General features: G+C 39.2%; 1 protein-coding gene across 1 annotated transcript; it reads right to left on the bottom strand.

Moving 5' to 3' along the window:
- Window positions 1-56,008: 56,008 nt before the first annotated feature.
- LOC149258679 (thermosome subunit gamma) lies at window positions 56,009-132,235 on the bottom strand. Its single transcript, XM_089415723.1, has 5 exons — window positions 131,668-132,235; window positions 131,229-131,266; window positions 57,259-57,541; window positions 56,796-57,061; window positions 56,009-56,589 (listed from the first exon to the last, which is right to left on the bottom strand). Exons 1-5 carry the CDS (start codon window positions 132,076-132,078, stop codon window positions 56,151-56,153), a joined length of 1,437 nt encoding a protein of 478 aa, XP_089271849.1. The 5' UTR covers window positions 132,079-132,235; the 3' UTR covers window positions 56,009-56,150.
- Between the last annotated feature and the right edge of the window lie 11,944 nt (window positions 132,236-144,179).

Here is a 144,179-nt window from a genome sequence, read left to right as displayed (position 1 = left end):
TATAATCAAACTACACGAAGAGAGGTGCACATGGGGGTCCTTTGTTTGGGAAGATCCAGCCAGGGTCCAAACCCTCTTGGAGTTCCTTTTAATCCTTCAACCTGCAAAACAATCAATTCCAAAAAGCACAACAGTATATTGACTAAGCATCATAAAGAAATCATCTTCATAGTGTATTGAAAGGTAGTTAGTTATACAATTAAAACAACCATTCATATGTGAATCATAACATTGATATCATAAACATGAAGAAGATTTATATCAAGAACAAGACAAGTGTTTCTTTTATTATAGATAACTAAAGTACAGAAAGGACTGATTTCACCTGAGTCTTCCTTTCGCAGACTCCAAGAGGAATTGTCCTCCGGATTCGTCCAGTCTCAAGCCTTCAACAAACTCCTTCCATGACTTACTCCAAGATATCTCAAGTAGTGGAAAGACATCATAACTCAAGGAAACAAGGGTTTCCTATAATAGGGGAAGTGTTGGAAGCACAAGGATCTTCAAACCTGGTCAGGGATAATCTCAGCAGAGTGATTTTTCTCTCTATTCTCTCCCTCTTAGGCCTTCCCATTGAAGCCTTTTTATACTTCTCCCAAAGTAGTTTTTTAGTTGGGAATTCATTGGGAACAGCTGGGCCACGGGCACTAATAGGTAATCAACAGGTAAAAGCTGTGATCTCCGCCCGAAATTAAGGAGATTTAATTTTTATAAGTGTTTTAAGACATATATGCAGGTTGGGTATACACAGACCCACGTACACACGCGTTTAGCTCAGGGCAATGTCGCGTATAGGAGTAAAACACTATTTTTTAAGTATTTGGACCAGGTTTGGAGGGAGGGGTTGCCCTAGGCCATGAGTGCAGCATCACAAACATCAAGAGTGAGATTTTGGAGCTATAACACTAAGCCATTAGGAATTGGCTAGCCTCAACGACTATGATAGAGCTTCGCATCTTCCCGAGCCTTGCTAATTTCTACTGGAGATTCTTTTTGGGGTTCTCTCATATTTCTACTTTGTGTCGAGAAGACAATGGTGATACTGCAGAAATATTTTTATTGGCCAAAAATCTGATAGGATGTTGGAAAATATATTAGATCTTGCATTGCTTGTGTCATTGCCAAGACAACCATTAAGAGGCAAGGCCTATACACTCCTCTACCAACTCCTAGCACATGTTTATTCCAAAGTTGATAAAGCAACTAGGTTTATTGAACACCTCCTGCACATCCAACAACAGGTCCATGATATCCTCAATAAAGCCAATGAAAAGTACAAACAACGACATGATTAGCGTCGAGTGCCACATATATTTCAAGTGGTCGACATAGATTGGTTGAATTTGTAGAAGGAACACCTTACTAGATCCCATCAGAAGTTGCGATCACTCTGATATGGGCCTTACACCATCACCAACGCTATGGGTGACAATTATTTCGAGCTCAACATTGCCCCATTCCTTGGACTGCACCCAGTCATAATGTGGACCGCATTCGACCATACTTTCCACCATTGATGGACACATTAGACATTTTTGAATAGCTGAAACAAATAAAGCTCAACCACAATTGCATTGAAGACGTTGCAACTGATCAATCATGGACACATATATTAATTACAATTTCCAACAGAAGATCCAACTGTATCAGGCTAAGAAAGTTGGCTAGCTCTTGCACTATGGAAAGTGGCTCACTAAGGACCAAGTTCAAGAGAAGTTTCCCCATCTCATGGAGGCACTCAACGCAATGGGGACAATTTCTTCCTAAGAGGGGATGACTGATCCAAGAACAAAATGATGGAAACTTTGCTTAGATCCTTTAGATGATGCTAGCAGGCAATGCATCTTCATCCAACAATTGCTTCGAAAGAACTGACCCCTTCAAGGTACAATTTAAATTCAATATCCCCATTTTCAAAGGTCAGATAGATTCATATATTGTAGATAAATGGTTAAGTATGTTAGAAGGCTATTTTTCGGTCCATAGTTTCTCTGATATGGAAAATGTTATTTTTTCACTACTTAAAGTTCCCACCCATGTCAAGGACTAGTGGAAAGTTACTGTGAAATAAGGGCCGAGAGACTCTCTTTGTCTTCATCCATACCCTCTTAGAATTCTTTCTGAGACACTGTTAAGGAACAATATTACACTATTGGGAGCTATGAAGACATGTACATAAAATGGACCACATTGCGATAACAAAGGGATCGAGATCTTCATGAGTTGATGAATATTTTTCATACAATATGCACAAAGTTGGGTATAAAATACTTCGAGTGACATTTGGTTCTCAAATACCATGGTTTTCTGCACAAATTCATTCAGAAAGAAATAGATTTCCTAAACATCTCCTTGCTTGGTGCAACATACTGATATGCTTCCAGGATTGAACAAAAATTTAAACAAAAGAAGTGAGACTTTGGATCTGCTAATAAGAAGCAAGGAAAGAGCACCCCAAAACTGCATAACAAAGGACAAAGCGAAGGTGGAACGGCCCAGTACAACCCATCAAAGCTACCAGCAAAGAATGACACCACAAAGACGAAGAAGATGAAGAAGGACATAGGAAAGTGGCGTGAGTACCACAAGAGTCCCACCCACAACACAATTGAATGTTGCACCAAGATGTCACCAGTGGATGATATAAAATCTTTGGAGTCTTATGCATGTTCCGAATCTGAGCCAAAAAAAGACAAGGAGAATGACAAGGGGAAGTAGATTACTGACGTATAACCTAGTGCCACTATTTCCATGATCAAGGTCAAGAATTTTGAGCCTAAAGATCCAGAGGAGGGTGAGTGTCTCTTCCACTCACAAATGTGGTTGAAGGGTTTTTTGCTACAGTTTATTGTCGACAGTGGGAGCCAAAATAAACTCATCTCAACAGTTGTTGTTAAGCGGTTAGGATTGTCGACCACACCACACCCACAACCATATACCATTGAGGGGATTCACCAAAGAAGAGAACTCTATGTCATTCAGTAGCACTGCCTTCCCTACATCATTAAGCCCTTCACGAATGAGGTATTATGTGATGTTTCTCCTCTTGAAGTTTGTTATTTTTTATTAGGCCAATGATACTTATGGAAGAATCATGCTATGTATGAGTCTAGGCCTCACACTATGGTTATTACTTTGGGAAGGAAATTGTATAGGATACCAGAGGTACCCCCGCCTACCACCATCTATTTGATCTCTACTAAGCAATGCAATAAGATCATCTTCCAGATCGAGAAATTTTTTTTCTTTCTAATTCATTCTGAAAGTAAGGGGAATACCGCGGCCTCTTCCATGGCCCCTTGGAAGGGTCCCTTCACAAAGTAGAAGCAAGTTGATAATGTCTCAGAAGAATACATGGACATATTCTCCTCACCCACGGGAGTACCCTTGCACTTTCAAGTCAAGCACTCAATCTATCTAACTCCTGAAGCTCCTATAAACAATGGGCCAATATACTGTCGGTCTCTTTTGTAAAATGAGGAAATAAAACAACATATCTAGGAGCTACTCCAAAAAGCACACATCTGACCAATTCCCTCACCTTGTGGAAGCCCAATTGTACTCATACAGAAGAAGGATCAGACATGGAGACTCTACATTTATTATTGGGCACTGAATAAAACCATTGTCAGGAACAGGAACCTGATCTCATGGATTGATGACCTTCTTGACCAGTTGAAGGGGGCCAAGTACTTCAGCAAGATTGAGTTCCAATAGAGCCCACAAATGTATGGAATATGACCTTTAAATACATGGAGGGCCTTTTTGATGGTTGGTCATGCCCTTGTAACTTTTATGGGATGATGGATGACATCTTGTGGCCTTTCACAAACTTTTTCATGGTTGTATATTTGGATGACAAGCTCATCTTCAACAAGGTTTTGGGAGAGCAATTGCAACATATTTTGAAGGTCCTTCAAACCCCGCGACAACACAAGATATGTGCTAACCTGTAGAAGTGATCCTTTAGCATGGGTTAGTTCTAATATATGGGCTACATAACTGACAAGCAAAGCGTGCATGTGGATCTTACTAAGATCCAAGTCATTTGGGATTGGCCAGCCCCAATGACTATGACAAAGTTTTGCAACTTCTTGGGCCTTGCTAATTTCTACTGGATATTCGTGTTGCGGTTCTCTCATATTACGTGGCCCTTGAGTAAAGATACCAAGGGCAGAGAAAAATCAAAGTTTTTTTGGTTAGAGGCACAACAATGGGCCTTTCTTGAATTGAAACATTGCCTTTTCTTTGCAACAATCCTCACCTTTCCGGATATGCAAGAACAATTTAAGATTGAGAAAAATGCCTCAGATTATCCTATTGGTGTTGTCCTCACTCAACAAGGGAACCCAACTGCCTATCACAGTGAGACACTCTATGATACTATTCGTAGGTAACCCACCTATGATAAGGAGATGTATTCTATCATGCAGGCTTGCTGGCAGTGGAAGCATTATATTCTAGGGAAGGAGACGAACATCCATATAGATCACCAACCTCTTCAATTTATGTAGACAAAGAGGAAGTTGTAGAATGATCGCCAAGAAAAATGGTCCACATACCTGCAACAATTTCATTTGAACATAAAGTACAAGAATGGAAGAGCTAATCATATCGCAGACTTCCTAAGTCAACCCTTGATTGTGGCATTGACCATAGTTATCATTTCACGTGGGCACAAAAACTCTGGATGGCCACAACTATATCAAAATGACTCGACATACACTGCCACCTACAAGATGTTGATGGATGGAAATCCAATTCCAAAATCCCACCTTCAGGATGGACTGTTGTGCTATATGGGATGTCCTCTTCTTCCTTTAAGCAAGCATGCCAAGTTGATTTGGGAGTTGCATTCAAGTAGGGTCGCATAAAACTTTGGTGTCAAGAAGATAGTGGTAGTACTGCAAATATATTTTTATTCGCCAAAACTCTAATAGGATTTTGGAAAATATATCATATATTGCACTGCCTATGCCATCGCCAAACCAACCCTTAAGAATCAAGGTATGTACACTCCTCTGCCTACTCCTAGCCAACCTTGGGAATCCATCTCCATGGACTATATGTTTGGCCTTCCTTTTACCAAGCATGGTAATGACTGTGTATTTGTGGTCGTCAATAGATTTCCAAGATGGCTATATTGATGGTTTGCAAGAAGAGCATCACAATAGAAGACATTGCCAAACTATTCTTTGAATAAGTGTGGGTGCATTTTCGGTTTCCCCAAACCATTATATCATATCAGGATAGCAGGCTCCTGAGCACATTCTGGTCGATCCTATGGTCATTATTGGACACTAATCTCACCAAAATGACTGCATTCCATCCTTAGACTGATGGCTAGACAAAGGTGTCAACAAGATGATAATTCACACACTACACATGTACAACTCCAAGCGTCCATGAACATGGGATGAGAGTATTACCTATGTGAAACATAGTTATAACAAAGCTCTCCATAACTCGATTTTCCACAATCTCATTCAAGTCAACATGGGATTCCAATAATTTTGTCCCATTGAAGTCACAATGCCTCTTGCAACTACACAGAGAGAAAACCAACATGCCAAAAACCATGTGCAAAACCCATGCACAAAACCATGGGTAGGTTCGCCCACCATCTTGTTGAAGAATCTAGGGAAAAGTAGTGTACTTTGATTCTTCGTCACTTGATAACAATTTGTGGAGTATTTTTACTTTTATTGTTAGCTTATTACTCTTCTTCTTATTATTAGTGCATATGTGTGTACTTCATCAAACTGGTACCAAAACATAAAAACAAGAACACAAGATGTTGGCTCTCTGCCAGGGCCAAAACCTCTCTACTCTTGAGAGGAAAACCCTTTAGTGAATTTCTCTTATTGAAGCTTTTATTGATTAATTCCAAACCCTAGAACCCTGACTAAGGGATCCTCCAAGCACAAGTCAAGTCTTCATGTGAAAATTTCTAACCTGAAATTCTACTACAGCAACTGATTTATTTCACCTACTTATTCTTCACAATAAGTTATTTATGAAATCCCTTCAGAAAATATTAAAATAAATTCTACTATAGTTATCACATAATTACATAGAGAAAATACATACAAAAGAACCAATCACATCAACACAGTTGTTTTTGGACAATTGTCCTAGGAAAAACCCAATGTGGAAAAATTGGTGCAAAAGATGAGGCTTTTATTAATATTCAACAACAATCACTTTTACAAGGAATGATTTCACAAAGAAACTAACAGAAAACACCTAAGACTTTCCCATATAAACTTTCTAACACCTTGGAGACCCTTCTCCCACTTTTGCGTTACTTTGCGTGGCTCAACGTGGCTCTGAGTGGCTCTGTGTCCCTCTGTGTCAGCTTTTGTGAGGGTTGTGTATCCCCTAGACCGCGTCTCCCTCTGCGATGTCTCTCAATTTCCCTGCATCACCTCCTCCTTAGTCACTTACTTCTATTGATGCCCTCCTCTTCCTCTACCCTTCAACTCTCCCTTTGAAATTGATCTCCTTCTCTTTGAGAATCAATTTTCCTTGGGATACTGAGATCTATCAGTGTGTCTCCAAATGATCCTCAAGTCTTCTCTTATACTTTTCCTATTGATGAATCAATGGCCAAGATTAAGGCTCTAATCAACGGATAAGATTAAAACAGACTTGATCTTTGTCTCTTATAAGCTTCTCACCCTTACCTTTATTAATACCCATTAATATTTTAATTTTCCTAAGTTTAGACTTAAGAACCCATTAAAAATATTAATTATTTTAATGAATCCTCATACGAGTGGAATTCCTCCAAACTATTTCTAGGTCTTGGAGATCTCATGTGTCTTAACCTCTCCACCAGATTTCAAGGCTAGAGCACATCCGATGCTACCCAAAATCAACACTCCCTCTTAGCGAGGAATGTGCTCTAGCAATGCTTCACCATAGAAGCATCACACTGATCCTCCGCATGGGTCTTTTATGCTGATGCTAGGCCTGCTGCCTCACATCCACTGCACTGCTTCTTCCTATACTGCTTCCCATGACACTGCTACTGCCACTGCTACATCTGTACTTCATCTCCCTCTCAACATGTTGCATCATGCTGCCTATAGCACTGCCACTGCTAACTGCTTCACTGCAACTCCCAATACCTATCCATTTATGCTACTGAAATGGATTCTTCACCATCCCCATCTTCTCCCTGAAATAAATAAACTTTGTTCTTCCTAGAGCCTTGGTGAGGATGTATGCCACCTGTTCTCCTGTAGGAGTGTACCTCAACTGTACTGCCCCTCGTTGGACATAATATCTAACAAAGTGACACCTGATATCAATGTGCTTCGACCGATCATGAAATACTAGATTTTCAGAGAGCTTGATGCAACTCTGATTATCACACAAAATCCTAGTCGCTTCCATCCTTCTCCTAAATAGATTCACAAGCAATTTCCTAAGCCATATGGCTTCGCACGAAGCTGTGCTAGCTGCCATACATTTTGCTTTAGCTGAGCTTAGAGCCACAGATTTATGTTTTCTACTACACCAGGAGGTCATTCCTGATCCAATGTTAAAATAGTACCCATCTGTACTTTTCTGATCTATTGAACTTCTAGCCCAATCTGCATCAGTGAACCCACTCAGCCTGATGTCATTGCCTTGGGTGTACAATAGTCCATGCTAGACTGTTCCTTGTATATATCTAAGAACATGTTTATCTATTGCCCAGTGCACCAGGCTTGGGTTCCACCATGAACTGATTGAGGGTGTTGACAACATAACAAATTTTTGGCCTCGTATTGACCAGATACATCAGGGACCCTATAATCTACCTATACAAGGTGGGATCAATGTCATTGTCTTCTTATGCATCAATCTTCTTCCAATTGGTGATCATTGGAGTAGCCATAGGTCTACAGTCCTCCATCCTAAATCTCTTCAAGATATTTGTAGCATATCTCCCTTGTCCAAGGAAGATCTCACCCTTCTACTGCCAAACTTCTAACCTTAGGAAATAATGCATTTGTCCCAAATCCTTCATGTCGAATTCTGTGGCTAGGTTCTTCTTATAGGCTTTTATGAGCCTGGATGATCCTATCAAGAAAAGATCATCCACATATAATACCAGGATTAGAGGCTCATTCTCTACAACAAGATAGTAGAGATTAGGATCTACGTCACTCTTGATGAACCCCAACTTCTACAAGTAGCCATCAATTTGACCGTACCATGCTCTAGGTGCCTGTTTAAGCCCATACAAGGCTTTCTTTAATCTACATGCATGATATTTCTTCTCATGTGTCTCAAACCCCTCTGGTTATTCAATATATACTTCCTCTTCTATCACCCCATTCAAGAATGTCGTCTTGACATCCATCTGGTGAATATCCCACCCCATATGTGCTGCAAGGGATATCACGGTTCTAATAGAAGTATACCTGGATACTGGGAAGAAGGTTTCTTAATAGTCTATCCCTTCCTTCTGAGCATACCCCTTAGCCACAAACCTAGCCTTTTATTTCTCCACACTACCATGTGAAACATATTTAACTTTGTAGATCCATCTCAAACCTACCACTAACTTTTCCTAAGGCCTAGGTACCACTTCCCAAACATCATTGACCATTATAGAACTGTATTCCTCCACCATAGCATCTACCCATACCTTATGCTAAACAAACTCCTAAAAACTAGAAGGTTCCCCAAGTTGAGCTACTAGGGCCTGGTATCTGTCTGGCTATCTTCGCTTCCTTTTATCATTCCTGAGTGCACCAATGAAGTCCTCTGCATCCCATAGAATCTATCAGAGTTCCCGGCTTATTCTTCCATTGGTAGTGGGTACATATATCAGCTCTTCCTCTTCCTGAGATTCCTCCTGTTCTGAAGCTTTGCCCTTAAGAGAATTGTTGGTACTAGTTTTTGCTGGTCGAGGTGGTTGTACCAACGGATCATCTTTTAATTGCTCCTCAGAAGGCATTTCTCGGGATTTCCTAAAAGCTCTATCTTCCATGAACTTTACATCCCCCCAAACTACTACCTTCATACTCCCTAGAAGATAGACTCTATATGCCTTAGAATTCTCTCTATATCCCACAAGATATCCTTTCTCAACAGTTTGATCTAATTTCTTTCTCTTTTCTTCAGGTATACGGAAATATGCCAAACTCGCAAATATCTTGAAATGACTGACTTCAGGTGTCTTCCCAGTGAAGACCCTTTCCAGAGTGATTTTTCCCAATGCCCTGTGTGGAGTCCTGTTCTAGACCTAAACTATTGTGCTACATGCTTCTGCCCACAGGAATTTGGGCATATCTTGATAATACAACATTGCCCTAATTGCTTCCATAATAGTCATGTTTTTCCTTTTTGCTACTCCATTCTACTCCAGATTGTAGGGAGTTGTCCACTCTCTTCTGATGCATTCCCTAGCACAAAAATTAGTGAAGTCCTTGTCAACATACTCTCCACCATTTTCTAAGCGTAACACTTTTATCTTCTTTCCTGCCAGATTCTCCACTAGAGCCTTGAACTATTTGAATCGACCAAAAACCTCATCCTTGGTTTTCAGAAAGTAGATCCAAGTCTTCGTGGAATGGTCATCAATGAAGGTGACAAAGTGTTTGGCACCAATAAGAGAGTTTTTGAAAATTGGTCTGCAGATGTCCGAGTGTATCAATCCTATAACACTCGTAGCTTTATTTTTACTTCTGGAAAACGCTGCTTTGGCATACTTTCCTAGAGTGCACCCTCTGCAAATATTATCTCATTATGTACTTATTTTTGGAACTCCTGATACTTTGCTTTTCCTGAGAATTCTCAAATCCCCATGGTGTAAGTGTCCCATCCTCCTATGCCATAGTTCATTCAAATCTTTATCTCCATTGCTTCCTATCAGTGCCATTGAATATTCTAGCTGTAATCTATACAGCCTGTTACTTCTGATTCTAATCTGGGCCTTGCTTTTCCAACTCAGGTGTTTGACATATACTTTGTCCTTAATGAAGAAAATGTCATGGCCCTTGCTTTGAAGTTGAGATACAGAGAGTAAGTTCATCCCCAATCCTGGAACATGCAACACATTGGTTGCTCGAAGTCGCTCTCCTGCTTCGGTTTGAAAGACTACAATACCTCTTCCTATGAGTGTACACTTTGCCTTATTTCCCATAGTGATATGAAAATCATCCTTTCTTCTTGATAATTTGAAAAAACATTATCGAATTCCTATCATATGCTAGGAAGATGCACTATTTATATACCAAACCTTAGAGGAGGCAGAGTTTGCTAGGCAAGCAACTTCTTCTTCCAATCTGGAAGCTAACATAGAATAATCGTGATCCATGTCCCTTGTGCTTTCTTTTTGAAATCTGTGTGAGTCCCTCTAAGTTGATGCCTTTGCATCATGCTCTTGACCCATATCCGATTCTTCTCTCCTGTTATCGGATCTTTGCTCTGATACCATGTGAAAATTTCTAACCTGAAATTCTACCGCAGCAACTAATTTATTTCACCTACTTATTCTTCACAATAAGTTATTTATGAAATCCATTCAACAAATATTAAAATAAATTGTATTGCATTTATCACATAATTACACAGATAAAATACGTACACAAGAACCAACCACGTCAACACAGTTATTTTTGGACAATTTTCCCTGAAAAAACCCAATGTGGGAAAACCGATGCAGCAGATGATGGTTTCATTAATCTTCAGCAACAATCGATTTTATAAGGAATGATTTTACAGATAAACTGAGAGAAAACACCTAAGGCTTTCCCCTGGAAACTTTCTGACACCTTGGAGACCCTTCTCCCTCTTCTTTGTCACTTCTGCATCACTTTGTGTGGTTCAGCATTGCTGTGAGTGGTTCTGCGTCCCATCTGCATCTCCCCTGAACTGTGTCTCCCTCTATGATGTCTCTCAAATGTCCCTACATCACCTCCTTAGTCACTGACTACTTATGATTCTGCTGTTATGTTTCCCTAGTTTCTCGCACGTGTGGAGAGTACCTTTCGTGTATTAGGTATTTCTTCCTTTGCTAGAGAGAGGGGATCCTTCAATTTTCTTGAGAGACCTTGTGAGCATAGTATCAAACCCAAACAATACAAAATTTTGGACTGTTTTTCCTTGTTGTTACAACCGCAGATTTCTCCTCCTCTTCCTTGCACGTGTGACTATTTCTAGCCCTAGAAACAGTCCTTATCCTCGCCGTTCCTTCTTCTTTCTTCACTGCACCTTATAGAACTTTTTCCATGGCTTCCTTCATTCCTCCTTGTATTATTTTCTTTTCGGATTTCAAAGCTTGAGTAGTACGTTATGTTTGGAGTGGACAACCTCTATAAATAGAGGAATGTCCCTCCACTTAAGCCAACTTGTACGCCGAATTGACTGGCTCCTAGCAGGTTGACTTGGAGAGTTGTTTGTAGGCTGATTTAGAGGGCAGTTTGGTGGTTGATTTGCTTAGCAAACTTCACGCATTTTTTCATGGTGGTGTAGCATGATTGAAGGAGATTCTTGAAGGTGTCATTACATAGGATTATACTTGACTTTGCTTGGAGGTTTCCCTTTGACTTTAATATATATTTATACATAGTTTAACATGACCTTAAGGACTTCAATATTTTCTCTTGACTATTTGACTCACCTATAGCACTTTTACATGTGCTAGACCTACTTCAATGAGCAAGAAACTCATTAACATATATTATAAATGTAGAAATTTTGAATAATAAACACTTATTCACAGAGATTATCCCGATTATACACTATTGCAGAATACATGCACAATACATAATCTCCTCTACGTTGATCATCAATTTAGCAGCATTAAAAACAATGAAACATCAATCGCATGCGCACATTAACATAGTATGTAACCCAAGGAAAGCATACAGTTGAAAACCCCACACTATCTGTATATTATAATGATTGAGAACATGTAACGTTACATAGTACAATACTCCTCACAAGTATCCAACACTATCTCCAACTGTTACACACAAAACTAGCTCAGATCTTATCAATCACTACTCAAATCTCCTCCACTGCTTTGCCTGCCTCCACTGTACAACCTTGCAAGAGAATGAATGATGAATGGCTGATCCAAACTCCTATTTACCTTGGCTGATCCAAAATCACGTGAGCACAAGCTATAATTGCCTTGGTATTGGCCCACACTGCGCAATCCTTATTGGCATTACTCAATCCATGCATGTGCACAATCTCATGCACAACTGCTAGTCACAACTCACCCTTTCACTTACCTCTAACACCTATCTTTGTTGAATTATCCATGCACTAAGTTAACTGATGTATTCTTTAGTTCCTTTATGAGTTAATAATTAGTGAATTAATTAATAACTAATTCACACAACTCATCACTTAGTCTATTGGCCAGTTAGACTAAATACAACTAGTTCAACTAAGTCAAACTGAACACAACTCCATTAACTGCTCATCCAACTCCACAGAACTCAACCACATGAGTTCTAACTGATGTCCTGCATGCAATAGCTCAACTAACCCACAAAGAAAACGTATTTCCTTCTCACAGCTGCATGTTCCACATCTGTAGCTCAAACTGAAGTGCTCTAAGAGGATAATATGAATTTTATAGTCTAAATATTATTATGAGACAATAATATTTGACTTTTCTATTTTTGACTAGTAGTCTAAAAATAAACTCTGATCACTCTTGCTGTGATCCAAAAATAGAAGTCCATCTATTTTTTCCCAACATGACCAATCATCCATAAACAGCATCCTGCAACTCATAGACCATGATCCATATGTCTAAAAATAGACTTTGCGCCAAAACTTGCCTGCGGGACCACTTAGTGAAGGCAACTCCTTTCCACTAAGCTCCATCATCTTGTTGCATTTTCAACAATAAAAATAATATTTCTTTTCTTGAATAAGTACAAATGTCAAAAGTACATCTATGAAGACCAAACCTAGCTACACTTCCTTCAACACTCCCTCTTAACTAGGGAGGTATTCATACAACATTACAAGGTGTTTAGTTATTATCAATCTTGAATAATTCACATAAGAGAAACTGAATTTGCAATCCATCTCTTATAGCATCATATTCATCAGCATTGTCATAGTGTAAGGCCTTGACTAACAACTCCATCTCTTTACGAGACCATGAGCTACAATGATGGCGAGACCAATGATTTATAGACACCTTCATCATTGTCTCTCAAGGTACATACCCACCCAAGTGCTCTCTGAGTATGACCTTCTAGGACTATTCTTATTTTGGGTTCCTAGCCCTCAGAGAATATCGGTCCTCTTACCTACTCTTGCATTGGATGCCCTACACATCATCAAATAGTATCAGATGCCAGATGATCCTAATCCTCCCATTCTTTCTTCCCAAGTGAAGACAAGAATGTTGTGTCGATCTTGTGTTTACATTTCCATTCATGGCCTTCATCTAGACTTACGATTGTTAGTCTTGGTATGGTGCATGACCCATGAAATGAAAAACACAATTGTCACTCCTTTGTAATCAGGGGTGATTCAAAACTCCCTCTTGATCAGGGACTTTTAGAGCTCCCTCTTAACTGGGTACTCTTTCTTTCATCAAAAACTTCTTCTTCATGGGTCCTTCAGTTGCTTGATCTCCTTCCTTTCTTGATGTCATGAAGTCTTTGTTCGAACTTATTCTAGGTAGGGCACGATCCATCGATCACTTTCCTTCTTGGTTTGTCATGTCATTGCTTCGTGGAAAGTGACTATCAATTTTATTTTTTCTTGTCATCTTGGCTAATCCTTTGTCATATTGTCCATGCTTCGGAATACTCTTCTCATGGATGTTTCACTATACTTGCTTGATTACATGTTTTGACCTAGTACCCCATCATGACTTCATCTTGATATTGCTTCAAAATTGCCTTTTCTTTTGTTGGATGGCTTCTTCATCACGACATCTCTGTAGAGTAGAATCAGTTATCTACACCTTTATATCTCCAAGGCCTTCGTTGGTGTTAAGGGTCCTTTCTTCCTTTATCAGAGTTGTCCTGCCTTCTTTCAAGAGATATCTTTAAAGGCATTTTGTCAAATAGTAATTCTTGGTGATCATGGTGTTCTTCACATGCTTTATCTCTTTCTTCATTTGCTTCTTCTTAGATATATAGGTCAACCGTTTAATGCTTCTTGTGAGACCATTCCTTCATTGCTTAATTTCTAGACTTTTCAACATTTCTTCTTGCTTCTTAGTCAGCAATATTATGCTCCTTATGTGAGAATATTCTTTTGTTGACCTTCATTGCATCGTGGTACATGCCTTTGAGCATGTTCTTAGTGAATGAGATTCTTTCATGCTTGATCATGTTATAGAACTATACCCATGACTTAATAGCATACAAATGATAACATGATTTAAGCTTTGATGCATACATACCTCATCTTGATTCTCCTTTGATCATCCTATGGTGTGGTCCTTCTTGCTTCATCTTAGCTTGCCTACATATCGTTCTTTTCTTGAAACCCATGAATGGGATTCCCAATGAGACATCTGCTTTGGTCATGAACCTTCTTTTGAAGATTCCATCATAGGATCTTAAATATCATTGCCTTGCAAATGTTTTCTTTCTTTTGATGATGTATGTCTTCTAATATTCTTATCATGATCAATTTTCTTTCATCATGTATGAGGTCCTATACTAGGTATGCTTCTTCTACATGAATATCTTGAGCTATATCTGCCATGCTCCTATATTCTAGAAGATATTTCTACTTATGCATTTCTGTTCTTATCATAAATTCTACATCTACATGAGTATCTAGAAATGTATGTAGATCATGCTGCTATATTCTAGAGGATGTTTCTAGTCATGCAAATTTTATTTCTTCCTACATGCTCCTATTCTACTCAAAACTTTGAAAGAAGTCTAGAAGTAAAGGGTTTGACCTAGTCATAGTAGAGTTCCGGAGGACCTTCTTTCTTTTGCTTCTTTCCTTCTTCTTTCATCTCTTGAGTTATGTGATCTTCTTCCCTATTTCTTTTGTTGTTGTGATCCTTCTTAAGTTTAGGACAATTCCTTTTGTAATGTCCATATTCTTGGCATCCAAAGCATTGGATCTTGGACATGTCTTTGTTGTTTGTTCTTCGTGGACCAAACTTGCAAATTTACCCTTTCTTTTGGCCATGGTAGCAAATGCTTGCTCCTTTGATCCCACATCTTCTTTTGCCTTAAGTCTAGTTTCCTTTGTTCTACATAGAGACCACACTTCACTTAGAGTGGTTCCTTCCTTCTTGGAATATATGCTAGATGTGAAGTTTCCATACTCCTTAGGTAGCGAATTGAGTACTACAATTGTCATCTCTCTCTCAAACATGAATTCCTCAAGTTCTTGAAGTTGATCTCTCATTTCATAGATTTTCATGAAGTAGGGAGCTATTCCTTCCTTTGTTATCTTCATCTTGTATAATGATTTCCTCAGAGATATTACTTCTCCGGTTGTGGATATCGAGAATAGCTCTACTAGCTTATCATAAATTTCTTTTGATGTCTCAAACTTGGAGACATAATGAATGAGAGTCTTTGATTGATTCTATCAAAATCCTTTGAGCTCTTATCTCATGCTTATTGTACTTGGATAAGGCTTGAGTCTGTTCCTTAGCAAGGATAGTGATATTCCCTTTGACATGCTATAGGTGTTCATTCTCCTTGAGTAGTAGATGAGTCCTCTTATTCTGTTGGGAAGGGGTCCCCTAGGTCAGTTTTGGGGTTAAGATAACCCAAGTTTTGATACATTTTTGTAAGTAATGTAAAGTCTCCGTGATTTGTGGATGCGGAGCACGTAGATGATTATGAATCAAAGGGGTTTAGCCCATTGTTTTATGTAAAGTTTGAGTCGGTTTTGAGATCCAACCATGGTCTGCAGACCATGGTATTGTATGAAAAAGGATATAAATAGGTGTGTCTTAGAGATTCTAAGGCATCATGTTGACAAGAAATGGGTAGATAGAAGAGAAATGATAGCGAAGAGAAGTGGGTCAGATAGGAGAATAAAGGATCTACAACTAAGTGCACAGAGGCCTAGGTAGAGTCAACATTTGAGTGCGTAGACCCCTGTAGCTAAGTGTGCAGGGTAGTTTTGAGTATGTAATCTTGAATTGAAGATCAATAAAGACAATTTCCGAAGAATTCTTACGTATTTATGTTTACTTTTGTTTATGATATATGATATCTATGAATAATGTGTTTTATGAAATATTGGTTAAATGTTGCGTATTATGTTGAGTAACTATTAATTATGTACGCAATCATGTTTATGTATTTTCGCAAAGACTCTAATGAATTCTCCGATGGTTTACTAATAACTTAAGTAAATCTTTGCAAACCCTAATTTAGGATTGCTTTCTGATGCGCGATAGTAGACAGATTGACTATTAAAGGTACGCAAAGACTAACCGTAGACCTTCGCAAAGGTATAAAGGCCATTTTGACAAAGTTGCAGCAGTGTGCCCTAGGAGTGTATCGGTCTGTGTGAAGGCATATCTGAGGCACTGGAAGACATCACACTAGTCTCTGGGTGCAGAAACTTGGTTCTTGCATCCCCCCATACTACCTCGGGTGAGACTGCAGCCTGCACTACGCGGTTTTTTGTCGAAAGGGCCATTACTGTAGGGATTTGTTGGTTGGCTCAACTAACTCTAAACCTAGGTCAGGACCCCCTAAGCCAACAAATGGTTTTGTTGCCATGATCAGAATCTACTTGAAAGAGATGTGTGATGTCGCATCATTGGAATCAAACCAAGAAAGAAATTGAAAAGTGGTTGGATCATAAGACTCACGAATTCGCGATGCAAGAAAATAGGAATCGTGCCTATCAAAGGAAGAGTGGTTGAATAGGTACCTGTACACGGAGACACAAAATATTATTTTGCACTTTTCCCATTGAACTGTATGAGTGGTTGGATAAATTAACAGATAGCTATGGAAGGTGGAAGCTTGATAATCCGATAGTGTGGACCCTAGAATTAGTGCGACAATTAGAAGCTTATGAAAACAAGATCGTGCGAGCTATCAATCATTGGCTCAATCAAATTATAGGAGGATTTGTTACGGAATTTGAATTTGATACTCAGTCAACTACAACGAAGTGGAGCGACGATTTTTCAAAGGACTGCAACGTATTTAAGATCATTGAACACTTGGATTAAAATGATGTTATGTGAAAAATGGGTGATGCCATTACCTTGATGTTCGGAGCTACGCGAAGTGGATGATTCTTTAGAAATTGCGAAGGATCAGGCCAGAGTATAATCTGTTGCTTGGACCTCCTTTAAGTGATCACGAAGGGGCGGAACAGACTCTGCCGCAAAGCGCAGTTCAACTAATCACTCAAGGGATTCCTACAAGAAATCATTCGTCCACTCCACCTCTGTCTCCACCTCCACTGCATACACCTTTTCCCATGCCTCCACCTCCACCACCCCCATCCAACATGGTGAACACGATGAAATTGCTAATCTTCAAAGGCATAGGGAGTGAAGATACATAGTAGTTTTGGTTTGTTGTGAATGCTGTGTGGACAACACAATAGATTACTGATGACAATATCAAGAAGGCACAGTTGGTTATCGCTCCGCAGGATCGCGCGCTAACATGGTATATTAAGTATTGTTCTGATAATCCTCTTGCGTCATTAGCAGACACTAAGGCGGATTTAAACAAGGAGTTTAGTAAGTCTAAGTCTGACTCGCAGTCAGTAATTGGATTTAAGGAGATCATGATGAGGGTCGATTAGATGTCGTGGGAATTAGATCAAAGGTTGAAGTATCAAATTCTAGAAGCTAACATGCAACTCTCAGATAGTCAGCATCGCGAATGGTTTATAGCTTCACTTCTGCCCCACCTGAGAATTTCTTTGTCGCAACAGAAGATAGGAACACAAGTGGAAGCCTTGGAAATCGCGATGAGGTTGCATGCAATGCCTATTTAAGATGCGACCTTGGGGGTACAATAGATCCACTCTTAGTTACAGAGCTTACACTTAGAACTGTAGAGCTTGAAGAAAGACAAGGAGATTAAACCAGAGGTGCACGGGGAAGTTTGGTGTCTGAGTGCAAGAGTTAGGGGCATGATGAAGACCATTATCTAGTGTATGCGAATTATATTACATGAGGGGGGCCGATTCCCCTAAAACCAGAAGCCCCAGCAGGACCGAGCATGGGGGCTGCGCCATGGTGTGCTATTTGTCAAGTTGTTGGACAACATGTGACGGATAATTTCCATTTGCTTTAAAAGTTCATCCAGACACCTCAGCAGTTGTTCTATAAGTTCTGAAAATATGTGGGCCACGATTAGTGCCACTGTCGAAGCTATGAGCTAATGATGGAAAGAACACCTACATACCAGATGTAAGCAGAAACCCGACCTCCAGATCAAGGCGTCACAGGGGTGCACGGAGGTTATCAGAGAAGAGGATGAGGCTGGGGGGGTGAGGACCTGGTAGAGGTCGTGGTCAGCTCATCTGCTACAACTGTGGAATGACAGGGCACTATGCACGAGACTGCCAGAATAAGACATGCCCGTCATGTCAATACTGCAGCCAGTTTGACCATACTATAAAAGAATGCACGGTGCTGATAGCTAAAATGCAAGAGACTAAAGCATAGCCTCAGCAGCCTATGCAGAACTTACAGATGATGAGAGATGAGCCGCAAGAGGAGGATCAAATCGTGAATATAGTGTTGAGAATTTGAATAACAATTGGCAATGATACAGGTAAACAACCCAAAGAGGACGGATGGGTCTACAAGGCCCTAGAGAAGGAAGTTGGTTTTGATCTAGAGTGTGGTAAGGAAACTTTTATGGAAGCCAAGAAAAGCTTCGCTGAGGCATCCACCTCAGGAAGCTAGGACAAGGTGCAAGAAACCAACGCGTCTGCAGAGGTCGATCCCTCTATACTCACTACGTTTTTGGAGACCTGCATAAAAATGTTGCGCGATAGCAAAGTTGTGGGGGGTCTGCATGAATTAATAAACAAATGTGATAGAAAAGAAAAGGTCCCTATTGGGCACCACATAGTAAAAAAAATTGGCAAACATAAGGTACGAACAACGCGCGAGATGGGGCTCACCGCGCAGATAGGTGATTATGAGATGGACCAGGTCATTCTGGATCTGGGATCTTATGCAAACATTTTGCCAAAACAAACATGTGAAAGAATGGGAGACCTGCGCTGTAGTGGTCTCCGATTTAGCTCAGAATGGCGAACGAACAGAAAATCATCTTGATGGGACGATTATATGGAGTAACAGTTGGTATAGAAGGTGCAAGCGTGATGGCCGACTTTGAGGTTATAGAGATCGTCGATGACATGAATCGATATGTCGCACTCCTGGGAGTTTACTAGGCCATTGATATGAATGGGGTCATCAATTTGAAGAAGAGGACAATGACGTTTGAGAGGAAATTGCTTCGGGTTGTAGTACCGTTGGACCCTGCAAAAGGAGCATGCTATACTGAACCAGTCCATCATTATGAGGAAAGTGATGATGAATTGGACCAAGTCTAAAAAATAATAGCACGAGACCATGACTGGATCAATCCAATGGAAAATGGATGGATTGCATGGGACCAGAAGAGTTCCTGCACCTCTGATTCAGACGAAGAGTTGGAGCATTCGCTGAATCATTTGCATGAAGTATCCACACTATGATGCAATATGATGATGAATTCGTTGCATTGTGTCTCATCGGAGGTAAGAAAACTACCCTACTATGATGGTTTAACTGACGTAGATAAGTTTTTGGATGCATTTGAGTGTAAAGTTCCTAAGGATAACCGCTTCCAAGCATTAGATTTGGCACTGCGCGCTACACCCGCACGATGGTGGGGTATGCATAAGGATAGATTTGATGGGTGGAGAGATTACAGAAGAATGATGAGGTTACGATTTGGGCGTCCTAACACTAGATTAACTGAGAAATATAATGGGAAGGATGATCCGCCTGATCACTTAGAAAAATGGACTAAAGCAAGGGGGATGAAACCACAGCCGGAATGGGTACACATCTTCTGCCATACTTTGGATACAATTCCCATGAATTGGTATCTGGAAACAGAGCTCTACCATAGCACCACAGAGTGGGATATATTGAGGGAAGGGTTCTTATTGACCTTCAACTTTGAAGATGGCTTCACAAGCATCAATGAAGCTCTACAAGAAATTAAGGCAGTTATCTTTAGAATGCCGCAAGAACCTATGGAATGGGTCCAACCAGATTGGAGCACCCAGCTACACCATGTGCTGGAATGCTATAATGTGACCACTGAAGAGGAAGATGAAGATCCAAGAAACATTAATATTCTAGAGGCAAAAGGGCATCGCGAAGTTGAGGGCCCACAAATAGACAACCCGGACATCACCACGTCATTGAAGGCAAAGCAAGTAAATATTGGCACTGAAGCAGAACCGAAGTTTGCAAAGATTAGAGACTATTGGGATGAGCCTACCATGTATAAAGTTGTTGAGTTGCTCCGTGAATACTAAGATCTTTTCCCCACCAAGTTTTGGGTTTTGAAGGGCATAATTGGCGATTTGGGCGTTATGAAGATCACTCTAAAGCCAGATGCAAAGCCTATTAAACAACGGTCGTATCGCCTTAATCCTAAATACAAGGAAAAGGTTCGCCAGGAGTTGGATAAGATGCTTGAGGCAGGCAACATAGAACATGTTGAGGAATCTGATTGGGTGAGTTCGATGGTAGTTCAGGAGAAGAAATAGAATAGTGAAATAAGAATTTTCGTAGATCTGCAGAAGCTTAATGATGCATTCGTCCATGACCCATTCCCAACGCCTTTTACAGATGAAGTATTAGAAAATATTGGAGGGGAGGAGGCCTACTCCTTTACTGATGGGTTTTCTAGGTATCATCAGATTAAGATCGCTCCCAAGGATAGGAGAAAAATGACCTTCGCAACAGAGTGGGGTTGTTTTCAATACACGGTAATGTCGTTTGGACTCAAGAATGCACCTACGATATTTTCTCGCATGGTCATCGTAACGTTCAAAGAATTCATTCATAAGTTCTTGAAAGTGTATTTTGGTGACTAGACAATGTTCAAATTAGTAAAGCGCCATGTAGCAAGTCTACGCTTGAAGTTGGATACGTGTCGCAGATACCAGATCGCGCTAAATTTGAAGAAATGCATATTCTGTGTTCCCTTTGGAATCTTGTTGGGTCACGAGGTGTGCAAGCAAGGACTGATGGTGGACCCTACGAAGATTGCAGTAATTGTGAATTTGGAGGCCCCGAGGAACGTTAAGCAGTTGTGTGCGACACTGGGACAGACAGAATATTATAGAAAATTTATCAAAGCCTATGCTCAAATTACTATGCCCATGGAGAAACTGCTGAAGAAGGACACAACGTTATGTTGGGATGAAGAAGTCAACGCAATTTAGATGTATTAAAATAAAAGATGGTCACTGCGCTGATCTTGGCATTCCCTAATTGGAAAAAGGAGTTTCATGTTCATATGGATGCCTCTTGCATCGTGTTGGGTGCAGTGCCAACATAGGCCGGTGAAGGAGAAATGGATCATCCTATAGCCTTCACAAGTAGGAAATTATCGAAGGCTGAGAAAAATTATTCAACGACGAAGGGCGAAGGGTTGGCCATGGTGTACGTGGTACAAAAGTTCAGGCATTATCTGTTAGGAGGCCATTTCAAAATGTACACAGATCATTCTGCCTTGAAATACCTAGTCAATAATCCTATGTTGGTGGGGAAGATCTGCAGATGGTTGCTACTATTCCAAGAGTATGACTTTGAAGTAATTGTGAAACTAGGGAGGTTAAATGCAGGACCTAACCATCTGTCGCTAATTGAAACAGGTGAGGAGCCTAATAATCTAGAAGAAGGGCTACCAGATGCACATCTCTTTGTGGTGCGTGTAGCGGATAATCATTTTGCAGACATTATTCACTTCTTAACTATGGGGATGGAACCGGAAGGGTATACAAGTCAACAAAAGAAGGAATTTGTAGTACGTGTGATAAATTTTTCAGCCATTGCAGGACATTTGTATAAGATGGGTGCAGACAAAATATTGTGAAGATATGTGCCAGACTTTGAGAGGGATAGCATTCTCGTTGAAGCTCATAGGGGAGCTGCGAGAGGTCATTATGTAGGTAAGGCAACTGTGCAAAATATTTTTCACGCAAGTCTATGGTGGCCAACGCTACACAAGGATTCCAAGGCATATTGTAAGGCATGCGATGCATGTCATAGAACTGGCAGACCATGCAAAGGGATGAGTTTCCATTGCATCCTCAAGTATCTTTGCAGCCATTTTAGAAATGGGCGATTGATTTTGTTGGACCAATTCAGCCCCAGGAAATAAAACAGGTGCGCACTTATCATCACCGCGACGAAATATCTTACCAGATGGGTGGAAGCACATCCAATCAAGGATTGTACAAGGGCTATGACAACAAATTTTTTGTTTGAATATGTTTTAACTAGATTTGGTTGCTCGAAAGTGTTTATGAGTGACAGGGGTATGCACATCTGAATGAAACGATTAGTGTGTTGGCTATATAATTCCAGGTCTACCATAATAAGAGTACACAGTATCACCCACAAGGCAATGGAACTGTTGAAGCCTTCAATAAGATTTTAGAGAACGCACTGACCAAGATCTGCAATGCACAACAGAACGACTGGGATGTCCACGTACCTAGAGTACTATGGGCTTATAAGACTACTTGTAAGAAGCTAACAAGGAAAACATCATTCAAATTGGTATACAGGGTCGAAGCTATAATGTTGATGGAGTATATTGTGCCTAGTCTACGCATATCATCTCTCACAGGTATGGCGGATCGTGAGGCCTTGAAGGAACGACTCGGGTAGCTAATGGAGCTCAAAGAGGATCGATTTTTGGCAAGATTTCATCAGCAAGTACAGAAGGAATGAGAAAAAGCATGGCACGATCGTCACATCAAGCTTCGCATGTTCAAGGTAAATGACCTTGTCCTGTTATATGAAAGTAAATTCACCAAATTTCCGAGTAAATTCAGATGCATTGGCTAGGGCCATGCATTATCAAATAAATTACAGATGGAGGCACAGTTCAGCTCGAGAAGATGAATGGAGAATCTTTTCCAGGAAGAGTGAATGGGAGCAGATTGAGGTTGTATATAGGGGATCCTGTGCAATGACTATATGGTAGTAGGATAGTCTTAGTGCTCTAGGCAGTTGTAAGGGAGCGCGGGACTATAAACTACACTACCCAGTTTGGAGGACAACGTAGTGAGCAAGCTGAGTAGAAAGTGATGAAGTTGCAACCTAAGAAGCTACGCACATGAAGCTGCACCATGGAGAGAAGTGTCACGCAGCCCAACAGAAAAGTGACCATTGGAGTCCCTTTTCATGAATTGACAGCCAAAAGATGGTTAAGAGGAGCGGGATGGCGACATTTAAGGCAAAAATATTTGAAGATCTGCCGCCAAAACTACATTTATTATCAGAAATTGGGGGGAACGGTCAGATTTGAATACAAAACTCCTTATAAATTACATGTGCCGGTCAAACAGAGAACATTTTGCGCTCTCAGAATTGTTAGTGAGATTTGCTACTTGTTGCCTATGAACCAACTATATTGGGGGGATTTAGTTGCGAGCCCTGCGTTTTCTAATTTGTCTTAGCTAAACCATAAATTTATTCTAGAAAAAATGCTTGCATCGAGTCCTACTGAAACTGTGAGCACTAGTGATGTTGCCTCTGAGGGAGCTGCCCCGAAGGTTGTAAGTATGGAAGCTCTAGCTCCTGTGCCTACGACGTCGAGGTCACCTAAACCGAAGCCTACACCTACTAGAGAAATGCAACCAGCCAAATCAAAGAAGGACAAGCAGAAGAAGCCAATGCCAGTTTGTGCTTCCCCAAGAAAACGTTCTAAAACACAAAAGTTGAAGAAAGATAAGCAAAACGTAGTAGACCTGGAGGAGGAAGAAGGCCAAGGCATAGAAGACATTGATGCTGAAGGAGTAGAACCCATAACTAGGCTACCCGAGTATATCCCTCCGAGGAAGTAAAAGGTGAAGGTCTCAAAGGACCCAAATTCTGAGAAGTTCACCATTTCCATGCCCTTGCTACCTGAGCAGGTCCCTTTTGAAGGTTTGCGGCTCGCGCGGATCCCACTGTTGAAAATGGAGGATTGGGACCTTGTGGATCATGCTAGGTTTCCCCACTTGGCGACAAATAAGTATATGAGAAGGGTTTATTATTCCCAATCATGTGTGACCACATTAGAGACGAAGGAATGGGTCCGCGATGTGGAGAACTCGGGGTTACTCAATTTGTTGTGAGTACCCCATTATCATTGCACCCCCATTAACACAATCTGTGTGCGCCAGCTGCTCATATTGGTGCATGCTTTGTATCTATGGCTAAGAGGGCCTATACCCATTATAAACATGCTAATTCACATAATCACACACCTGTCGTACGAAGGCCTAAACTCGACTAAGGAGTTTGGTGCAGAAAGAATGAAAATAGATTACGGCCTCATGAGGAAGTCCAGAGGGTATTCCATTATGTCTATAACAGACCCAACAATCCAACTAGCCACCCAGATCCTAGCAGGGAAGGTGATGAGAAAGTGTTGTGCGGATAAAGTTCTGACGCCAGTGGTTTCCCTTGCTGCGTAGTGTGTGAAAGGTGTACAATTCAATTGGGCCAGATACCTCTGTCAATAGTTCCTGGAAAACTGTCGTGAAGCCCAAGATGAAACCAAGATGTTTCATTACACATGGTTATTGCTGTCAATTATGCTTGTTGCGTGGGAATTACCAGAGGATAGCCAATTTCCTCTGCTTGAGGAAGGATTGTTGGAGGCAACGCAATTTGCTTCCTTATGGGCTACAAAGGACCTCGCATGGATTACAGTGACGAAGATATTTTGGGTTCTTATGGAAATTTCTCTTCGCAGGGCCATCAATCAGCGTCTGAGGTTGTCCCCAACCTTGTACACATAGTTGTCAACCTACGCGACATTCAAGGCTGATTTCCACGAGGTATATATTCAAGCGCAGAAGGATCCACAGCGGAAATGACATGACTTGCCATATATGGTGATGGAAACAGATGTGTAGGAGGTGGTAGTGAGATGGCCTACAGAGTGGCGCGCCCCGTCTGACTTAGATGTTGGAACAAGCACGGGCGTGGGAAGTTCTGTTGCGCATAAGAGAAAGGAGGCAGCTAAGAAAGTTGCACGTACACTCGCAGAGTAGAAAAAGAAGGAAGTTGCTGAAAAGGCTCGTGTGGAGCAAGAACGCGCTGCCAAGGAGCAAGCGAAACAGGAGCAACGTGAGTCACAAAAAGGTGACAAGTCACCTTCGCCGGAGATAGAGGAGGAGGAACTTTTAGGGAAAGGCGATGAAGGGGATGAGGGGTAGAGCACCCCATTCATTATGAAGAAACATGGCAAGGAGCAACAAGAAGAAATGAGGAAGAAGCGGAAATCAGATAAGTCACAAGTTGATCCCATGGTCTTAATAGAAGGCGATCTCAATGAGATTGGGGATAAAATATGGGATACCACGACTGAAGTGTTGCAGAAGTTTGAGCAGCAATATATGTATACATTGGGGAGCGTCCAAAAGGATCTACATGAGCTGCAGATCCAAGCAAGCAGGATACAGGCGGGCACCGGACAAGTGAGCGTGGAGCAAGTGAGCCTGGCACTTGGGATGAGCCAAGTAGCTGAGTTAGTAAGGACCCTTGACCTCAGAACCATAACATATCCAGATGGGTCCCTCTGTGTAGAGTTCGTCGATGATCGCATTATCCTTAGTACTATAAAAAAACATCGGGTTGAATATAGTGGCGCTCTCCAACGAGACCCTCCACGCACTACATGCAAGGGTTCCAGATGAATTGAGAGACTGGGAGCAGCATCCCTTCAACCTCATCAATGAATATAGAGTGAACAATGAGCAGATGTTCGCTGAAAAGACACAGGCTCTGAAGGAAAAGGAGACATTGCAAGTGCATAGTTCATGACTAGAGTTAGCAGTCACTGAGGCATGCAAGACAGTGCCTGAGCTTCACATCCCGGAGGATGCACAACCAGAAGAAAAGATCTGAAAATTAATCATTGGTGTACGCGAAGCTAAAGCAGAGGTTGGCTAAGTTCAATTTGATCTCAACATGAAGATCACAGAGCTACACTTAAAGTTGTAGCCCATGGCTTCGCCTAAGGTTCGGGAGCAGCACAGAGCCACGATAAAGGAAGGAATGGCTACCCTGGATGCCACAATCGTTGACTGTATGACATTGTTCGAGAAAGAAATGGAATTTTTGACCAACCTACAGGGGAAACCGAACCTGTAGACACTAAATACAAAGGTAAGGGGGTTGCAATGACAATATGATGAAATTAGGGTAACCACGTGCTCCATAGCACCAGTGCAGTGCCTAACCAAATTACAGGAGGGAAAGAAGCTCCTAGCACAGGTGGAGGAAGCACAAAAGAAGGAGGCCTTGCTAAAGGCCAGGTTGCAGCCATGGTTGGAGGAATCTTATCAAGTCACGACTACCATTCAGGATAAGCTTAAAGGCTTGCAGAAAACACAACAAATGATGAGGTTTGTCGTTGAAGGTCCAGCCATGCAAATATTAGTTGAGGAAGTCAAGCAGATAGCAACTCAGAGCATTGTCAAAGTTGCAGTGATCCAGGTGGAGTTAGGGGATCTTCATAGCAAGATCGCAGTGCTAGCCGAGTGACTCGAGGGCGAGTCATGATCTTTGTGTTGGGGGCCTGTTGGGATGGGGTTCCCTAGGTCAGTTTTGGGGTTAAGATAACCCAAGTTTTGATACATTTTTGTAAATAATGTAAAGTCTCTGCGATTTGTGGATGCATAACACGTAGATGATTAGGAGTCAAAGGGGTTTAGCCCCTTGTTTTATGTAAATTTTGAGTCGGTTTTGAGATCCAACCATGGTCCATGGACCATGGCATTGTATGAAAAAGGCTATAGATAGGTGTTTCTTAGAGAGTCTAAGGCATGATGTTGACAAGCAATGGGTAGATAGAAGAGAAGTGGGTCAGATAGGAGAAGAAAGGCTCTACAGCTGAGTGCACAAAGGCCTAGTTAGAGTCCTCAGCTGAGTGCGTGGGCCCCTGTAGCTGAGTGCATAGGGTAGTTTTGATTTTGTAATCCTGAATTGAAGATCAATAAAGACAGTCTCCGAAGAATTCTTGCGTATTTCTGTTTACTTCTGTTTATGATATATGTTGTCTATGAATAATGTGTTTTATTAAATATTAGTTAAATGTTGCACGATTTTGTTGAATAACTGTTAATGATGTACACAAGTATGTTTATGTATTTTTGCAAAGACTCTGACAAATTCCCTGATGTTTACTAATAACTTAAGTAAATCTACGAGAACCCTAATTTAGGACTGCTTTTTGATGTGCGTAAGTAGATAGATTGACTGCTAAAGGTCTGCAAAGACTAATCGTAGATCTTCACAGGGGTCTAAAGGAAATTTTGACAGAGTTGCAGCAGTGTTCTCTAGGAGTGTATCGGTTTGCTTGAAGGAATTTGAGGCGCTGGAAGACATCACACTAGTCTAGAGATGCAAAAACTTGGTTCTTGCATCCCCCCATACTGCTTCGGGTGAGACTGCAGCTTGCTCTCCATGCGTTTTTGCTGAAAGGGCCAGTAGTGTAGGGATTTGTTGGTTGGCGCAACTAACTCTGGACCTAGGTCAGGACCCCCTAAGCCAACATATTCCATGTAAGAAATTAATTGGTACATACCAATTTATTGCTTTCCTTGCAAAAATTCATTGATGTATATTCACAAGGGGATATCTACTTGATAGATTTTGAGATGTAATGGATTTGCTTCCTCCTTGAAGGCTTGATGGCTTGTCTTCCCTAGATCTTGATGTTCTTCAAGTTTTATTCTACAAGTGGACTTGCTTGGTGATGAGGTTTGCTTGAAGACTTGTAGCTTGATGTAGGTCCTGCTTCAATCTGCTCTTCTATGTAGGTGCCTTTTATAAGGCTCTTCTTATAGCTTTGTATACCCTATCGATGGATGATGGATTGTAGACCTTTCTTGTCATTGAAGTGATTGAAAATTCTAGGCTTGATGCTTCAACTTTGTATATGCTTCTCCTTAATGAGTGTTCTTGAGTTTCCCCTTCCTTGATGTGTCACCTTAGCTCCAATACGATGTTGAAGAATCTAGGGCAAAGTAGTGTAGTGTGATTCTTCGTTACTTGATAACAATTGGTGGAGTCTTTTTACTTTTCTTGTTTATCTCATTCTTCTTCTTCTTCTTATTAGTGCATATGTGTGTACTTAATCAAACTGCTACCAAAACATAAAAATAATAACACAAGATGTTGGCTCTCTGCTAGGGCCAAAACCTCTCTCCTCTTGAGAGGAAAACCCTTTAGTGAATTTCTCTTATTGAAGCTTATATTGATCAATGCCAAACCCTATACCCTTGACTAAGAGATCCTCCAAGCACAAGTCAAGTCTTTACTCCTTTCTGCACCATATACCTCGGCACTTCTTCTGGCACTTCTTTCGACACTTTGTTCTCCGGCACTTCATCCTCCTTCTTCCGGTACTTCGTTCTCTTACTATGAATCATGTTCTTATTCCTTGAGTCTTCTAGATGAGATTTTATTCTTTGATCACTTGCTCAAATATACTTCAACTTTGACCAACCAAAATCCTTCTAGAGTGTATGACTGTTCTGTTGTTCTGTTGCCCTAGTTTCTCGCGTGTGTGGAGAGTACCCTTAGTGTATTAGGTCTTTCTTCCTTCGCTAGAGAGAGGGGCTCATTCGCTTGTCTTGAGAGAACTTGTGAGTATATTATCAAACCAAAACAACACAAAACTGTTGACTATTTCTCCTTGTTGTTACAACCATAGATTTCTCCTCCTCTTCTTCGCATGTGTGACTATTTCTAGCCCTAGAAACAATCCTTGCCTCACTGTCCCTTCTTCTTTCTTCATTGCACCTTATAGACCTTTTTGCACAGCTTCCTTTGTTCCTCCTTGTCTTCTTTTCTTTTCAGATTTCAGAGCTTGAGTAGTACATTATGTTTGGAGCGGACAACCTCTATAAATATATGATTGTCGCTCCACTTAAGCCGACTTGACTAGCTGCTAGCAGGCTAACTTGGAGGGTTGTTTGTAGGATGATTTGGAGGGAAATTTGGTGGTTGATTTGCTGAGCAGACTTCACACATTTTTTCATGGTGGTGTAGCATGCTTGAAGGAGCTTCTTGAAGGTGTCATTACATAGGATGAGACTTGACTTTTCTTAGAGGTTTCCCTTTGAATTTAATATATATTTTTACATAGTGTAACATCCTCTTAAGCCCTTTAATATTTTCTCTTGACTATTTGATTCACCTATAACACTTTGACATGTGCTAGACCTACTTTAATGAGCAAGAAACTCATTGACATATATTATAGAAATAATATTTCTTTTCTCGAATAAGTACAAATATCAAAATTACATCTATGAAGACCAAACCTAGTTACACTTCCTTCAATACATATTTGGGTCCACCCGCCATCTTTGGGTCTGAATAGTCATGGAAAGAATATAACCCACACCCAACATTATCCCACTTGTCGTTTTCTTTTCCACATAGGGGGTCATAGGAGAGCTTAGTCATTGATCGAGCCTTGCAACACCCCTTGTTTCTCTACACCAAGAAAACTTCTTAGTGCTCACAGACTTCGTCAATGCATCTGCAACATTATTCAATGTGTCCACCTTTACCAGCAACACCTTTTGGTCCTCAACCATATCCCTCACAAAGTGATATTGAACATCAATGTGCTTTATCTTTGAATGACAAGCAGGGTTCTTTGCCAAGAAAATTACACTTTGGCTATCACAGTCTATCCTTATAGCTCGTTGTACTAACCCCATACTTGAACACAATCTTTGCAACCAAACTGTGTCCTTGCTTGCATGAGTGGCTGCCATGTATTATGCCTATGTAGTTGAAAGTTCCACTACAGAATGTATCTTGCTCATCCAACTGAATGCCCTCTAATTAGGTTAAAAAATACCCACTTGTAGATATTCTCTAATCCAGGTCTCTAGCCCAGTTTACATCAACAAAGCCATGGATGTCCAAAACTCTATCCAATCCCGGTCTTCCTTGTTAGAACAAACCATATTTCACGTAAATACCTAAAAACCCACTTCGTTGTTGTCCAATCCTCCTCTAGTTTTGACATAAACATGCTCAATACTCTCACTGAATGTGCAATGTTTGTTCTAGTACAAACCATTGCATACGTTAGGCTACCAACTGCACTCGCATATGGAACACATGACATGTCCTCTTCCTCTTCTTATGTCTTGGGACATTGTTCAACAAATAAATTTAAACCTACACGAATAGGAACCTTCATTGGTTTACTATCCTACATATTAAACCTTTGTAGTATTGTCTTAACATACTTCCTCCAGTTTAACTAGAGCTTCCTCTTTTCCTGATCTCGTCTAATTTCCATGCCCAAAATATAGTTTGCAGCACAAGATCCTTCATGTCGAATTTGGAGGAAAATTGGGTCTTCAAATCCTGGATAATTTATTTTTCATTTCCAATCAACAACATATCATCCACATACAAGATCAAATAAATAACACAGTCACCAATTAATTTAAATTACACACAGTGATCTTCTTTGCTTCTCGTGAAGCCAAGTCCCCGTTTATATGTATCAAATTTCTAATACCACATCCTTGGTGACTTTTTTAACCCATATAGAGACTTTTTTAACCTGCATATCAGTTCTTTCTTACCCTTCATCGTAAAGCCTTCAGGTTGTTGCATGTAGATCTCTTCTTCCAGATCCGTGTGAATAAATGCTATCTTCACATCCATCTATTCTACCTCAAAATAAAAAGTAACAACAACAAATAAAAGCAACCTAATAGAAGCAAACTTCGCAATAGGAAAAAAAATATCACCAAAATGAATTCTCGACACCTAGGAATAACCTTTTTCTACCAACCGAGCTTTGCATTTCTCCACCTTGCCTTCTGCATTCATCTTCTTCTTAAACACCCATTTTCCTCCAATGGTTTTCCTTCCAGCTGACAACTCCAATAGATCCCAACCCTCATTTTTGTCTAAAGATGCCATTTCATCAACCATGGCCTCTTTCCAGAGTTTTCCATCCTCTGAATCTACTTCCTCCCCGACAGTTTTGGGATCATCATCAGTAATAGATAAAGAAAAAATTGAAAAGAAAGTAGATGGACTATACCTTTCCGACTGCCTTCTCTCTCAAATTGATCGTCTCAAAGACGGAGTTTGTGGCTCTTCCTCTTCTGATTACTATTCTGCTGTAGAGTTTGATTCTTCCTCCTTTAGCTCAAACTCTATATTCTCAGTTCATGTGGTAGTACTTCATATTTAATAACATATTTCACCTCTCTAAACACCACATCATGACTTTACACAACCTTCCTTGTTTTTGGTTTCCAAATCTTATAATGTTTTAAAGCATTCTTATACCCAATAAAGATGCACCTTTCAGATTTACTATCCAACTTGGTTCTTTTCTCCTCTGAAACATGTACATATGCATCACAACCTAATACCCTCAAATGTGAAAGAGAGGGTTTCTTCCTAGTCCATACCTCATGTGAAGTCTTATCCTCCAACATTGATGAAGGTGATATGTTAACCTGGTATCATGTAGTCTCTACTACCTCTACCCATAATTCTTGTCCTAACCCAATACCACTGAGCATGCTTCTTGCTTTTTCCATCAATGTCCTGTTTATTCTTTCTGCAACTACATTTTGTTGAGGTGCGTATGGAGCAGTATTCTGTCATGCTATACCACACTTCTTATAAAACTCTTCAAATTCCTCCTTTTAGAACTCTCCACCACTATCTTTCCTCAACACCTTAATCTTCTTCTCAATCTAATTTCCACCAAACCTGAAATTCTTTAAACCTGTCAAAGACTTTAGATTTATTCCAAAAGAAATATATCCATGTATTCCTTGAGAAGTCATATATAAAGGAGACATAGTACACATACTCACCTAGTGATGGAACTGACACAAGTCCAAACACATCACTGTGCACAATCTCTAATATCCATTTCTACCTCTTAGCACTAGAGGGGAAACTCATCTGATTCTTCTTCCCATATACATAATGTTCACAGAAATCAAAATCCAGATAGAAAATAGACATACCTTTTACCTTACCATTACCATACAGTATTCGAAGGCCCTTCTCTCCAATATGTCCAAGCCTTTGATACCATAACATGGTATTTTCTCTAGAGACCACTAGGTTTTATGCTCCACTTTCAGGAACCACAGAACTGTTTCACCCATCAATAATAATGCTACCTAGAATCTTGTATAGATTTCCAATACAAACTCCCTGCATCAATACCAGTTCTCCCCAAACCATCTTGCAGGTATCTTTCTCGAACACTGTTTTTACACCCGCATCATCCATCTTGCTTACAAAAATAAGATTTCTAGCCAACGTAGGAATATGTAGAACACTAGGAAGTGTTCTAATCCTTCCACCTTGCAAATCCAGCTTGAATTTTCCACGTCTGATGATTCCAGCCTTCCTATGATCCCCTAAGAAGACATCACCACCATCATATTTCTCATACTCGTAGAACCACTCCCTATGGGGAGTGAAGTGAAAGGATTCACGTGATTCAATCAATTATGCGTCATGATGTACATGTGTACTTGAAGAAGAAGCCAAGTAAACATCCCCACCTTCATCTAGTGTGGTTTTCACCTCTACAAAAGGAGCATCATCAAATCCCTTTCCTTTCTTAGGAGCTTTAGATTTACAGTCCTTTTTGTAGTGCCCTTCCTTTCTGCATTTCCAACACAACTTTACAGGGTTTCCTGGAGATTTAGATCTCCCACTCAAGGATTATTTTTGTTTCTGTTCTGAGACTGTCCTTGTACAGACAAGGCATCTCTATTCTGGATCTCCATATTTTTCCATCTCATCTCCTCCAACAAGAAGGATGAGACTATTTCATTGAACTTCAAGGTAGTTGTTTTGCTACCTATTCCAACAACCAGACTATCCCACGAATATGGTAGAGAACACATCAAACTAATGCACTTATCTTCATCTAAAATTTTTATATCAACAAATAACAACTGACTTAGCACAATATTAAAGTCATTCAAATTTTCTATCTCCATCCTTCATCCTCAGGTTATACAACTTTTTTTGCAGGAACAATTTATTAACCATATACTTGGATTGGTACAAAGTCCCTAACTTGACCCACAAATCCTTCGTCGTAGCTTCCCTATTACATTCAACAATACTAAATCTGAGATACACAACCATATTGTGCTCTTTTCCTTCTGATCTAGCTTTGCCTAGTCTTCTGCTAACATTGTCGTTGGTTTAGTACCCGGATCTACCATGACCCACTAATCTTTATCCACTAGCAGATCCTCCATCTTGAACTTACACAACTCAAAACTCAAACCATTAAATTTCTCGATCTCTATCTTTCCACTGCTCTCCATCTTCTTTCACCGCAAGAATCGACCCTGCAAATCTCCCATTGAACATGGTCTACCACAGGCCTAAGCAAAACCCCTCAATAGCAAAGGCATCCCCTTGAAGCTGAAAACAACTCTAATACCAAATGCATGTTTTAACCTTGTACATAAATTACCTGCAAATGAATTCTTAAAGATATAAAATATCTAATGGTGAGAACATAAAACAAATATACACAAATATTTTCCCCTCGATCCCAAATCTAGGACTACCAGATTGATTTTTCATTATGTTCCTTTCAATGTTACAATACATATATATACATGTCGAAGCATTCATAAACCCCAATCCATTAACCTTGGATTAGAACATAATTGTAGTTCCCTTGATTGGATATACAAAATACCATGGGCAGAAAACCATCATGCCTAAAACCATGTGCAAAACCCATGCACAAAACCATGGGTAGGTTCACCCACCATCTTTGAATTTTTCCCCACCATCCTTGGGTCCAACTAGTCGTGGAAAGAATATAACACACACCCAACAAAAAATTGTTTCACATATTTTTTTCTCCTCGTGGACATCTTCGAAACGAGGTATTATGAGATCCAAACGAAGATCATATGCCAAAAATAAGATCTCAGTATTCAACTTACCCCAACGAGGCCAAAAACTGTTGGTGATTCATCTGCTAGGTTTAGGGTTTAAAACTTCTTCTTTATGATAAAATGGCCTCTGAGCCTCATTGTAACACAATTCAAAAGGCATATAGCTTCCATATCTCTTCTCAAAGACAAACTACCATCACCCAAGCTAGTTTATTTTCATTCTGCTTGCAAACAATTTTCAACATTTGCTATTTATTAATTGGATTTCAATATTACTGTCTCTCTGTGTTCTTCTTTAATTCTATATTTCATTTCATTCCTTCATAAATATAGATAAATGGTATCAAAGAGGTTTTCTCTCTCTCAGTTTTTCTTTACATGTCCCCAATGAGGTCGGGGCATGAGGAATTAGGAATTGAACAAGTCGAACCCTTGCAAGACTACCGTTGTATAACATGATGAACTCCCATCGTGCAATAAATGAAAGACAAGTAGGAGATATTATCAAATTTTTGCTTGAAGAAGCCATCGAGCAAAAAAGGAATGAAATGATGGACAAATTTTCTTGATCCTTTGGCGGATGCCAATAGGTGACACATCTTGATTCAACAGTCACTTTGGAGGTGCCCCCCCCTTCAAGGTATAAGTTAACTTCGATATCCCTATATTCGAAGGTTAGATAGATGTAGATGTTGTAGATAAATGGATAACTCTATATGAAGGCTATTTTGTGGTCCATAGTTTGTTTGATAGGGAATATATTACTTTTTCTCTACTTAAACATTTGCCCCATGTCAAGGATTGATGAGAAAATTATTGCGAGAGAAGTGTCAAGAAACCCTCCCTATTTCTAGTCACACCCTCTTGGAACTCTTTTCGAGACACTATCAGGGAATAATACTACCCTTTTTGGAGCTATGAAGAAAAGTACATACAATGGACCACACTATGACAACAAAGTGATAGAGATCTCCCTGAATTGATGAATGTTTTTCATATACTACGCACAAAGCTGGAAATCAAAGACTTTGAGTGCAATCTGGTGCTCAAATTCCACGGTTGTCTACACAAATACATTTAGGAAGAAATGGAGTTCATGTACATCTCCTCACTTGGTGCAACATATCGATACGCTGCCAAGATTGAAAAAAAATTAGACAAAATAAGCAATAATTTGGATCTGCTAATCCAAAGCGGGGAAAGAGCACCCCCAAATTGCAGAACAAAGGATAGAGACAAGGTGGAATGACGTAGGATAACCCATCGAAGCCACCAACAAAGAATGGAACCAAGAATATGAAGAAGGACACATGAAAGTTGTGTGAGTTCCACAAGAGCCCCACCCACAATGCAAATGAATGTCACACCAAGCAGTCACTAGTGGCCGAGCTAAAATCTTCAGAGCCTTATGCATGTTCCGACTTTGAGACAGAACTTAACAAGGGGCATGAAAAGGGGAAGTAGATTATTGACATAGAACCCAGTGCTACCATTACCACAACTAAGTTCCAGAAGATTGATCCTGAAGATCCAGAGGAGGGTGAGCATCTCTTCCACTCGAAGGTGTGGGTGAAGGGTTCTCCGCTGTAGTTCATTGATGGTAGTGAGAGTCAAAAGAACCTCATCTCAAAAAGAGGTCATTAAGCGGTTTTGTCTGCCAACGACATGACACCCACAACCATATACCATCAAGTGGCTCCACCAAAGATGAGATGTCTGTATCAACCAATAGTTTCACCTTCCCTGCAACATCAGGCCATTCACGGATGATGCTATGTGATGCTACTCCTCTTGAATTTTTTTATGTTTTATTAGGTGAACCATACTTGTGGAAGCATCATGTTGTGTATGATTCAAGACCTTTCACTTTCATTATTATTTTGGGTAGGAAACTATATAGGATACTAGAGGTAACCCTGGTTACTACCATCTCTTTGATCTCTACAAAGAAATGCAGTAAGATCATCTCCTAGACTGGGAAATTTGTTTTTTATTATTCATTTTCAAAGTAAGGGGAATATCGTGGCCACATTCATGGCCCCTAGAATGGGTCCCTCCATGCAATAGAAGCAAGTTGATAAGTTCATGGAAGAATACATTGACATCTTCTCCTCATCCACAGGACTAACCTTGCATTGTTAGGTCAAGCACTCAATCAATCTGACCGCTAGAGATTGTTTACCCAATGGGCCAATATAACATTGCTCTCTTTTGGAAAATGTGGAAATGAAGTCGCAGATCTAGGAGTTATTGCAAAAAGGGCATAATCGACCAAGCTCCTCACCTTGTGGAAGCCCAATTGTACTCATATAGAAGAAATATCAGACTTGGAGACTCTCCAATGATTATAAAGCACTGAATAAAATCACTGTCAGGAACAAGTACCTGATCTCACAAATTGATGATCTTCTTGACTAACTGAAGTGGGGAAAGTACTTCAATAGGATTGTGTTCCAATATATCCCAGAGATGTATGGATGACGACCTTCAAATCTAAGGAGGGCCTTGTTGAGTGGTTTGTCATGCCCTTCGAGTTGACATATGCCCCTACAACTTTTATGAGGCTGATGGATGACATTTTGCGACCTTTCACCAACTCGTTCGTGGTTGTATTGTTGGACGAATCCTCATCTTCAACAAGATTTGGGGAGAGAACTTGCAACATATTCGACACGTCCTTCAAACTTCGCGATAACACAAGATATCTGCCAACCTGGAGAAGTGCTCCTTTGGCATGGGTTAGGTCCAATATATGGGCTACATAATTGATGAGCAAGGCATGCATGTGGGTCCGGCTAAGATCCAAGTCTTTCGAGATTCACCAGCTCGATAATCATGACAAAGCTTCGTAAATTCTTAGGCCTTGCTTATTTCTCCTGGATATTCATGTTGGGGTTCTCTCATATTACATGGCCCTTGAGTCAAGTTACCAAGGGTGGATTAAAAGCAAAGATTTTTTGGTTTGAGGCACAATAAAAGGCATTTTTCAAATTGAAACACTGCCTTTGCTCTGCAACAATCATCACCTTGTCATACCTTCAACAACCATTTGAGGTTCACACAGATGCCTCAGATTATGCTATTGGTACAATCCTCACTCAGCAAGGGTACCCAATTTTCTATCACAGTGAGACACTCCCTAATACAGTTCATAGGTACTCCACCTAGGATAAGGAGATGTATTCTATCATGCAGGCCTACCTACCTGACTACCTATTCATGCTAGTTGACTACTTGTTCGTGAGAGATACAAATACCAAACTTCAAAATTAGATATATAACAACTTTGACTAGGCTAGGGTTTCAATCATACGAAAGCACATATACCTAGGGTTTCACTCCTCGGATATTCATTTAACTATTAAAAGGTTTTTGTTCATAAACCCTAAAAATCAGATGATGGTGTAACTGATGCCACATCAGCATACAAGTCATGGGTCATCTGTGAGGCATATGGTACAACTGTGGGGTCGGTTGGGCATGGTGAATCGGTTGCATATTCCTCGTCTAGTTGGTGAATCTTGAGAAATATTCGAACATCTCTAGGGATCCATGGAGTGGTTTACACTGTTGTGGAGGTCCATGGATCTCAACACACACCCTACATGTTCCAATGTATCCCTCTAGAGGGTTAGGACCTAGTATAGGGAGATGAAATCCAAAATAGAGACCATCTACAATCCTTCATAAGATCCAGTGCATCCCCCTAGCCTTCCAGTACGACAAGTCATCAAAGAAAATTGAGTTAAATAGCTTACAAACCATGGAAAACAGGTGGGCACTTCATAATGGCATGCCCTTCCATAGTGGGCTTTGGCATGTGCCAATTTATCCAAGCTCCAAATGGGGTTAACCAAGTATCCTATTAAATGGTTTCTACCTTTAAAGGGGATAGTAAGTCCAATGTACATCTTTCAATGGGTGGTGGCATGTGAAAAATAGATGAATGGAGTAGGGAATGAAAAGGGGCATCCCTAAGCCACATGTTTGGGTAGTAGGGTAGCCAGCAAAAGGGAAACACACACTTGGGTATATAATGTATAAGAGGGAGAAATCATGGTACATGAGGTGCCTCGACGTTGATTTTTACACCCTTATCTATATGCTTTCCTTTTATGATTTTTGTTTTATTAATTGCTCGATGCTCAAGGGATAAGAGCGTGATGTGTAAGGTATAACAGTGGATACCCCCTTTAGGGTAGGGCGGTTCATTGCCCACCAGGGGTTGGAACAATCATGGGTCCCTAAATCATAAAGGAGGATCATCTAGGGCCTATAGGAACCATGGTGATGGCCATGATAATGGGATAGATCTCATGTATTGGCTTTTTCCCACGTGCTAAATATGTTTGTCCCGACCATCTTTTGAATTTTGTGGTACATTTCCCTATTGAATGCAACCAATTATGCTTTTAGTTTTATTTTCAGCTGCATCAACCTATGGGTCATCGTTCCAAGCCTGACCCTATGTGGACCCAGTGGAGGAATGTGGACCCAGGTGGGAGGAATAACGAACGTGGTTATAATGAGCGGAAGGGGAGTGATATATGTGGATGAGGGAGCGGGATCGTGTAACCAAAATCAAGGTTTTCCATGAAGTACCATCCTTGAAGCCCAAAGGTCAGTGAAAGAGATCCCACGGGACTAGGGTCCAAGGTTAACATCCAAAAGAGGTATAGGGGACAAGAACACAGACCTAACCTACTCCTTCCGTTGAATCCCCCCATTAATCCATGCCCAAAAGTTTCCATGATAAGTAAACTACAATACTCAATTACCAAATGAGAAGGCATACCTTCACATTTGGGAGGCCCGCATTCAAACATACGACCATGACAGATGCGTGAGGGGACCACATGGATGGCTCAGGTGGTGGAGAAGTGGCACAATGAGCTAGTTGGTGGCTACAGAGGGATATTGGTTGTTGGCTGAGGACCATCTTCTGGAAAAAAAATAATAATAATAATAATAATTAAAAATAAATAAATAAATAAATAAAAATAAAAAATAAAAAATCTAGGGATATCGCCCACAAAATGGTGGGTAACAAGGTCCAAGTGGAATAGGTGTGTGGCCAACAATATCCACCTAGAACACTCCTCCCCTTTTAGGAAGAAATGGTCCACATTGCATTGAGTGCCTCCATGAGATGGGGAAAATTTTGCTAAACTTGGTCCCTGGTGAGCCACTTTCCTTGGTTAAGGAGTTAGCCATCTTTGATAACCGATACAATTGGATCCTCTGTTGGCAAGTTTGTGTGATCTATGTGTCCATGATCCAATCAGTTGTGGCTTGTTCAATGTAATTAGGGTTCATCTCTATTGGTGTTAGCTACTCAGCAATGTCTAATGTGTCCAACAATGATGGAAAGTATAGTTGAAGGAAATCCATATTGAACATTAGGTGTAGACCAAGGAATGGGGGAATGTTGAGCTTGAAAGCATTGTCACCCACAACATTGGTGATGGTGTAAGGCCCATATCGGAGTGGTCGAAGCTTTCGATGGGCTCCAGTAAGGCATTTCTTCTGCAAATGTAACCAAATTTTTCACCCACTTGAAACTTATGTGGCACCTGACGTTGATCATGTCTTTGTTTGTACTTAGAATTGGCTTCATCCAAGATATCATGGACCTGCTGGCGGATGTGTTGGATGTGTTCAATAAACCCGATGGATTTATCATATTTGGACTAAACACGTGCGGATTCTGTCTGTGTAGTCGCAAGAGGCATTGTGATGTCAATGGGAAACAATTTTTGGAATCCCATTCCCACTTGAAAGGGGTTGTGGCTAGTTGAGATATGGAGAGCTTTGTTATAGTTGTGTTGCACATAGGGAAGACTTTCATCACATGTTTGTGGATGTTTGGGGTTGTACATGCATAGTATGTGCATATCTTATTGGAAACCTCTTTTTGGCCATCAACCTGAGGATGGAATGCAATCGACTAGGTGAGCTTAGTGTCCAATAACAACTAGAGGCTCAACCAAAATGTTCTCATGAACCTACTATCCTGATCGGATATAATGGTCTAGGGAATCCCAAAATGCACACACACTCATTCAAAGAATATTTTGGCAGTGTCTTCTATTTTGATGCTCTTCTTACAAGCCATCAATATAGCCATCTTGGAAAATATATCGCTGAACACAAATACACATTTTTTACCATGCTTGGTATAAGGAATGCCAAAAATATAGTCCATGGAGATGGATTCCCAAGGTCGGTGAGGAGTAGGCGAAGGAGTGTACATGCCTTGCTTCTTAATGGTTGGCTTGGCGATGTCATAGATAGTGTAAGATTTGATATATTTTCCAACATCCTGTCAGGGTTTTGGCCAATAAAATATTTCTTTAGTGTTTCCCTATCTTCTTGACACCAAAGTGTCTTGTGACCCTATTGTAATGTGCCTCCCAATCATCTTGCCACGACGCCCACTTAAAGGAACACAAGGATAAAATTCCATCCTGAAGGTGGAAGTCTATAATTTACTTTCCATCCATCAACATATTGTAAGTGGCAGTGAACTTCGAGTCACTTCCATATAGTTGTGGCCATATAGAGGTCTTGTTCCTGCAAGAGTTTAAAACTGTGCTCAATGCCACATCGGGGGTAGATCGAGGTGGTATGTGATGTGATTGGTGATTCCCTTCTTGAACTTTATATTGAAATGGGATTGTTGCAGGTATGTGGACCATTTTTTATGGTGATCATTATGCAACTCCCCCTGTGTCTACATAAATTGAAGAGCCTGGTGATTTGTGTGGATGATCATCTCCTTCCCCATGATATAATGCTTCCACTATCGGTAGGCTTGCATGCTAGGATACATCTCCTTATCATAGGTGGGGTACCTATGAACAGTATCATAGAGTGTATCAGTGTTATAGGTCACTAAATTCCCTTGTTGAGTGAAGATTGCACCAATTGCATAATCTGAGGCATCTATCTCAAACTCAAATGGTTATTGCAGGTCTGGCAAGGTGAGGACTAGTGCAAATCGAAGGTGGTGTTTCAGTTCAATGAATGCCTTTTTTTGTGCCTCAAACAAAAAAGACTTTTCTTTTTCTCCTCTCTTGGTAACTTGACTCAAGGGTCATGTAATATGAGAGAACCCCAACACAAATCTCTGGTAGAAATTAGGAAGGCCCACGAAGCTATGAACCTATGTCACAGTCGTCGGGGCTTTCCAATCCCAAATTGATTGGATCTTAGCTGAATCCATATACACGCCTTGCTCATCAATTATGTAGCCCAGATATTAGACTTGATCCATGCCAAAGGATCACTTCTCCAGGTTGGCACATAGCTTGTGTTTCTGCAGGGTTTGAACTACCTCTCGAATATGTTGCAATTGTTGTGCCCAACTCTTGTTTAAGATGAGGATGTTGTCCAAATATACAACCACAAATGAGTTTGTGAAAGGATGCAATATGTCATCCATCAACATCATAAAAGTTACAAGGGCATTTTTTAACCCGAAGGGCATGACCAACTACTCAAAAAGGCCCTCCTTGGATTTGAAGGTGGTCTTCCATACATATATGGGATTCATTGGAACTCAATGATAGCTAGTCTTCAATTCAATCTTGCAGAAATAATTTTCCCCCTTGATCTGGTCAAGAAGATCATCAATCGGTGGGATCGAGTACTTGTTCCTGATAGTGATTTTATCGAGTGATTGATAATAAATTCATAGTACAATTGGGCTTCCACAAGTTGAGGAACTTGGTTGGATGTGCCCTTTTTTTAGAAGCTCTTAGATCTACCACTTGATTTCTTCATTTACCAAAAGGGAGCGGCGGTATATTGTCCTATTGGGTAAAGAAGATCCAAGAGTTAGATCGATCGAGTGCTTGACATGACAGTGCAAGGGTACTCCTGTGGGTGAGGAGAAGATATCCCTATATTATTTCATGACCTTATTAATTTACTTTTGCTACTCGGAGATACTCGTTCTAGGGGCCATGGATGTGGCCATGATCTTCCCCTTACTTTGAGAATGAATAAACCTTAACACAACAACAACCTTGTTGCATGGCAAACCCCTTGATTTATATGACAGTGCCTTTGATATGTGTCTACATGAAAATGCCTTTTGTATGTATCAGTGATCTACATGGTTGTGACATTTCATGTAGTCACAATAACCTTGTTGCATGATAGTTCCCTTGATCTATATGACAATGCCTATCTACATGACAATGTCTTTGATATGTATTAGTGTTCTACATGGCAGTGACATTTGACGTAGAGAGAGTAGCCTTGACATGACTGTAATCCATATGACTGTGACTTGGAGACATGGTTTTGATCTATATGACAGTGACTTGAATACATGAAAGTGATGCATATGACTATGACTTGGAGACATAGTTGTGATCTATATGACAATGACTTGAAGACATGACAATGATCCATATAACTGTGACTTGAAGACATGGTTGTGATCTATATGACAATGACTTGAAGACATGAAAATGATGAGTATAACAATGACCTTGATGAATATGTATATGAAAATAACCTCAATGGCAGTGACACTCTAATCTATGACTTGTCTCTATGACGATAATATAACAATGATGGTTGAACCTCTATGACAGTGACAATAATGTATATTGTACTGGTCTTCTACTAGATTATCTTAGTAGGACTGATGTGTTTGATGATAAAATAGTTATGTATCATGATATTTGTACTTTGTATCTTAGCTAAACATTTGATGAATATCTAATAGAACAATAAGAATGGGTTTATGGGTTTTCCCCCTTCTGGTGTTTTTCCTTGGTCTCTGACCAAAATCATGGTGTCTCTATTGTGTATGCTTTTCTTCTATTGTTCCTTACTGTTCCACTGCATTTTTGATGTTATTGTTCTCTCTACATAGTTGATAATGATGATATGATGTTATGGGGTGAATGTAATAATGTTGAAAAAAGTTTAAAAATGCAATTATCCACAATAAAGAATAATAGAGCCCTAAAAATTAAAATGGTATCAGTGTTGGGCTAAAGAAAATTCATTGAGATCATCCCCTTGTAGGCACCTATGTTGGAGTTCATAGTCAAGCAAAGTGAAAGAGCTGAAGATGTTGGAGACCTAAAAGAATGCTAGTGTTTGAGGGAAACCCTAAGAATGGCCTTGGTTACTGGAAATGCTTGGGTTCTATAGCATTGGAACCCTAGTATGAAATAATCAATAAGAAGCCATTTAGTTATTCAAGTCCCTGTGACAAATTCAAAGAAACCCTAGATGGACTTGTCTCCTACCCAATAGGAGATGATATGATGCATATCCAATGGCCATCTTGAACACTGATAATTGAGCTTGGTTGTTGATGAAGGAGATTAAGGATACAGGTGTTGTAAGAAGTTCTTTTGTAGATGACATTGAAATATGGTTGACGAAGATAGAGGCAAGCTCAAGTGGGAGCTGATAGCTTCCTATAATCCTCGTTAAAAGATAAATACTTTCAAGTCTTATGTTATTTCTTTGTGACACTAATCTATTTAACTTTCTTAAGCTATTGTTTATTCTTCCAACATGAGTATTTGAATGCTTCTAACTTCTTAAATGAGGATGTGATCCATCTTGAGGATCATCAAGACGCAGAGTAATGTAGGAAGTGTTATCGTTAAAAGGGAGATGGTGCAGGATAATGAACGGACCACTCTCATATTCAGAGAAGAAATATAGATTTTCCTTATCGTCAAGTACACTTTAATTATGTTTATTTTCTTTGCCACTATTTCTCTTGCTCTTGTTCTTGGGTCTACAGGTACATCATGTAAATACCTAGTCCTCAATATCGAGATTGAGGAGGATGCAAAGACTCCCAAGTTGATATCTATGATTAAAGAGGCTTCCTATTTAGAGTGAGAAGATTGTCATCTAAAGTTGAGATATTTTGAGATAAGGAGAAGATGAGAAGAAATATCTTCTTCATGTAAAGGACCATTTTAGATGACAAGATGCAACATAATCAAATGGCTCTACAATGTTAAATTCATCAGTGATATGGAATATACTCTCGGAGGGAGAGGATTGTAGCTCAAATTGCCAGATGCACTATTATCAAGATGTAGGTGAAGGTGGCTTCCTTCATGACATACTCAAGGAATAAGCGTACTTGGAGCTACCTCAAGTCTTTGAGGCACATGAGATGATACTCATGATTACAGATTGAAGAAAATCCCATATGGACTCAAGCAAGTCCCTTGGACCTGTCATGCTTGGATTAATGGACATTTGATGATTCTAACCTATCTTCAGGGTTGAAGGTATGTCTTTGATATTTGGTTTTATATGCTAACAATTTATTTCTGACAATATCAGATCATCTTAGTGTTTAATGCCAGAGGGAGCTGACCTTTGAGCCTAGGTGATCAACATCTTGATATTAGAAGTGTAACAGAGAGATAATGAGGACTTTCATGAGGACTTCCTTGTTAAGGAAAGAATATTGTCAATAACTTTTCATGATGTATTACACTGAAGTAGTTGAGAGAAACTTCTCTTCAGATACATATTTGATGGATCTTACGATGAACAGGAAGCTAGATGGATCCTTGCTTCGTAGCATGCACTCTGAGCTAGATAGAACTTAGACATGTATATTGGGTTGCTTCTAAACATATGTTGAGATATCTACATGAAACTTTTAATCATGGATTGAGATATATTGTCGAACTTCTTGACGCATATGGTATGGGCTGGAAATGTTGTTGATAAGAAAATCACGTCTTAGCGCTGCTTTAGTTTGGGGTCTACCATGATTTCTTAGATGAACTGGAAATACAAGTTTGTTGCACTGAGTTTAGCAAAGGCGAAGTAAATTGTTGCTAGCATGGCTAGCTTCGAGCCAATGTCGATTGAAAAGAGAATTGTTTAAGCATATGCTGGGCACGATTGTGATATATTGCAACAACAAAAGTGGGATTCGTTGTTCAGAGAATCATGTGTTTCATGACTAGTCCAAGCATATTGAGATTATATATCACTATAATTGATATCTGGTATAGACATGAGTAATAAAGCTCCAACACATTTTATTTGATGAGCAGATGAGCAAATTGTTGGAAATACTGAAAGGGGGGTGAATCAATATTTCCCTCTTTTTCAATTGGTTAGTTAAACTTTTAACATTTATATTATTCAAAGCATGAACAATAACATGAAACCATTACATTATCATCACATCATTCAAATAGTACACAAGATTTGGCTCAACAATAAGCTCAATTATGTATGATGTGCCTACAACAGTTTACCAGGTAAACCTGGAAGGAAGTACAAGAATCCCAAGGGGTTTTACTAACAAGCTAGAAGGAAGAAAATGCTCTCTAAAGGATTGGTTCTCGTACTAGGGATAATGGCCTAAGTACAATAAATTTTTGTCACTACAAATGCCACTGCTTCCACTTTTGTTAATGTTCCATTTGGCCACTGTTGTCACTCTTCCTTCATCACATAATTGCCACATCTGCTCTTTATTGTTCCACTCTTGTCCAAATATTATGTTGCTACTATTGTTGATCTCTCTTCCTCTATTGTTGATGTCCACACTCAAGTTCTCTTTACTGCCTCGGTCTATGTTGTTGTTGCTACCACATTAATTCTTGTTGTTGCCTCACTTTATGTTGCCACTAATCAAACTGCAACACTATCACTATCCACACTCAATGCTTATTGTACTTCATGTTGTTTACTTTCATCATCAAGGTTACTGCTACATCGTGTGGCTATCATACACAAAGGATCACTATTGTTCACAATGTGTTACTGTCATGGATCATTCATCCACAAACCCTACACACATACATGGGTCCTCTGCAAATCTAGCATTGTCATATGCTCAAAGGATGTTATGAACATGCATGCTAAACAAACTAGTCCATAAGAGTTCCTCAACCTCTACCAGATTTTACCTCTACCAGATTTTGCCTCTACCATGTACTTCCTTTCATATATGTGTTAATATGATTCAATAGGATTGTTGTAGGATGGTAAGGCGCATTCACTAAAACTGCTTGTTACATTTGACTGATGGAGAATGTATCACTAAGACTTGCATTAGTAGTCTACCAAGATGTCGAACCTTTTGTATTAAACATATCACAAAGATTGTATCTTTGTTCTTCTTTTTACAAAGATTATGATTAGGTCATCTTTGCTTCAAACTGCAACAATTTGTTCAATGTATACTTACAATAAGATCTTCATTTCAAACCATCAAATGAGTTTCAAGTCTAGGTATCACAAATTTGATACACCAAGAAATTTGTTGTTGCAATGGATAAGATTCAAGCACAAACCTTATTTAGTAATTATACTCTAGTCAGTCTCCATCTGGATTGTTGTCATATGTAACAACTACAAGCATTACATAGTGCATTTAGATTCCAAATGGTATTTGTTTCAATGCTCTCACTTCTTTTATATATTTCCCATATAGATAAAAGTCAAGGCATCAAGTATTCCTTCAAATCTATGGATTTAGGACATGCATTGATTTTCAATTGTATACGAAAGAGGTCCTTGCAAAATGATTACAAAGGAGACCATTAAATTCACAACACTAAATTTCCTTCCACGTCGATTTCCAGAGATCCTTATGAACAAAACAAGTGCTTCTAGAATCATAAAAGTGGAAACCCCTTTAAGTCCAACTCTTTCCAGAAGGATTCAGAGATTTCGACCTCTTTGAAGTAAAAAACAAGTCTAAAAAAAAATGTACAACCAAAATCAACTTTATAAGAGCCAATAGGATTCAAGATGATGATGTCAACCATGGGGGATGATTCACCATTTTTTGAGTAAAAAAGTAAAAAAATTAAAAAAACTACTTTTTCAACTCGTCTTTTCAACTGATCTCCCTATGGTTTTACTCAAATTTCAAGTGGGGGCTCTCATTGGATGCATGATTTAATTCCTCATCTGAAGAGTACCCATGTTACATACTTTCGATGAACCCTGCTACACGAAAAATGAGAAGTACATGAAAAAACATGGCAATCACATTTTTCATGTATTTCTCAATTTTCATGTAGAAGGGTCCATTAAAAATATGCAACATGGGTACTTCTTGGATTAGGAATTAATTGCATCCAATGAGAGCTCCCACTCAAAATTTGAGTAAAACCGTAGGGAGATAAGTCGAAAATATGAGTTGAAAAAATAGCTTTTCCTTTTTTCCCTCTAAAATATGATCATGTAATTTAATCGTATTTTATTATTTCCACTATTATTTTATAATATTCCATAAGAGGTCCATTTTGGACCTCAAAATTTATCTACTATTTAAGGTTACACAATTACACCTAGCCGCAAACAAATTCATAGATTGATAAGCATTGATCCATCGGAGGGAAAAGATCAAGACAAAAACACCCGTGATCAGAGATCGAATTCCAAAATTCCATATGTGTAGGGCTTAAACAATTATTCTCTCCTTAACAAATTCTACTGACAAGTTCAGGCTTAGGCTTTTTACTCGTACTCTGATCATTTTAGACTAGAAGAGATAGGATCTTTACAACAGAGCTGGTGACTGGGTTCGATCTTGAAGGATCTAGATAAGTTCAATGATCCAACCTACAAACAAACGTTCAGAACCTCATGTAACCCATACCCAAATAAAAGAAACTTTAAAAATTTTATCCCTACTTCAAATCTGCTCAAAAGCCCAGGTCGAAATTGCAGAGATGATCTTGTAAATTGTTGCACACAAGACAAACAACTACAGATTTGAATTTTATTGCATAAGTGTATTAGAGTTTCAAAAAGCCTAACTTAGTGTGTGTATAGGCTCAGAGACACACGTTGTATCCTAGACTTCTAACCTACAAAAATACAATAAATCCCAACAAAACCCTATGCCCCAAAATCAGATAAAAAACCCTTTTAATCTTCAGTATATCTAGAGAAATCCATTGATAGAAATCTTTTCAAATCATTCATTTAAGTTTCAATAATACTTCAAGGCCGCAGAGAACTTCAAATAGAGATGATAGCTTAGAATAGTGGTTGTGGTTGTTATCCTTCATCTACAATGAAACAACGAAGCTTCTTCATCCAGAACCTCTCAGATTATTTCCTCGTTAAGGGCTCCTTAGGCCGTTGGGAATTTAGAACATTAATACTTAGATTAATGTTGTATATATTGTGCATGAGTGGGCATAGGGTGTATTTATATAGTCGTTGAGGAGGGTTCATAAGAGCGCCGACTTGAATAAGTGTGGAGGGAAAATTTCAAATTTCAAATTTCAAATTTTGGAACTAAGAATTCCAACCATTAAATTTATTTTGACTAGGATCCAAATGAAATGCCCTCAAAAAATTACACATGTTTAGGAATACCATGATTTGTCAACCAATAACAAAGTGCCACATCATCACATCTTGGAACACATCAGCCAACAATGATGCCACATCACTAGATTAATGTGGTTGATGCCACCTCATCGCATAATTGATACCGCCACATGTCAAATCTATGGGGTTTTTGGACCATGTGTTGGGGCCACAACTTTGACTGGGCTTTTCTCTCAAACCGTGAAGGTCCACGGACTGCTCCACATATCACCAGAATCAGCCCGACAAGGAGAATCCATTTGCAAAGGGGTCCAAGTCAAATTCCATGGTCTGTTACCTAAAAAAATACAATAAATGCAGGGTATCCTTATTGTCTGAGGAACCTAAACCCTCAGACTATGGTTTCAACTAATAGCTAGGGTTTAATTCCCTACTTGCAATATCAACAAAATAATGACCCAAGAACATCAAACTGCATCATCGTCAATGACAAAAACCTGCACATACTCTGCGTCCTGCACCAACCTGCACTACTGCACCTACTCCTGCTTTGACATCAATGATAACATGCTCAACACAAATTGTTGACATTCTCTCCAAGCCATTCATATTCTTCGAAGAGAAACTTGGACTGGTGGATGTGACCCTTCCGAGAGGAATCATGGCTAATCGAGAACATTGAGTTATGCTCTTCCCCCCCTGTTGAGCTTCAGGGAGGGGTATGGAGCCAGAGAGCTCCTGGGTTGAGGGAACTCGGGAAAATAGTTGTGTGATCCTTACCCTTTGTGGTAAGTTTGTATCTCTCGTATTTCCATTATAGGGTGTGTGTGATCTTTTTCACTTACGGCAAGTTCAGTATCTCCCCCTATTATCAAGTTTGGGACTTGACAAGGTATACCCCACTATGCATCCTACACACAAGCTAGGATTGTTGGGATTTCCACCCATCTGGCCAATGGGTGAGGAGACTTGGATGTGTGTCTGATCCTTACCATTCATGGACCATAAGTGGTATCTCTCCCAAGTGATAGGATGCAGGTTTTCTACCACTTGATTCTTGAGGATCAAGGTGGGAAGATCAACAGACAATAGGTGACTGTGATCCTTACCCTTTGTGGTAGGTTGGGTATCTCTCCTATTGTCATTGTAAAGCGTGTGTGATCCTTGCCACCTAAGGCCATTTGGGTATCTCCCCCTACTATCAAGTTCAGGACTTGACCGAGTGGATCATTCTTCTTCTTTAGATCGAGACTTCATTGTTCAACTGATGATTAGAGGAGACAAGTTGAGATGAGATGTGATGATATGGATGTCTTGTGGATGTAACTGAGATCAAGGTCATGGAGTTTGACCTAAAGACCAGTAGGCTTTGGTGGACCTTTACCATTATGGTAAATTGATCTCTCCGACCATCGGTTGTGGATTATTCTACTTTTATGAGACGAGATGAGATGAGATGAAACAAAATGAGACATGATGCAACAAACATGTACATCCAAGTTGACATTTATGATGAAGATGGAAATTCCTCCCTAGCTGAAAAGGTGTTGAAAATTGGGGCAACTATGGGATGAATTTCCCCATAGGATCCTATCTACCCCAAAGGGAAGCCCATGTAGCCCTAAAGAGAATTCAATTGGATAAAAAAAGGTAATATTATCTAATGGCACAAATTTATTCGGGTAGATAATCACCAAGGGAATTTTCAAATATATTTAAATGTTATTTGAATTTGAGTAAACCCTCAAAATACACAAGCCGGCCCCAAGTTGCCCTGCCCTAAGGGACATGACCCTTCACAAGTAGAAACAACTATAAATTGGGCATCTTGGCATATCAAATTTGGATCACACATTGGAGACTCACATTTATGTGGTAGATCGCATCTCTATTATGGCTCGCATTTATTTATCTAGGGAGGCTCGCAATAGTATCTCTGTGATTCATATGAGAATTTTTGTGGCTTGCATTATAATTACAATGGCACGCAATACTTACAATAGCTCGCATTAGTTATTTATTTGAAGGCTCGCATAAGCATATCAGTGGCTCACATTACATTTGTCGGGGCTCATATCATTCTTGGTGGCACGCATTAACATCTTCATGGTTTGTATTGCTATGACTCACATTCTATCTAACAGTGACTCACATTTCTATTTGTGGCTTGTACTATACCCTATGGCTCACATTCTATGTATCAATGGCTCGCTCTCTATATATATGTGGCCCACTATCAACAGTGGCTCACATCTATCTCGGTGATTTCCTTTGTTTTGTTTAGGCAGTAACTCTACAGTGATGAAGGGAAAGATCTATGACAGTGATAACAAAGTAATCTTTGATATGGCATTAACCTTAACATGACAACAACATTGTTGCATGACAATGCCCTTCATCTATATGACAATGCCTTTGAAATGTATCTACATGAAAATGCCTTTGATATGTATGAGTGCGCTACATCGTGGTGACATTTGATGTAGTGACAGTAACCTTGTTGCATTACAAGGCCCTTGATCTATATGACAATGCCTTTGATATGTATCAGTGATCTACATGGCAGTGACATTTTATGTAGTGACAATAACTTTGACATAACAATAATCCATATGGTTGTGACTTGGAGACATGGTTGTGATCTATATCACAATGACTTGAAGACATGATAGTGATCCATATGACTATGACTTGGAGACATGGTTGTGATCTATATGACAGTGACTTGAAGACATGACAATGATCCATATGACTACGACTTGGAGACATGGTTGTGATGTATATTATAATGACGTGAAGACATGACAATGATGAGTACAACAGTGGCCTTGATGCATATGTATATCACGGTAACGTCAATAGTAGTGACACTCTGATTTATTACTTGTCTCTATGATGTAATATAATAGTGATGGTTGAACCACTATGATAGTGACAATAATGTATAATGTACTTGTTTGTTGTTGAATTGTCCTAGTAAGACTAATGTGATTGATGATGAAAGACTTGTCTCTCGTGACATTTTTACTTTGTGTCTCAGCTGAACATTTGATGAATATCTAATAGAAGAAGAAGAATGGATTTATGGGTTTTCCCCTTTGTGGGGATTTGCTCCAGTCTCTGACCAAAAATCCTGGTGTCTCTACTGTGTATGCTTTTCTTCTATTGTTCTTTATTGTTCCATTGCATTATTGATGTTATTGTTCTCCATACATAGTTGTTAATGATGATACAATGTTATGGGGTGAATGTAATAATGTTGAAAAAAAATTAAAATTGCAATTATCTACAACAAAAAACAATATAGCCCTCAAAATTAACAAAAATTGTTGTCAACAGTATATTATGGAAAATCGTTTGAAGAGTCCATCAGTTAATTGGAAAGGAGTGTCAGGGATCGTGAATGAATATCAACACTTGAGCACTCCAATATGCAGTGTCCTAGTGTGACAGTGAAATTGTTGTCAATGGTAGAATCCATTGAAAAGTTAGATAGTTGACAAGCAAAGGGCACCAAAATTTTTGACATTTGGAGAATTTTGGGTCTCTGGTGTTTGGTATGGATGGTTATGATTTCAACTTGTCATGGTTTCACACAAAGGATGTGACCACATATGTGGGAGTATGTAGATGTTCAAGTGCCTATGTTTCAAAGATGTTAAATGGAAGGGAGCTAAAACAGAGGAAAGAGAAATATACAAGTGATATAAAGAGCTCGACTAGAAAAAAGCATCAAGATAGAGACAAAAGAAAATTAAAGGTGGTGCCATTATAAATATGAATCATGTTGTTAAAGTGAATAATGGGTGAACATGTGTTGTGCAGTCTCACATAGGACTACTAGCTAATCAAGAAAAAAAACAGATAGTTGTTGAAGTAAAGAATAAAAGAAGAAGATTAGAGAACGAGTCTCAACGAGCAAAAATAACAAGAGTGCCTATTAATAAAGATCTAGTTTGAAAATGTAATGAGAAGGAGGATTTATGCAATCTAGTGTGTGAACAAGTGTGCTAGTTAGGAGAGAAAGATATGATAGCTACTAATGTAAAATTAAAGGTCAGAGGGGAATGTTGGTGACTAAAAGAATTGTAGAAGAGTACAATGAATCAGAAGAAAAAAAAAAATTGAAGATCAAAGAGAAAGGTGACTCAAGAGAATTGCTACAAAATAGATTGAATAAAAAATATGAGGGAATTGTTGTCTCCTTCAAGTTGGTGCTTGCAAATTTGAAGGGAGCAATGTCTCCTATAACCAGGGGCTACAAAAATTGTAACAATAGGTTGGTGCCTGCATAAGAACAATTAATTAGAAGATGTTTTGTGGTTTTCTCTTGGATAAGTTTCCACATATATCTTGTGTAGAATGCTCTCATGTGATTGATGTTTTATCGTGTTTGAATGATTTAAGTAAAATTTTATTATACTAATTCACCTCCCCTCAAAGAAAATGTGAATCCAACACATTTGACTATTCCTTGTGGGATGTTCTTCTATTAAAGAAATTTGAGGGTGGTTTCACACATTTATTGTATTTTGTTGATGGTTTTGACCTTGGCTAATGGTTTTTATTCATGGTTTTGTGCTAGCACATTGCGTTTGCATTTTGTATTTAAGAGGCTCCTTATTTATATGATGGTGGTCTCACTCATTTTCATATGTTGGAGAGTATTAAGGAAACTTTCCTACAAAGATCTTGTGCATCTATATTTTGCTAAGCGATTGTTTAGATATTTTTCAAGGGCTAGAATAAAATATTTTCCTAATTTGTTGAAAGACAAAGCTATCAATGGGCCAAAAAGGCTGCCTTTCTCCACTTGGAAGGGCAATTAATATGTTGTGTTCTTGCATTATTCACTTTGACCATTGTGCTTTTTCCCTTTGCGTTGAGGTAGGACATCCTAGGACTCTTCCCACTTGCCACTTGGAAAGGCAATTAATATATAATGTTCTTACCTTATTCCATTTGACCAATGTGTTTTTCCCTTTGCATTGAGGTAGGGCATCCTAGGACTCTTCCCTCTTGCCTTGGCCAAGATTTGAGATCACCTTGTTTATGCTTGGATAAGATTCCTAAAAATCGATCCCTCTATCCAATTTTGAAAAAGCCTATTATCCCTAGCCAACACTTGATGCACCCATTCTCAGAGACCTCATCATTGTCTCATCTTGTGTAGATGCACCCATTCTCAGTGCCTCATCATTGTCTCATCTTGTGTAAGACTCATAGCCTTCTATATATATATATATATATTAGATTAAATAACCAAGCTAGAGTTTTATTTATTTAATCTAATAAGCTAGATGGTTAGATGTAAGTGTTTTCATTGCCGTATAATCTTCAGATTTCGTCATGTTAATTGACTTTTCAAGCGTTAGTTAGCATAATTGATTTAGTTAAAGGTGTGTTAAGAGTGCAAATGATGCTTGAACACTGCTAAGTAAAGAGGAATCAAGCCCAAGCTCTTAACACCATGTAATTTAAGAAAATCCTTGTCCCAAATATTGAAAAAGACAAGAGGCTTATCAAATTCAATTTTAGGTTAGCACTAGGAGTTTTACCATGCCATGTACCATTGCACATCACTACAGAATCGACTCAGATCTGAAATGGAACCAAGACGTCAACCCTCCCGTGAAAGATTTAAGAGCCCAATTTGCAAGTCATTTCAATCAAGGAGTGGAACGTTTCAATACCATTGGTATTGATTCACCTTATCCAAGTGTGTAGATATGAACCATTTAAACATTTGCAATTAACCCTCGTAAATGTAAAAGAAAGGTTAACAATAGAATCATATATTTCCGAGCATGAACATAAACATAACCCAAGCGAAGTGATAAGCAAAGTCAAGCACCTCTATAGAGTTAACTTTAAGGGGTAGATCTAATGACGAACACATGAAAAAAGATCAATATGGCAAATTATACTTCAAATCAAAACCAAAGATTATTGAATGACTTGACCTATTATGCTGAAGGTCACACTGGATTAAGGATTAAGCATTGTTTTGAGGGTTTGAGTATTTGTTTATTGTAGAATTTAATCTTTATCTAAATCTGAGTGGAAAGCATTCTAAGCATTTCATTTTTCACTGCTGTTATACTCCTTTACACAGCTAAATACGGTTAATTGCTGCCAGCACTTGGGGTATCGTCTGCACTTTTTAGAATGGAATTCTGCACTTGGGGTATCGTCTGCACTTTTTAGAATGGCATTCTGCACTTGGGTATCGTCTGCACTTTTTAGAGTGGCATTCTGCACTTGGGGTATCATCTTGCTATTCCCAAGCTAAAGAGAACATCGAACATCGAAATTGTAAATAAATCTCTAGAAAGTTATTTTCATTGCTTTGCATCCCAATAGATAGTTACAATAGGTCAATTTGTTACTTTGGCACTAAGTTGCACGAAGCGCCGAAACATTTTAAAGTTTCCAAAATGGGTACGTTTAGAAACGTCACCTCCCAAAAAATGGAAACGTCGGCTGAAACATCTTTATATATAAATATATAAAGAAATTTATAAATAAGTGAATAATACATTATTTTGCAAGAAAAAAATGGAATAAGACCCATAGATGACAATTTACAAAGAAAACCAAGTCTATATTAACTCTCATAGAATATTACATGATGGTTGAGTTTCAGCTGAGTTTTGGAGTTTTGGGTATGGGTACGGTCCGAAACGCCAGGTTCCTAGAAGTTTCGTGCAACGTAGCTTTGGCATAATGATGGTACAACATTTCCTTCCAAACTTAATTCAAAATGTCCCCATTTCGAAAACTTTGTGACTATCATCCTCCATCCATCACATCACCCTTGAGAGGGAAACCTAAGTTTCAAGAAGTGGAAGATCACATCTAACACCAACAAGAGATTCTCTAACTATTGCAGACAACTTGGCTACAACACAAAACAACATGAAATGACAAGATCAACATTATAGTGAAAGGCACTTTGAACTTTGAAGAGGGGGATTGGGTAGATATTATGTTCCTCAATAATGAAAAGGACAATAAATTACCACCTGAGTACTATGGTCCCTATAAGTTGTTGACAAGGATAAGTTGTTGACAAGGATTGGCACTATGGCTTACAAATTTGAATTCCTTCTTCTTCACATGGACATATGGTCTTCCATGTCTCTTCTCTTATTTGGAGGTAGTCACAAGATACTAGTCTGAGATATTTTGCCAACAATTGATGAAGAGGGAAAATGCATATCAGAACCTAAAATAACCGTTGAAACATGGATCAAGAAATTAAGGCACCAAGCAATTATTGACTACCTCGTCAAGTAGAAGACCCCGCCAAAGATGCAACTTAAAAAGATGATTTCTTCATCCACAAGCATCCACTACTGATCAGGGAAACTCTTGTTAAAATGAAAGGGGCATGGTAAGCCCCTAACCATTACCCTCATTCATTATCACTAAATAATTTTAGCGTGTCAACTTATTATTGTTTGTAGCCATCTTTGTCTCCTATATATAGTATAGGCTCTATACTATAACGCTTTTAATTGAAATTAATAAGCATATTTCAGGGGAATTAAAAAAGCTATGAGCTAGAGGAACGTCCGTTTAATTGATCTTATAGAATCAATAATGGCTATAGCAACCAAATATGACACAAATTTCTGAACAATTTTACATGTACATTTGACTGGGTAAAGATTCCCCACAGATCCTAGCTATGTTTGTCCAAGAAATTGCAGTGCTGCTAACAAATTTTGACCTGCCCATTCTTTTATAGAACTAAGGAAAAGCTCCCAGAACCACAAGTCAACTGCAAGAACTAAAGAGAAGATCAGCAATGCTAAAATCTGATATCCGTTGAGTTGCCAGTCAGATGATTTAGCTATGCTATTCAAGAAAGAAGGTAGCTGTTTTTTATTAGTGGTCTTCCAATTTTTAATTGACCATGCAGTTCTCCAAGATATTTTCTTAGGGACCAGGCCAAAGTCATTCTTTAACCGCCGATCGAAGTCTGGCATATGGCCAGCTCCATAGAGTATTGCTATTTTCTTGCATCCGTCGTGCATTGCTCCTTGCAACTCCCTCATGGCAACTTTGTTCCTTTCCCCAATAATAACAGATTTCTCCACTAAATCTGTTGTTCCATCAGTCAACCTTCAAAAAGTATTCCTCAGATTATTACAGGAACGAAAGCAATTGCAATTCCCCTAATAACAAAAAGAAATCTTATAACTAAAGATAGTTATAGATCATAATTAGATATTGCTAAAGGTTGCTAGACAAAATATGCAATATTGAACAAGAAACAATGATCAGATTGTTCAGCAGAAAGAAACCAAAATAAGGAGCACAGCATATACTCTGAAGTTAACAGTTTTGCCAAGAATACTTTCGTTGCAGATGTCAAATCAAGATCAAGTGCAGATGTCCAATCAAGATGAAGTGTAAAAATGCTCTCTATGAGAAACACCGCTACTAGTGGCAATGGAAGAACTCGTGATGCCCATAAAAGCTTCGATCTCCAGGTATCCAGATCTTTGGGTACAAACACAGATTTCGTGACTGCTTTGTGCGAAAAGCTAGTCAATTCTTTTGCAATTTTGAAGATAGACTCGCCTCTTTCAAACTGAATGCAAAAACCCACCAAATAAATTATTCTCAGTTTATTTGACACAGCTCACTTCTAAGATCTTGACTAAAAGCAGAGAAACTCCATTGTGTGGCTTCAGAGCACCCAAGATATCAGGGATTGCAAGATCCTTAGAAGCATATACAGAGCATTAAAAACTTCAGAGAATATCATGTAGGAAAGAACAATATTACCTGCATCGACTTGAATGTCTCATAGTCAAGATCCGCGTGATACCAGTTAGCCATCCGATAATCTAGACAATCTAACTGGAATTCTAATCTAAGAATCTGTGCTATGAAACGCTGAATGATTCCCACAATACTGGATCCTCGATCACGGCCTCCAGGCATCCTCTTAGGGGGCATCCAGCGCAAATTTGGATTCTTATTTGTTTGCTCAGGATCCTTATTCACAACCATCTCATATAAGACCCTGTCATAGCTTGCAAGTTCCTTTTGAAAGGATGCAAAATACCTGAAAGCAACTTATGGAGGCATGAAAATCTTCAAAATAGGAAAGGAAGTACAGCCTCTGAAAACCAAGCACTCATACATTAGCACATTTTAACGAGGCGAAAGTTGGCAGATTAAATACATATATAATTCAATCAACGATTTCAGCATTCTCATTTGGTTAGAGTATTAATCAAATCTTTTTAAAATACACAAGTTTGGCATGGGGTAAAACACAAGTTACACAGTAACCTTGTATATAAAACGCATGTAAGTGCAGAAGCAGGTCTACACGTGCGTCTTCTCTTTCTTGGGTGTTCCAAATTCTTAGAAATAGACTTAAATTTCCAAAGAGGTTCATGCAACGTCAGACTGTTACATCACCATTTCTTGGAAGTCTTATTAACAAGTGTTTCACATAGAGAACTAGGTACACTTGCTATCAACTGACATGGCTCCCCATATCAGAATATCTAAAAATCCAATTTCTTTTAAAACCTTGTTATATGAAATCTATCCTTGTGACACCGGAAAGGTAAAAGCTAGGACCAGGCAAATAGAGTATCACTAGACAATTAAAATTATAGAAAATACATAAAAATTGTTCGTTGGAAGTTATAACTGATATGTATTAAAAAAAATTGGTGATATTTCAAGAAAATACAAAAAGTTATGGCAGGTACACACAAGAATTTATGGCAGGTAGATAATGATTTTTGGTAGCTTTTCATCGCTTTGCTGGATTGATGATTTTCTACATGAAGCAGAGCTGCCGGAGATGTTTGCTTTTCAAGATCAGTGCATCATATATCAATATCTCAACAGAGCTTTGAGTGCACGAAATTACTGGAACGTCATTGCTTATTCAAGAGTTCAGTATTTACTTAATATCTTAAGCAAACCAAAGACGAAAACACCAAATAACTGATTAAAAAACAGAACCAAATATTCATTTAATAATAGAAAGCCACATCGAAGCACAATGGGTCCTTTAAGCAGCAAAACACTCGTGCTTAATCACAAATTATCCAAATGTAGCTAAAGACAACATGAATCTTTCCATGGACCAAGTCAAAGTCCACGACGGGGGCATGAACGGGATGGGTTGGATGCATGTAAATACAGCTTACTTAGAAAATGGGGAAATAGATCACCCAGCCTACCAGTTGTTATGAATCCAAGCAGTCTCTACAATTTCCTGCTAAATAATAGAAAGTTTAACGAAGAAATGGGATAGCTTTCAGCCAGGGAAGAGCAACTTACTAAAAATACGATATTGTTGAAATCATGGGGCTTATCTTCACTTGACGCCACATACCGGCCCACTATTTGGGGTATTGAGGGCCTTAGTAGACTTACGTTTGGGTACTTAACCCATTTATTACATTTTATTGGATTTTGCCAATTTTTGGTTACAACTGATCTAGTCCTCTTCTGGAGGCTAGTGCCTAAACCCTAATGGAGGCATATCAATACATCACCCTCCTTGTTTGTAGGTCATTCATTCGAGCTGTTTAATTGATAAAATCCTAGGGCCAGCTTACCTATAGCACTTTGGGTACTTGTGTTTGGGCAGCAGTTTTCTCTCCTCGTGTGTTGGATTTCTCTTTCATCTCTGTTCTGATCATTGTTAAAGTGCTCTTATAATTTTTGTTTGGCTGGATTGGAGTTTTTTGAAGTGTTCATCGTAAATCTACAATGTCCTTATGACCTACAATGTCCTTATGACCTCAAAATGCTAGCGTGCATTTTTTCTTCTCTACCCAGTGCTGATTTTATGGCTGTTTCAGGGTTGAAACTACGGTTTCCATTTCCCAGCTCTTTTCTAGGACAGCATCAGTATTTTTTTATTTTTCACCATATTTTCATTGCCCTCTTTCATTGCTGTTGGTTGGTGTTTTTCAGAGGATTTAATGGGTTGATCTACAGATCTGTCCCTTATTTTTTTATCTCTTGCAGCCAATTCATTGCAGTCTTTGAAGCTATGATGCACGGGTTTGTGAACCGGGGCATGGGGTTCTCAAACCCATCTCGGGTTCTCGTCCCCAAGTACTGGGTTAGGGTATGGGTTTTTCTAAAACGCACCCAAAAGAACCGGGTTCTCCAAGTAAGCACTAGGTTCTTCGCAACTAAAATTTGGGTTCTGCTCCGACCTCAAAGCTTGTTATCGTTGTCTCCTTCGTCACAAGAAACGACTCTTTGTCTCCCATAGAAGACAAGAACTTTCTGCTCTCCTTGCCCACTCCCCTAAACAATTCTGGTGTACCAGCCTTCCCCAACGCTCCCCTCTTCCACCTGACCTTACCCTACATCCATGTTCTCTCACACTTCCAACCTTTATGATATTCCCGGGCAGGCCCAAATTCATGTTACCTCCCCACCCTCTTACTTTTATCTATTCTCAGACAGAGATATTAGAGAGGCCATTTGGGTGATGAACAGCAGCAAAGCAGCTGATGAGGAAGGCTACCAAGCAAAGTTCTTTAAGCACGATTTCCGTGCTTTGGTTAGCTACTTGGTTGATCTCTTCATCCATGTAATCCGTGAAGGTTTTCCACTGACATGGGCACACCACATCATCCATCTGCTCCACAAATCAGGTTCCAGCTCAAATCCCAATAACTACAAAACGATCATGGTGGGTCACACATTCTCAAAGTTGTATGCTACTGTTCTACATAGGAAGCTCTCCAGTGACCTTGAGCAGAGACAACTCAGAGCTAGGGGGCAGGCAGGTTTTCGACCGGATCATCAAACCATTGACCACATCTTCACCCTTCACGCCGTGATTGAGGAGGCATGACACCGCTCTTCGAAAGCCTACTGTTGTTTCGTAGATTTTTGGAAAGCTTTTGACTCTATTCCGAGAGAGGCCTTGCTCCAGAGACTCAGATATATTGGCATCTCTGCAACCCTATTGACTACTATTATGCGCCTATATGAGTCCGTTCTTGGTCATCTTTACGAAGCCCATGGGATGTCTGATTTCATTCGAAGCACTATTGGGGTTGAACAGGGTTGTCCACTCTCCCCTACCCTGTTTGGGATCTATATTGATGAGTTGGAAGCATTTCTACATGAGCATATCCAAGACACTGATGGCTGCCTTCTTCACCAGGTTCTAATATCTATTCTACTCTTTGCTAACGACGTGGTCCTCCTCTCCTCATCCCTAGAAGGATTACAGAGGCAGTTGGATGCCTTAGCTATGTTTTGTGACCATCGACAGTTGACGGTCAACCTGGGTAAAACCAAGGTTATGATCTTCAATGGGGTGAAGAAAACCTTAGACCTTCACTTTTTATTCAGAGGGGAGGAGATTGAGATCACCAGCACATATACTTACTTGGGGGTGCAATTCTCAGGTCCCCGCTTCAATTTGTGACCAGTGCTTCAACCTTGAATCAACAAAGGATATGGATCCTTAGCCCTTCTTGAGAGGCAATGCTTTCGACATCACTTCCAGGACATCTTGTCCAAGATGATCCTCATGGACACCTTGATTCGTCCCACTGTTTTATATGGCTCAGAGATTTGGGGACCGTCTATACTTGAGTTAGACTGGGCTTCAGCTGAGAGAGTCTAGATTCTTCTTCTCCGCCGCATTATTAGGTGCAAACTGACAGTGCCGCAACACATCATCCTTGCAGAGTTTGGAGCTCAGCCCTTTCAGCTTGAGACGATCTTCAGATTGGTTTCATTCTTGCATCGTGTCCAGGGCTTGGCAGACTCGATAAAGAGTAGGGACCGTTATCCTTACTTGGCATATTGCTCTTCTAAGACTATTTCCCGTTCTACTCCCTCAGGCTGAGCCAGATGTTGGTTTACAGGTGTTTCAAACCTCTTAGAGTCAGTGGGAATTAAGTTGGATCGTCTCCCTCCTTTACGATATTCCTTAGATGCTCCTAGTCACCTTTTACCTACTAGACAGGAGCTAAACAAGATCATCAGGGAGGACATCTACAGGCAGTTCGTCCAGGTCACCTAGGTCAATCCTCCAAGAGGGTTGCGCCCAAAGATGGCCTTCTACACTGAGCACTTCTTGGAGTTGAGAGATGGGCTCATTGTTCGACCCCAGTATACGTTTCACCACTGGATGCATGCTCTTCGCATTCCTCTAGGCCAGTTCAGAGTGGGTTCTCATAGACTTCGAGTAGAGACAGATCACCAGGTGGATAGACTAGACAGACTCTGCCAGGTAAGTCATTTACAAGAAGTGGAGACTGAGGTGCACTTCATCCTTGGATGCCCTGTCTACTACAAGATCAGAGGAAGGTTTCATTGCTTGTTCAGAGATTCTTGGACCCTCGCCGACTTCCCGATCAGAGATGTTTGGCCCTATATATGCAGGAGGCTCTTAGGTTCTGAGCGCATATTCTTCAGCCTCCCATCAGACCAGACCCCACACAAAGGATCACGACATTTTTCAGGGTACTACCTTCAGACAGGGGCACCAAGAGATCGATTGATACCAGTACGTATCCAAACTCTAGATCAGTGAGGATCCGTGGGACTTCACCCTGCCACACGAGATGTCAGCAGCAGTTTCATCTCAGATCCGTCCTGGGAGACATACTAGGTCCTCCAACATTCAGCAGCGTGTGAACCCCCCAAGGATACGATTTAGTGGACAATCTACACTTGTCATCGACTCTTCATCAGGCCAACAGACTTTGTTGAATTTCTTCAGTGTTATTCATTCAGCCTCAAATGTTAGGAGAGATGGGTCTGATCCTTAGACCTATTAGCTCCTGGATCTTCTCCACTAGGGCCAGATGTTGATTTACTTCATGCATTGTATCTTTGATTTACTTCATGCATTGTATCTTTTACAGGAGACCGTTTGGTTCTCCCGCTTTGTATATACAACAATGTACTCAATAGTTCCTTTGACCTACTTTGCGGTCATTAGTTGGACATAAATATAATTATCTTATCTTATATTTATCTAATTGGGTGTGCCAAACCCCAACAATGGGTGCGTGGAACCCCAAGATTAGGAACGTTAGGGTTAATTTTTTTATTGATTTTGTTGTAATTCTTTTCAAGCTCGGCCTTTTTACTTCTCTTTCTGCAGTTTCAACCATAGATGACCACTATAGATTTGTTGTGTAGGCCGAATGTCATTACTATTGTAGCTATGTTAAGGTCATTACTATTGTAGCTATGTAGCTGTAGAGCATGCTGACTGGAGATCTAAGTGATGCTAATGACATGGATGTTGATGACATGGCTTGAGGAAGCCATTGTTCACTATTTTGAAATTTCCTAGTTCATGTTTGGAGATCCCTTAAGGCAAATTTTGAATGTAGTATGACAATAGACATCTATCATGATTCTTATTAATATGTAAACTCCAATTAGCACTTGATATCAAACTAGAAATTTTGAAATTTCAATGTGAATGTTGAATGCTCAATGATGTGCATGTTTAAATCTTTGAAATTTAAATCAAAATATTTTATTTTTCTTGTTTAAAGTTGGAAAATATACAAATTCATATATATTATTATTTATAAAATATAATATATATATATATATATATACACACACACAAACACACACACACACATATATAAAATTATAATATACCACCAACGAACCCATGCACCCTATTTCAAAAAGTGACGTACCCGTCCCCGTTCCCATCCCCAAACCCACGTTTCTTGGCAACATAGCTTTGAAGCGTAAATGCTAGGATTATAAATTGTAAATGGATGTTTCCCTGCCTTAATGGGGAGCTAATACCATATCTGGGTTGATCAAAAAACAAACCTTCATAGTAGTAAAGGCTTATGGATTTATTTTGATCCGGATCAAATCATTATATTATTTGTCATCAATATTAGAGCTTTCGGAGTGGAAAAAGTGGAGGAATCAACTCACGGGACTATTTTTACGCGTGGGTCTCAATTTGGCGAATTCGGGTATGAAACCTTCCGCAGGCAGTTTGAGGCATTAAATGACATTTTTAGGGCAGTAAAAATTTGCCACTGAAGTGCAACACCTTCTACACTATTCTACACATAGATACCTTTCCAATGGTGCAAGAATCACCTCACTCTGATTCCGTATGCAAAATTTATGCCACTCGGAAGTTGACCTTCCTGTTTTGACCACCATAATTCGAGAAGATGCCAATTCAGCTCCCATTATTCATGGAAAATGGGCTAGCCATGTGATCATGATAAATAAGACTTTAGAATAGTCAATATTGTAATTTAATTGAGACTTGCAGTCAAACTCAACCAGCACGTATACTTACTTGGGGGTGCAATTCTCAGGTCCCCGCTTCAGTTTGTGACTAGCGCTTCAGCCTCGAATCAACAAAGGATATGGATCCTTAGCCCTTCTCGAGAGGCATTACTTTCGACATCACTTCCAGGACATCTTGTCCAAGATGATCCTCATGGACACCTTGATTCGTCCCACTATTCTATATGGCTCAAAGATTTGGGGACCATCTTTACTTGAGTCAGACTGGGCTTTAGCTGAGAGAGTCCAGATTCTTCTTCTCCGCTGCATCATTAGGTGCAAACTGACAGTGCCACAACACATCATCCTTGCAGAGTTTGGAGCTCAGCCCTTTCGGCTTGAGACGGTCTTCAGATTGGTTTCATTCTTGCATCGTGTCCAGGGCTTGGCAGACTCGATAAAGAGTAGGGACCGTTATCCTTACTTGGCATATTGCTCTTCTAAGACTATTGCCCGTTCTACTCCCTTAGGCCAAACCAGCTGTTGGTTTACAGGAGTTTCAAACCTCTTAGAGTCAGTGGGAATTAAGTTGGATCGTCTCCCTCCTTTCTGATATTCCTTAGATGCTCCTAGTCACCTTTTACCTACTAGACAGGAGATTAGCAAGATCATTAGGGAGGACATCTACAAGCAGTTCATCCAGGTCACCTAGGTCAATCCTCCAGGAGGGTTGCACCCAAAGATGGCCTTCTACGCTGATCACTTCTTGGAGTTGAGAGACGGGCTCATTGTTCGACCACAGTATATGTTTCACCACTAGATGCATGCTCTTCGCATTCCTCTAGGCCAGTTCAGAGTGGGTTCTCATAGACTTTGGGTAGAGACATACCACCAAGTGGATAGACTAGATAGACTCTGCCAGGTATGTCATTTACAAGAAGTGGAGACCGAGGTGCACTTCATCCTTGGATGCCCTGTCTACTACGAGATCAGAGGAAGGTTTCATTGCTTGTTCAGAGATTCTCGGACCCTCGCCGACTTTTTCAGGTACCCCGATCAGAGATGTTTGGCCCTATATATGCAGGAGGCTCTTAGGTTCCGAGTGCATATTCTTCAGCCTCCCATCAGACCAGACCCCACATAGAGGATCACGACATTTTTCAGGGTACTACCTTTAGACAGGGGCACCAAGAGATCGGTTGATACCAGTACGTATCCGAACTCCAGATCAATGAGGATCCATGGGACTTCACCCTGCCACACGAGATCTCAGCAACAATTTCGTCTCAGATCCATCCTGGGAGACATAATAGGTCCTCCAACATTCAGCAGCATGTGAACCCCCCAGGATACGATATAGTGGACAGTCTGCACTTGCCATCAGCTCTTCATCGGGCCAACAGACTTTGTTGAGTTTCTTCAGTGTTATTCTTTCAGCCTCAGATGTTAGGAGAGATGGGTCTAATCCTCAGACCTATTAGCTCCTGGAACTTCTCCGCTAGGGCAAAATGTTGATTTACTTCATGCATTGTATCTTTGATTTACTTCATGCATTGTATCTTTTATAGGAGACCATTTGGTTCTCCCGCTTTGTATATACATCAATGTACTCAACAGTCCCTTTGACCTACTTTGTGGTCATTAGTTGGACATAAATATAATTAGCTTATCTTATCTTTATCTAACTGGGTGCGCCAAACCCCAACAATGGGTGCATGAAACCCCAAAATCGGGAACATTATGGTCAATTTTTTTTTACTGATTTTGTTGCAATTCTTTTCAAGCTCGGCCTTTTTACTTCTCTTTCTGCAGTTTCGACCTAGAGATGACCACTATAGATTCATTGTGTAGGCCGAATGTCATTACTATTGTAGCTATGTAGCTATAGAGCATGATGACTGGAAATGTAAGTGATGCTAATGACATGGATGTTGATGACATGGCTTGAGGAAGCCATTGTTCACTATTTTGAAATTTCCTAGTTCAAGTTTGGAGATCGCTTAAGCCAAATTTTGAATGTAGTATGACAATGGACATATATCATGATTTTTATTAATATAAACTCCAATTAGCACTTGATATCAAACTAGAAATTTTGAAATTTCAATGTGAATGTTGAATGCTCAATGATGTGCATGTTTAAATCTTTGAAATTTGAATCATAAATATTTTATTTTCTTGTTTAAAGTTGAAAAATATAAAAATTCATATATATTATAATTTATAAAATATAATACACACACACACACACACACATGTATATATATAAATTATAATATACCCCCAACGAACCCATGCAACCTGTTTCAAAAAGTGACGTACTTGTCCCATTCCCATCCCCAAACCCACGTTTCTTAGCAACATAGCTTTGAAGCGTAATGCTAGGATTATAAATTGTAAATGGATGTTTCCCTGCCTTAATGGGGAGCTACTACCATATCTGGGTTGATAAAAAAACAGACCTTCAAAGTAGTAAAGGCTTATGGATTTATTTTGATCTGGATAAGATCATTATATTATTTGTCATCAATATTAGAGCTTTCGGAGTGGAAAAAGTGGAGGAATCAACTCACAGGACCATTTTTACCAGTGGGTCTCAGTTTGGCGAATACGGGTATGAAACCTTCCGGAAGCAGTTTGAGGCATTAAATGACATTTTTAGGGGAGTAAAACTTTGCCACTGAAGTGCAACACCTTCTGCACTATTCTACACATAGATACCTTTCAAATGGTGCAAGAATCACCTCACTTTGATTCCATATGCAAAATTTATGCCACTCAGAAGTTGACCTTCCTGTTTTGACCACCATAATTCAAGAAGATGCCAATTCAATTCCCATTATTCATGGAAAATGGGCTAGCCATGTGATCATGATTTATAAGACTTAAGAATAGTCAATATTGTAATTTAGTTAGAAGTTGCAGTCAAACTCAACCACTAGTGAGCTATTGAATTGTGTTACAACCTAGTAACTAGAAGGAAAAGGGGTTCCATTCTATTCGAGTGCATTTTGTTCCATAGATAAGCAATGTGGCCAAGAGTGGATAGCTAGAGAGAACACAGAGAGGGTTTGTGGATCGTAGTAGCCCATGGGCCACAAGCCTCACTTCTTTTTACTTGTATCCACTTCCATTCAGAGAAAGAGAGCACAGTGGCCTCACCTTCCAATTGAGTTTTCTCCCAAAAGGGTTTCCTAGGTTATATCTTGTATTAATTGTGTTTTGTGAGTTTTATTTTGTTGTTCTCTATTTTCTACATATTTTATCTATCGCATGCATAAGCATAACATAGTAATTAACGAGTCCAAATATCTAAGGAGAAATTAACACTCACAATTTAAATTTCAGATTTTAAGTATAATTCTATCAGATCTATTGTGACAAACTATCCAATGAAATATTCACAACAACTTACGGAGCATATTTGGAGAAACCACTTCCAGTTGATATGATACTATTATTATCTAGTATGTTTGCAGGAGGATGAATTCTTTAGATTGGTAACTATTTATGTGTATCCTGATCTTGTTTATCAACCCAAGGATAACAAGGCCACATAGCTAGTGTTCCTTGCCACTTAGTTTAATAAAATATTTTAATGTCATGATGTGTTGTATGTACTCCAAACAATAATAAAATTGTAAAATGAGTTATATGAATATTTGTTTAACCTTTTTTTATTATTTTTTTTAATATAATTAAACGCTTTTTTGGTAGATAAAGGTTATATATATATAATTGACATTGACGAGAATGATAACAAGTTAATAATTATTTATTTTTATTGAATGATGGCAATTTTTTTATATAATGCTCATATTATAGTACACATGTCATGTCATTAGAGTATAGCGAGTTGTACAAATTTATATATTTTTAAATTATTTTTTTGTAAATTAAAAAATAAAACCCATAAAAATTGTCTATTCAATACTTTACACCAATGAAAAAAATGAAATTTTTGAATTTAATTACAAACCATTTGTGTTTATGGTACATAGTAATTAACATATAATGTTATTTTTCAAATTATTTATATTTATTGTACATAGTAATTAGTGATATAGTACATAGCAATTAATAATAGAGTACACAAAAGTCAATTCTTGCCATCATTGCACAGTAAGAGGGGAGACATTTCAACCAATCATAGTTGAGATAAATAGAAATAAATTTTACTTAAAAATAATAAATTTAACTTCATAATGTTAAACTTTGGATAGATTTTAAATTTTTTTTGTCAAAGAAAAACTAATAGCATGTCAATGAAAAACTGAATACGTTATATCCTGCCCAACGGCAGGTATAATAAGAGTGGAAAAAAGATTTGAAACATTTTCAACAACTTATTTCGCACGGTGAACACCATTCAAGTCAATAGACTTGAAACAGAGACATCCAACCCCAAAATGGAAGAATTACTAGCATTGACAAGTATATTGCCCAGTTCAAGAACATAAACATTGACATCCTTGCATCCACTGGCCAAGGTAAAAAGGACCTTGAAAATATCAGTATTGTTCTGAACAATCTCTCCTGCATTTAGAAATTTTGCTAATATGCTATCATCTGTTACAGCATTCCCTTTTTCATCAAAACCCCTGCTTATCCCCCTCTTGGGAGGATGTGTTTTCTAATTTTATCCACCATCAAGTCACCACAAGGATTTGGGTGTACTTTCCCCTCATGAGCATGCCCATTTCAAGGCTGCCACATCCTCGTGTGTGCATGAATATAGAGGGGGCACTTTTAAATCCTCAAAGAAGAAGATGATGGTGTGATCCTATTGCCAAAAGAAGAGACGTTCTCTCAAAAATTATTTTCTCTGTCTTCAAAAGAATGAAGAAATTGCTCATCAAATAGTAGGCAACAACGCCCTCTTCGAAGAAAAGGGTGGTAACTTTGCACATTTAGCTGTGCTTTCTGCTTTATGGTCTTCAACTTCTTTACGGTTGCAGATTTTGGGGCAACTAGACATATGACAAAACACAAGCACCTCCTCTCTGACAATAATGATCGGCATAAATTCTCTGACTACAGTGATCAGCATAAATGTGAGTGGGTAACTATCGGTGATGACTCAACTCTTCCAATGTCTGGTTGTGGCACTGTTGTGATAGATAATGCCTTGTGAGGCTCTGCACTAGGGTGCTAGATTTTGCAGTAACAGTACTAACAAAATTCAATTCCAAGCTCTAGATGTACATGAACATTGTGGGATCCACTTTAGGCGAAATTGTGAATACCAACAGAATGATGTATTTGAACAAGGACTGGGTTATACATGTTTATTGGAGTCACTGATCATCATAAAGCTAACAGAATTGAATTCCAAGCTCCAAAGGTACAAAAATGCATAGTTTGCAAAAAAAAAACTAGTATGCCTGGTTTCCTGTTCTATTTAACAAAGCATATCAAAAATGCATCAAAAGTTATCATGCAACCGATCATTAGAAAGCCCTCTGCGTCTATTATAGATTGCCTTTGATAGCATGTCGTTTTGATTTCATATGCACCAGATAGAGCAATATGAATCTCATGCAAGGAGGCATGAAATTTAATGGTTTTTGGGCCATTTTTAAGCAAAATTTGAGAAACCATTTTAAGAAATTGTCGACGAGATCGGGGGCTGCATATGACGATTTTCATTTGGCCCCATGCAGAGCACACTTGCAGCAAAAATAACTGAATATGATGACGCTCACATGCTCATTTATTGAATTTTTGTTGCCCGAAATCCAAAACAGAAGCTGGCTTTCTAAGTTTGGGCTCAAGGATCATTTGTTTCAGGGGCCAAAACACACCACAGTGGTTACAAGTGTAGTTTTCATAAAGAAACTTTACCTCATATTTGCAATGCTAGATTTTTCATCTCTACTCCATTATTCATGAAATCCTCCAACGAAAGTATACATCCCAGGGCTAGCCTGTTTGAAATTCCATCGTCTGAAATTAACCATAGCTCCTGCAGTGAACAAATGAAATTTGCAGCCAACATTTTCCCCTCGATATGCTACATAGTGCATTGTTTGGTGTGTTTCCAGGCTCTATTGGGACTATCTCGCCAAGAGAAATACACCTAGATGATCAGTACCATGCTTAATAGAGAAGAAGGTCATCAATAACAGTAGATTACACAAAGGAAGTCTAGGTTGAAAAGTGGTTGGCATTGTGCCACTGTGGTTGCATCTGACGAAGTAGATCAACAACGAAAGTACGCATGCCATGCTTTGGATGAGAGAGTTAGCTATGGTTTACACAAATGCTACAAATGCTGATCAACTCACCTACGAAATTTAATTTGATGACCCAAGACTATCTATGGTAGCTTGAAGGCAAGGGAGCTGCTTAAGGGCGTTGGGGGCAATGAGCCATCATCCATGAGTCCATTGTTCATCCTCCATTCATGGCCTACATTTAGTGAGGGCGGGCTCCTCATTATAAGTTTGGGTGAGCACTCATATATATCATGTGGCCCATATTCACATGCCTCTGTGGTTGTAGGGGAATTACTTCACACCAAAATATGTTATAAACTTATATGGCATGGTACTTTGAAACAAAACACTTCATATGCCTTGCCATACCCCCTTCAACATGCCATTAAGTTTCCCCCACCCCATGGGGTAAGTTAAGTCAATTTTTCATATGGTGATTTCTCCTTAACAACTAATCAAAACGCATATCTTAAATCCATAATGCATCTCATTAAATTAATGTTTGGTTTTAGTGGGTTTGGTGCTAAGAATAAAGTGCAACATGATTTCATAAAAACTAAAAGGTTAAGGGTTCCATTTTCACTTATTCCGAATATGCTGCTACAACTATATAAGAGAATTACAACAGCACTACAAAACTCATTTTGTACATATAATTGAATGAATAAACAGAGGCATTCAAGAACTAATCAGGGGTTTTGGTGCTAGTATAGAGTGGACTTTATATTATAAAGTTATTGCAGGTTCAAGTGATAATAAAAAAGTGCAATGGAGTTATATAAATGGCAATAGGAGGTTATGGGTTCTACACCTGCTCACTGCAAAGCACTGCTACAGCCATGTTTTGGAAGCCAATGAAAACAAAATAATCTTCAAATCAACTCATTCTTCCACCAATTTGATTTTTTTTCACTTGGGGATATTGGCATAAAAGGTGCCAAATTTGAGACTAATTTGGGCAGCCGATGAATCAAAACTTATGATGGATTGCCAAGAAAGCTACTACAACAAAATGGGAGAAAGACATAGCAGCACCAAATCAGCCACAAATTCACCACAGATTTGGCAAATGGCTAAAAGCTACTACTATAATTGAATCTAACAAAAGCACAAAACAAGCATTCCCATTGGTGGAGAAGAATGATGTCCTAACATAATTTTGGGGCTCACATATCTTCCCCAACACTCTATAATATAGAAAAACACTCACTGTAAAGAACCAAAAGATCAAATCAGCAGCACAGGAGGCAAGATTGAAAGCAAAGAGGCCATTGAAAACTAAAGATCTGCCTGAAGAGCCACTCTTACTACACACAGCAAGTAACTATTCTTCTTCTTCTACTTCTCTTTCTCTCCATTCTCAATTCTCCTTGCATGCCCAAGAGGCATATTGTAGTCATTGTATGAGTCCAGATGCTATATTGGCTTGCAAAAGAGACTTAGTTCCCTCCTAAGACCCAAAGTATGTCATTTTGGAAGAGATTTAATGAAGGATACCAAAGCACTAATGGAGAATCAACCCCCCTGTGGCATTGTACCTTAGTTTTCACAAATGGTGCACAACAGAGGTTATATAACTCCCCCAATGGCATTTCCTTTCTTCATGTGAACAATTTTGATGTAATGGTTATGTGGAGAATCCCGAAACAGAGCAAAGTTAGCCCCACCCTTGGTGTCTTTTAATTTCCTATTTATCAATGCTAGAATCCTTATGTAAATCAGCTATTCGCTCTGTTACACTAATGAAATAAAGTTCCTACCATTACTCTTGCATTTATTGTGTGTATTTGCTTCATGGGAATTCATTTAAACTTGTTGGCTATGTTTTAAATGCCCAATAAGTCAATTGTATGGAGTTTGCAGCCACAGAAAAGAGTTTGTAAACAACCTTCCCTTGTCTACGAATTCATTTTCCCTGAGATATTTGCCATACATAATTACATTATGATGCCTATGGTTCAAAAAGATTGTTCCTTCGGCTAAAATCTACTAAACCTGTGTTGTCTGGACTTTGGCATTCTAGTCACTCCTAAATACTATGACTCAAAACTCTTATAGCTTTTTGAGGCTACAATGACATTATCTTCTTGAAAACAAATTTGTGCAAAGGAGGATATTTGATTCATGGAGGGTACCTAGTACCTACCCTTAAACCAAAGAGTCAACTTGAAGGTCTAAAGCAATGTAGGAGGTTTTCCTACACATTATGCCCCGACATTGACCCTATGAGAGTAGGAACAAGCTGGGAGACAACGGATCCACAATTTCTTAAATCTTTTTTTTTCAAATATGATGGGTTTAGAGACTTAGTGCTTTACTAAATATCTATTTGATTATCTTTAGTTAAATTCAAGTCTTAAACCATTGTTTGTTCAATGGATGATTTAGTCCTCCAATGAAATGATTAAACCACACTTCATGGGAATATGTCAAGCTTGGTAGAGGCAGTTTATAACCCTATAATGTAATATGCCATGGTCCTAATATGCTTGAAATAGTCTGTTAAAACATGGACAAGCTAGCACTCTCACCCAAGACCTATCCCTAACTAGTGGTGTCGAGATCCCTTGTAGATGAGAGATATGCTACATAATACAATTGATTCAACACAATAATAAACACAAAAACATAGAGAAGACCCTTAGGGTAGGGCAATACCATCAATTACTCCTTAGGGAAGGAATCACTCCACAAGCCATGCTCGTTACATTAGAAATCCAAAATGCTCAAGACAATGGTATCCATGTGTGTATATGTATATATAATCTCTCACGTCACACGTGTCTTCCTAGGGACTATGCCAACTACCCCTCATTATTACATTCCATAAATTATTACCCTCCAATAGCCTAGTGGGCTTTATTCAATGAGCATTGCCACATCACATTAATTGATGAGTTCACACACCATCAAATTAGTGGGCCTCATTCAATGGCCACATTACATTAATTATCCTCCATAGGTACATTACACTCCATCTCCTTTCACATGTTTCATCCTTGAAACATGTGTTAATCCCTATAATATGATTGTTTAACCGGTGCCAACTTTTAACAAGCACAATAACCCATCCATCCTAATGAAATGCATACATGTAATCCCTAATTTTCCTTTCCACATTAATATTTCTTATGTAGTGCCTCTCATTCCCTAATTTCATAGTGCTACTCTAATATCCCCACTCATTATTGTGATGCCTCCATGTACCTCTTTAGTGGGTGCTTAGTCAGTTCCATGTAAGTCCATCTTAGATTTGTTGATTCTTATGGTCTTAAATCAATGAAAGTTGTTCCTCAAGATGGTGCAAGTGGCAATCTATAACCACCTTTGATATTTTTTCTTCTCTCTTTGACTATGTAACTTGTTTCATTGATGGATCTTCCTTTTCCTCTTCCTTTTTATGCCCTTCTTGATGTTCATCCTCAAACTCTCCTTTTGATGCTTGCTTGAGCTCTTATTCTAATTCATAAACGAAATCTTCAACCGACAATCTTATCGATCCACCAACAATTTCTCTATAACAAGTTCTTTGTCTTCCTCCTTGGGACCTTGTTTAATAAGAAAAATATCATAAAATATGATTTTCTTTTTCTTGTACCAAAGGTTCAAAAATTTCTTCGGCACATTAAACTTAACCATACCCAATGAGTACATCCAAAGATATCCAAGATGATATCCACATCATTCGTATATATAGCATGAAAATCTGAATGCAAAACATTTATCTATTCTAATCTTCAAATCCTTAAAATTTGAACATTGTCACGCTCAATTTGTCTAATTTGGATATGTTTTGCAACAACCTACAATCTTTTATCCAAGTCAAGATTGATGAAAAAATGCTTGCTTCTAGAATTTATAGAAATCAAGAGCTTCTCTTCCTAAAGTCATTTGTGAACATGCAATAGGAAGTTCTCCAATGAAAATTGTTAGACACCTAATCCTCGAGGATTGGGTGAATATCTTGTAAATATGTAAATAAAAGGAAATATGAGCAACTAGAATAGGAACCGACCTTGAAAGATGAAATCAAAGGTTGCTTTTATATGTTATATAAGTCTATTAGCATCAATGCAATAACAAAACACATTTGATAGTTATTCCTTGTATCAAAGCCAAACTTAGGTTTTTCAACCCTCTCCTTGTAACTTCCTAACAATTCCCTAACCAGGTTGCAAATCTACCTACCTATCTTTGTTGCTCACGAGTATTCCCTAATGCTCCACTATGTGCCTACTTGTCAGAAACAATAACGCTCTCTACCGCACTAACGCTCTTGTCCTGATAGTTTTGATTCAGTCCTATCCTTGTCTATCAAATAATTGTACCGAAAAGTAGAGGCTATCACCAAAGGAAACCATTCCATCTATCTCTATGATCGTATATCAATGATCTATTATTTCTCAGTTTGACCTTTTGAGTTGGTCTATCATGCCTTTAGGCACATAGATCATGCATTTTGTTCAACCATTCTCCAAACACCTCTCTTATCGCAAGTCGACCAAGTCCTTGTTGTATGGAGCTCGAGAATCTAACTAGTTTTTGTTATCATTATCAAAGAGCTTGTGAATAGGATTCAAGACCGAGCTTGAGACATCGATCCAAGTGGTCTTGTTCGTGGTCAAGTGTTCAAAGGTTTTTTTATCCTAGAGTCTCATTGCATCCTTCTATTGAGAGGCGACTCACTCGATCAATTGTTATCGTGTCATATTTTTATTAGAGTGTGACCTCCTTCCCTTATTGCACCAATCACAGTAGAGATCAAAGCTTATGCACAAAGCCTTAAATTTATTTCCTACCCTAACATTATTTCCTACGTGAGCCTAGGACGTCCACACTGCAACTCATTTATCGCCTCTGATATAGCTTCTTCACAGTGCACCCAATGCTCCATAGTAGACTTGTGCATGGTGGTATTATTGAGTGCAAGTCATGATAGCGTCAACGTTTACATGTTCGCTCATGTATAGAGAGACCAGCATAAACAGGTGGTAGTTATCAATTATACATATTACAATGTCAACTTTGTCACCTTCTCAATGGCTTGTCAATGCCAATACGATAAAGGATGAATCAACTTCTATGTATATCGAGTAGAATTGAGATGCCAACAAATATTGTCTGCATCCATCTCTCTCCTCTTGGTTTGTCAATGCTAGGGTTGTCTATTTTGGTGCTAGTTGGTAGGATTGTCGGTATTTCATCAATGTTCATACTTGGGTTTCAATTGCATCATAAACTCCAAGCTTAACCCCTCTGTTGCGGCAAAGCAAGTTCATAAAGGATTTTATTTAGCATCTTCAACATTTGTTGAAGATGAATTTTCTCATCTCCATCATTGGTGTGATGCTGACTAGCAAGGACAACTACAAAGAATGGGCTAGAAAGATCAAGCACACTCTTGGTTTTAATGACTTATGGAAAGGTATCTATGAAGGAGAGGATGCACCTACCAAGCCCACATCGGATAAAGAGTTAACCATTTGGGAGAACAAAGACAACAAATCCTATGCCCTGATTGCTGCTTCTATAAGTGAAGAGGTGAGTTGTCATATAGTTTCAATGACAAATCCTTATGCTGCATTGAAGAAGTTGAAAGATCTATGTGCCTCACACTAGAAATTGGAAGTTGTTCAGTTAATGGTCAAACTATTTAACCTTGAGCTGAAAGATAACGATCCCTTAGCCCAAGCCTCAGAGATTAGAGCCATCATGCATGATGTAGATGCCACTGGAGTTCAGATGGGAATTCCTCCCACAACCTTTGTCAAGGCCCTCTATCCTACATGCTTTCACTATCTTGAATCCTTACAAGCTAGTGCGCAACTCAAGGCCATTACTTTTGACACCTTAGTGGAAAAGTTTGCAAAACGAAAGAAAGCTTTTAGGAAGAGGAAGATAGCAACTCCATCCTCTAGAAAAGCAATGTGCCTTACTCAGAAAGAGAGGAATTAGTCATGTGATTCTCCTAAAAGAAAAGGCGACAAAAGAGGACGTGGAAGGAAGAATTTCATAGACAAGGGGGCCAAACATCATCAAGAAGAAAGATCTTATCTTCACTGCATTCTCGCTATGACAAAGATGAACATGATGCATCCACATGTTGAATCCCCTTGGAGAGGATCAAATAAGACCGCAAAGAAGACAGAGATAAAGCAACTGAATCTGCCCATTAGATTGTTTCTCATTGCAATATCAAAGTAACTGAAGATCAATTTCATAATTCAGTTGCTTCTTGGGGAGATGCATGGTTGCTTGATACAGGGGCAACCTGCCATATGACCTTTTGGAAAGACTTCCTTGAAGACCTCAATGACAAGGTAGATGGAGCAATGTACTTTGCAAACAAATCAAATCTTAGGCCTACAAGCCTTGGTACCATCAAGCTTATGTTAGTTTTCCTGCGAACTTAGCACCCGATATTTAATTCCTAGCAGAAAACTTATCTACTGAATAAATACACAGCTAGATCCCTAACAAATTCAGCGAAAGCAAATTCAAATAATTGATCACTTGAAATAACACAGATTTATGCCCAACAAGTTTTTCATTAAAAAAAATCCAAACTTAAGAGGGTTCCTGTCCTGGGATAATGGCCCACCTAAGGAAATATAGAATACAATTAACTTGGATCTAATCCAATAGATTTGTCCTAGATCAGTGCTCAATCTTTCATGTAGATTTGGATCTCCAACTTCTTTGTACTCCCTTAAACCCACCACACCGCTCACTAAGATGCTTCTCTCAATCTTGTGCCATTGTTGTGTGTCTTTCTCCTCTCCTCAACCCTGCTTTTATAACTTCACATTAAGTTGAATCCCTAACCCTAACCCTAACACTAATCTCAAAATGATTAAAGATTGAGATTAGATCTCGCCTTATTTGAGATCAATAGCTAAGATTAAATATTACTCACTAATCACTAAAGTAAATTACTTTACTTTTCCTAAGTTTCATTTAGCTCAATGAGCCAACATAGTAAAATGTGGTTTTTCCTAAGTTAGACTTAGGCTAAGTTACATTAGCAACTTACTCACTTGAGCAAGTGTTTTAAGGAGAATGTGGGCAACTTTTGCACGCTTAGAAACAAGGCCTATGAAGAAGTACCTTCCCAAGCAATAAAAATAATCATTCCCTCTTAGCGAGGGAGGTACTTCTAGAAGAACCTCGTCCATCTAGATCTATCTCCAATCCCACCACATCATCCGTTGTTGTAGCTACTCCCTCTAAACTGGAAGGATTCCTTGCTACCTGCTTTGGAATTTGCACCGAAGACCTGTTTCTCCCAACCATGATCCTAGGAGCCTACTCCTAAGCATCCATCGTGTTAGCTCATACCAACTAGTTTTGACAAATCTAGAAGAGGCCTCTTGTATATCTTCCAAACTAGAAAATTGAATCCCCAGTCTCAACTCAATATTCAGAGCATCCTACTCAATCTCTATCACTAACATCGATCCTTGATCCAATACCCCCCAAGATCTACCTACAAGTTGGCCCTGCACGCTAAACAACTGACCCTTCCTAACACCAAGACTGATTGTTGTCCTAGGTAGCTCCCTTTGAATGTATGAATATGTAATGAACAAGGTTCGTATACGCAACGAAAATCTTTAAAATACTTCAAAGACGTAAATGTCCATTGTAAGACATGTAAACTGCATATTGGATTGATGTAAGATATGAGATATTACAAATGAGAATGAGGGCCTTCTTATATATCCTAGGCAAGTGCCCTTTCATGAATGGTCATGTATCTAAGACATGCCTCTTCATTACTAACTAACTAACCATTAGTTAATTAATTATTATTTATTATTATTATATTTATATTTATTATCTCTATATGAAGTATATTCATAACATTGCCTCTCTCTTCAAGAAGCTTTGTCCTCAAAGCTTAGTAAGAATATCTTATCGTCTCTGAACTTTCATGTTTGTTGATACAAGATGATATGATGCTCTGAGTGATAGACAAAATTGTCGTACTGAGAATGGATCGAACCATCCTAGATTAATCTTATGTGGAATCTTCTAATCTCTGGAAATTTGTGATGAATAGTTATCGTAGGACTGGATTTTGCAAACTTTAGTATTCTTGGGAACTATGTTACTTGGGAGCGGGAGCGGGAGCGGGGAGCGGGAGCGGAAGCGGGAGCGGGAGCGACCATTTTCAGAAGCTCCCGGTTTGGGAGCGAATCGGGGAGCGATTTTTTAAAAATATATATATTTTTTATATTTTTTAATTTTTGATACATATATGTCAACAAAAACATGTAGAATGATGAAATAGACATAAAAAACATAAAAAAACATAGATTGAACCATATAACAACAATCATCTAGAAGTTATAATCTTCATCAACCATGTCCGCAAGTTAGTAACATAGTAACATACAACATATTGAGTCTCATGATTCATCAATCTTAAAGTTTCAAGCTTTTAAAATTCAATATATAACATTTATCATCATTGATCACCAAAGTTGTACTTGTAAGCTAAGTGTAACCATTACAACAAATAATATCTAACATGAAATGAAATGTTATAAAATGAAATGAAATGAAACAACTTTCAACTTTCATGAAGCATCATATTCATAATTCATTACTAATGAGTTATAATTGCCAACTTCAAACTTAAATTGTCATATATTGTTTAAAAAAATATCATAATAAATATGAAAGAGTCAATAGTTATAAAAGCTACTAGAAACTAGAAAAGAGAAGTAAATCTATTATCTATTTCTTATGCTTGGGCCTCTTGCCACCACGAGAAATGTCTAATTTTTTAGTCTTGTTGCAAAATCAGGATCTTTGTCATTAATATCACCCTCCAAGCATTAATATCCAGAGGTATCTTTGTCATTACCTTTGTATCTGTATAGGGATCTTTGTCATTAATATCACCCTCTAAGCATTAACATAAGATAGAAAAAGCATAGCATGTCAAGTCAAGATTTTGTTTGAGTGATGCGTACATTTTTAGAAGGGTCATGATAGAGGAGTTCGACAACCAATGTCACTAACATCAAGGTACATAGAGGGATTGGTACTCTTGATTAAATATGAGTTCCATACCCTAATACATGACAAAATTCAATGGAAACATTGCAATCCCCCAATCCTGAAATCCTAAAAAACTGATAAGTCTGCTGGATTTTGAATGAAATCTAAAATTCTACTTTCTCCATATCAAATCCAATGAGGACGAAACCACTCTCAAACATCCTGAGTCATTTCATGGTAATGTTAAAAATTTAAGTAAAAGGATGAAAATGAAAATTAAAGAAAATGTCACTTTTACTTTAAGAATTTAACATTACCATGAATAGCATATCAATACTAGGGCCTAGACTTGATCATTAAGTTGCCCCACTCAAAAACTATTTGTTTCTTTCAAAAAAAATTGCATTTCGAACATTACTACAAAAAAAAAAAAAATGCAAAAAAGGCAAAACGCTCCCGAAAACGCTCCCGAAAAGGCAGGGAGCGAAATTTTTTTAGGGAGCGCGCTCCCGAAATCGCTCCCTTTTCGGGAGCGATTTCGGGAGCGCGCTCCCGACCCGCTCCCGAGTCGCTCCCGCCCGGAGGGCGGATCGGGAGCGGGAGCAAGGGGGGGGGGGGGGGGGGCGCTCCCCCGCAACACTGCTTGGGAACATAAATTTGTCGTTTATGTTCTGAGTGATACTAGTACGTAGATTGATTGGAAAGTTTGCTCTTGTGATTCGGATGTCGATAAATAGTTCTTTTGGTTGGACTTTCCCTTATCATGTTAGTGGTTGTTTCTTGATTTCCTTCAGGCGCTGTTGTTGTTGAGTTGGCTACTGAATCATCACTTGGAATTTCCATTGTTTGAACTGCAACATCTACATAAGTTTTAACTTCTCATTTTTTTGAGTTATGATATTGATGGGATCGGTATTTGTTCCTTTATCTTCAACTTGGACTAAAGGCTTCGATACTTCTTCTTGTGTAAGTCGTTCTAACTTGTCATTTAGTGACTTCTTGTCACTTTTAAGCTTCTTTATTTGCGTAGGGTTTGGTTATGATTCCTTAGACGTAAAATCTCTTCGCTTTCTGGATTGTTGGCTTTATGTTTAGTATTCTCCTCATCTTGTAAACTTTCGATTTGTTCTAATAATGTTTGATTAAGGTTCTTTAAACATGAATTTTTCTCTTCTTGTTCTAATAAGCACTTCTTGAGTTCCTTCTTTGTGGCTTTGGCTTTCTTGACTTGTTTGTGTAGCTTTTCATTGTGCTCTCTAAGGTGCAAAATTTCTTTGTCTTTACTGGAGATGACTTCTTCAAGCTCCTTTTGTTTTTCTGATTGGATCTCTTGGAACACCAATTTCGAAATCTCCTTAAGGTTTTGTGATGAACGTGTTGTTGATTCTGACTTTATGGTCATGTCTTGGAATGTGATCATCTTCTTCTTACAAGGGAACATCAAAAAAAAAATCTATGTTTAAAAAAAACATACCCAATTCTTTAAACCAAGGTAATCCGAAAATTATGTCAATCTCTTCTCTAAGCATAGTTGCTACACCAAATTGAGATACATACTCATATTCATTAGTTATTACTTGCAACTTACAAGATTTTAATTTTGTATTCGATATCGAAATAAGAGGCTTCTTTATTCTCGATTATATTTGATCCTTAAATTAATAATTGATTTGCTAAATTAACATTAATGTAATTTTCCTAATGATTCTCGTTGATAATGATATTAATATATTTTCCTTGGATATTCCCTTTTAATGTACATAATCCATAACATGGGATCATGTAGGTTTACAAGAGAATCTTCCTTCCATCATTTTCGAATTAGACTTCATTCTTTTTTCCTCAATGATCGACTCCATCAATGTAACCTTGTAATCTTTTATGTAGCCACGATTTTTAATATAATCCCTTGCACTTTGTACTTCAACTTGTCCTTTAACTTCTATAATAATCTTTTTTCAAAAACAGAATTATAATGATTTTTTTTCTTAAACTCTCTTCTTCTTTTTTATAATTTTTTTAAATTTTATTTTGTTTTATTTTTTTTATAAACCTTTTTTTCTATATATATTTATAATTTTTTCTTTCTTTTTGAAAAGTTACAACCCTAGTGAAACGTGCCTATTCACCTCTTTAGGGTTACGGGTATAATATAAAATATATGTCCACTTATGTGCCTTTGACTCAGTTAATTTTCTCCACGTAAAAAGTAAAACTTACCATTCACATAAAGGGATTTTGTATTCCTTTTGTTTTTCTTTTACCTTGAAAATACCATGGGAAATTACCATGGGTTGCTAAAACCACGAGCTTGTAAACCACTTAATGAAGAATCAAGATAATCTTATCTACTCTTCCTTCTCTTAAGTATAGTTTTAAAGATATTTGGAAATATTCCCTTTATCATGCACTTTTTATCAATAATGTAGAACCTTTTTATATATATGAATGTTCTCCTTCAAAATTTACATCGGACTACTTTTTTTAATAGTATATTTTTTATATGATTTTTTCCATTAAATCTTTTCTTTTCTTTTTTCTAATCTTTATATGTACTTCTTTTTTTCTTCTCTTTTTTTTCTTTAACTATCTTCTTTTTTCCTTCTTTTTTTGGTTTAATGGCCAAAGCCCTGAATGACGAAACTAGTGAAACAGAGAAACTCCAACTTTGTGTAGCCAAACGCTTTAATTGTGACGCCAACAAGGCTGACGAAGGATTAATGGCCAAAGGCCGGATCAAACTAGCTCTCTTCAGTGGTTGAGCGTCCAGAGGATCCAACAATTCTGATACCAATGTAATGAACAAGGTTCATATATGTAGCGGAAATCTTTAAAATAATTCAAAGATGTAAATGTCCATTGTAAGACATGTAACGGTATATTGAATTAACGTAAGATATGAAATATTACAAATGAGAATGAGGGCATGCTTATATACCCTAGGCAGGTGCCCTTTCATGAATGGTCATGTGTCTAAGACATGCCTCTTCATTACTAACTAACTAACCATTAGTTAATTAATTATTATTTATTATTTTTATATGAATTATATTCATAACATAATACTTGTCCTTTCTAAAATACAACATCATACCCTTCGTACTCCAGAGTTAAGATTGAGAGCAAGTTTATCTTAAGCTCTAGGACATATAACACATTTGTCACCTCCAGGGATCCCCCTGATTCTTGATGGAATAACATTGTTCCAACCCCTTTCACTTCATGTATGGTACTCATACAACTTTCACATGCATGTCCAAATCTATCTCTGAAACACTAAGGAACACTTCCCTCATTCCCGCCATATGGCGAGATGCTCCATTATCCACAAACCATGAATCACTGTCCACATACCGAGCACTTCTAACTCTATTCCTGAAAAGACAAGCAACTACCAACGAGCACTCCTCAAATTTTGTTGCAAACTCTTCAATATTTGTTGATGTTGCAACCTTTGCTTTACCTATCTTTCTTTTTGTTTAGACACTAGCTCGCATAATGTCCTAGCTTCTGATACACAAAGCACTTGACTTTTCTCATGTCCTTCTTCCCATCATGAGAGGACCCTTCCTATCCTTTGTTCAGTTTGGCAATCCCCTTACCCTTTCTTGCATGATTTTAAAGAGTAACGTTCTTCCCATCCCCTTCACCTTTTACGAGGTTGCCACGTAGAGCCTCCTCACAAGTCTCCTCTTGGGTGAAATTATGCCACAACCTATCCCAAGTTGGGAGATTCTCTCATGCCACGACTCCCTTAACAAAGGCACCCCACTGTTTTATGAACCCATTCAAAGATGTCCTTACAAGTTCTAAGTCTGATACTTTCTCTCCTACTACAACAATCTCATCTTGTACTTGAGATATTCGAGTGAGATAAGAAGAAACTGTCTCATTCTTGGACATCTTGGTGCCCCAGAGTTTCTCTCTTAGCACCATTTTCCGATTCTGGTTGTTGCTTGGTATAGCTTGGTCAATGCCTCCCACATTTCTTTCATGGTTTTCTTCCCAAATATATGAGGAATAATGTGATCCTTCACTCCATCCAAAATAATCCTCCTTTTCACGTCCTTGCCAAAAGTGTTGCATTGGTAGGAGGAATCTGAGTTTGTTTTATAAACTCCCAAATCTCATTCTCCTCTAACACTAACATTATTCTCTCCTTCTAGGTGTTGTAGTTAGACGACCCATCGAAACAAACTTCAAACCTAAGACCGGTAGCCATCTCTATCAAACTGATCAAACCCTACCAAAATAACTTACTTGGCTCTATGTTGCTACAAATCTTTGTTAGTTGATCTGTTGAATCTGCCCAACTCTGTCACCTTGTCACTATTTATTCACAACTTCCCACTGCTACAACTGACTCCTGGCAGTTGTACCTTACGTTTATGGTTGTACTTGCACGTTTGATTCTTGGTTGACTAGCTTTACCCTACTGCATGCGACTACTCACTCTGACTCTTTTTCTACATGCATCCTTGTCGTCTACCGCATGTCCCAAGCGTCTAACTAGTGCCACGTTCCTCTGTCTAGTACAAGTCGATCAATCCATGTTCTATTCTTAGAATCCCTGTTGAAGTTGTCGCACCTGTCTGTAGATGAATGCGTGCTCTCAATTCCTTTTGGCAGGTGGTCTCGCAGATGTATCCTCCGCACTAACCTGTTCTGATCAACCCCTTGGTTGATCTCAACCAATTGGCTTGTCTCCAATAAATACATTGACCAGCGGCCCATACAACCATCCTATCACTTGTGGTGGCTTGCCAATACGCTCCTCTTGGGCAACTTCTTTGGCCCACGACCAATAAACCTATTCCACGTGTTGCAACTACCAGGGTCTTGACTCATTTTCATGAGTGGTCTCATAAGTTTTCTTAGTCTGCAACTGGCGGCTTGCCTTTCCCATAGCCCACACTCCCTAGCCCTGCAGCCTATGTTGACACTGTTTTCTTGCTCAATCTTGACTTCTCGTTGTTGCTTTGACGACTTCACAACTCTCCACAAGCCCATTCGTGCTCACTTGACTGCAAACTACCATCGATCTGTCGCTCTATTTGCCTCTATGATTGGTCCCCTGGTCTGTCAGACCTAGCAGTTGCCCATGGAAATCAGTACCCACACGGAGATTTCCTGCAAACTTGCATCTATTGGGCCTAGTGGCAACTTATGCCCTCTAGTACTCCCACCCTGTTGGCGACTAGGTGGGCTGTCAAGTCTATCAACCACTCAATTTGCCCCCCAACTCTATTTTTAATAACTTTAAAAAAATTGGCCCCTGCTTGGCGCAAAAAAAAAAATAGTTTAGCTGCTTCACCTCCCTTTAAAAATTTAACCTCATACAATCGCAACCAAACCCGGCTCCGATGATCTTGTACAAACCTATCACCTTGAGATTGGTTATCAAAGATCCAACTCCAATACCATGTTAGTTTTCCTATGAACCTAGAACCCTGTATTTAACTCCTAGCATAAAATTTCTCTACTAAATAAATACACAGCTAGTTCCTAGCAAATTTAATGGAAGCAAATTTAAATAACCAATCAATTGAAATAACACACACAAATTTCCTCCCAACAAGTTTTTCATTAAAAAAAAGCCAAACTTCATTGGGCTCCTCTCCTAGGATAATAACCCACCACAGAATAATTAACTTGGATCTGATCCAGCAGATTTTCCCTAGATTAGTGCTTGATCTTTCCTGCACATTTAGATCTCTACCTCTATGTACTACCTTAGACCCAACACACCACTCACTGAGATGCCTCTCTCAATCTTGTGTTGTTGTTGTGTGTTTTTCTCCTCTCCTCAACCTTGCTTTTATAACTTTACATTGAGCTAAATCCCTAATCATAACCCTAATCTCAAAGTGATTAACAACAGAGATTACATATTGCCTCACTTGAGATCAACAACTAAGATTAGAAATCACTGACTAAAGTAAATTACTTTACTTTTCCTGAGTTTCTTTTAGCTCAGCCAACATACTAATATGTCATTTTTCCTAAGTTAGACTTAAGCTAAGTTACACTAGCAACTTGCTCACACTTGAGCAAAGTATTCTAAGGAGAATGTGAGTGACTTTTGCATGCCTAGACACAATGCCTATGCAAAAGTACTTGTTGAACTACAAAAATAAACAGTGTCAACTGCTTGGACTTCTTGGTTTTATTATGCATGATGTGTTGTTTTTCCACGATCCTGGTGTCTAGGATAGAAACTTAAATCATTGATGCTACCAAACCAAGAATCACAACGAAGCTACTTTTCACAGCAGAATATAAACAACATACTAGTGCACAAAATATAGACAACTTTTTGCACAATTTTGTACAACGCAACTTGTTATATTAATCCAACTAAATAATACAATAGTGTAGGACTCTTGTACTTGGGATAATGGCCCTCAAATATCCACTAGTACAAGAATACAAAACTGGGGCTTGGTGTCAATCCATCGACAACCAATCTACCCTCAACAAGATACTTTGACCATCTGGTTGATGTAGCATGCACTCATAGCTCCTCTCAGTCATACCCTGTACCTGCCCGATCCTTCGACTCCCGATCTACAGCACCTGCCTCTATCAATGCTCCAAGTCCATCTGGGCCCTGGCCACTGAATCTCAGCTCAACAATCTGTTCACTACTTGTGCCTTAGTCCATCAAGGGCACAACACATCGAGACTCTTGCAGAGTTGTTCACAACTCAGTTTTTGAATAACTCACAACTGCCCACAATTGCTCCTCAGCTACTTAGGGACTTCAGCCCACTATAGTCTGCATGCACTGCTTCAATAAAGACTAACATAGGGCATTGACGGTTGTCGCCTATCACTACAAGATGTCAATCCCCCATAATGAACACGAGCTAGGAGGACTACCCATCTTCTATCGTAGATGTCCTTCTCCACAAGACAAGTCTAGGGCTGCTCAAACAACTCCTGGCTAATCAGATCCTTGAGCTCTTCTTCTGCCACTCTAGCAACCACCTTAGTCCATGAGGATGGTGCACATTGGGCTCCAACTTGGGCACTATCACACTGCTCTCCAACATACCATAAATGCCCAATCCACTGTCCACACTTGGTCCACTCTCACGTTGCCCTCCAACAGACCATGAGTGACCAATCCTTGTTGTAGCATCTACTCCTGGTTAGGGCATCCAACTACCTAGGAAACCCTTCCTATTCGCTGCCAATAGACTTCAGAAATTATCCTCTCCTATGACACTACATCACCTAGCATCCATCCATCACCAAGAGACCATCTGCAACCATACTGTTGTTGCCCTCTTGCCTTGATTTATGTGCAATCTGGAAGACTGGTTAGGGCACACCACTAGCCCTAACCAACTGCTACAAACTTGTGTATACTTCTCCCGAAAGGCTGGTTCTTTTGTTGTTCAATGATAGGCACCCAAATCTATTGTAAGGTATGAGGCTCCTCCTCAACATACCCTACAACCAACCTGTACCAACCAACAACATAAAACAATCCCAATACTCATGGAAGACACCCCTGTCTCAACCATGCTTAGTCCTGGGCATATGCAGCTTAGAGAGAGGGCCTCAACTAGCCTCTTGACCCTCACAAAAGGTCCTCCCACACAGTTGTAGCTACAACCCTTTCCTGCGGCCCTGAGACAGAGGTATACCACACACAATAGCACAGGAAAATCACCTTTAAACTTACCTCTGGACTACGACCTTCTATCCACAAGGGGTCTGATCCTACGGCACCCAAAACAAGGCTTACGTCCCTCTTGAAATCACCTTGACTCAAGCTCGAACCTTTTGCAATTGAACCAGACTCCTAGAGGCCCTCAAATCTGGGCAATGTGAAAATTCCTTAACAAGAATCCCTATTGCAGCAAACTGATGTTACTTCTCCTACTTGTTAATCCATACAAGTTATTTACTGTGTTTTATGATAAATATCGAATTAAATACTACTGCAGACTTCACTTAATTAAATTATAAGCGGAAACAAGATACTGAGCAAGAAAGAAAATACAACACAATAGACACCGATATTTTTGGACAAATGTCCTCGGAAAAACCCAATGCAGGAAAATGGGTGCGGCAACTCTGAGGGTTTATTATTATTACGCAGTAGTTTCTGAATACAACTCTGGATGCCCTCCCTGCAATCCAGTTACAGAGAAATACAACTAGCAGAGAAACTTAGTGAGATTACCTCACTCTACCCGGCAATTTCCGATTGTTTCGGTAGCAGAACCAACTGTCCCCAGCTACTACTGCGCAACCCCTGTGCAGTAACTGTGTGGGCTTACGTGGAGCTCTCTGAGGAACTGCATAGCCTCAACTGGGAAACGTCTTGCCTTCTAGAGCAGTTTCCAGCCCTCCCCGCTCAAAAATCTCAACTCCCTGGGAGATTATGGACTTTTGCACTGGAAGACTACGTTGCTTTTGTGTGAGCCCCTCTGGATCTGTGTCAATTATGCATGGGCCCTTATGGCCCAATGTCAACCCCTCCTGGGTCTGCGCTGCCTCCTCCTAGTGTCTCTCTACCTCTATGCTACTGATTCTGGGTCCTGGAGAAGATACTCCAACCAAACTATCCATGCCCCTCAACTGCAAGAAATCTACTCGATCAGAATTTCCTCCTGAGAACTTCTCACTTCAGAAATTCGATTTCTTGATCTCTCGGTGTATTTTCCAAATGACCCTCAAGCCCCTTCTTATATGTTCCTGTTGGACAACCAAAGGCCTATATTAACTACTAATCAAAGGCTCGGATCATTTTGACTTGATCTCAGTCTTTTTCTAGAAGTTACACCCACAATTAGAATAATACCCATTAATCTTCTAATTTTCCTAAGTTTAGACTTAGGAACTCCATTAAAAATATTAATTATTTTAATAAAATCGTTTATGGGTGGAATTTCCCAAAACAGTTTCTGAGTTCTTTGGAATACATGTGCCCAAGCCTTCCCGCAAAATTTGAGGCCTAGAGCACATTCGATGCTACCCCAAATCAACAGGCAAGACATGCCACAATACACTACCAATATAGTCCAGAATTATCACTTACCAACTCGATGTACTTGGCCTCCAAACTGTCATGAAGAAATGCCAAATCTAGCCTTCTTTCCCTTTGCTTGGAGTCTGCCCAGGCCTGCGGCTCAAACAAAGATATCCTTCACCTTATGTGAGCTCCTCTTGATGCTCAAGGATATGTCAAAATGCCTCAACGGACTCTTCTTTTTATACTTTTCATGTGGGTGTCATAACAACCCTAAAAGGGCACCTTAATGTGCTAGCCAACTTGACCGTCTTCTTCACCCATGTTAACCTTCAAAAATTCATATCTCCAATTCTACATGTTGGATTTTGATGATTTTTTATGCCTTCGATTGCTCTCGGAGTGCTCTATCATCTCCATCACTTACATGCCAAATTCGCTTCATGGTTTTGGCCCCAACATCGATGGGTACAAAACCACAAGCTTTGGTTTCAAGCCCACAAGCCACAATTGTGTGCCAACTCCTACACAGCCCTCAAGCCTAGGGTTTGGAGTACCTCCCAAGCTACAAATCTCAACATGATGTACTCTACATTCTAGAGCTATGAGGAAATTTGTTGTCCCTTATTCACATTCGCCAACAAGGCCACTCTATTCACATGTTTGATGGAAAAGTAGAGATAAGGAAAGCATCTAACAACATTGTTGTCATGACTAGAGTGGAGGAAAGTTTGCTAAAGTTGCAAGGAACATCTACTAGTGCACAAAACTCTGCATGCCTTTCTTAGTACAATGAAGGTACATTGCCATACAGTCTTCTATAGCATGCAAGATTTGGACATCTTAATTATGACAATCTTCATTTGTTGAAATTAGAATGGTGTTTATGATTTTCCAACTATTCTGAGGAAACTGAAGCAATGTGATGCTTACATCCTAGGAAAACATAGCAAACAACCATTTCATGGTTCTACTTCCAGAGCACATAGAAAACTTGCATCGCTTCATTTTAATTTGTGTGGCCCTATGCATATTCCTTTTGCAAATGGCAATAGATATATGATGACTTTTATTGATGATTATACCAGGATGTGTTGGGTATACTTGTTGACAAGTAAATCTGAAGCTTTTGAAACTTTCAAAAAATTTCATGCATGGATTAAAAGTGATGCACAATCATATATTGGCTCCCTTCATACTAATAATGGAAAAGAATATACTTCTAATGAATTTGAAAACTATCTTCACCAACATGGGATTCAACATCAAACTATTGTTCCATACAATCCTCAACAAAATGGTGTAGCTAAAAGAATGAACAAGACTATATCGAATATGGTTCACTCCATGATATTTCTCAAAAAAGTAAAGTTGATGTTTTGGCTGATGCAGTACTCTGAGTAGTATATGTCAAAAACAAATGTCCATCTCATGCTCTTAGAAATAAAACTCCTTATGAAATGTGGTATGGCCACCTTCCTTCGGTAAGACATTTCAGAATCTTTAATTCCACTTGTTATGCCTTAATTCCTAAGCAACAAAGAAGCAAGCTTGATGCAGGGAGAAAAAAATGCATCTTCTTGGGGTATTCAAAAACCACCAAAGCATATCATCCTTACAATGAGGTAAATAAGAAGTTTGTTTTGTCTAGAGATGTGATTTTTCTTGAATCCTCCAACATTGACAACATTGTTGAAAAACAACTTGATCATTTGGATAGATTCAATCATACAAAAACTTATCATGAATATGATAATGAGATTCCACATCCTGAAGGGGGGATCTCTATATTGGATCAATCTGTGGAATCTCCTTCTAAAGCATTGTCTCCCCCTTATGAAGTTCCAACCACTTATTTAGATCAGGAAGACCCTTTAAGTGAGGCCCTTAAGTGATGTGATTGAGAGGATTGGAAGGATGAATCTTGATGCAACCCCATCTCAATTGATGGAGCAACCTGGACCATCTCATAAAAGTCCCTCAAAATGGCTTAACCAAAACACTGGAAAATGTTCATCCTAATGAGGTCGAAAAGACTGGAACTAGAAGTTCCATCAGACAAGATGGAGGTGATGTAGATAATTTTGAGTTGTTGATGATATGGATGTTTCATATAATTGTGAATTGAATTTACCTACTAACTTTTAACCAACTTCCTTTAAAGAAGTTGCTTCCCATGATAAATGGAAAGAAGGAATGCAAGAGTCTAATGCTCTCATAAAGAATGGAACATGGAAGTTGGTGGACCCTCTATCCAAAGCCAAACCAATTGGCTGCAAGTGGGTCTACACAAAGCGAGGCTCGTGGCAAAAGGATTTACCCAGAAAGAAGGTGTTGATTATGAAGAGACCTTTACCCCCCAACAAAATGGGCCATCATCCGGACTCTCTTTGCCTTGACAGCTTAGAATGGATGGAAAGTTCCTCAAACGGATGTGAAGACTACTTTCTTGAATAGAGATTTGGAAGAAAATTTCTTCATGTCTCAGCCAAAAGGCTTCGCTGTGAAGGGACAAGAACAAAACATATGCAAACTCATCAAATCCTTATATGGCCTACAACAAGAATTGCAAGTACAGTATGAAAAATCGATTGAGCATCTTCTGAAATTAAATTTCAAACACTTTAATCTTGATGATGCAACTTTGTTTGTCAAGAAAATTAGCAAAATTGTTGTCTATCTTGTGGTATATGTAGATGATCTGTTGATAACAAGGAACAATGAAAACTATATTGCATCCATAAAGAAATAATAGAAGAAAGGATTTGAGATGACAAATTTGGGAAACCTTCACTACGACTTGGGCATTGAAATGACCCAACATCTAAGGTATATATTCTTTTCTCATGAGAAGTACAATGAAGAATTGTTGGATAAGTTTGGCATGGAAAAATGCAATCCTTTGTCTGCTTCAATGGAAAAAAATCTAAAGCTCACATCTAAAGAAGGGAATGAATTTGGGGATGCAACTAAGTATAGACAGCTTGTGGGAAGTCTTATCTACATCACCACTACCAAACCAGATAATTCATTTGTTGTTGAAATTCTTTCCAATTTTTATGCAAAAACCTTGTGAAGGACATTGGTTTGTTGCAAAACGAGTTCTAAAATACCTAAAAGGAACACAAGACTTTGGACTCAAATATTCAAATGTGGATGACTTCAGATTGATTGGATATTCTAATTCAAAATTTGACAAAGCTAAGGAAAATGGAGTGTCTACTATAGGATATCTTTAAGTCTTGGATCAAGAGTTGTCTCCTGGAGGTCACACAAATAGTCAGTTCCAACAGATTCTAGGACAGAGGCAGAATATGTGGCAATTGTAGAAGCAGCAAAGAAGATTGTGCAGCTCAAGAAAATTTTGCAAGAATTGCAAGAGAAACAAGTGAACTTCACTCCCCTAATGATTGAAAATACTTCTGCAATTACGTTGGCCAAGAATCCCAAATTCCATGATCGAACCAACCATATCAACACAGTATCTTTTGATTTGATATCATGTAGAGGCCAAGACTATTCATCTAAGACATTGTTCCACAAATAAGCAAATTGCAGACATCTTCACCAAAACACTTGGAAGAGAAAAGTTTGAAAAATTCAAAATGATGCTTGGACTCATAAACACCCCTTCGGATTAAGGGGGGAATGTTAGACACCTTATCTTTAGGGATTGGGTGAGTATCTTGTAAATATGTAAATAAAAGGAAATATGACTAGTTACAGTAGGAATTGATCTTAGAAGATGAAACCAAAGGTCGCTTTTGTGTGTTATATAAGACTATTCTCATCAACGCAATAACAACACACATTCAAAAGTTATTCCTTGACTTAACAAAAATCATCCCATACAAATCTCTTTCTCCTTCTTCCTGGCATGGGACCACCTATCTAAAAATGCATTTTCATATTCTTCCTCTTGCAATCTCAACATCTCATTAGTGTCAACTCACTACTACCATATGGCAACATCAACACTTAGATTAAGGCATAGAATATGTTTCCAAGAGTATGGAGATTGTGGCTTAGTACCATTTGTGTATCCTCAACACTAGGGTATCATATTTTCTTGTAAAATACATCTTCCTTGGGCAGGCCCATAAATAGAACTAGGGTTTTGAAAAAGTAACTTCCTTTCCAATAGACCCCTTTGAGAGGCGAGGGTTTAGAGACTACAATTTTAAAATGGCTATAACTTCCTCAATATTACTCAAAACTACTATTATGACCTAAATCTAGAAATGGCACCAAAACTCTGCTTCTAACAACACAAATGTGACTGCAACTTGGTTCATAAGTTGAGAAAATTTCATGACACCATAACTTTTTGTGAGGGTGTTGAGTCTGCAACTTGAAATGGTTGTAACTTTCACGGTACGTCTCAAAATCTCTATTATAACCCCAATCTGAAAATGGCATAATCACTTTGCTTGTAATGGTACTAGTGTGACAACAATTTGGTTCCTTGATGGAGATAATTATTGTTGTAAGGCCACAATTAAAATTGGTTATAGCATCTGCAATATTTTTTACAGTCTCTATTGTAATCCCAATTCAAAAATGGAACAACCACTTTGCTTCTAACAATTCAACTCCGATACCACTTGTAAATATCCCTTGTAGATGGGCCCCAAGGTGTAGATCAGTTGATGATAGAGTGCATTGTTAAGGCACTCCTTATGGCATCGTTGGTTCAAACCTTGACTAACCCCATGTGTCACTTGGGTACACATAGAGGTTATAGTGGTAGTGAACATAATCAACCCCTTGTCACAAAAGTATGAGCCCACCCTAGTTGTTGATTCCATTGGATATAAAAGATTTTAAAAAAATGGATCTCTTGTAGATGAGAGATATACTACATAATAACAATTGATCCACATAACTAATAAATACACAAATATAGAGAACACAAGTAACCCTAGGGGCCTATGCCAACTACCCATCATTATTATATTCCATAAATTATTACCCACCAACTACCTAGTGGACCTTACTAAATGAGTATAGCCATATTATGTTAATTAATCAACTCAAACAGCATCAACTCAACGAACCTTATTCCATGGCCAATTACTTAACTATTGTCCCTATGTACCTAAAATTACATTAATTATCCTTCCTAAATATTATATATAATATAGGTGTGCATGCTCTACCACCAAATTAATTCTTCATGAGAAGCTTCTTTTTCAAAAAAGGTGATAGCTATTTCCAGCACCCACTCTCAAGCCACACCCACAGGCTTTTGGGATTCCTAGTCATTTTAGTTGGCTTCTATATCATGTTAAAACACAGATAGGCTAGGAATGGAACTCAGGGCCCACTCCCAGTCAATGAGGAGTCTACCATTGAGCTACAAGCTCTTTTCCATGACAGGCTTCATGTCCCACACTATGGATTGCTATTTTCTTTGTTTGAATAGCATATTAATGAAGAATGCTATGATGCCAAGAAACATGGGTTCGGGGACGGGTACGTCACTTTTGAAACAGGGTGCATGGGTTCGAGGGGGGTATATTATAATTTATATATATTATATTTTATAAATTATAATATATATGAATTTGTATATTTTCCAACTTTAAACAAGAAAAATAAAATATTTATGATTTAAAATTTAAAGATTTAAACATGCACATCATTGAACATTCAATATTCACATTGAAATTTCAAAATTTCTAGTTTGATATCAAGTGCAAATTGGAGTTTGCATATTAAGAATCATGATATATGTCAATTGTCATACTACAACATGAAAAATTTGCCTTAAGGGATCTCCAAACATGAACTAGGAAATTTCAAAATAGTTAACAATGGCTTCCTCAAGCACATCCATGTCATTAGCATCACTTACATCTCCAGTCAACATGCTCTCCAACTACATAGCTACAATAGTAATGACCTTAACATAGCTACAATAGTAATGACATTCGGCCTACACAATGAATCTACAGTGGCCATCTCTAGGTCGAAACTACAGAAAGAGAAGTAAAAAGGCCGAGCTTGAAAAGAATTACAACAAAATCAGTGAAAAAAATGACCCTAACATTCCCGATTTTGGGGTTCCACACACCCGTTGTTGGGGTTTGGCGCACCCAATTAGACAAAAGAACCCAAATTTTGGTTGCGAAGAACTCGGTGCTTACTCGAAGAACCCGGTTCTTTTGGGTGCGTTTTAGAAGAACCCGTACGTGAACCTAGTACTTGGGGACGAGAACCCAGGACAGGTTTGAGAACCCCACCCCCAGGTTCACGAACCCATGCAACATAGGAAAAATGTAAAAAAGAAATCATAAAAATTACGCATTCATTTGTTTGAGCTGACTAATGGCATTGCCCATCATTTCAGTAGTTGACTTGAAGTTGCACTCCCAAAACCAATTGCAGAAAAATCCTCACATGATTCAAAGGATTTATAGCAAAGATATGATTAACTATTTCTTGCAACTTTAAGAAATGAAATTTACATTAAAAATCCATTGCCTTAAATAAGGAACCTAACTAACCAGTCCACGACTTTACACAATGAACCACAATATTTTGTCTATTGAATCCATCAGCTGCAACCTTCACATGCTTTGGTGAAATAGCATTTTATATGGAAAATCAATCTTGGCCACAATTAACAGTTCTTTTGCATTTTATAATGTTATCTATCAATACAGTTTTCCTATCCCTTTTATATCTCAATATGTTTCATATTTACCCATAAATGCCTAATCAGAGTTTAAATTTCCTTAACTGTAAGACCCGTGTTTCAAAACTGACACACAATTCGGGATTTAAATGACAAAGGATATCAATCCCTTGGGCATATTGCATGAAGGAACAATGATACAGGCAGGTAGTAGCAATGGCTATCTTTGAGGGTGATGGGTCCACGGGACGAGGATGCAGAAACATGGAAAGCTTAAAAAAGTGTTGTATTAGATTAAGAGAAAAAAAGGACCAGATAATATGGTCATTGAATCCTACAGGAGAATATGTGCCAAGAATAGGAAACAAAGCTCTCACAGCAAAGGACAACGACAATCCACAGATATGGTGGTGGAAACAAATTTGCAAATTTAAATGCACAGCAAAATCCAATATTTTGTGGCTCCTCTTTAACAACAAAGTGCTAAACTGGGACATCTTGCAGAAAATAAGCTTTGCAAGACTTGTTGAGAAATCTAGGGGGCAGCCAATGTAGGTGATTTCTCTTACTTTGATAACTGCTTGTGATGTATTTTTACTTTACTTGATTAACTTCTTCTTTCCTTTATTATTATTACTATTAGTGTTCTCTATCATCAAACATCTACCAAATCATACAAAACAATGAGACAATAGGACACAAGATGTAGGTGATCATCTAGGGCCAAAACCTCTCCAACGGAGAGGAAAACCCACCAGAATTCTTCTATTCTTATAGAACTTCAATTGAAAAATTCCAAGACCCTCCAAGACCAAGACAACTTTCCTTCTTGAACAACTTCCAGCAACAAACTTCAACCTTCCAGAAACTTCTCCAACAACTTCAACCCCAACAACAATTTCTGCAATCTTCAACCTAGCAGATTCAGCAACTTCGATCTTGATGCAACTTCGACCTAGCAGCTTCACAGCTTCCACCTAGAAGCAGCTTCACAGCTTCCACCTTGTAGCTTCACAGCTTCGACCTTTCAGCTTCACAACTTCGATTCGGCTTCACAACTTCGATGCAGCTTCAGAATTGTGTCTTGCCCAGTAACTATAGAAACCTTAACAAATGAGACAGAGAGAGAGGCCCAAAAACTTCAAACTTGTTCTTCTTCTCCTTCTTCATCCTTTTCCAGCTTCTATCTTGAAGAGATCTAACTTGCTTGAGTGTTATTCCAAATGAGGTCAAGTTCCTTCTTATATATAGGCTTTTGAAGGGTACAAATTGTTATCTTTAGGCTAACTTGTCCCTTCATGTAGGTGGACCTGATCTTTGTGCCATGATGAGGTCTTGGAGGGTCTTTTGACTCAATAAAATTTGACTTTATTTTGACTCAATAAAATTTGACTTTATTTTGACTCAATAAATATTTTTTTACAATATGTAACATGCCCAAATGGGTCTTTAATACATGATAATGACTCAATTGACTTTATGACAAACCTAGAAGCACTCAATGGGTGCTTGACCTATAAAATAAATTTCCTTGAGCACCCATGCCTCAAGAATAAAAATAATAAATTTCCGAACTTGAATGGAAGTTTTAAAACCCAAGAATGTCTGACCTCGGGCTAATGGGAATTTTTAGATCCTAAAAATGTCAGAGCCCGGACTCGAACCTGGGACCTTTAGTGTCTGTCTCGGTGGTGTAGTCGATTATCACGTTAGTCTCACACACTAAAGGTCCCAAGTTCAAGTGCGGGCTCAGACATTTTCGGGATCTAAAAATTCCCGTAAGCTCGGGGTCATACATTCTCGAGTTTTAAAACTTCCATTCGAGTTCGAAATTTATCTCGGGACAATCAATTCCAATAATAAATTTATTTTTCTCTTTCGATTAAACACATAAAATCATGATTACATATGTCATTATGAAGACCAAACCTAGTTACATATTTCAACACTCCCTCTTAACTTGGGAGGTATTCACAATCCATACAAGATACTTGGACATTCTCAATCTGAAGAATTCTCATAAGAAGAGTCGGATTGGTAACCCATCTGTTAAGCATCATATCATCCAGCATCATCACATAGCAAGGCCTTGACTAACAACTCTAGCTCTCCACAAGATCATAGCACAATGCTAGTGAGACCAATGATTTATAGACACCATCATCATTGTCTATCAAGGAACATACCCCACTCGGGTGTTCACAAGGTATGTCCTTCTAAAACTATTCTTATCTTGGATTCCCAGTCCTCAAAGAATATCGGTCCTCTACGACTACTCTTATCTTGGATACCCTACCACATCCTCAAAGAGTATCGGATGCCAGATGCTTACCCAATCCTTCATTCTTTCTTCCCAAAGTGAAGACAAGAATGATGTGTCTATCTCTCCCTCTCAAATAGGGAGGATATACCCATTCCTAGAAAAAAGGAATGTACCCATTCCTAGAAAAAAGGAATGTACCCAAGTTCCCTCTTATCCAAGAACTTGTCCAAGCTCCCTCTTAACCAAGGACTTATTTCTAACAACAACTTTCTTCTTCAGTGGAGATCATGGGACCTTTCACTGCTTGTTGAGCTCCTCCTTTCGATGTCATGAATTTCATCTTCATTATTATGGAGCCTTCATTTTGTAGGGCATCAACCATCCATCACTTTCCTCAAGTCAGTCATGTCATCCTTCCCCTTATCAGAAAGTGATCTTCTAGTCCACATCTAGCTTTCCTTCATAAAACTACCTTTTTCACGTCATGTTTCTTTTAGGATCTTCCATCCAACCACATGAGTGCTTAGTTGTAGATGACATCTACAACTCTCTTCCGATAGCCCCGTATCAATCCATCCAAATGTTTCTCAAAAATTAGAAATGAACATCAAATCAAAGTTTTCATCATGACATCTTGTTTGTAGCCACATCAACATCTTGCATACATATTGACACATCTCCAAGATATTCAATGTCAAGGGTCTCCTTTCTTTCCAGAATTCATCAGAGTCTTTAGACTTTTTTCAAGGAGATGTCATGGTTAATTCTCCTAGTCATCAAATGTTGATTTCCTTTTTCTATGTGTTCATAGTTGCATATTTCCCGATCTCTTCTTTCTTTCTTCACATATTTCTCCTTACGAACTTTCATCCATAGTTCCTTCATCCTTTTCAACCACCTCATATCTATTATGTTGATTTCATCTAGTGAATATGTGAACCATGCCCTCATGCATCTTTCCAAAGGAGGAGATCCCTTTTATTTTATCATGCTCATGAGATTAAACATTTACCCATGCAACCATATGACGACATGACTCAATTAAATACATGCATACATACCTATTTCCTTCTTTTGGTCATCTAGGCTTCCTTCAGCAGCTTCCTTTCCTTGATTGAGAGTACTTCAACCATCTTGACATGCTGCATTCCTTTGTCATCATACCATCATTCTTCCAAACAATGAATCTCATACAAGGTGGAATTCTCAGTGAGGCACTTGCTTCTTCCAAGAGGTGAACCTTCGAATGAAGATTCCAACAGAGGATCTTGATTATCCTCATCCTGCAAATGCTTCTTCCTAATGATGTATGATGAGCTCTACACTAGATGACTTTCTTCTAACCATAAGTACTAATGTTTTTCAATGAGGTTACCAAGAGCTACTACCATCTATGTGTGAAAATTTGGAGACCCAAATCCCTACTACAACAAACTGATATTACTTCTCCTACTTGTTAATTCATGCAAGTTATTTACTATGTTACACTGTAAATATCGAAGTAAATATGACTACAGCCTTCACTAATTAAATTATATGCGGAAACAAGAACTGAGCAAGAAGAAATAACCACACACACAATTGACACCGTTGTTTTTGGACAAATGTCCCTGAAAAAACCCAATGTGGGAAAACCGGTGCAACAGTTGAGGGTTTGTATTATTATGCAGTAGTTTCTGAATACAATCTTTGGATGCCTTACTGGCTATCCGATACAGAGAATCTGATTGGCAGAGAAATTAATGAGAAATACCTCACACTATCACTGTAAATTTGACCCCAATCCAACCACTAAATGGCTAGCCCCAAGTTGCCTCTATGCAGTCATTGCGCTGCTCTGTGTCACACCTTTTGGGGACTGTGTCACTCCCTCTAGCTAATCGATCTGCTGGCTGGATGCTCTATCCTCTGGCCCTCCTGTCTCACACCCCAGATTCTGACACTGGATCTGATCTGCTCCTCAGCAAAATCATGAATCTCCTTAAGGGCTCAACATTGCCTCAGCGTGGCTTAACACTCCCCAGTATGGCTTTACACTGCCCCTTCTGGATCTCTCTCTGCCTCCTTTGCAATGTATCCCTGGATCAGGAAACTCTCCAACGGGAAAACTATCCCTGCCCCTCACTGCAAGAAATCTCCTCGATGATTTCTCCGACAACTGTTGCGTTGCTCTCTTGAGAAATCGATCTCTTGATCTCTCACTTGATGTCCTTCCAAATGCCCATCGAAGTCCTTATAATCTTCTCGTTGAGTAATCAACGGCCCAGATTAAATTATAATCAATGGCTCAGATCATATAGACTCGATCTTCGTCTTCTTTTAGAAGATTTACACCAAGTTTTATTAATACCCTTTAATTATTTTAATTTCCTAAGTGTATACTTAGGCATCCATTAAAAATAATTAATTATTTTAATAATATTGTCTTTGGGTGGAATTTCCCAAAACGATTTCTAGGTATTCTGGAATACATATGTCCTAGCCTCCCTGCAAATTTTGAGGCTTAGAGCACATTCGATGCTACCATAAATCAACACTATGATGACTGCTACAACCATGTAGACTTTTACTTCAACTATCTTTCAAGTTTTTATAAGGATGTCTTGAGCTCTTGCTTTAATGGTATGCTTCTAATATGATGCCATCTTTTACTAAGATGCATTTTCTCATAATGCTTCTCATCTTGACTGCCATGGTGGAAGTTTTCACCTTCCACTTCTCCTTGCTATGTATTGGAGAACCCCTAATAGTGAAAATTTATCCCTTTGGATTTCTTCTCATCAAGTTCTTCCACTTCTTCAGTGATATGAGCCTCATTTCTTTCTTTCCTCTTGTTGTCCTTCTTGAACTTTGGACAATCTCTCTTGTAGTGCCCATATTCTTGACAGCCATAGCATTGGATCTTTGCCATATTCTTCTTCTTTTTCTGAGGACCAAACTTCCCAAACTTTCCTTTTCTCTTAGCCATGGCAGCAAATGCTTGAACTTGTTCATTTGATCCCACGTCACTTTTTGCCTTCAATCTGGTTTCTTCAATCTTACATAATGACCAAAGTTCATTGAATGGGGTAGCTTCCTTCTTTCCATAGATGCTTGATGTAAAGTTGCCCCATTCCTCTGGTAGTGCATTGAGCACTATGGTGGTCATTTCTTTATCGGACATTATTTCTCCCAACTCTTGTAGTTGGTCTCTTATTTCTGATACCCTCATAAAGTATGAGGCTATTCCATCTTCCTTTGATATCTTCATCTTGTAGAGTTCTTGTCTTAATGATATCACTTCTCCAATAGTACTTATGGAGAAAAATTCTACTAGCTTCTCGTATATTTCTTTTGATGTCTCCATCTTTGATACATATGATATGAGGGGATCTTTGATGGATTCTATGAGGATCATTTGAGCCCTTACTTCCCCTTTCATGTACTTCGCTAGAGCTTGAGATGCGTACTCACCCAATCTCGCTAAATCACCTGAGGGTTTCGTCTTGGGGCTACAATGAAGTAGAGAACTAAGTTCTCAAACCTCTCATAAAGAAGAAAGATCAAATCCAAGATGTCCCCTAATGGCCTCCTCCTCCTCTTTTTATAAATCTGATGGACCCCTCTAGAACCTCCTATTTTATTATTATTTTAATCATGGAGCACTTTTCCCTCTTTTTATTTCAATTAAAATATTCTTTTAATGTGGGAAAATGGTAAATTGACCACCATACTCTCTCTGACCATTGAAATGCACTCCTCAGCATCTCATCCTGAAGATCTTCTCGTTCCAGTTCCAACGAGCTATTACACTGAGGTGTTCCATCAATTAATCCTCCCAGAATGCCACCTCGAGCATAATTAATTAAGTTAGGCCCCATAATAATGCAATTTTTTGAAAGTTGTCGGAATGCAACGGAACGAAAGGCAAACTGTGTGGGTGATGGAATATGCCAAGCGAATGCCATTGGATCCCATAAAAACTCCTCAAAACTCCCTCGGAACCCCTGATGACATAAACTTGCTCCCATGATCTGGCCATCCCGTGCCCTAGAAATCCACCCTGGCTGTACTATGGAGGAAAATAAAAATGGGGATATGACACCTAGTTACATATTTCAACACAACCCACATGGTGCTATCTCTGTAGGCATGACAATGAAACTAACTTGCATCTCATCATGTCTTGCACTTATTCAAAGCAGGTTTGGTTGGAGATAGAAGGATTGACAGGCTTAAAAAATGCTTGGAGTGGAACTATTATAGAGGAAGCCCTCAGAAAATGGTGCTTGAACAAGGAAACTAAGAGGGTATAGAGCTCTTCCTCTTGCTATAGCTTGGAGAGTATGGTTGGCCAGGGATTCAAAGCTCTTTGAAGATAAGGATACTCTACCTTTGAAATGTGCTATCCAAAACTTAAACATTCTTTCTGTCTTTCCCCAGTATCTGGAAACTCAATCCACAAATCAATCTGCTGAATAAGTAATAAACAAGAAGATGCCATACCTCCTCCATCCCCACTTCAAGGCAGGGCTAGGGGAATTATCCATCTTTCATCCAGCTATTGCATCTCTTTCAAAGCTGGAATAGACAAAGAAAAAAATGTTTCTGTGAGTTAATGGCTTTAAAACTGGTGCTAATGCTGGCACAGGAAAAGGAGGTTGCTCAAATTCAAAGATTTGGAGATTCACTCCTTTTATTCAGTGGATAAAAGGAGAATTTATTCCGAGGAACTTCAACCTGCAACCTTTGTTTCTTGATATTCAGAACATAAAGTCAGCTTTCACTCATGTTTACAGGGACAGGGACAAGACAGCAGATGGCTTATCCAAAGAAGGACTCGAGTTAGAATAAGGAACCTGGAAAGCCATTGAAAGCTCTCATAAACACTATTCATACATACGTGCTCCCTGGTTTTAAACTTCACATCATTCTGAGATATTGGATCTTTTACTTTTTATAGAAAGTATGAGTGACTCATCCTGTGTATGAAATGGGACTTTTTTTAGAATTGTCAAAAAGGATTGTACAGGCTAGCATTTTTGGATGGCATCTGTTTTATTTTGTGGCAATGGTAAAACAAAATTCTTGAAATTTTATAGAATGCAACTTAAAAAGGACTATTCTAGGTCTTAGGATACATGCCTCAAAATGAACTCTGGTATGTTATCTAGCATCTGGCTCTGCAACTTTGTTCAGTTTTAATTTGTGGCGATGGTAAAACAAAATGTTTGAAATTTTTATTTAATGTAACTTAAAAATGACAGTTACAGGTCTTACGATACATGCCTCAAAAGGAACTCTGGTATGCTATCTAGCATCTGACTCTACAACTTTGTTTATATAAACAAAATCACTTGACATTTTTCCTTGGAAAAAAACGAATTGACACAAAAGAAAAAGGTAAAGTAATAAGTGCAGGAAAGGAAAATTATTAATGAAAGGTGTTTTTCAAAATTTATCAAGAAACCATCATGAAATTGATATGCACTATGAGAAAACAAAACAATTTTCTCAAACCCTTCGCAGAGATCTCCAAGCTTCCCTTATTTTTTTATGTAATCCTTGGTGATCAATGCTAGTAGACCATGCATACAATATCAAAGGAAACATACTGTAAATCATAATGTACCATCCACAAGTGCACCCATCATCTAAGGTGTGAAGGAGGAGGTCCAATATACCATAGCTGAGCTAGCACAATCACATATCTGAAGGAGAAACTTGAGAGAAGTGTCTGAGTCTGGATAATATGGGCAGCAGATCTCATGCAATCAGCAACACAACACCCTTGTGGGGGTGCCTATGGAAGTAGTTGCCCCTTTCATGGCAACTTTTCCGAAACATAAATGTTCTAGGAACATGACCCCTAAAAAATTTGGAAATGGGGTAACACAATTGTGTGTGTCAGCATGTGTGTGCACTATTTCATAAATATCACATTAAATTGAAACTTTAAAACAAATTATTATAAATAAATGAGCAAGAACATTTAAACGATGAATATAAATGACAAGCAATGTTCCACCATTACTTATATTGGAATCCTCATCATTAGTATTAACCTCTACCTCCCCGTCAAATCTTTACCTCTACCTTGATCCTCTAAGGACATTAGTCAACATTGTTGCCTCAAAATTTTGAGTTGACAAGGTTAAACAAGGTGGAAACAAGCCAAATCAGTTCTGATGTTTACTTAAGGCAACTGCTATTTGAATTCGGCACTTGCCCTAGCCTTAACGACTTGCATTGAAGGGCCAAAAAGATGAATTTTTCAAGGTTTTGATCATCAAGAGGGATGCTAGTGCCTTTTCCCTACTTGGGTGATGGAGTATTAGTATATTACGAATTTCAACCATGGAAATATCAAATCTTTGAGGGGATTGTTACCCACCAAAATGGATAACCCCACAGAGGAAAACTTTTCTCCTACATTTGACAGCGAGTTCGATAGCTAGTCAGCCTGCCAATAGGCCCTGAAAACCACTGTTTGGTGATGATATGCCATGTGGCTCTGCCATCTGCATCAGCCATATGCCTCTTCCCACTTGGCATTACCACTTGGATGAAGTTGTGCTATTGTTCAAAAGGTATTGTTGCCGCAAAATCTAGCAGGTCTTGCAAAGGACTGACCCTACAAGGAAAACACTAGACTAAGTGGCAACAATGAGGTGTGGCCCACTTTCACCACAACCACTACCCCCTGCTCTTTATGGATTTTCACCAATGGGGGGGGTCCGGGTATATAGGTCACCTGCAAGAGATATTCTAGGTTTAGAGGTTTAAGGTGACACAATGGGCTTCCAAAGGGATGGCACTACTTAGGAACAAGGCTCAAGCAATAAAGAAGAGGCAATTTGCATCCCTTGGAGAGGCCAAATTAGGAAAAGATTTCCAACAATGAATATTAGCAAAACAATGGTGCATGAAACCTTCAAGAAGCCCTCAGGTTGAAGTTTAACCTAACTAGGGTTTCTCCAGGGAAAAAGCTAGGGCAAGAGAAATTATAGAGAAAAATGGATGGATTGGCCACCAAGGGGAGTGATTTTGAGGCAACTACTTCAACTCTTGTTGTTGAATCCTTCTGAGGCCAAAGATCTCATTCATTGAGCAACTTGCACTAAGCCCTAATTGGGTCGCTTGTCCTTGAGAGGGCCAAAAAAGAGAAAAGAGGAAAAGCAAAGTTGAACTTATTGATACAATTTGACTTGATCACCAACTAGACAAGGCCAGTGCCTAGTCCTTCAATGGATGGAGTCTATAGATTCTTAAGATAAGATATAACTTGTAAAGGAGTAAGTATATTTGATGCCCTAGCACAGACCCTAGCTATTGCCTTTGTGAGGGATCAATGTCACTTGGGAGAGCTATTATAAAGATTCCCCAAGGGGATTACCATTCACATATCATACATGAGTAATGCATACAATAATGAGACCTAGATTCTATGCAATTGATTTTCAATAAATTAGGGCACAATAGAAAAACCCTAGATCATCAATTTATTCGATACTTTAGACAAAATCAGAAATTTTCAATAATAAAGCTCACTTACAAGACATTATGCATGAAAAATCCTTTATTGATCCAACACAACTTCTGTTGGAAATATTGAGAGGGGGTGAATCGGTATTTCTTAGCAATTAGCACTTTTTAATCCTTTTCAGAGCATTAGTTAATCTCCAGATATTATTATTGTTCATCTTCAAATGATCATAAACAATAATCAACAGTAGACAGCACCATACAACAATACAGAAAGATAAAATAGATGACAAATGGATTTTTAGGTGGAAAAACCCCTCTGGGTCAAAAACCACTGAATGCTTCTTTAGTAATTGTCTTCTCCCTGATAAAAGAAAATTGATTACATCAAGATTTCAGCTACAACTAAGGGAGGCGTCGACCCTCTAATTCACAGGCTACAATCTATAGGACGCTACTAGACCCAGATATCATGTTGCAACCAGAAGGATGCCCCAATGCCCTGTAGATCCGGCCACAACCTAATGCGTGCCCTAATGCTCTATTTATCAGCGAATGTTGGAAAAGATGCTTCGCTTCCCTGTTAGTTTATCAGCCACAACTAAATGGACACCACAATGCTCTATGCAAGCCACAACTTTCCCTTGCACCACCCTGCCACCCTAAAGTGTTCTCCAGCCACACCCTGAAGGTGACTCCAATCACCCAGAAGAGTTGGTAGATCACGTTTCACAACTTTCACACTGGATCCCTTATACTCTAAATCAATAGAAGAAGGTTTTAATGAATATGTATATCCTGTCAAGTCCTGTTGCCCAAAACTATTCAACTGACCACTGCCAAGTAAACCCACTGAACAATCACTGCATATTGCTGAACACTTCTCATCATTGATCACTGTACATCACTGATAATTGTACATCACTGTCGCTGCTCAAAATGACCATGTCATATCCACTATCACTGCACTGCTCATGCATGAGTAATCGTCAAGAGATCATACGCAGACTGTCACACTTCACGTTGCTTCACTATTCCAAACTGCTCACAATGTTGCAACCATCTAGTATTGTTGTCAAATGATGGCACAAACAAAGGTGCCTCAGGTCATCCCTATGACCTGGTACCAATGCTCTTAAGCTATGTCCATAGAGAGCTACCAGCATACATGTAAACGCTGCTGCTCAACTGGTCAATCCCTGTTATCCATCCTTACGTCAACAAACTGTACAACAAGGTGATCTTTCACTCAAAATCGTGCTACCCTACAAGGTTACAATTTTGTCATTGTACACACTCTAGGTCATCACTACAAGACCCTAGATCATCACTAGTACAAATTCCTAGGTTATCACCACAATTTATAGGTCAAGTCAAAGTCAAGGTGTCAACCCATTGTTAATGTCTTATCTAGGTGTCAAAATCAATAGTAATGCAACATTGTCATATAGTGTCTTAGTCAAGTATAGTCAAGGTCAAGACACTAGTTAACTAAATGTAAAGTCATTGTTCCAATATAAGGATCAAATTAACAGGTCATGTAAGTGTCAAGTGAAGGTCAAGATATTATATCAACGTCAATATGTCACTTGTTGTAGATCACCTTCTCACTGTATAAGAGATTACAATCTCATTATTGTCATCAAAAGGAATAGTGAATACAAACTCTAACATCTGAAGTTACATTAATGAAAGTGTTACATCATCATGAAATCTCACTGTTGAGACAGTCATAAGAACTGTTCACAACTACTTTGTTGTCCATTTCATATTGTTGTCACTATCAATGTCACAATCAAATGAGTTAATTCAAAGCAAGCAACTCATCATAGTACTTGTCATGGTAAGGCATCAATGTTAGGTCTATCAATTCATATTTGCATAGCTCAATATCCTATATTACAACATAGTCCAAAGGTGTTATTGTCACTAGTTAAGTTTATCTTAGATGTTACATTCAAGTTACTGTACACATATAAGTCACTACTATCTCAGCTGCCATGTCATGTAATAGTTTCTTTAATGTGTCAAGTCATGGTCTAGGTCACTTGTTGTACCATAATCACCTCACTTGTCAACTCTGTATCATTAGATAAGGACAATGGAAATCCTAACAGCAGTCAAAGTCAAACATCTTATCATAGCATACTTACTATGTCAGCCAAGGTGTTGTTCATTAAAAGATCATTGTATAATGCATAGATCAGTTCATTAATGTTCCAAGTGTTGTAGCTAACATTGAAGTCACAGGTTGCTATGTTAAGTCTTCATTAAATCATTTCAATTAAGAATAACATTTAGTCAATCACAAAGTCATTGTTGTTCAACTATGTATTATTGAGTCAAGGTGCCCAAACACAGTGTTGAAAGCATGTATATCCATCGCATGTAATATTCCTAATTAGCCATGGCTAATTGGAATATTCGATTTTGCTCAATTTTTGCCTTCTATAGTTATTTGTAAATAAAAAGGTGAGGAAAAGGGGACATAACTCACTTTTAGAATAAAAATCACTTCCTAGTAGCACAACGTTGTGACTTAAAGGGGAGCCAAGGGGGCCAAAGGACCACGCAGAGATGGGGCCCACGCAGACACTTGGAGGGACTGCGCAGATGGGAAAAGGAACATGTGGCAAGAAGAGATTACGTTGGAGGAGGTGAGCCTTGGGATTGACACAGGCCAATGCTATAAAGGAAAGAGGAGCCTCCTCATTTTGGCATTCGATTATGAGCATTTGAGCTAGTCACTTCGACTTGGAGCACGCTGGCTGTTTAGCCTGTCTGCAGCATTGTTTAGTGCACTGAGTGTCTCCATTCGGAGATCTCACCCTTAGCTCTGGGGGACTTCAAGTGCCTACTTGGGCAAGGTATTTACTATTTTCAACAGTCTTTTTGCAGTAGTTTTGATCTTTAGCATTGAGGTGGAGTTGAGCATTGGAGGACTGCACAGTCTTGTGAGAGAGGGACGCAGTTCTTCTGGGAGCAATTCCGGGTTGAGGATTTGTGGAGGAGTTGAGCTGGGATATTGAGCAAGGGATCAGCTCTTGCATATTGGAGGAGTTTGGCAGCGTTTCAGGCAGTATTTTGGAGGATTCTACTCAATGGCAGCGTAGGGCCTTGAGGGATTGCGTGATTCCCCAAGGGGGCGATTTTCGGGGGTCGGCCACTTCAGAAAAGCTTTTTGGGTTTTTTTGGGTTTTCTGAGTAGAGACGACTTCCAGAGTTTCAGCATTTTCTGACGAGGGGAACAGCCCCAAATCCTCATTTGATTTCCAGCAGTAGCAGCAACACGACAGTTCTCCAGTAGCATCCACGCAGTTCAGAGAGAGGCCATTCCTTTGCTATTCTGAGTGTATTTCTTCACTTGCTTGGTGCAAGTCGAGGTGCCATCCTTCTGATCACCTCCTGTACTCATTCCATTACTCAGTATAATAAAATGGCTTAGCATTTCTCTCTGCATTTCTCGAGTATCTGCTTATATTTCATGTTTACATTATTATATGTTGCACCACTGTTATTTTTATCATTTTGAGTTTCCCGATTATTATATCATTTGTGCGTATTTGGTTGGAGTTTACTAGGGTTTGGGGAATATCTCTGAAACGGGATATTACAGTGGTATCAGAGCATAGATCTGGCTCAGCCTGTGGAGCTAGCAATCTATGACACCGGGGGAAAAACCCTACATCTGTTACAGAGGTAGGAGATACAGAGACACTGGGCGTAGGTTGGAGAACACCTACGGAGAGGGAGACTGTGTTCTGGTGGTGGACGCAGAACAGGAAGAGCCTGTGGTGGACGCAGAACAAAAGGGGCCTGTAGTGGACGCAAAACGGGAGGATCCGATGGCAGAAGAGGACGGGAGGAGATTTGCGGACATGCTCCTCAAATCAGTGCAGAATCTGTCGAGGCAGGTTGAGGTAATGGGGCAGAGGTTCACAGCAGTGGAGGCTAGACAGCGTGAGAACCCACGGGTTTTTCACGTTGGTGAGGGATCAAGTACATCCCACCATTTTCCAGAGCAGGGTGCCACTCGGCATGATATTACTCCGCAGATGGCCTCACATGCCCCTACACGCTCTACCATGCCCACTTTCCTAGGAGCGGACACGGGGGCCAGAGCCCAGCAGGAGGCAGAGCCGGGTCATATGGGCGATTATTTTGCAGAGTACCAGGCCTATGAGCAGGAGTTCAGGGATGCTCTTTCATTCAGAGATTTTGTTCAACTCCAGCGGGATAGTGGACCCCGCGACCATCATAGAGGACACCGGCATTATCACGATGGAGACACCCACCGCACAGCTAGTAGATTCCACTTGCCTACGTTTGATGGTTCATCAAACAGTTCGGCAAGGTCTTGGGTGGAGACGCTGGACATCTATTTCCAACTTAACCAGATGTCAGAGGCAGAGGCCATCAAGGTGGCGACATTACATTTGGATGGTGAGGCCCAGGATTGGTGGTTCCATGGGATGGTTACACTCGGGCATTCCACAGTGACGACGTATGCCGAGTTCACCAGGAGATTGATGGAGAGGTTTGACCGAAGGGGTCGGGAACAACACTTTGTAGAGCTGACGAGGCTCAAACAGACAGGGAGCCCAGAGACCTAGATTGCAGACTTTTTAAGGGTTTCAGTGATGGTGCCAGATCTATCCAGGGCACAGAAGATCTACATGTATGTTGAGGGGTTACCAGAGCCACTTCGAGGTCTAGTCAGATCCGCTAGACCAACCACACTTCAGGATGCTGTTAGCAGGACCCGGGACTTACAGGATGTCTTACCCAGGACCCGGACACCTTACCCCCAGCAATAGGCTTTTCAGCCTAAGGGGAAGGATGTGAGGATTCTGCCTCCAAAGGGGAATCTAGGACGAGTACAGATTGACGATGATGCCAGGAGGGAGTTGAAGAAGAAGCGGTTGTGCTTCACCTGTCAGGAGCCGTGGGCACCAGGACATAGATGTGCTGCTGGCAAAGCACATTTTATTGAGGTCTTCTCCGAGAGCAGCGGGGAAGAGGATGAGGAGGATGATGTGGAGGCAGGAGATAGTCATGCCGTGCAGGGTCCCTTGCCACCTCCACCACTAGCAGCAGGTGGTGCAGCTTTTGCACCTACCGGAGGAGCCCTTGCAGCATTGCGAGGAGTTCCCAAGTATTTGACGCTGTGCGTACGGGGGATAGTACGTGGCCAGCGAGTATCAATTTTGGTCGACAGTGGGGCAACCCACAACTTCATCGATGCACAGATGGTTGAGCAGAGAGGTATACTGACAGAGAGCTTCGATGGGTTTTCAGTTTTGGTCCCAGGAGATCAGACCATGGTGTGTGCTCGTTACGTCCCAGAGTTATCAGTGACGATGGGCACTTACACACTGACTGACCACTTTTTCGTGGTCAACATTCCGGACACCAACATAGTACTGGGTGTTCAGTGGCTTATCACTCTAGGGAAGGTCACTACAAATTGGAAGGCCCTAGAGATGGAGTGGGATGATGAGAAGACAGGGAGGCATGAGAAGATACGAGGACAGCACACATACCTGCCTCAAACTGTTTCGGCTCATCGGATGGAGGCAGTCTTCCGGAAGGGAGACATAGAGTGGGCAGTGGAGCTACGTGCATCAGAGGTAGGACCTATAGGGTAGACAGTGCACCCAAAGATACAGTCATCCTTAACCGGTATAACACAGTATTTGGGGAGATTCCGCTAGGACAGCCACCGGACCAGGGGTTTGAGCACGCCATTGAGCTTGAGCAGGGCATACAAGCAGTGATTACCACCCCCTATAGGCACCCCAAGGCCTATCGGGATGAGATTGAGTGGGCCATTCAGGAGTTGCTGGCTCTTGGGCACATTCGATCGAGCACGAGTCCTTTTGCTTCTTCCGTGGTGTTGGTGAAGAAGGAGGACAGCACATTGAGGATGTGCATTGACTACAGGGCCCTAAACAAGAAGACACTGAAGAACAGGTACCCCATACCCAGGATCGATGAGTTGATGGATGAGTTCAGAGGAGCACGGTTCTTCTCGAAGATTGATTTGAGATTTGGGTACCATCATATTTGCGTGTTGGGACAAGACATTCCCAAGACCGCCTTCAGGTGTCACTATGGGCACTTTGAGTTTTTGGTGATGCCCTTCGGGCTAACCAACGCCCCAGCTACATTCCAGTCTTGCATGAATCACATCTTCTGCAGTCACTTAAGGAAGTTTGTGTTGGTGTTCTTTGATGATATCCTCATTTACAACAAGACTTGGGAGGAGCATCTCCAGCACACTGAGACAGTATTGCGCATCTTGGAGGAGCAGCAGTTCTATGCCAAGCTCTCCAAGTGTGAGTTTGGGTTGACGGAGATGTTATACTTGGGACACATCATAGGGGTGGACGGAGTGAGGGTCCACGAGGAGAAGATCAAGGCCATCAGAGATTGGCTGGAGCCGAGAAACGTGACAGAACTCCGAGGATTCATTGGCATTTGCACTTACTACCGGAAGTTCGTCAAGGGTTTCTCACAGCTTGTTGCACCCCTGATAGATTTGACGAGGAAGGGGGCAATCAGTTGGTCGGATACAGCACAACGAGCCTTTGACAAGCTCAAGGAGGTTATGAGCAGCAGCCCAGTGCTTGCATTGCCGGATTTTACGCAGCCATTTGTTTTGGAGTGTGATGCGTCGAGAGAGGGGATCAATGCAGTGTTGATGCAGGGAGGTCACCCTATAGCCTTTGAGAGCCGGAAGCTCCTTCCGCACGAGAGGTTGTATTCTATATACAACAAGGAGATGCTGGCCATCATGCATGCATTGGCCAAGTACCGGCAGTATTTGGTGGTAACAGGTTCAGGGTGAGGACTGATCACAACAGCCTCAAGTTCTTTTTGGAGCAAAAGCAGCTACAAGAGAGGCAACAGAAGTGGATCAGTCAGATCCAAGTGTATGACTTTGACATTGAGTATGTCAAGGGTAAGAACAACGTGGTAGCAGATGCCCTTTCACGTAGACCAGCCACGTTATCTCTTATGAGCTTGGACGCAGACTGGAGGGCTCGACTCCTAGTAGAATACTCCAAGGATAGATTTGCATGTGAGGTTCTGGATGGGCAGGTGGCGGGTGACAGGTACAGGGTGGTCGATGAGATCATCTACTACAAGGACCAGATCTTCTTGACTGAGGGATCTTAGCTCAAGAAGAAGATACTTCAAGCGTCACATGATTCACCATTGGCGGGTCATCAGGGGTTTACCAAAACCTATAGGGCCATTAGAGAGAGGTTCTCATGGAAGGGCCTCGAGGAGGATGTACTCCAGCATGTCCGGGAGTGCGATGTTTGCCAGAGGAACAACGGGGAGATGAACCATCCAGCAGGACTATTGCAGCTTGTTCCCATTCCGGAGGGGAAATGGGAGGGTATTTCGATGGACTTCATCACAGGGTTGCCCATGGTACAGGGCAAGGACTGCATCTTTGTCGTCGTTGATCGGCTGACAAAGTACTCACACTTTTTCGCCATATCCGCACACTACACAGCAGTGCAGGTGGTCGAGCTGTTCTTCAGAGAGATTTTCAGGTTACATGGTCTTCCCAAGACCATCACCAGTGATAGGGACAGTCGTTTCATGGGCGGATTTTGGCAGGAGCTTTTCCGGTTGGTGGGGACGGAATTGACACCGAGTACCAGTTATCACCCACAGACAGACGGGCAGATAGATATAGTTAACAAGTGGCTGGAGGGCTACTTGCGTAACTATGTCAGTGGGCAGCAGCGAGCATGGCTGAAGTGGCTGCATCTGAGGGAGTACTGCTACAACACTACACATCACATGTCCATTGGTATGTCACCATTTTATGCTTTGTATGGATATCATCCCTTATCTTTTGCTGACGTGATGTTTGGTGCTAGCAAGGCTCCGAGAGCCAAGATTTGGATCCAAGAGAGTCAGGATATCCTCCGAGCTCTCAAGGATAATATGGCTATAGCGCAGCACCAGCAAAAGTTGTATGCTGACAGGGGTCGGGTGCAGAGACAGTTTGAGGTAGGGGACTTGGTCTACCTATGATTACAGCCATACCGACCGTCCTCGCTAAAGCAGAAGGGGGCTGAAAATCTCAAGCCCCACTTTTATGGGCCATACAAGGTGATACACAGGAGTGGACAGGTTGTGTATGAGTTGGAGCTGCCCCAAGGCAGCAAGATTCATAACGTCTTTCATGTATCATGCCTCAAGAAGGCATTCGGCCAGCATGTGACAGTGACAGATGAGCTACCACCCACGGATGATGAGGGGCATTTGGTGTTGCAGCCAGAGGCTATTATTGATACCAGGGAGAGGCAACTACAGAATAGGACAATCCGGGAATTCTTGGTGAGATGGAAAAATTTGCCGGATGAGGATGCCACTTGGGAGAGTGAGAAAATTTTGCAGCATCTATCACTTCAATTGCTTGAGGACAAGCAACATTTTGCCGAGGGAGACTGTAATATTCCTAATTAGCCATGGATAATTGGAATATTCGATTTTGCTCAATTTTTGCCTTCTACAGTTATTTGTAAATAAAAAGGTGAGGAAAAGGGGACATAACTCACTTTTAGAATAAAAGTCACTTCCTAGTAGCACAACGTTGTGACTTAAAGGGGAGCCAAGGGGGCCAAAGGACCACGCAGAGATGGGGCCCACGCAGACACTTGGAGGGACTGTGCAGATGGGAAAAGGAACACGTGGCAAGAGGAGATTATGTTGGAGGAGGTGAGCCTTGGGATTGAGAGAGGCCAATGCTATAAAGGAAAGAGGAGCCTCCTCATTTTGGCATTCGATTATGAGCATTTGAGCTAGTCACTTCGACTTGGAGCACACTGGCTATTTAGCCTGTCTGCAGCACAGTTTAGTGCACTGAGTGTCTCCATTCGGAGATTTCACCCTTAGCCCCGGGGGACTTCAAGTGCCTACTCGGGCAAGGTATTTTCAGCAATCTTTTTGCAGTAGTTTTATTCTTTTGCATTGAGGTGGAGCTGAGCATTGGAGGACTGCGCAGTCTTGAGAGAGAGGGATGCAGTTCTTCTGGGAGCAGTTCCGGGTTGAGGATTTGTGGAGGAGTTGAGCTGGTATATTGAGCAAGGGATCAGCTCTTGCATATTGGAGGATTTTGGCAACATTTTAGGCAGTATTTTGGAGGATTCTACTCAGTGGCAGAGTAGGGCCTTGAGGGATTGCGTGATTCCCCAAGGGGGCGATTTTCGGGGGTTGGCCATTTCAGAAAAGCTTTCTGGGTTTTGATGGGTTTCTGAGTAGAGGCGGATTCTAGAGTTTCAGCATTTTCTGAGGAGGGGAACAACCCCAAATCCTCATTTGATTTCCAGCAATAGCAACAGCACGGCAGTTCTCCAGCAGCATCCACGCAGTTCAGAGAGAGGCCATTCCTTTTCTATTCTGAGTGCATTTCTTCACTTGCCTGGGGCAAGTCGAAGTGCCATCCTTCTGATCACCTCCTATACTCATTCCATTACTTAGTATAATAAAATGGCTTAGCATTTCTCTCTGCATTTCTCGAGTATCTGCTTATATTTCATGTTTGCATTATTATACGTTGCACCACTGTTATTTTTATCATTTTGAGTTTCCCAGTTATTATATCATTTGTGCGTATTTGGTTGGAGTTTACTGGGGTTTGGGGAATATCTCTGAAACGGGATATTACACCGCAAAGGTAAGTAATAGTGTTAAGTTTTCGGTGCTCATACACTCATCGAGGAACATAGGAAGTAACCAAATTCAAAACTTGTATAAAGGATCGAATTCTCCTCAAGGATGCCTATCCAAACCAAACTAACCAATCCTTACACTTTGCAAGTTCTTAAGAAATGCCCTAACCACAGGGCCGAAAGTCTAAATGGGAGGACAGAGGGTTGTAATGCCTTAACTAGTATCAATTGTGATAAAAATGAACTAAACTTTGGAGTAAATTTTTTGCAGTCAAGCCCTAATCCCAAATAGATCCTTGTTGTTCCAAAAATGTGCCCTAACGCCAAAAAAAATCCACAGGCCTACGACCCAGCCTGCGCTCAACAAATGGTCAACAATTCATCACACAATTAAGAAAAGACTTACCCCAAAAGGCCAAGTAATTCGTTGCCCTAGCTACCTCAAGAACCTTAGAATTTTTTGTTGGTCTACTTCAGGTAGGAAGAAAATCACAAAGTTTCCACAGCTATGTCGAAGTTTCAAAGATATGTTTGAGAGAGTTTGTTGATGTGTTTTGAGAGATAGATTAGGCCTTGTTTTATAGGCTTGAAAGGACATCTAATGAGTTATACGTTAGAGGAAGGGAGGGGTTTCATTAGGTACATCTTTAGGGCATTAAAATTTTAAATAAAATATGCCTTGTAACTTAATCAAGAGAGACGTTGCCATTAAAATGATTAGATTAGACTTGTAAATTGAGGAAGGGACACTCCTTATGAGTGAAGGTAGTTTGATGCCATTTCTTAATATAATTGTTCTTTTCAAACCTTAAGTTAGATGTTTAATAAATTTAATTTAATTTAGTAATTGTTAATAACTTGCTTACTAAACTCTAAGTAATTGTATACTAACCCTCTTTGGTGTATTTTGTAGGTGGCACATGAGTGCATTAAGTCAATGATTGGTTTACTACCTTTGGTTCTTGAAGTTATTCAACTTATACATGGTGAGATTACTGTGAGAATCCCTGCCATATATTGAGAACCATTGGTGAATAAGGTGTCATGTCTCTAACCCCTGGGGTTTTAGCCCAAAAAACTGGGTCTTCAACTTCAAATTCAATTTTCTCTCAAACCAAGAGGAACCACAAGGCGTACCATATATCAATGGAAACATCTTTTCGAGAAGAATCTAACAACATAGATCTTCGGACCAAACTCAATGATTTGACCTACAAAAACCCTCGACAAAGTCAGGGTACATCCTTAGTCTACGGAACCCAAACCCTAGGACTTGTGTTTTCAACCATCCAACAGTATAACTGCTATCTTGATGTAATTTGACAATTACTAAGAAGCATTCATTAACCATTTGACATCAATGACTGGTGTTTTTGGTTAAAGTCAAACCCAGTCAACTCCATGGGTTGACATCAATGACAGCCCCATGCAACAACTTCTCCAATGTCAAGAAAGTAGCTCCAATGAACAAGAATACTCCATAGGTCACATCTTCACCAAGAAACAAGAAGGCCGAAATTTCTCTAAGGAGGGTTGAAATAGTCCAAGATATGGTGATGATTAACAATGATCCTCTTCTCTATCTATATGGGGAGGATGAGTTCTAACTATTTGCCTACAAGCCCCTAATGACAAGTAAAATTACAAAAGTGCCTTGGGTTACAAGCCAACCCACTAGCTCTCAACATAAATGCGAAGAAAATCCCACACATGTGAGTTGTGAGGCCTCTAGTACTGACGTCATCCATAAAGAAGGCTCCAAATGTCATGCCTTGGTGCTACAAGGTGTCAAATGTGGTGTAGTAGCATCTAAAAACCATGATTTGAGGGTTGGCCCTCAAATTCTCATCAATAGCTTTTTATGGTCCCAAAATCCAACTAGGGCACCACAAAGGAGTTTCCATGGGTCTCTAGCTACTCATAATGCTCATCTCTGCTCCAACGTTGAGGCCTTTCCAGGTGCTACTAGTCCTCCCAAGTCTTTAAAGGTGAGACCATCCTCATCTAGGCCCTGAATCTGCTACCATCCCTCATATGGTGCTAAGGTTAGCCAAGGGGCATGTTGCATCTAGATGTATCATCCTGAAGAATCATCAAATGTAGCACAAAGTGGTAGAACGTAGTAGGTGCAAGAGGTGCCCAACGTCATGTGTAATGTGCTACCGTCGCTTGGAGGCCCAAGGCTCTCAACGCTTCACTTGTGAGTGCCATTATACTTCTCAAATGGCTTAGGTACCTGTGGGTAAGCTACCCCAAGACATGGGTTGTTGAACCACCTGAAAATCCCAACACAAATTCTAGTGAAAGCAATCAATCATTAGGGACAATAATCGTTATTGCATCTAAGTGAACCAAGCTTGAATATAATGGATTATTTAACTTCAAATAAGGATTCCCTTCCAAAATCAAGGCCTTGAAGTCGCAATGGTGTTTTCTCAAATAGGAGTGGCTAATGGACAACCCTATTAGGGGTTTCCAATACCCAAGGGGAAATAACATTTTCTCAGTGCACCCATCAATTGATAGGTGTTAGTGAATCATGGCACACATGGGAGAAGACTTCATGGCAAGTGCCATGGTCAAAGGGGCCAGTATAATGGAGATCTACATCCCGAGTTTATAGATGTGAGGAGGGAGCAATCTTGGATGCATGAGATACCAACTCGGACTTTGTTTTTCCACCCCTCGAGTGTGCCTTTTGCTTTTGCTTGATTTTTCTCCTTGTATCACTACTCATAGCTCAAGGGTTAGAGCTTGCTTTGAATAATATAGTAGTTGTATTACCCCTTATTGAAGAGTTGTTTCATCACTTATCAAGGTTAGGACATGCAAGGGTTCCTTTTTAGGATCTAATGGAGCAACATGTGCTCAGGAACCATGTGATAGCCATAATGAGTGAGGTAGAGCTCATGCTAGGCTCATGCTAGGCTTTTGCACACGTGCTAATGTGTATGTCCCTCGCCATATTTTGCATTTTGACATTTCTTACTTTTGATTTTGTTTTATGGCCACGATATGCTCTTTCTTTTTCTTTCAGCTGCGTCAACCTCCCAGGGTAAAGTTTCCAAGCCATACCCAAGTATGAGAATATATGGGTGCCAAATCCCAAAGAACCAATGGTTAGTTGACCCCGAAGAATGGATGTGAGATAAGGGCTTGTAATGTATAACATAAAGTGGTAAGTATGGAATAGGGATAAATGGAACTACGCCATCTCAATTAGGGCTTCCTAAGTAGTGCCCCTCCTATACCCATTGGGCCATTAGGATAGGTCCCACTAGACTAGGATCGAAAATTAACCCCCCATTTAAGGTGAGAGAACAAGATCACAATCAAGACCTCCCCTTCTTCTAGTCACCCCATAATCCATATCAAAAGCCCAAATACAAACAATCCTAAGCACCCAATTGCAACATGATTAAATCATTAAAGTACCTTTTGATTGGAAGCCCACCTTTGTCCATGTGCTCATGTTGGATGAGTGAGAAGCATATGGCTGATACAAGTGAGGGAGATATAATGGCATGTCATCGACTAGTGGTGGCTATCAGGGATCGTTGGTTGGCCAACTGTCTATTGGGAATAGGAGAAAAAATTTCTCCTAGGGGTTACACATTTTGGTGGGTAACGGCAGGTACTTTGATCATTTTGCAATCGGTGCTTATACTTGTTTGTTTTGGGCATTTCGTGTGGATAAAGGGTGATCTGGAAGACTGACTGACCTTGATTGTAAATTCGTTCTCTCACCTTACTAGAGGAGTTAATCTTTAGCCCTATTCCAATCGGACCTCCCTTAAGGCCTTAGGGTTATAAGAGGGGAACTACTTGGAAAACTTGAATTGAGATAGAGTATTCATTATACCCTACACCCTTAAGGCCTTAGGGTTATAGAGGGGCACTACTTGGAAAACCGGAATTGAGATAGCGTGTTCATTATACCCTACACCACACTTTGACACTTTCCATCACACATTACAAGCCCCATATACCACATCCATTCTTTGGGTCCAACTTGCCATTAGTTCTTTAGGATTTGGCACCCACATGTCCACACTCCTTGAGTAGGGCCTAAAAACATTGCCTTGGAGGTTAATTCAACTTAAAGAATGGAAAATCATATCATGGCCACAATAAAAGAAAAAGAAGAAAATCAAAATGCAAAAGATGGTCGAGATATAAGTTAGTACATGGGCAAAAGCCTAGAATGAGCTCTACCCTCCTCATTAGCCATCACCCAGTTCCTGAGCACATGATTCTCCTTCACATTAAAACGAACCCTTGCATGTCCCAAACTTGTTGAGAGATGAACTATCTCATCTAAGGGGTAATGTAAAATGCTACATCATAAAGAGCAAGCTCTAACCCTTAATCTATGCACCATAATACAAAGCATTATCAAGAAGAAGTAAAAGGCACACTAAACGGGTCTTATGCCTCCACAATTGCTCCCTCCTTTACATTCCTACACTCAGGATGTGGACTCCCCATTAGTTGGTCCCCTTGACCATGGCACTTAGCCATGAAGCCTTTTCCCCTTCATTGTCACATATTTACACTAACACCTATTGATTAAGGGGTTGACCTTGGAAATGTCACTTTCCCTTGAGGGTTAGAAGCACCTAATAGGGTTGACCATTAGCCACCTCTATCAAGGTAGAAAAGATCTTTACGAGACATGATCTAGTTAGATATTGGAAGGTGATCCTTGTTTGAAGTATTAATATGCCCCTAACATCCATGTTTGGTCCACTTAGATTCTCATAAGATCTTAGTCTTTGATGGATGGTTGCTTTCACTTGAGTTCATGTTGATTTTTTCAAGTTGTTCGCAGCATCCCATGCCTTTATGATACCCACTCCACAAGTACCTAGGCCTTTTTAGAGAGACAAGTGGCTTGACAGATGCAACATTGAGAGAGTTGGGCCTCCTGATGAATTAAGTAGATGTCACATGTCCTAAAGCACCCTTAGGACCCAAGAAATTTGTCTACTTTAATCCAGCATTGAGGATTCCTGATGATGGCACCACTAGACCTAGCATGCCCCCAGGCTAGCCTTGACACAACCTGATGGGCATAACTTGATTCAAAGCCCAGATGAGGATGGCCTTCCATTGAGAAAATTAGGAGCACTTGTTGCACTTGGAGAAGCCCTAACGCTGGAAAGAGAAGGCCTTGTTTTGACAAGTGGAGATCCATGGAGATGACATGATGGCATCCCATCTAGACATGGGACCTGAGAGGTGGATTTGAGGAGAATTTAAGGGAATTTCTTCAAGCTTTGGATGATCCTAACATCACGACACTTTTTCATACCTCATTTCACCATGGCATGGCATTTAGAGCCATAAAAGGGCATGACATCAATATTTCTAGAGGCTATGGTTCACACATGTGGGCAATTATGGTTCAATTTGTCACTTAGCTAGTGGTTTGGCTTGTAACCCAAGGTTATCTTATGTCAAACTTGTTTTAGGGGCTTCATTAGTTAGAAATTTATTGAAGTAGACCTCATATAAATAGAGGTCACCTCACTTTCATTTTCATCATTACTTGTGGAACAATTCTGCCTCTTTGAAGAATTTTAACCTAGCTGAAATAGTGTTGTATACTTGTGGAAATGTGATCTTTTGTGGAAATTTTGCTTTTGGAGACATTCTCTTGTTGTCAAAATATCATTTTGGGATAATAAAGGCTTTGTTCATGCATTTATTGTAAGTATTATGTACTGTTGAATATCTTTTTATGGCTATTACATGGAATGGTTATTGTTAGGGTTTCTATGTGCTAGTTTTGTTGAATATTTTTCTATGAAATCTTGGCAAAATATTGTATGCATTACCCCAATAGAATGTGTGATAATCCCTTGAATGAATCTTCATGTTAATCTCTCTCCAAAGATTCTATCCCCTCAAAATGATAGCTAGGGTTTTGAAAACTATCATTTTTCTTGCCCTTACTCCATGCTAGAGTTTCATTTCTCCATTAGTAGGTATCTCTCTAGACTCCATCACACAAGGATCAAGCACTAGCCTTTTCCATATATGTGACCACACCATATAAACTTCTTTAAATTCAAATTTTCTACCTATTCTTAAATTTTTGACCCTTTAAAGCAAGTCGCTACGCTAGGGTTAGGGTCGAATTCAACTAGTAGGAGTGTGTTTGCCTTTAGGAGGGTTCTACACATGGTTTATGCTTCATTGCATCAAAATAGCCTCTCCCATGGTGAATTCTTCCATTTTAGGGCTGACATCACAAGACCTATGTAATTTTTCCCCAAGGGTAAACCCTAACTTAGCCCTAGGCTTCAACTTGAGGCTTTTTGAAGGCTAGTTGTTCCAAATATTGATCATCTCTATCTTGTCAAGCCTTTTATTTTCCTTTTGTACCTTGGTAAGCCTATTATCCTTGCTTATTCACTAAACCCTAGGTCACTTGTGCCCTAGATAGGTCTTTGGAAGGCACACTTTTCCTTGTCCTTGTTGGTTTGAGACTTTTCCTTAAGCTAAGTGTCTTTCCTTAGCCTATCCTTGTCACCTCCAAGGCTTAGACTTTGAATATCTATTAGGTGACCTACATAGGGAAGCCTCCCTTTTGGTGAAAACCCAGTTAAGAGCATGGCCTACCATAGTAAGGTTGGAAGGATAGGCGTCCCGTTGGAGTCTGGGATCCTGGCTCTAGTTTTGATGGTCTTCAGACGTCTCAGTTCTAGGTTGAACTATGAGTTCCTGATATATGTGGCTTGCAAGCTATTGCATATATCTGGGGGAGGTTGCTTGTTCCACATCAAAATTTCCGTTAAATGAAAAAATCCAATAAAGAGCAGGAGGTGTTGGTTCTTGTGACAGTGACCTCCAACTCATAGTGTAATCCCTTTGTCTAGTCCTTGTCTTGTGAGGCAATGTAGAAGTTTATTTGAAATTTTTGGTAATCATTACATGTCAAATCCTTTATCCTTGAACTCCCCAAAAAACCTCCTAGTGAGCCTTTTTCTAGTGAATTTTTTCCCTCATAAAATGGTATCTAGCGTTAAAAAGTGAAAATTATGGTTTCCCCCCTTACTCCCTATTGCCTCAAAATCTATTCCTTGTCTTGTGAGGTCTCTCACAAGACCTGCTAGATTTTGAGGCAATAGGGAGTATGGGGGAAAACCATAATTTTCACTTTCTAACTCTAGATACCATTTTATGAGGGGGAAAATTCACTAGAAAAACGCTCACTAAGAGGTTTTCTAGGGAGTTCAAGGATAAAGGATTTCACATGCAATGATTACCAAGAGTTTCCAATAAACATCTGCATTTAGACAAGGAACAATCTAGAAACCCTAGCAATATTCCATTACATGTAAACCATAAAAGATGTGCAACAAAAATACTCACAATTTATCCAAGAACATGCCTTATTTAAATCCCAAAATGATGTCTCCACAACAAGGACTAGTCTCCAATAGCCAAAATCCACATAAGATTACAACACAACAATTCGAGCTCTTCTAGAGAGGCTGAAATCCATAAATGTGATGATAAACAAATGAAAGAGGTGATCATCATTTTATATGAGGTCTATCACCTTTAATAATCCACTAAAATCCCCTAAAACAAGTTTGATTTTGAGTAAACATTAAGTAAAATTGTGTTGCAAGCCAACCCACTAGCTCAACAACAAAATATGTCAATAAATCCCACATATATGAGCCATAAGCCTTTCAAAAGGATGACATCATGCCCTTTTAGGGCTCAAAATGCTCCAACAATGCATTGGAAGGGCTACAAGGGTCTCCAAGCATCATGATCAACCTCAATTTGAGGGAAGGTCCTCAAATCAAGCCTCAAAGCATCTCCATGTGTTCAAAAGCCAGCTACAGAGGCCCTGCGTTATCTCTATGGGTGCCAAGTAGACAGTGTAATGTGCTCTCTCTCCAACATTGGGGCTCCATCAAGTGCAACAAGCCCTCCTCAATCATCCTGGTGGATAACCATCCTCATTTGGGCTCTGGATCAAGGCATGCCCATCAAGTAGTGTCAAGGCCAACTTGGGGGCATGCTGGGTCCATTAGTACATCATCAAGAATCCTCCATGCTAAGCAAGAGAAGCTCAACATTCTAGCATCTCAGGGTGCTCTGGGGTGCCTATTGACCACACTTTGTCAACATGTCCAAGGAAGCAGAATGCAAAGATGCAAAGAAAGTTTTTCAAAGTTCAAAGTCATCAACTAGCACATTGTATCATTGTAAACCCAATTTCTACAAGTTATATTGTAAATGATGCTAGTATGACCGTCTATTTATGTAACAACACCTAGGTAAGCCTCTGATTTTGGCAACGGATTTCATCTTTAGAAGTTTTTTAACCTCACCGAATTATGTGTGTTTCTAAACACGGATAATCGACAGAGTTTTTCTTCAACCTTAAACCCCAAAGCTAGAGTGGAATCTCTTGACAAGATCTTAAGTGAGTCCTAGTGTTATATCGAGTCTTTGTAAAAGTGTGTTTGGGAATAATTTAAACATATCTGGCTAAATTATTTTATTATAAACATACTTGGTCTATACTAGATCATATTGTGTCTCAGAATTGGGTAATGTCATGAGGGTTTATGTGTAAAAGTATATTCACCCTTTGAGGGTTGAATTAATTGTAATATCTTGATGTAAAAAAATATTTTAGTGCATGGTCACTCGTACTTAGACACCATGGCTAAAATATTTGAGGGTGGAAAAAATATTAATCCCCTCTAGTGTCAATTAATTAATTTTTCTAGCTAAATAAAATTAAAGTCTGAGCCCCGAGGGATAGCTCAAATGGTCGAGTTCCCGTTGATAGTACTCTCCCGATTTGGGAGGTCATGGGGTCAAATCTCCTCGACGCCCTCGGGGTTAGGCCTGATTTGGCCGACCGGCAGTTCCCTTCGGGTGGAGCTGCCCCGCTTCTCACTGTGGACGTAGCGGCCCACCTCCGGTGCCCCGTGAACCACATCGAAAAAAAAAATTAAAGTCTTAAGCCAAAAAATTAATTAATTTTGAATCAGAAATATAGAGAAATTAATTTCTCTCCACGTGGAAAATAATAAAAAAATCATGGGCCAAAAAGAAGCCAAATTTTGGAGGTCCTCCACCAAGGCAAAAATGGATATTTTAAGAAAAATTGAGCCCTTGGACCTTGGTGGTTAAGCAAAGTCAAATTTTTGAGAAAATTAATCCAAAATATTAATTTTTGGATTAACTAAAATGGATTTTAAGAAAAATTCGAATTTTTCCTCAAAATTTAATATTCAACGGTGAAGATTAATAAATCATCAAGCTATTTTCAACGATCAAGATTATTTTGGCAGGGATCAAGCCAACTAGCTGTGATTTTCCACTTTGAGGGATTTCTCTATAAATAGAAGTCATTTCTATGTGATATCTTTGGACGATGTAAAATTTTTATAAAGTTGGTAATGAGCCATTGCTCCGCTGAGAACATTTCTATATCATAATCGAAAGACTTTGGGATTCAGTTCATGGTGTTTCTCTTCCACTGATTTGTGGTACGTGCTAGTTATGTGTTTTCCTATATTGTGCTAAAATTTCTATGAACTTTTATTTCATTTGTCGGTGATAAGAGCATTTTATTGGTAAAATATTTTTTTATCTTAAGTGATCTGATTCAACATATGATCTAACAGTTCTACTTGAGAAATATTATAGAGATTTGCAGGTACACTGGCCCTTGGGCTCCAAGTCCATAGACTGTGGGGAAGAGTCGACTATGTTTGATCTCTAAGATTTCTACATGGTATTTTAATTTTGTAGGAGGGTTTTTGGCCAATATTCAAATTTTTCAAAAAAATGTATTCATCCACTGCTATTACTCAAAAATTATTTCTCCAATTTTATTTTTTTTAATTTGCAAACATTGTACATTTGTAAATAATTTCTAGTTAAACTGTAAAATTATTTGTAAATTATTTCTAACCTATTTGTTTTGCAGCAACTGGGGTTTGATTATTTTTTGGGGTTTTATTTTTTGTATATATATTTGGGGTTTTGGCATTTTGATTCATTTGTGCAGGTGAACTTCAAGTTAATCCAAAGATTTAACTGGGGTTTTGAGGCATATCTAGGCCTAGGAAGGCAAGATCTAGCCTCCATTCATCCCCCAGGCCCAGCGTCCAGCAATTTGGTAGTGATTATTCGACATTTTGGTATTTTGCAGGGTTTGAAATTATTTTTTAAGGCCAGCCCTTCCAGCCCTAGCCGTGAGCCTCTAAGGGCTTCTTAAGTCCTCGGCCTCCCTCTAAGGGCTTCTTAAGTCCTCGGCCTCCCTCTAAGGGATTCTTCCGGCCTCTTGGAGGCCTCGGCCCCCTTCCTTTATTCCCGTCGCAACCCTTTTAGGGCTCTCCCTTCTAGAGGCAGCCCTTTAGGGCTAAGCTGCAGCCCTTGGGGGGGCTTGCGGCAAGCCTTAGAGGCATACTCCCTTGAAGTCGCAGGCCTTTTAGGCCTCTTCCCAGGCAGCCGCAGGCCTTAGAGGCATTGCAGCCCTAGGTCGCAGGCCTAGGTGGGCATTTAGCCCTAGCCACTAGCCCTATTGGGTCTTTCCCTTGCATCATTGGGGTTTTGGGGCTTGGTTGTGGGGTTTTGCAGCATTTATTGAGCTAATTTTTTTGGTTGTAGGCTTGGGGCATCATTGAAAATTATTTGACATTGGTTTATGATCATTTGAATCAAAAAATTTGGTTTATTTGGCTAGCACTTGGTTTTGCAGATTAACTAGCCTCTTGGGCTAGGGTTTCAAGGGCCAAAGTTGGCAAGGCCTCAACCAGCCATTAGTGCCCTAGTTGCAGTCCTAACAGGGTTGATCTATTTATTTTCAGCTGACAATTTGTGTTGCAGGTCATTGGTCCAAGTCTCAAGCTCATTGAAGGACAATCTAGCTACCAAGTAGGCCTCTAGGCCTCTTGGTTTGCCTCTCTTTCCTCCATTTTTCTCTCTGTTTTGCTACAGTCATTTTATGCAGTCATATAACTCAAATTAATTCATTAAAATGGACTAAAAAATCACTTGAAAATCACTCAACCTAATTAGCTTATCATTGGAGCCATTTGGGCATTAATAATTTGGCACCTTGTTGTTTTCTTAAGGATTGAATCACTGATTTTCTAAATTGTTTCAAGTCTGATATACATCACTTAGAGGTCTGCTCTGAACATAATAAATCTGATCTATAATTTTAAGTAATCTCATAATCATTGGTGATCATTGGAAAGTTGAATGCATAAATTTTCTAGCTTATTTTGGGCATTGAACATTGTCTTTTGACTGCTGATATAAAATTACAGACCTTTGAATACAAGGTTGCAGCGATAATAAATCACAAATAAGTCTCTAAAATTGGCTACTAGACTCTTGTAATTCATAATCATTTGTGGTTGAAGTGATTTGAGCTGAATTTTGGTCATTGGCATCTAGTTTCACTCTTGCATCCTCGCACACAAGTGCTCTAATCAAGTTAACAAGTGTTTGATTTAATTGGCAAAATTGCTCTAAGTGACATTGTTCGTTTGTGTAGCATCGAATGTGTTCTAGCCACGAAATTTTGTCGAGAGGCTAGAATACATGAAATCTCCAAAACCTAGAAATCGTTTCTAGAAATCCCGCCTAGAAATGACTTAATTAAATTATTAACTAGTTTTTAAATATTTCCTAAGTCTAAACTTGAAAAATATGGTTAATTAATCAATATTGATTAAGTCAAGGAGGGAATCATCTAGAAACTCACGTGAATCAATACAGAAATGATCCTAGCCATCAATTATGTTTTAATCTTGGTCGTTGGTGCTCCAACAAAGGATTGTAAGGAGGTTGATGTGGTGATGGAGAAACACTTCAGCAATTTGATTTCTAAGCAGATCGATTTCCAAAGTAGCAGCAGTCAGTGGCCACAGAGAGAGCTAGAGATCAAAGCAATGAGAGAGGGGCAGAGACAATGAGGCTGGAGGAGGCATTCCAAATCCAGCGAGTGCATTTGTAGAGAGGCAGAAGAGCCACAAAGAGGTTGACGCAGGGGCAGTGCAGCAGTCTTTAGAGGTAAGATCGATTCGCTGAGAGGGAGAGACATTTTCCGTTCTAGAGCCCGGGAAGGAGTCCCAGAGTATCAGAGAAGCATCTTTCTAGTCAGCAGAAGGCAAAACGACTTCATAAGAGACCAGTCTGAGGCTAGACATCCAGCAGGTCGCGCAGAGCAACGTAGAGGCTAACGCAGAGGGTCAAAGGGCCAAGTTTCTGAAGGCAAGTCAAGCTGAGAGATTGCCTGTGGGGTGAGGAAAATTCCTCACTAGATTTTTGCCAGTATTTTTCTTTGTAGGATAGCAAGATTTCGGCATCCAGCCGTACTCATAATTTCTCACTGCTGCATAATAATAAAACCCTCGGCTGTTGCACCAGTTTTCCCAAGTTGGGTTTTTTTGACGACTTTTGTCCAAAAATAATTGTGTTATTTTTATGTGTGCTAGCATTTTTCAGTTTCCAGCGCATTATTTTTCTGTAGTATTTTATTTGTGAAGGTTGCAGTGTATTTATTTCAATATTTGTCATAGTAGATAAATTGTTAATTAATTAACAGTTAGGAGAAATAATATCAGTTGCTGCAATACGATTATGTTTGAGGAATTTTCACAAACATTGTAGATTAATGCTCCTAGCTTCTCAATGTTATAATGATCATTGATTCATTGCTCATTAGTGAATTAGATATCTCTTGTGGATCTCATAATCAAGTCTAATCATAGTTGTGATAAGAGAATATAATTATGTATTTGATTGGCATATTGGTTGTTCATTGATTTTAAATCTTGAAGTTACTAATTGTATCAAAGTAGTAGCATTGAACTTAGTATTATTTGTCACATTTTTTGGCACCGTTAAATTTAAGCACTTTTCTCTTATGGTTGAGATTGTTATTAATCTAATTGTCTAAGTATTTCATTTTTAGTAATTGAAAGATCGTTGTAATTGAATACTTAAGTAATTAAGTGATTTCACCTTAGGAGCACTCATACATCTCTTGCACTTGCATACTAGGATTAGTATCTTGTACTAATTAATTTACTTGCAAGCATAAGCTTGGTCGATAGAAATATAGGCCCACCTTTTTCATCTAGCATGAGGAGTCTAGAAACTCTTTAGTGGTTAACACGATGACCTTGCAGTCATCAAAGCCACAGTCTCTACAGCACCGAAGGCATCGGGTGGTTAGAATCCCATGGGAGCTATCATTAACCAAGCCTCATCTTGCTTCCCCCCTGGTTTCTCTCTCACAACCTACTCTAGAGACTAGCTTCAAAACAATTAAGGGAAGGGACACAATAAGAATAGCCATATAACCTAAAATTAACCAAGATTCTACATTTCACCTAGTTTGTAGGATTTGCGTTTGATATAGGATAGTGAAGCATCCTTAAGCAACAACTGTTCATTCGATTACATGGTAATTAATTGTAAAAGCAAGTATTTGACTCCATCTAAGGCACTGGTCTTTCAAGGAAAATCTAATCTAATCTTTAAAGAACTTGCTAATTCAACCAAGTCGCTAGGTCATTCAGTTGTGTCTCCCAACAAGTCTCTCATCTTCACCTTTGATAGGGACTACCCCCATAGCTTGTTGTAGGGAGACAACTAGAACGGAGAGGGCAAGGATCACAGTGACAGTGCCCACCCTGAGTGTTGTCACATCTTGCCTATACAGTTTGGACGACAATAATGCCCATCAACTGCTAAGATCATCCAACTGCCCAACGCTCTGCTAAATATGGGCAACACTACATTTACAAGGTCATCATACTCTCCAGAAGTGAAGTATGGCCTAGGCATCATGTGGAATATGAGTGGAATAAGGTGTCCCCGAGGCCTTAGCTACTCTAAACCACTTGGCAAAATCATCTCAAACTCAAGTGAGAGTAACCATCCATTAGAGCCTAAAACCATAGATGCACCTCAGTGGCCATACTTAGTGTTAAGGGCATATTAATACTTCAAGGTAGGAGCACCATAAAATATCTAACTAGATCAAGTCTCGTAAAGGTGTTTTCGACCTTTGTAGAAGTGGTTAAGTAGTCAACCCTATTATTAGGTGCTTCCAGTCCCCATGGGGAGACGGCATTTCCAAAATAAACCCTTCAATCCATATGTGTTAGTGTAAGAAGATGGAGATGGAGGGGAAGGACTTCATGGCCAAGTGTCATGGTCAAGGGCCAGGCAATGGGACTCAGGAGTCCATATCCTGAGTGCATAAGATGTAATGGAGGGAGCAATCGTGAAGGCATGAGTTATCTCTCTCGGCCTGCTTTTTCGACCCTTCCAATGCATTTTTTTCTTCTTTTTATAATGCTTTTTAAATGGTGCATAGCTCAAGGATCAAAGCTTGCTCTTTATGATATAACATTTGTTTAACCCTTCAAGATGAGACAATTTCTCGCTCATCAGGGTTGGGACATGTAAGGGTTCTTTTTGATGAGATGGAGCATCTAATGCTCAAGAACTGAGTATCAAAAGGAACCAGGTGATGGCTAATGAGTAGAGTAGAGCTCATGCTAGGTTTTTGCCCATGTGCTAACTTTTTCCCAACCATATTTTGCATTTAAACTTTTCTCTTTTGTGTTGTGGCCATCTTATACTTTTTCATCCTTTAAGTTGCATCAACCTCCAAAGCAAAGTTTTCCAACCCAAGGCGAGGATGTGGATGTGTGAGTGCCAAATCCCAATTAACCCATGATATTTAACCCAAAGGATGGAGATGATATTAAAGGAAATGATGTGACATGAAAAATATTTAAGTATGGAAAAGAGTAATGGACATGCTACTTCAATCCGAGTTTCCCAATTAGTGCCCCTCCTATGACCCTAAGGCCTTAGGGGAGGTCCCACTAGACTAGGGTTAAGAATTAACCCCCATAGTAAGGTAAGAGAACAAGTTTACAGTCAAGATTGGGCAATCATCCAGATCGCCCCGTAATCCATGTTAAAATGCCCGAAACCATTAAGTAAAAGCATTCGACTGCAAAATGGTCAACATACCTGTTGAGTGGTAGGCCACCTTCATTCAAGAGGAATGTTGGATTGTGAGAGGTGCATGACCAATGCAAAAGGTAGAGAAAATTGGCATATCATCATCAATGAGTAAATGTGTAGGGCTGCTAGCTAGATGGCTATCCAAGATAGGAGAATAAGTTTTCTCCTCTGGGGTTACCCATTTTGGTGGGTAACAAACACCATCTAATTTTGATTAAACTACCTAATACAAGCCTTAAAATATGGCAAAAAAAAAGCTTAACATACCTAGTCAATGATTTTGGCTTGAGTGAAGGGTACAATTTTGCTAAGACGATGATAAAGGAGTTCAACAATTAACGCCACCAATATTGGGGTATATAAATGGCTTGGTATTCTTGATTAAATGCCAATCTCATACCCTCATATATGATAGGCTCCAATGAAAATGTTGCAATCCTACCAATCCTGAAATACTGAAAATTGTTAAATCCGTTGAACTTGAATGGGATATGAAATTCTACTTTCTCCATGTGAAATGCAATAATGTTGGAACCTTTCTCAAACATCTGAAACAATTAATAATAATGTTAAAATTTTAATTTAAAAGAAAGATAAAGGAACTGTCAACCAAGTAAAAAATCAATTAAACCATTTTGGAAACACATTGTACAAACGATGATACAGCCTTGGAAACACAGTTTCAAATCGTACAAAATGCATATCCCTCTTGTGGGACAAGTGTGTATGACATGAAACACGTTTCTAAGGTGTACCATGTGCATTTCCATGTTTTAATATGGAAACATACAGGCTACGGCCCTCCCCTAAGTGTTTCCTGCAACATAGGTTCGTTCCTTGTTTTTTCATTTGGCATCTCTAGCTTTTGTTCCACCGCAATAGTCAGAGTCCCTAGGTCATCAATACGCTCCAACACTCGAAGGAGTTGCCCTTCCAGACTTCCAAAAATCAATTTTCTCATGGTAGAGAATGCATGTGAACTTGATAAGGAGAATGAACAATGGATTGTCTGACATTGTTCACTTGCCAACAGAGGAGGAAACGCATGAGTCACTACAACCGGACGATGCTGATGATCTGTACCATGATGCACCACCAAAGAATAGCCATGCTTTTGATGATCTAGCCATGCTGTTGCTTTACACCTTTTGAAATTTGTGATTTTGGTTCTTGGATCTGTATATACGCCTTCTAAACATTGAAGAGTGAGTATTAATTTCAAAATTCAAATTGTTAATGGAAAATCCGTCTCAAAGTGGAGAATCTAGTTATAAATTATGTTTTCTAATTTTATTTTTAATGTTTCAATGAAATTACAAAACTGACAGATAGATCAAAATGTATAAGTTCTAATTAAAATAATTCTTCCCATTTTTCAGACAAATTTCTTGGGGTTTCCTAGTTTCCTAAAAAAAAATCTATCCCATTTTTAGGGAAAAAAATTGGTGTTTGCTAGTCTCCTAAGAAGTCTACCCCAAGTTTGCGGTAGTTTTTGGAACCTACTGTACCCAATTCCTTAATCACTTAATTTAGCAATTTTCGTTTAAAGAATTGATAGAGAGAGAATTAAAAAATAATAATAATTAGAAAATAAAAATAAAACTTCTAATTTTAAGCAATTGTCAATTTTATTAGAAACCCAACTTAAATGTTAAGATTTTTATTTTATTTTGCTAAATATATGGCGTATATTTAGCCGGCCGATGACGGAATATTCTGGTTGATTTGATGGCTGTGATGTGACTCTTATCAACGTGTTCTGATATGTATAATGTAACAAAAAAGAGGGCCCCATTAAGCTTCTGCTTGGGAACTAACCCTCCCTTTTCAAGAAAATAAAAACATAGATAACATACTTTTAAAAAAAAATAACATGTCTTCGCAATATTTTTAACTTTAACATATTTTTGGATCAAATTTGCACTTTAAAATATTCTAAGTCGAAATATATGCAAAATATATTAACTCGCTTTGAACATTAATCATAGTTTTGAACATTAAGAGGTGCTCAGAAATTTTTAAAATAAAAAACAAATTAAAAATATTATCATATGAATTTATGAAACCTGCAATACAGTCCAACGCAACAATGTCATCTGATAGAAAATATCTAATTAAAAACGGTAAATTGTTTCTATTACATGAATGTACAGCACAAATTCCTATTGATCCAGAGAAAAATACTTACTCTTTATCGGCAAGGTGCACAGCCGCTACCAGATCAACCTGCAGAACGATGATACGCATTATAAAATTATTAGCGTTTAAAGTGCAAAACTAAGAAATTTACCCAAACCCTGCATTATTTAAACACATTGCATAGGAAATTATTGGGGTGAAAAATAAAAAGAATAATATACAACGGCTAATATTATTCAGATGAAATGGTCTTTTTTCTAGTTAAAAATGCTACCTATATTTTTAAAATTTTAAATGATTAGATTTTTTTAATTAATTTATGTATTCAAACATGTATTTTAAACTCAAAAAAATTTACAATTTCACTAGAAATTATAAATTATATAAGCAAATTCCATTAAAAAACTATATCATAAATTACACTGTGCCAAATAATTACCAAATAATAAAAATATGAAAATTCGGGAGGATAATTTAATTTTTTCAACCTGGTACTGGGGTTGAAGTATCGACCATGGGAGTCGCTTGCGGTAAGTGACAACGGCAGTCTGCAGCTCTCCTTCATCCTTGCCATCGTCACGGAACCTGACAAAATTTGTAAGGGAATTGTATTCTGTAGTTTCTCCTTCCCTAAGATAAATTTCATTTTCATTCTCTCGTTCTTTCCTGGTATCGAACCACCGCGAAAATGATGTTATTTGGAGGGGTTTGCCGCGGGCACGCTCTGATATTCGCTTCGGCTGTAGCAGGGATATATTATTGTTCGTATTCCTTTTCCTGAGTCTGGAGACGGAGAATACAAAGGAGGAGACGTAGGGATCGATTCCGAGGGGATTCCGAGATTGCTTGTAAGGACGGTTGAAATTTCTATTGAAGGTAGCGGTGGAAATCATCATCATGCTGAAGCAATTTCATATGCTTTGTAATTATTTGTTTGCTGAATGCTACTACTTTTAGGGGTTGCTCCTCCAGGTGGATAGGGATTGGTCCTCCATGTGGATATGGGTCTCTTCTCTGTATGTGGCGGGTGTGGTGTAAATAGAGGCTACAACACCGCTTTTAAATCTTTCGGATTGTAAACGTTGAAAGGTGTTTACAAGGAAGAAATGATGGGATTCCCATTTGATGGGTAATCTTGGATGGCATTTGAGGGGTAATCTTGTCCATAAAATTATTTTTTTTCTAGGATGGGTTTATATTTTAAATTTCTTATTTTCGATATTTATTTTTGTCCATCAGTTGAATAGTATATATTAGATGTTTCAATATTTATTTTTGTCTATCAGTCAAATAGTATATATTGCATGTTTTTTAAATTTCTTATTTTCGATATTTATTTTTGTCCATCAGTTGAATAGTATATATTAGATGTTTCAATATTTATTTTTGTCTATCAGTCAAATAGTATATATTGCATGTTTTTTTGTCATTGTTGTTTGGAAGTGTAATCAGTTTCGTTATAAAAATTGTAAAGTGAATGGTTTGAAAGTGTTAAGAGTGAAGGGTGAATCTGTTAATTGCAAGTCTACCAAAAATTTAATGGAAAAATTGTAGATTGTATAGATGATTCATTAATTCGAAAATCAAAATCATTAGACTTTATTATATGAAGTTGAATCAATCACTTTCACTTAGGGAGATTCATTAGCCACAGTGAGAAATAATTTTTTCATGAGATTGCTTTTACACTATTCCTATCATAACATTTCTATGGTTATCCTTAAAATTCCACTACAATAGAGACTTTTTCCATTACATTTTGGATTATAATTGTATTTTATAGTTGAAGAATTCTGGCAAATACATTTTGTCCAGTTATGAATTTTATAAATAGCTTCCACTTTCGAAAACTTAAGATATATATAATTAATTAAAGTGATGAGAATTGTTATTATGAATTGTACTTAGAAATTATATAATATTTACTATTCTAATTTAACTTAATATTTGAGATATTAAAAATTACAATGGTAAAAATAAAATTGTGAGAAGTGTAAGCAAACAACCAATAAATATTTGAGTAAAAAGGAAACACGATGTTATCAAACTACTACTTAATTATAACATAGAGAGAGAGTACAAGTAATTTAAACTTATTAAAACAAGATATTTGTGAACCAAAGTCTATTTCCTATGTGTCTATGGCTTCAAGAAATTTGTAAAATGAATGAGAAGGAATATGTTTGTTCAACTTACTTACAAACCAGGAAGCTCTTAAATGTGTCTGTGAAGAGCTTTTAAATTGGAGATACTCCTCTCCTCTCCTCTCCCCTCATTAAGCTTTCCCATTGAATAACTTGGTAACTCCATAGTTACTAACAACCTACAAACAATAAATATAATTCATTAATATCAATTTGAATCAAAATAAATGAATCCATGGAAAAACAAAATTGTATTAAATATATATATGAACAATCTAAAAGATTAAAACTTACATTATTAGTGCTTGACTAGAGAGTGTATTGTGCTTCACTAGATTGATACATAGAAATGGATTACAGTTCAATTGAATATGAGAAAAAATCAAATTCTCTATTATTAATTATGGAAAAAACTACTTGTTATTTTGTAGAAAAATCAAAACTCATTTTGTATTATGGAAACATAAAATTACTAGCACAAATATTAATGTGGTTGATCAAAACGGATAATCTTATATCAAATAATTAATAATAATATTAAATAATAATATTATTATTATTAATATTAATATTAATATATTAATAAAATTATAAATAATAATATTATTAAATATTAAAAGTCAGGCTTATATTAAATAAAATAAAATAATAATATTAAAAATAATGTTAATATTAATATTAATATTAAATAATAAAATTCAACATCAAAACTCATCGTTATATTATGGAAACATAAAATTATTATGTTAAAATTATTTATTATCTTAAAGATTTATTGGATTATACTATATGTTGACTTTCCAATTTTAAGAGTTAGAATTACAATTTATCTCAAAATTAAAGTGGACAAATAAAATTATTTTAAAGTCCACGAGGTTAAAGATAGTCTATGGGACAGATTGCTTCTTCACATGGTTGATGTGTTCAACCCTTTTCCTGTGAAGCCTCACAATAAACATTCTGAGCTTCTCGACAAACCCTTCACTAAATAGATTATCCCAAGAGCTAGCTGCCATAATATCTGTATCTCTCTCTGTTATCTTTTAAGGCCTCACATTCTAAAATGAAGTGTTTTTTTGTTTCTGCTTTTCCGAAAGAACAAAAAATGCATACTCTTTCCTCCCATGCTTCTTTTGGCCTTTTCTAGCGCCCTGTTTCACAACGGAGTTGATGAGAATTAGTCCTTAACTGAGTAATAAGAATTTTGGCTCTCCAAGAAATGTTGGCCTCTATGTACTCTTTTTATTGATGATTATGAGTGCGATTAAACACTTCTATATAGTATTTTTTATTTCTCCCTGGCTCCTTATCCCAAGTACATTTGTGGAACTTATCCATTACAAAAGCTTTTATCTCTTTACTGTCTATGGGACACGTGTTCAAGCAAATACCTCATTTACTAAATCATTTGTTAATTTTTTGCATCCAAGTCTTCTTTCTTTTGCACAACATGTCATTAAAGACAACCTTAGGTCATCCGCCCTCTTCCATTTGCTCAATTTTTTTAAATACCTTATGACTCGCACCATAGCAATTGCTTCGATAGGAACAACCCCTGTTTGACTTACCAAGATAACATAAGGAACTGCACTTTTAATTTTTAATTTGTTTCTTTTCAAACACTTCTAAATTTTCTCAATTTGTTTCCACTACCCACAGTTCACAACCATAGAGAATCATCAGAATCACTAGAAGCCCAAAAAGAGTTTGAGTGGTTATCGAGTCCCATAACTCTGCCTCTCTACACCTATTTTGAAAAGCATAGAATGATTTCCAGCCCCCCAAAGTTCTTTTCTTCCTACAACCATCCCAACTTAGATTTTTGTTGAAGTCAATTTCGAGGTATTTGTAATTTGCGACTTCTTCCAAAATGTTGCCTTCAAAGGAGAAATTATGTTGGTTATGTTTTCCTTTTTTAAAGAAAACCACTACTTTCGTTCTGCTAATATTAACTTGCATCCCCACCCTTCTACAAAAAAAATGCTCAAGGAATAGTAAGTGCTCTTGCAAACCAAGAGCAAATTTAGCAATCAGAATAAGGTCATATGCATACAAAAGAAACCTTATAACAAACTTGCCCAAATGGATACTATCACCCCCTTGCGAATTTAACCACTCCTCAAGCTTGTTGATATATAAACCAAAAAGGATAGGAGACAATGGCAACCTTGCTTGAACCCGATATCGCTTCTCAAAATTTCAGAAATGCCTGTTGAAGTTCTAATTTTGACTTTCACCTTTTCATATAGCCTATGCATAGTTGCTCTCAAATTTTTAGGAACCCCAAGTTCCTCTATTCTATGCCAAAGCTTATCCCTAGGAACTACGTCAAACGCTTTTATGAAATCAACAAAGCAACAAAAAACTTCTTCCTTTTTCTCCCGAACTTTTTCAATGATGTGCCTTAAAATTATACAATGATAAATTGTGGAATGTTTAGGTCTAAAATTTGTTTTCCCTTTAGCACGCTTATCTCTTTCTTCTGCCCACTTGCTGATTTTATTTTCTAGCATGCTTCCAAATAACTTTACAAACAAGGGGTATATCATTTTTTTTTTCTCGATAAAACTAATCTATTATATTACAAAAATGCCAAAAATACAGCAAAAAATTACATCAGGGCTGTGGCCCTGCTTCTCCAGAGAGTTTTTCCCCATGAAAGACCAGTCAGAACATCACTGGCGCAAAAAGAGACCAGTTTTCCTTCCTTCCGACATAACCAACATTTAAATTGACACGGTGGACATAGGGGTCGACACGGTGGATACATACATTAACACTGTGGACGCATAAGCTAACATGGACATGTAGACCGACACGTAAACTGACACTGTGGACATATAACCCGTCACGGTGGACATAAACCCAGTAACAGACATACAAAGTGAGCATAAAGAGATAGACAGAGAGGTGCGTTCCTGGCCGCGAAAACAGAGCAGCTGCTGAATTAATCTTCATCAGTAGTGTGAGGCTCACCCCTGTGAGCATCACCCGATGCAATGAGTGCTAAGTGAACTATTCAAAAATCATGAGAAATTAGTCAGTTACGACTACCTCTCATGGAAATGGTCATACGTTTGAATGACTTACTTAACGCAGTTGAATCCCAAAATGATATCTAATATAATGCACTGCGTAAATCCCCATACTTAAATTCAAAAAGAGTCAAGGGATCTCTACTTGAATGGTTCATGAGGCACAATACTTGCTAAGGTTTTGCAAATGGGGTAGCAAGCTAAGTGGGCTTGATTGTGGGAAAAACTCCACAGTTAAGCGCGCTTGAGCCAGAGGAGTTCTGGGATGGGTGACCTCCTGGGAAGTCCTGGTTACCGGGTGCAAGCCCCGGAAGTGATGATTGATGCTATGTGATTCGTTCTCCACATTTCACTAGTTTCAATCCACTTCTTCACCCCTGTGAGCATCACCCGATGCAATGAGTGCTAAGTGAACTATTCAAAAATCATGAGAAATTAGTCAGTTACGACTACCTCTCATGGAAATGGTCATACGTTTGAATGACTTACTTAACGCAGTTGAATCCCAAAAATGATATCTAATATAATGCACTGCGTAAATCCCCCATACTTAAAGTGTGAGGCTCGTCCATTGCTGGACCTTTCAGCTTCTTCGAATCCTCCATATCCGAGCGCAACATCTTCTGGTCCGGCTCACTAGGGCCAGCATCATCCGCCTGAATTGGTCGCCTCAAGTCGACTCTGGGAACTTGCATGTCGACCCTTGGCACCGTCAGGTCTTCCAGACGCCCTCTTAGATTGTTGCAATGCTCCACGGTGACTGAAACGATGAGGGTATTGTTCTCCAGCGTACAGGGGATCCGGTATCGAACAGCTGGGTGCTCCACATGACCGCAGTCCTGAGTTTCCCCTCTGCCTCTTACATTGTTGCGTCCGGCAAGCCTGCTCAGAAGTCTATTCTGCTCTGAGATAATTTCCACTGAGGAGGAAGGCGAAATGACAGGCCTCTGAGTGGCAGAACGGCCCCTAGAACCGCCTCTGCGACTGCTCATCCTGAGCCTCTCTCTTGGCATCCAACAATTGCTTCCCGCTGCAGAATTCCCCTGAGAAACCTTGCACTGGGACAGAGAATGTTCTGTCTCTGCCATCTCCTGCTCAATCCGCTTGAAAGAATGCAGGAATGCGGCTTGGGGTTCAAACTTAACGAGCTCCATTCTCCTCGGCTGCTGCTGCGCATTGAATGGCGCCTGCACAAGACTAGACATTCCAACGACATCACCCTCCGTGAGAAATGGCGTCTGAGCCTGCCTTAACCACTCGAATGCATCACCGTCCGGCAGATTTATTGAGCCTGCATACTGGTGTGTCGTGGCTCGTCCGGGCTGACAGCTGCCCATGTGACGAGCCACATGCCCCTCACGCGTCATAAACACCCGCATCCGGGAAAGGGGCATATCATTAAGGTCTTATAATTGGAGGGATTATTGACGTCACCACTCTTGAAAAGAGGTATTGCGAGACTAGTTGTCCAATCTGTGGGGAACCCCTATTGTATGATGTTATTGAGAATTTTTGTAATGTGAGGTGCAAGAATCTTTGAGCCCCACTTTAGATACTCTTCTCGAAGTTCAACTAAGTGTTTTGCTTTTCCAACACCCAACTTCTTGATACCCATCTCTACCTCTTGCACTGTGAAGAGTTCAATATTATTGTTGACCAAGGGGGGAGGGTCAACCTTAGGATCTTGCCCATAGATTTGTCTTGCATAGTCAAACCATTTACAAGCTGTAATATTATTTTCAATTTGCATCTTTCTCGGTTGGAGCTCCTTCCAAAATAATTTGGGATTATTTTTCCCAAGGAAGATTAGTTCTTCCCTCCTTGAAACCATGAAATCATCCTTTTTATTTCTTAAGATCTGCTTGTAAGCATTGAGCTTGATGTTATCTTGTTTGACTCTTTGCACATTCTCCTTGCCTTTTTGCATTCCTTGTCGAACCAAGAATTAACCAGAAAGAAATTTGTTTCAGACTTCTTAATTTTTGCTCTTTTGCACTCTACAAGTGCGCTTTGAATTAAATGTGTTAATTCGTGACAATGAAGGCCATGAATTGGGATTTTCTCCTTCTCGAAGATCCTCCCTAACATCCTTTTCAAGGTATTGCAATTTTCTGAAGTCAAAAGAATTCTGCCATTTGGGAGATTTTGTTGAACACATTTTATTTTTTACTCTAATTGCTTCTTTCCAGTCTAAGAGAAACTTAAATAAATTGGCTTGTGTTCTGATTTTAAATCCCAAATCTGATCTCCACTCAAAACTTCCTCCATTTTCTCACACAAACCATGTTAGCACATTACATAATCTACTGCACTTCCTCCATTGTAAGTATTGCAAATGAAATTACCAGACTTTGCCCATCTAGTCAAGCCATTACAAATGACTAAATTGAAGGCCCTGCATAAAGTAAGCAATTGTTAACCAAAGAGATTGGAACCCTTGTCCTCTGACATTGTTTCCCACTTATGATTACTCTCTTCTGTAAGCCAAATAGGGTTGCAGTCCTATTTACAACAAAAATGCTAGCTTGATCACTTGCAGTCCTAGCATTAAAATCACCCACTATAAGCATTTCACCTAGATGAGAATATGTTGCAATATCTGCTTTTAAGGCTACAAAGGGATCTTTGTGGTCAAGCCCTCTACTTTTGTAGATTTTTTAAACTTGCAGCGCAAAATAGCATGTTGCAATTCTAATGTGATTTCCATTTTTTTATCTTTTAAACCAAATGAATTGTTTATTTGAGTCTTCTTTTTCTAACTGAATGAGATGACCTCCTTTTTCCCTCACTAATACCATGATACCCCCATGTCCTTTGTAATTCCCTGCTGCCTTGTTCCACACTACCATCTTCCAGTATCCTTCAAACAAAGGTGTCTCATACCCTTCATGCTCATGTATTTCTACGAGGCAAATTATGTCTCTATATTCCGCAATAGGCCCTAACCTAGGTCCTCATTTCCATGGGTAATCTCTGTAGTTCCAACAAACTAATCTTAAGGAAATCTGGGTATGACTTTATTGCTATTTATTTTGACATGAAAGAATCACAGTTGAGTCTTTGTCCCTGCTTTCCCATACATACCTTGCTTCCTGATTTCTTGTTGAAGAGTTTGTTGCTTCTTCTTTATTATACTCTTGCTCTTCAATTTTGGAAGGAGGTCCAAATCGCGTTATCACATCTTTACCTTTATAAATCCATCCTCTCTTGCATTCATATCTTACTGCCCTAACCATTGACATTTCCTTCCTCCTTTCCTCCAATTGTCTTACAACTAAATCTTCTTCTAGAAAAACATGAGAACCCCTCAAGAGATTCTTCTTACTTAGAATGATATATTTATCATGCAAGCTAGGCATGATGACTTTTATGGGCCTTGCTTTCTCACCGTTAAACTTACCCACCCTCCATGTTTGGCATATTTTTCCTTGCCATAGCAATTTGTCTTTCAAGAAGTCCCTTGCAAGGTCAAAAGTACTTTCATTTTTCCCATAATTTTTCACCCCTTTAATAATTATGTTGCTCTATTTTTTCTTTCCTTGCTTTCTTTATCTTGCATGTTGTCAACCCGAGTGTTTGTTTCTCCTTCCCTATTATTAGAATTGCTAATAACTTGAGCCCAAGCTTTGGAAACTTTTGTGGAATCTCATTTCCTTTCTTCAGTGGATTTCTCTTCATGGTTGTTTATTTGGGCAACCGCTTTCCCTTTATCCTGGGATGGTTTCACATTCACCACCTCTGTATTGTCCACTACAGATTTCTTTATGTTTTGCATATCCACCTTCATGCGCTACCATTCTATCTTCCCTATCATACGAGCTTCTTGTAGCAATGCCACTTGTTCTTTCATAACTTTATTACTTTCTATTAAAGCCTTGTTTAAGTTGTTATTATATGAATTTTATGATCTATTTCCTGCTCTTTAGCTTCTAAAACCTCCAACCTATGTTTTGCATTTAACAATTCTTTCACATAAAGATCAGATGACCAAGTGAGAGGTGTGGATGTGGGACTATAGAAGGCAAAATCATCAATGACTTTTCCTCTAGACTTGTTGTTGCCACATGCTTGCATAGGGGACTTGTTTGAATGCTTATTGTGAAGGGCCCGAGTACTTTCCCTTTGAGGTTGTTTTTTCCTTGTCTGCTCCCATTTTAGACAGCCTAGTCTTCATTTTAAAATTCCCGAATATTGTTTGGCATTGACCCAAACCCACTTCCCAGATTTGGCAGATGAGGCAATTTTCACTTGTCCTAGATCATTTGTTTCCACAGGTTCTGAAATTTCTTGCCCCGTTGTCCCTTGTTTGTTCACTTGTCCATAAAACGTGAGTTTCTTCATGTTAAAAATTCAAAAAATCGTCGTTCCAGAACCCTACAAACCCGGTCAAACTCAATGACGCCCCCTAACCTCCATGTTTCCTTCGGTCTCGAGCAGTGAAAGGGAGAAAATTAAATTGATTGCCTTCGGTCGCTCTCTATGTCACTATATGCAATGCCCCCTAACCTCCATGTTGCCTTCGGTCGCTCTCTATGTCACTATATGCAAGCAATTGTGACTGCAGGGTCGCTCTCAGTGGTCTTGGTGCAAGAAACTATGGCACTGTACTTCTAAAACCCAAAGTCGCACTCTTGTTGAGTTGTGCGAGAGATCGAGATGACAGGGTCGCTCCCAGGGATAGCTAGAGTGAGCGACTTGGGAACAGAACCTTCTGATCGGCCTCTGAACCCAGAGTCGCTCCCGTAAGCATTTGTGCTAGCATCCAAGGGTCTATAGTCACTCTCATAGGCTTGTGTGCTAGCGACCAGGGACGAAAATGCCCTGTTTTGTGCCAAAAACTGAGATCTAGAAGACCCTAACCCAGAGCGAACCTTTCACCTATGATTTTGGACCCTTGAGCGAACTCCTTATGTCAAACCTATGCAAACCAAGATAACAAAGAAGAGAATATGTGTCCAAATGATCTTTAGGTCTCTTATATTTATAGGATTTCCTGAGGGGTTAATTGGGGTTAAGACTGACCCAAACAGGTACTCATGTGGTTAGGGCCTTCCCATTCCATAATACATGTATGAATAAAATAATTCATAACTCAACTTCCGCTTAACCAAATTGGGTGATCTTTAGGTTGATTTTGGTCCTATCGAAAAGAGGAATATAATGCAATCATTATCTCGGTAATTTGAGTTTTCCAAGGTGGAATTTTGCCACAGTTGCAAAAATTAACATTCCTCTCAGCTAGGGAGAATTCCACTTGCCAATATATGTCCATCGAACAATATGCCATTTTGGAATCTTCGAGTGTCATCACGTATCATCACGGGTAATCTTTGTCATGTATTCATTGTGTCATGTCCATCTTCAATTGTCTCATCATCACAAATCATCATTGTAAATCTCGACCTACACTTTGTGTATTCCTTCTTATCTCTTGATTGATCCTGCTCGTATGTTGAACATTCTCGGATCTAGAAGAAGAAAAATTTGTTACCGGAGGGGAGCTCAAGCTACCACCCTCTATCCATCATGCTACTACCTGGAATCTCTGTCAGCGGGATACTACCTAGAATATCATCATTAATCGTCATCAGAGAGCATATCATCAAGGAGCACATCTCAACCTGGAATCACATCGGGGAGAAATAGATTCCACCTATACCGAGAAATAGGATAACTCATCACACAAGGGAGTAAACCCTCGACCCTAGATCACACAGGGGAGTACACCCTTGACCCTATATCACACAGGGGAGTACACCCTCGACCCTGGATCACACAGGGGAGTACACCCTCGACCCTGGAATTTCATCGGGGAGCTTTACCCTCAACCCGGCTTTACCCTCAACCCGGAATTTCATTAAGGATATTTACCCTCAACCCAAAATCCTATTGCCTACTGATCTTCCCATCAATGACCTTGAATAGTCATGTGGTAGAACCGCATCATAATCGCCTTAGGTTGTACACCCCAAGCACACCCTCAACTCGTTGGCCAAACGAGGAGTAATATTCCCAACAAGCCCTACTTGTGGGTATGATGCCAACTGGGGTATACTCTGCAAAGACCAAACAGGGGAGTAAAACCCTCAACCTTATGGGTAACATATAGGGGAGTACCCTATTATCTAGAGTCAGGGATAATTTTAAGGATGGAATTTTATCTTAAAGTTTAGAAACCTTGGCGAATCTTACTAGTCCATAATATGCAAATTGTAAAATTTTTGGTGATATTTTTGTAGAAATATTTAGATTTCCAATGATTTTATATTAGTCGATATAATATTTTGGCAATTTTTAAGGTAAAATAATGGTGTACTATAAAATTTTGGCGAATCATTTTAGAAAAAAATGGAAATTGCCTAATCATTTTTTGGAAAAAAACATGAAAAATTAGCCCACCTGCGAATATTAGTCCCTAAAATTTTCATTGTCCAGAGTTCCCTCAACCTCAGGTGCCATTATCCCTCAATTCCTCACCCTGGGAGCTCAAACAAGGGGGAAGAGTTGGCTCAGTGTTCTCGATCAACGCTGCCCCTCATCTGGAGGGGATGTTCTCTAAAAACCAAGATTCCTTTGAGAGAATATCTCCAATCTGCTTGTCTCAATAGTAGATGTTTCTTGTTCATACAGAACATCAAATCAAATATCACGTTAGATCATAAATAAACATATAGATCATGAAAGGATACCATAATAACTCTCCCTCTCACAGAGGTGCCAACCACAAGCCTGAGCTTGTTTCAAACAATTGCATTGTCTCAATATATGAGAGTATCTTAGTCCCAACTATAAATATAGGACTTACAGCCAATCAGATCATCATAATGTATCCATGGTATCCATGTCATATCCATATCATGCTCAAACAACTCTCTAAGGAGCTTTTGTATCCTACCTCACAGCTAGCCATGCTAGCAACATCATGATCAAACTTGGTCATGTTATGGACCTCTCATCCAAGATATCATGGTAGATCGCATACTAAAGCAGCGTCCAAATGTGCTTATCAATAATAATCTCAAATATCAACAATACATCTATGCAAATACAAATCATAGGAGAAATTTCACATTCTCAAAATAGAACACCTCGTGAAGATATTTCAAAGCATGCTCGGTGGCAACTTTATGTGAGTGAAGCAACTCACTCATGAATTCATTAAGGTTCTATTCACATCATACATATACAGATGGATGTTCAAAACGAAACATCAATGCTTCAATCATCGGATGCCATGTCAAGTTCAACAACATCTTGAACTTCAAATCAGAGTATCCAAGGATTTTCATTTTCATTATTAAAAACATTTTCTAATAGCTTTGCAATATGGAATTTCTTTCCCAAATTCCAGAAATCGATTCATCATGCCATGATACATTATTTCGGGCTTCATAATCCATCTCCCTCTGATTAGATCATCAGAGGCTCATCACCTGTCACAAGTAGATCATCAGGATATAAAACCATAATCAATATCAAAGCCATACCTTGGAACTCATCATCTTCACTTCATCAGATAATTATCAAATCTAGGCATATCTAGATTGCAATGCTCTAAGCATAATGCCTAACTAAGCCAACATGATCATCCTTACATAACTCAATGTTGTAACATCAACAACAAAGTCAACTTATCAGAGTTTAGAATCCAAATCACGACCATTATCAAAGTCATCATTATCATAGGATTAATACTTTCAACCAGGAGACATATGGAGCTCATATCAAATCATGCCAACAAGTCATGCATTATCAATCTGAACTTTATCAAGTCATTCTCATAAGCATAATATAATTCATCCTGTCACTAGGTGCAAATGC

The sequence above is a fragment of the Pinus tabuliformis genome, chromosome 6, assembly GCF_031772625.1.
Source record: "Pinus tabuliformis cultivar Carrire ecotype Pingquan chromosome 6, CPIR1, whole genome shotgun sequence".
NCBI classification, from domain to species: Eukaryota; Viridiplantae; Streptophyta; class Pinopsida; order Pinales; family Pinaceae; genus Pinus; species Pinus tabuliformis.
The sequence above is the reverse complement of the archived record's forward strand: the minus strand, read 5'-3'. Positions and strand labels throughout refer to the sequence as shown.

Coding starts and splice junctions, on each gene's coding strand:
- LOC149258679 (XM_089415723.1), bottom strand. CDS start 132,078: ATGATGATGATTTCCACCGCTACCTTCAATAGAAATTTCAACCGTCCT. Junction 131,267..131,667: donor TACTTCAACCCCAGTACCAG/GTTGAAAAAATT, acceptor ATCGTTCTGCAG/GTTGATCTGGTAGCGGCTGT. Junction 56,590..56,795: donor GCAAAACTGTTAACTTCAGA/GTATATGCTGTG, acceptor TACTTTTTGAAG/GTTGACTGATGGAACAACAG.